A 121,896-nucleotide genomic window follows, 5' to 3' on the forward strand; every position below is an offset into this window, starting at 1 on the left:
CAAATGAAATGGAATATTTTCTGCTCATATAATTTAAAAAACTACTCGCTAGGTGTAGGCAGGGCCATAAGCAAATAGGTAAACTGGGATATGACTAAAGGTGATTTTTCCACAAATTGACAGGTATTTTCCTTTCTATGGTAGCAAGATCTATTTTTGCTAACTTTCTATTAAAATGTATTGTAGTGAGATCATTTCTTTCTTTCAGGATATGAATACCGAGTATGTCCACTTCACCGTCAGACCAATTTATTGGTAAACTACACGGTTATGTAAAAGCTGTATTTTTTTGTGATCCAAAACGTAATATAGTACACATCATAATTTGGTTGTAATCCAGAGAGGTTAGAAAAATTATCTTGATCCTCTATGAGGCTGTGGAAGGATACAAATTGTGGATTTAAAAGGAAACATGAATCATCAGTGTACAAAGACACCTTTGTTTTTAAGCCCTAGATTTCTAGGCCCTTGATATTATTGTGGATTTTAATAGCTAACATTTCGATGGCCATAATAAATAGATATGCCGACAGTGGACAACCTTGTTTTACTCCTCTTGACAGTTTAATACTTTCTGAGAAGTAGCCATTATTTACTATTTTACACCTAGGGTTACCATACACAACTTTAACCCATTGTATAAGAGATTCTCCAAAATTGAAATATTCCAGTCATTTATATATAAATTCCAGTCGTACCTCCCGAGTGGCGCAGTGGTCTAAGGCAGAATCCAGGCTCTGTTGTAGCCGGCCATGACCGGGAGACCCATGGGGCGGCGCACAATTGGTCCAGGGTAGGGGAGGGAATGGCCGGCAGGGATGTAGCTCAGTTGGTAGAGCATGGCATTTGCAACGCCAGGGTTGTGGGTTCAATTCCCACGGGGGGCCAGTATGAAAATAATGTATGCACTCACTAACTGTAACTCGCTCTGGATAAGAGTGTCTGCTAAATGACTAAAATGTACTTTATCAGAAGCCTTTTCAAAGTCAGCTATTTTTTCATCGTGTTCTAATGTTTCCAATACTTGTCTTATATTATCTCCAATGTATCTTCCATGTAAAAAAAAAACTGTCTATTTAGGATGAATAACATCCGACAATACCTTTTTAATTCTATGCATTTTGCTATAATTTTTTGCATCACAACACTGTAAGGGGCCTCCAATTTTTTAAATGGACTGGATCTTTATATTTACCACTTTGGTCCTGTTTCAGTAATAATGAAATCAGACCTTCTTGTTGAGTATCTGATAATCTACCATTTATATAGGAGTGGTTAAAACATGATAATAACAGTCCTCTGAGTACAGAATAAAAGGTTTGGTATACCTCAACTGGTATGCCATCCAGCCCTGAAGTTTTCCCGGACTTAAAGGCTTTAATTGCGTCAAGAAGTTCCTCCTCTATAATTTGGCCTTCACAAGAGTCTTTCTGTACAGCTGTTAACTTTACATTACCAGTAGAAAAAAATCCTTACAATTAACTTCAGTTAGTGGAGATGGAGGAGACTGAAACTAAAACATATGCTTAAAGTACTTTTCTTTCTCTTTCAAAATATTGTTTGGTGAATCATGGTGACTCCATCATTTCTAACAAGTTTCAGTAAATTCAGGAGCATTTCTATGTTGAAGATTAAAAAAGAATTTGGTGCATTTTCCCCATATTCCATTCGGTTTGCTTTACTTTTATAATATATTATACTTGATCTTTCTTGAATAAGTTCCTCCATTTCTTTTGGTTTTTCCTCTAATGTATTCTGTGCCTCTATGGTACAGTTTTTATTGCTATCTATCTGTACCGTTAGACCCTCTTTTTCCTTTGTTAACATGAATTATTTTGACCTAAATTGCTTTTGTTTTAAAGATGAGTATTGAATTGCATGGCCTCTAAAGGCACATTTAAAAGTGTCCCATACAATAAGGGGATCTGCTGTACCTATACTAAATCGGAAAAAGTTATAAAATAAGTTGTCATCCAATAGGCTTTGATTAAATTTCCAATATCCTTGCTCACATGGAAATTCTGTAAGAGTAATGTATATGCCAATTATTTGATGGTCCATCATTAGACTTTGTCATCAGCCTCACCAACTCAAGCAACCTATGATACAGTGCATCACACACACACACACACACACACACACACACACCTTGACAGTAATTTACAGGCATCTCGGTGGCAAGTAAAATTCTGTATATAATATTACAGTACACCTACTGTAATGACACACAGTACAATACTGTAACATGTACTGTATTATACTGTAAAAAAAGTCATTGCTACCATAATCAGAATGAATGAATGAATTAATTAATATTGTGCTGTATTCTGGGGGGTGGAATTACAGTACCATTAGAAAAACAGATATTTTTCCACAATGCACCATAATTTACAGTATGCTGCAGTACTTTTTTTTACTGTTAATAATACGTAAAATTATCAAATAAATTACAGTTTTCCATTACAGTGTAGAGATACAGACATCAGAAGCAACATACACTACATGCTTTACTAAGTAGCTGTCTGTGTACAATCAAAGAAAGTAGATTTCAAACCTTCATTTCAACAATGATAGGCTATCTTTAGAGACTGTATACATTCCTAGACCTATCTTTTGCATGGTCCTTTCTCTTGTCTTTCCAACTAGGGTCCACTGGAAGGAGCTTCATGCTGAAAACATGAGGGTGATTGATGGCAATATACATGTACAGTAGTGATGACTACAGACGTATTTCTGCTCTGCTGCAGGTGCCCAGGACCATCAGGAGAACAAGTGTCAGCTACAAAAGTGACCAGGTAACGATGAGTGGAGGAGAGTAGAGGAGGGGAGGATGAGAAAAAAAGAGAGGATGGGAGGAGGGGAGGAGTGCTGGGGGAGGAGGGTGTAGGGCAAAAGAGGATCTGTTGTTTCTCCAATGTGGAGAACAGTTGGTGTGTGGTGGATATTGTTAGGGGACAAACACACTGGCTGTGTCCCAAATGGCACCCTATTCCCTATGTAGTACACTACTTTTGACCACGGCCCTGGGCCCATAGGGCTTTGGTCAAAAGCAGTGCACTATATAAGGAATATATATAAGGAATAGGGTCCCACATATACCTTCACCCTCCACTATCACAGCCAGAAGGCCACCAGATGTCCTCTTTCCACTCGTGGTCGGTGTCACTAAAGTACCGGAGAGAAAAATACATATGGAATGGCACATCTGGGAGCTGGGAGACTCATTTGCTGGGTACGTCTGAGTGACCTCTGTCTGTCTGCGTGTGTGTTATGTGTGTGCGTGCGTGCTCGGGTGTGTGGGGAGAGAAAGAGTTACTGTAGTCACCCAACAGTTTATTAAGTCCCCCAACACACTCCTAAAATGGAGTGGTACAACGCGGTGAGATACAACTGCCATTATATTCTTCTTTTTATTTAATTACGTTTATTGACCATAGATTACGCAATACAACAGCAGCAGTGTTGTACCTGTATACATGATTATATGTACTATTATTATTACTACTGAAATTACTTTCTTTCATTATCCTCATTGCATTGTACTGTATTTACTGAAATGCTGTACCACTATACTGCTTTGGCAATATCTACAAATTGTATTTCATGCCAATAAAGCAATCTGAATTTGAATTTGAGAGAGAGAGATAGATGGAGAGAGAGGGAGATAGAGAGAGAGAGAGGGGGAGAGAGGGTTTAATAGGTAAAACCACAGGAGGTTGGAGCACAATGCAGGATGCAGACGGAGTCAGCTAACAACCCGTGACCACAGCGTAATTATAAACCTACGGCGAAGATGACAAACAACAACAGAGAGGAGAGGGATGAGAGAGAGAGACAGAGAGACAGAGAGACAGAGAGAGAAAGAGAGAGAGAACCTTGGTGTTGTACTTTACTATTTTACAAAGAGAAAGAGACAGAGAGAGAGAGAGAGAGAGAGAGAGAGAGAGAGAGAGAGAACCTTGGTGTACTATTTTACTAAGGGAATCCAACAGAGAAAGTCACTGTGATTCCCTGTAGACAAAATCATTACGCTTTTAGTCCCAAATCCTTTCTCATTTGGGGGCTCTGGGTGTAACAAACAATATCAAGTGTAAAGAAGAAATGGTGGGTGGCTGGTGGAGGGGGAGGCCTACTGAGTGTGTCCCAGTCGAAGTGCCTGAATCTGGGCCACGAGCAGAGCGGTGGCAGCCTCTCACTGGCTCTGGTGGAATGAGATGTGACTGGGGCTGGATGGTGATTCATGTGACGCTGAGTTTGGGGGTGCGCGTGTGTGTTCTAGGCTAGCAGGAGAAGATCAATCCAGAGGCAGACTGCCGGAGACAATCTGATTACTGTTCCCCTCACGCTTTTCATCTTCATTCTGCTCAGAGCTCACCGGCCACCCTATGGCCACCTGTCCTTGAGGATCCAGAGGAGGGTGACAACACAACATCACAACCTACAGTACACCTGGCATCTAACTAGCCTCTATCTTCTGCTCAACCTATTTAGATTTTGGCCATAGATTTGGCTCTACTTATACCATTGTATGGTGATTACAGGGTACAGAGGGGAGTCTTACAGCCAAAGACATAGACATATAAAATGACAATCCTGACAATACTGGACTATGGCGATATAGTTTACAGGCTTGCCTCCCTCAATAAACTAGACGTCATTTATCAATCAATCAATCAATCAATTTTATTTTATATAGCCCTTCTTACATCAGCTAATATCTCGAAGTGCTGTACAGAAACCCAGCCTAAAACCCCAAACAGCTAGTAATGCAGGTGTAGAAGCACGGTGGCTAGGAAAAACTCCCTAGAAAGGCGAAAACCTAGGAAGAAACCTAGAGAGGAACCAGGCTATGAGGGGTGGCCAGTCCTCTTCTGGCTGTGCCGGGTGAAGATTATAACAGAACCATGCCAAGATGTTCAAAAATGTTCATAAGTGACAAGCATGGTCAAATAATAATCAGGAATAAATCTCAGTTGGCTTTTCATAGCCGATCATTAAGAGTTGAAAACAGCAGGTCTGGGACAGGTAGGGGTTCCATAACCGCAGGCAGAACAGTTGAAACTGGAATAGCAGCAAGGCCAGGCGGACTGGGGACAGCAAGGAGTCACCACGGCCGGTAGTCCCGACGTATGGTCCTAGGTGCTCAGGTCTCTCAGTTGGCTTTTCATAGCCGATCATTAAGAGTTGAAAACAGCAGGTCTGGGACAGGTAGGGGTTTCCGTAACCGCAGGCAGAACAGTTGAAACTGGAATAGCAGCAAGGCCAGGCGGACTGGGGACAGCAAGGTGTCATCATGCCCGGTAGTCCTGACGTATGGTCCTAGGGGCTCAGGTTCTCAGAGAGAAAGAGAGAACGAGATAATTAGAGAGAGCATACTTAAATTCACACAGGACACTGGATAAGACAGGAGAAGTACTCCAGGTATAACCAACTAACCCCAGCCCCCGACACATAAACTACTGCAGCATAAATACTGGAGGCTGAGACAGGAGCGGTCCGGAGACACTGTGGCCCCATCCGAAGAAACCCCGGACAGGGCCAAACAGGAAGGATATAACCCCACCCACTCTGCCAAAGCACAGCCCCCGCACCACTAGAGGGATATCCTCAACCACCAACTTACAATCCTGAGACAAGGCCGAGTATAGCCCACAGAGGTCTCCACCACAGCACAAACCAAGGGGGCGCCAACCCAGACAGGAAGATCACGTCAGTAACTCAACCCACTCAAGTGACGCACCCCTCCCAGGGACGGCATGAAAGAGCACCAGCAAGCCAGTGACTCAGCCCCTGCAACAGGGTTAGAGGCAGAGAACCCCAGTGGAGAGGGGAACCGGCCCGGCAGAGACAGCAAGGGCTGTTCGTTGCTCCAGAGCCTTTCCGTTCACCTTCACACTCCTGGGCCAGACTACACTCAATCATATGACCTACTGAAGAGATAAGTCTTCAGTAAAGACTTAAAGGTTGAGACCGAGTCTGCGTCTCTCACATGGGTAGGCAGACTGTTCCATAAAAATGGAGATCTATAGGAGAAAGCCCTGCCTCCCGCTGTTTGCTTAGAAATTCTAGGGACAATTAGGAGGCCTGCGTCTTGTGACCGTAGCGTACGTATTGGTATGTACGGCAGGACCAACTCGGAAAGATAGGTAGGAGCAAGCCCATGTAACGCTTTATAGGTTAACAGTAAAACCTTGAAATCAGCCCTTGCCTTAACAGGAAGCCAGTGTAGGGAAGCTAGCACTGGAGTAATATGATCAAATTTCTTGGTTCTAGTCAGGATTCTAGCAGCCGTATTTAGCACTAACTGAAGTTTATTTAGTGCTTTATCCGGGTAGCCGGAAAATAGAGCATTGCAGTAGTCTAACCTAGAAGTAACAAATGCATGGATTAATTTTTCTGCATCATTTTTGGACAGAAAATTTCTGATTTTTGCAATGTTACGTAGATGGAAAAAAGCTGTCCTTGAAACAGTCTTGATATGTTCGTCAAAAGAGAGATCAGGGTCAAGAGTAACGCTCGAGGTCCTTCACAGTTTTATTTGAGACGACTTTACAACCATCAAGATGAATTGTCAGATTTAACAGAAGATCTCTTTGTTTCTTGGGACCTAGAACAAGCATCTCTGTTTTGTCCGAGTTTAAAAGTAAAAAGTTTTCAGCCATCCACTTCCTTATGTCTGAAACACAGGCTTCTAGCGAGGGCAATTTTGGGGGCTTCACCATGTTTCATTGAAATGTACAGCTGTGTGTCATCCGCATAGCAGTGAAAGTTAACATTATGTTTTCGAATAACATCCCCAAGAGGTAAAATATATAGTGAAAACAATAGTGGTCCTAAAACGGAACCTTGAGGAACACCGAAATGTACAGTTGATTTGTCGGAGGACAGACCATTCACAGAGACAAACTGATATCTTTCCGACAGGTAAGATCTAAACCAGGCCAGAACTTGTCCGTGTAGACCAATTTGGGTTTCCAGTCTCTCCAAAAGAATGTGGTGATCGATGGTGTCAAAGGCAGCACTAAGGTCTAGTAGCACGAGGACAGATGCAGAGCCTCGGTCTGACGCCATTAAAAGGTCATTTACCACCTTCACAAGTGCAGTCTCAGTGCTATGATGGGGTCTAAAACCAGACTGAAGCATTTCGTACACATTGTTTGTCTTCAGAAAGGCAGTGAGTTGCTGCGCAACAGCTTTTTCTAAAATCACACTGCTATCCACTTTGTTACCAGTGCCCCCTGCAACTTTGTCACATTGTGACCTTTACACCCTGGTCAACTGGCCCTCGTTACATACACAACGTCAGACCCACTGGTACCAATTTATTTACATGTCCCTCAGCTCACTCTCCCCTCTACTTCAGCTCACTCTTCAATATCTCCACTACCAATAGCAACCTGCGCTCTGGTAGATGTATCACACTGGTCATTCCCAAAGCCTGCACTTCCTTTGGCCGTCATTCATTCCAGTTTTCCTCCACCAACGACAGGAACGAGCTGTAAAAGAACCTCAAACTTGATACATTCATCTCTTTCAAAAACATATTGACTGAGCTGCTGTCTGATCAATGTACCTGCTGATCATTAAGTCTGCTGTGTTGCCTTGGACGTTTCTGCTCTAACCCACTGTACATTTCTTATTGTTGTTTATTTGATGAATTTGTACCTTTCCTCTGTACAGCGTTTTATTTATTTTTAGTGGTATTGTGTGTTGTCCTGTTCACTGTTGCAATGTTATTTAAATGAGTACTGGTTCTCAATGGACTTATCTTATTTATTATGGTAAATAAAGGTTAAATAAAATAAAGAAAGAAACATAGCAAGGTAGAGCCATGTCTACACACCAACCGTACTCCATTCCTTACTCGTGAGAAAAGTTGGATTGGGTCCAGGGATTTAGGTGTGTGGGAGTTAGTGCACAGACCAGAGAGACGATGGTGGGATGAGAAGAATATCACCAGTCTTTTTTAGTGAACAATTATAGATGACAGGACTGAAATGTTGGTATTTTTGTTCTGCCTTTTAATAGCTTAGTCTAACAAAGGGACCAGCTTTTAATTGAAGATAATATCCTATGCTTCTTTGATACTTTAAATCACTTTGTATGTGTTTGAAAGCTCTGACTGTAGACCTCCAAAGCTGATTAGCCTTTATAACATGGCGCTTTGAAGCGAGGAGCGGTCGACATCTTGAATTGGAGTAAGAAATCACTCCTCATGGCCTGTTATGACTGAGAGGCTGCCATCATGATTGGAGGATTGTTCATCTACAACCACAAGGGGGAGGTGCTGATCTCCCGCGTCTACCGCGATGACATAGGGCGCAATGCGGTGGATGTGTTCCGCGTGAACGTGATCCATGCGCGGCAGCAGGTACGCTCGCCGGTCACCAACATCGCCCGCACCAGCTTCTTCCACGTCAAACGCTCCAACATCTGGCTGGCGGCAGTCACCAAGCAGAATGTCAACGCCGCTATGGTGTTCGAGTTCCTCTGCAAGATGTGCGACGTCATGACAGCCTACTTCGGCAAGATCAGCGAGGAGAACATCAAGAACAACTTTGTGCTGATCTACGAGCTGCTGGACGAGATCCTGGACTTTGGCTACCACCAGAACTCGGAGACTGGCGCACTGAAGACCTTCATCACTCAAACGGGCATCAAGAGCCAGTCCAAGGAGGAGCAGTCTCAGATCACCAGTCAGGTGACTGGGCAGATCGGCTGGCGTTGCGTGGGCATCAAGTACCGTCGCAACGATCTTTTCCTGGACGTGCTGGAGAGTGTCAACCTGCTGATGTCTCCACAAGGTCAGGTGCTGAGCGCCCACGTCTCGGGCCGCGTGGTGATGAAGAGCTACCTGAGCGGCATGCCAGAGTGCAAATTTGGCATGAACGACAAGATCGTCATCGACAAACAGGGCAAGGGGGGCGCCACTGATGAGACGGCAGGCAAGAGTGGCGGTGGTGGCGGTAAGCAATCCATAGCCATTGACGACTGTACATTCCACCAGTGTGTGCGTCTCAGCAAGTTTGACGCTGAGCGCAGCATCAGCTTCTTTCCTCCGGACGGAGATTGTGAGCTCATGAGGTACCGCTCCACCAAGGACATCATCCTACCCTTCCGTGTCATCCCCCTTGTCAGGGAGGTGGGCCGCACCTAGCTTGAGGTCAAGGTGGTCATTAAGTCCAACTTCAAGCCCTCGCTTCTGGCTCAGAAGATTGAGGTGCGCATCCCCACCCCTCTCAACACCAGCGGGGTCCTGGGTGATCTGCATGAAGGGCAAGGCCAAGTACAAAGCCAGCGAAAACGCCATTGTCTGGAAGATCAAGCGTATGGCAGGGATGAAGGAGTCTCAGATCAGTGCCGAGATTGAGCTGCTGCCCACCAATGACAAGAAGAAGTGGGCGCGCCCTCCCATCTCCATGAACTTTGAGGTGCTATTTGCTCCGTCCAGGCTCAAGGTGCGCTACCTGAAGGTGTTCGAGCCCAAGCTGAACTACAGTGACCACGATGTCATCAAATGGGTGCGGTACATCGGCCGCAGCGGCATCTACGAGACATGCTGCTAACTGCCCCCTCGCGATCGGGTGAAAAGAGGGGCACAACAGGAAGGAGGCTGGAACAAGGGAGGGAGCGAAAGACAACAACATGGGATCGCTACCTTCCCATCACTTCTGTTTTTTCAGTCTTTTTTTCCAATGGGCTGACAAATGAAAACAAAACAACAAACAGGACCATGCGTTCAAAAGTATTGAAAATTATGAAATGATTAAACGCATGTATGTATAAATAATGCAAACGTCCTGTGGAGTACAAAAAAAGACCATCTGCATCTAAAGGGTCTTTTCCCTCTTTTAATCTAAACAAAAACTACATTCCACCCCCATGACATGTAGTTTCTTCATGTAGTACTACTGAGCAGAGCCACATAGGGCTCTGGTCAAATTAAAGCCACAAGTTAGATTACCATAATAGTCTACTATTCCTCAACCCCATCTATTCCTCATGGCACTGAATTAGTTGGACGACTGTCCCCCTTGCCCATAACCACAGATCTAGGATCAGATTACGCACCATACCCTCAATCCTAATGTATTAGGAGGATAGAAAAAGTATCTGACCATGTGTCATTGGCTTAGGGGTAACTGCTACCCTCCCTCTCTTGATGCTGGCGTAGTAGTGTGTGTGTTGCTCTTCTGTTCTCCTGTTGCAACTAACACGTCTCCTGTCCCACCTCTCTCTCCCCAGCCCTGCCCCTGTATCTGAATATCCAACTAACACGTCTCCTGTCCCACCTCTCTCTCCCCAGCCCTGCCCCTGTATCTGTATATACAACTAACACGTCTCCTGTCCCACCTCTCTCTCCCCAGCCCTGCCCCTGTATCTGTATATCCAACTAACACGTCTCCTGTCCCACCTCTCTCTCCCCAGCCCTGCCCCTGTATCTGTATATCCAACTAACACGTCTCCTGTCCCACCTCTCTCTCCCCAGCCCTGTCCCTGTATCTGTATATCCAACTAACACGTCTCCTGTCCCACCTCTCTCTCCCCAGCCCTGTCCCTGTATCTGTATATCCAACTAACACGTCTCCTGTCCCACCTCTCTCTCCCCAGCCCTGCCCCTGTATCTGTATATCCAACTAACACGTCTCCTGTCCCACCTCTCTCTCCCCAGCCCTGCCCCTGTATCTGTATATCCAACTAACATGTCTCCTGTCCCACCTCTCTCTCCCCAGCCCTGCCCCTGTATCTGTATATCCAAATAACACGTCTCCTGTCCCACCTCTCTCTCCCCAGCCCTGCCCCTGCCCCTGTATCTGTATATCCAACTAACACGTCTCCTGTCCCACCTCTCTCTCCCCAGCCCTGCCCCTGTATCTGTATATCCAACTAACACGTCTCCTGTCCCACCTCTCTCTCCCCAGCCCTGCCCCTGTATCTGTATATCCAACTAACACGTCTCCTGTCCCACCTCTCTCTCCCCAGCCCTGCCCCTGTATCTGTATATCCAACTAACACGTCTCCTGTCCCACCTCTCTCTCCCCAGCCCTGCCCCTGTATCTTTATATCCAAATAACACGTCTCCTGTCCCACCTCTCTCTCCCCAGCCCTGCCCCTGCCCCTGTATCTGTATATCCAACTAACACGTCTCCTGTCCCACCTCTCTCTCCCCAGCCATGCCCCTGTATCTGTATATCCAACCGGCGGAGTTACTCTTTAGCCTAGTGAGTAGTTTGCAGCAGTATGCAGTGTAGATGCATCCATTAAGTGTCATGCCATTTTATACGTTTTGATTTGATAACACCCCGCCTTCCCTGAGTATATTAGTCATGAATCGTCGTGTTTTTGTATTTAGTGCTTTGTTGTGCTGCTCTAAAGCTCTCTGGCCCCCATTCCATCTCGCTCTCTCGCTGTCTTTTCCTGCACTCAAGTCCTCTACTATTTCCAATAGCTGTTAGTGTTATGATTCCTCTATTGACGCAGATATAATAATGAAGATTTTTTTATCTGTGGTTCCTGTCGTTTTCTGTCTAAGTGCTGCAGAGATTCCTTCTGTGTGACCAAAATTGTCGGTTTTAGGAACAAACTAAATGAATCGACCATAAACTGAGAACGGGATACATCTGTCTGAATATAAATATATCTAAACACATTTCTATATTGTATGAAGGGTGAAAATGTGCTATCGAGCAGAGCCAGTTGTTACGGTCTCAAGAGTCTGCTGTTAGTGACGGTGTCTGTGTAGGAGACTCAGTTGAGCGGATCTCTGTGTGTGTGTGTGTTGCTATTCTTCCCCAGGACCACGATCTGCTCAACATCTTTTAGGAGTCATCTTTTATGACCCTCCCATAAGCTTTACATTAGCATGGGTGTATTTCTTGGCCAGTTAGTTCACCCAAATTGCAATGACATTGGTTTCCTTGCCCTGTGGGCCAGTCTATGGACAAGGTATGACAACAACATGCTTTGGTTTGGTTTCCCTTGCACTGTTGTCACATGGTAGCATTTTGGCATTAGTGGCACAGGTCTCATTCGGGTCATTTGACCGATATTGGCATTTGTCGCGCATCAGTATGAAAAATGTGTGCGCTCACTGGCTGTAAGTCGCTCTGGATAGGAGCGTCTGCGAAATGACTAAAATGTAAAATGTAACATACTGCAGGTTGGTAATAGCTTCTAAAATGAGAACATTAAGCATTTTGTCAACTTGTCTTGAGGAGAGAGGAGAGATTTGGTAAGTAGTTAACACACACACCCCCACACATAACTAATCACTGTGTTTGCTCAGTGTGGGGGCTGATGGAAGATGTTTTGAGTGGGCTATTTTTAAACCATTTAAAGAACCATGCCCAGAGAACACAGCAGAACCAAACCTTTCAGACCTGGAAACCACCACTGGTGAGGGACCCTGTGAGTAGCAGGCACACACTTAGGTACATACTCACACACGTACACACTCCGGTTCACACAGCAGGTAGACATTCACTTATGGACCACATGTAAGATTCTGTATTTATTTTCTTAGTCAACCTTGTGTTCTTGTTTCTTTGTGTTCTTGAACGTAGCACTGTCTTTCATTTTTGTTCATTGATTTCACCTGTGTAAGTTACTCACCTGGTCTCATTAGCTCCTTATTTAGTTCAGTTTATTCTGTTTGTGCCTTGTGAGGTATTGTTTATTTTTTTTAATGTTTTTTTTTTATGTTATTTTATTTTAGGGGGTAGACCAGCTTTAATATTGCAGATAGATTGTAACTTCCATCATTGTTATTGTCTGCATCACTTCCAATCCCCCATATGTTTTTTTTTCTCACAAATATATACAGTGAGGGAAAAAAGTATTTGATCCCCTGCTGATTTTGTACGTTTGCCTACTGACAAAGAAATGATCAGTCTATAATTTTAATGGTAGGTTTATTTGAACAGTGAGAGACAGAATAACAACAACAAAAATCCAGAAAAACAAATGTCAAAAATGTTATAAATTGATTTGGATTTTAATGAGGGAAATAAGTATTTGACCCCTCTGCAAAACATGACTTAGTACTTGGTGGCAAAACCCTTGTTGGCAATCACAGAGGTCAGACGTTTCTTGTAGTTGGCCACCAGGTTTGCACACATCTCAGGAGGGATTTTGTCTCACTCCTCTTTGCAGATCTTCTTCAAGTCATTAAGGTTTCGAGGCTGACGTTTGGCAACTCGAAACTTCAGCTCCCTCCACAGATTTTCTATGGGATTAAGGTCTGGAGACTGGCTAGGCCACTCCAGGACCTTAATGTGCTTCTTCTTGAGCCACTCCTTTGTTGCCTTGGCTGTGTGTTTTGGGTCATTGTAATGCTGGAATACCCATCCACGACCCATTTTCAATGCCCTGGCTGAGGGAAGGAGGTTCTCACCCAATATTTGATGGTACATGGCCCCGTCCATCGTCCCTTTGATGCGGGGTGAAGTTGTACTGTCCCCTTAGCAGAAAAACACCCCCAAAGCATAATGTTTCCACCTCCATGTTTGACGGTAGGGATGGTGTTCTTGGGGTCATAAGCAGCATTCCTCCTCCTCTAAACACGGCGAGTTGAGTTGAAGCCAAAGAGCTCCATTTTGGTCTCATCTGACCACAACACTTTCACCCAGTTCTCCTCTGAATCATTCAGATGTTCATTGGCAAACTTCAGACGGGCATGTATATGTGTTTTCTTGAGCAGGGGGACCTTGCGGGCTCTGCAGGATTTCAGTCCTTCACGACGTAGTGTGTTACCAATTGTTTTCTTGGTGACTATGGTCCCAGCTGCCTTGAGATCATTGACAAGATCCTCCCGTGTAGTTCTGGGCTGATTCCTCACCGTTCTCATGATCATTGCAACTCCACGAGGTGAGATATTGCATGGAGCCCCAGGCCGAGGGAGATTGACAGTTATTTTGTGTTTCTTCCATTTGCGAATGGTCTTGTAGCCCATTCCAGCCTTGTGTAGGTCTACAATCTTGGAGAGCTCTTTGGTCTTGGCCATGGTGGAGAGTTTGGAATCTGATTGATTGATTGCTTCTGTGGACAGGTGTCTTTTATACAGATAATAAACTGAGATTAGGAGCACTCCCTTTAAGAGTGTGCTCCTAATCTCAGCTCGTTACCTCTATAAAAGACACCTGGGAGCCAGAAATCTTTCTGGTTGAGAGGGGGTCAAATACTTATTTCCCTCATTAAAATGCAAATCAATTTATAACATTTTTGACATGCGTTTTTCTGGATTTTTGTTGATGTTATTCTGTCTCTCACTGTTCAAATAAACCTACCATTAAAATTATAGACTGATCATTTCTTTGTCAGTGTGCAAACATACAAAATCAGCAGGGGATCAAATACTTTTTTCACTCACTGTATGTGTTTATATATATACATACATACATAAACACACATACATACATATATATACACTGCTCAAAAAAATAAAGAGAACACTAAAATAACACATCCTAGATCTGAATGAATGAAATAATCTTATTAAATACTTTTTTCTTTACATAGTTGAATGTGCTGACAACAAAATCACACAAAAATTATCAATGGAAATCAAATGTATCAACCCATGGAGGTCTGGATTTGGAGTCACCCTCAAAATTAAAGTAGAAAACCACACTACAGGCTGATCCAACTTTGATGTAATGTCCTTAAAACAAGTCAAAATGAGGCTCAGTAGTGTGTGTGGCCTCCACGTGCCTGTATGACCTCCCTACAATGCCTGGGCATGCTCCTGATGAGGTGGCGGATGGTCTCCTGAGGGATCTCCTCCCAGACCTGGACTAAAGCATCCGCCAACTCCTGGACAGTCTGTGGTGCAACGTGGCGTTGGTGGATGGAGCGAGACATGATGTCCCAGATGTGCTCAATTGGATTCAGGTCTGGGGAACGGGCGGGCCAGTCCATAGCATCAATGCCTTCCTCTTGCAGGAACTGCTGACACACTCCAGCCACATAAGGTCAAGCATTACCTTGCATTAGGAGGAACCCAGGGCCAACCGCACCAGCATATGGTCTCACAAGGGGTCTGAGGATCTCATCTCGGTACCTAATGGCAGTCAGGCTACCTCTGGCGAGCACATGGAGGGCTGTGCGGCCCCCCAAAGAAATGCCACCCCACACCATGACTGACCAGTCATGCTGGAGGATGTTGCAGGCAGCAGAACGTTCTCCACGGCGTCTCCAGACTCTGTCACGTCTGTCACATGTGCTCAGTGTGAACCTGCTTTCATCTGTGAAGAGCACAGGGCGCCAGTGGCGAATTTGCCAATCTTGGTGTTCTCTGGCAAATGCCAAACGTCCTGCACGGTGTTGGGCTGTAAGCACAACCCCCACCTGTGGACGTCGGGCCCTCATACCACCCTCATGGAGTCTGTTTCTGACCGTTTGAGCAGACACATGCACATTTCTGGCCTGCTGGAGGTCATTTTGCAGGGCTCTGGCATTGCTCCTCCTGCTCCTCCTTGCACAAAGGCGGAGGTAGCAGTCCTGCTGCTGGGTTGTTGCCCTCCTACGGCCTCCTCCACGTCTCCTGATGTACTGGCCTGTCTCCTGGTAGCGCCTCCATGCTCTGGACACTACGCTGACAGACACAGCAAACCTTCTTGCCAAAGCTCGCATTGATGTGCCATCCTGGATGAGCTGCACTACCTGAGCCACTTGTGTGGGTTGTAGACTCCGTCTCATGCTACCACTAGAGTGAAAGCACCGCCAGCATTCAAAAGTGACCAAAACATCAGCCAGGAAGCATAGGAACTGAGAAGTGGTCTGTGGTCACCACCTGCAAAACCAGTCCTTTATTGGGGGTGTCTTGCTAATTGCCTATAATTTCCACCTGTTGTCTATTTCATTTGCACAACAGCATGTGAAATTTATTGTCAATCAGTGTTACTTCCTAAGTGGACAGTTTGATTTCACAGAAGTTGATTGACTTGGAGTTACATTGTGTTGTTTAAGTGTTCCCTTTATTTTTTTGAGCAGTATATATATATATATATATATATATATATATATATATATATATATATATATATATATATATACACACATACATACATACATACATACATATATATGTATACATACATACACATCCTTTAAAAAAAAAATATTCCCCTTTATTACTTTCCAACCCCACCACCCCTTCCCTAATTGGAGTAAACTAGTGAACAACAACGCTTAGGCCTCTACTTCCGGCTTATACATACTATAAACATTTTACAATAATTCTATTTTGTTTGTTTTTACTCCTGAACTTCCTCTACCCTCAACCTCTCCGATCATTTTCATGATGTCCATCCGGTTTGTTTCTATTTGCCATATCTTTCTAACTGTGCTCTTTCACAAAAGCTCTCAACCTATAATCAATATATATATTATGGACACAGTATGCTTACATTATTAGTTATCTTGTTATTAGTTGTTGTTAGTTGTTATTAGTCCCATCCTTCAACTCCATTCAACACCACCCATCTATCTCTTAACACCATTCATATTGGATTTCTATTTGCCATATATTTTTCAACTGTACTGTGATGTTTTACAAAAGTTCTGAACCTTTCTATTCTCATTGTTTCTACAGATTGTAAATTGAAAATAAACATTTTTGCTAAAAGTATTATTATATTATTGATCGATTGACTATGACTTTTCAGATCACCCAGTAGTGCTATCTGCAGGGTTAGCTCCAGGTATTGTTTGTTTTGACTCTACTAAGCCTTTTCCTAGCTCGTTTGTGAGAACCAGTTATAGCCTTCAGTCCTAGTTTGTGATTATCCTGCCTGTTTGCCTACCTGTGTATGACCATTGCCTGCCTGTGACCACGATTCCTGCCTTTTGCGAATGTGAAATAAACACCTGCTGCGCTCTGCGCGTGAATCTACATATTTTTCTCCCTGAGTTTTCATTACACAACACAAGGCACTGAACAGAGCGAGGAGTCAACCACAGTAAACTAAATCACCAGTGTTGTTTGTTTCTCTTACTTGTAGAAGAAGAAAGCTATTGAGAGAGAGAGAACTGTAGTCACCCTGCAGTTTATTAGACGGAAAGCGTTTTAGAAGGGTAACCTTGGTAACTGCTCTCAGGATAACAAGAACCTTTACAGTGTTACAGCTCCCATGAGCCTCAGTATGGGTGTGTGACCAGACAGATAGGCGTCCATTGGTGGCCCTTACACACATGCGTGCTCACACCCGCACACACACACACATGCACATAAGCACACACAAACTATTTCTCTCTCTTGTAGCGCACACACACTCTTGTAGTGCAACATGAGAGCGCAGCACTAACACCGGATGCTTTTCGTCCTCTGTTACTATGTGGACAGCAGTCAAGGATCAGGGACCTTCCTGTTTTTACTGGCCTCAGTACAGAACTCACTACCATGTTCAGAGACTGCCACACAGTGGTCACCTGGGGTATTACAGATAGTACAGCACCCACAGAGTTTGAGCTAAACAGCGTGCACTTACAAGCATATTCACATACAGACACACTTAGCAAGGGAGGACACCATATCAATTACATAGGTAAATTGTGTCAAATCACACCGCATAATTGTGAGCACAGAGTTGTTGTTATTATTATCATCACACAGATAATTATACTTTCTCACCTCAATCAGGTCTCACTGGGCACACACTGGTTGAATCAAAGTTGTTTCCACGTCATTTCAACTCAATTATATGGAATAGACGTTGAATTGACGTCTGTGCCAGTAGGGTGCGATAGAGTAAGATTCTTCAACACCAGAAACCACAACTTTAAGGTGTGATTTATACATTTAATTACTTGTGAATCGAGTACATAGAAAAATATGGTAAAATATGATTGATATATGATATATTCAAGTAAACCCATACACAGTTCGCCATTTTCAATAGTTTCTTCTAAATCAAAAGGAGCTGATGGCAATTGCAAAGGACGTCAGACTTATTGTCGTTATTATCACACATCAAATGTCTATACTTTGTTGTTTCCACCATCTTAGCTCCACAGCAAGCACCAGTCTAAACAGACCACTTAAAGTGCTGTTAGAGGCTTCGAAATACCTCATAACCACTTTCCCCTTTCCATTATAATGTTCCCTCTGCTCCCTGAAGGATGTACAGTATTCTACATCCCAAATTCCACCCTATTCCCTTCAAAGTGTGTTACTTTTGACCAGGGCCCATAGCGTAGTGCACTATGTAGCCAGGGAATAGGGTGCTATTTGGGCCGTTGCTTTAGCCTCAGCCCCCTTTGGCTCTCTACAGCTCCAGCTTAAGTCAAGTAAAGGGCCTGATCTTCCATCACCTGCTGTTCAGAACCTCTCCATCGCTCCTCCCTCTCCTCCTCTACCTGTCTGCTACAACCCTCTGAATGGGGTAAAAAGCCTTAAAATAGCCAGTGAACAGAGTGGCCTTAACACAACTCTTTTTGAAATGGCCATAACTAAACACAGTGGTCCACAAATGGTGGGTCGAGAATCAACAATGGAAAGGTCTTGGTGGGCCATGACACAAAAAGGTTTGGTAACTATTGGAGGATAAGGAGAGAATATATGACATGGGGAAGGGGGGAGTGGAGAGAGTAGAGCAGTGAAGAGAGGCTTGAGGTTCGAGAGAGAACAGTAGCTCAGCCCCTCCGATTGTGGAAGACTTCATGTCTCTCCAGACTCGGAAGTGCCTTGGCTACAGCTCTCTACCACCTCCATACAGCACTACAATACCCTTAATTAGCATAACCTAACTGGGGAGCATGTCCACATTTACAGCAATTACATTCCTTTGGTTTCTTAGCTGCCGCTACCGTCTGAATCACCACGGTATGATTAACCAGCGCTTTGTGTATCACAACGGCCGTGTGCCACAAATGTAATTTAATCTGCCGGTGTAGTGTGGACACAGGGGGTACATCCCGAATGGCACCCTAGACACTACAAAGTAGTGTACTACGCACGGAATAGGGAGCCATTTGGGACACAGTCAGGATATCGACAGGAATGAGAAGGAAATGAAAGAGTGATTGTAGGAAAGCCATGTCATCAGGCTTTATTACGATAAGAGAGGGGGATTAAAGGAGAGTTAGATTGGAATCTTCTTTCTCTCTCATCTGGAGGAAAGAGACCTCTGAGTCTCTGGCTTTAACAATCACAGATGGAGAGGTGGTTTGGTGAACCATGCTTGCACGATAAGGAACCTTGCCCGAGACCTGAAGTCTTGTGTTAGCGCCTAGTGATTTATATAGGCCTATGGTAAATCTACATCTGCTACTGTATGGTCTGCATGTTTGCATGCCATTGAGCAGCAGACCCATGGTGGGGGAATGCACTGAAGTGCTTAATACCAACAGTTGGTCCATTATTAGTCAGTGTTATGCAGGGAGTTGAGGGGAGGGGAGGGGTGGGAAGCTGGGAATCTCACATAGCCTACCAACATTAACTAAACTAAGGCCTAGATTCAATCAGATCAAGCGTTAATAGGCGATAGCCGACACCCGCATAGCTGATGTTTTGGTGGTGTTGGAGGAGTAACTGTATTGGAGCTATCAAATCGGTGAGCATAGACTAACAGTGAAATGTTTACTTACGGGCCCTTCCCAACAATGCAGAGAGAAATAAAATAGAGAAATAATAGAAAAATAATAACACGTAATAATAAAATGAATAATAAATACACAATGAGTAACGATAACTTGGTTATATACACGGGGTACCAGTACCGAGTCGATGTGCATGGGTACGAGGTAATTGAGGCAGATATGTACTGTACATATAACTAGAGTGACTAGGCAACAGGATAGATAATAAACAGTAGCAGCAGCGTATGTGATGAGTCAGAAAAGTTAGTGCAAAAAGGCTCAATGCCGATAGTCCGGGTAGCTATTTGGTTAAATATTTAACTAACTATTTAGCAGTCTTGCGCTTGGGGTAGAAGCTGTTCAGGGTCCTGTTGGTTCCAGAGTTGGTGCATCGGTACCACTTGCTGTGACTTGCTCTCAATGGTGCAGCTGTAGAACTTTTTGAGAATCTGAGGGCCCATGCCAAATCTTTTCAGCCTCCTAAGTGGGAGGAGGCTTTGTCGTGCCATCTTCACGACTGTATTGGTGTGTGTGGACCATGATAGATCCTTAGAGATGTGGACATCAAACTGCTAGCCATCAAGCTAACAACGTTAGTCCCAGATGAGTTTTCCAATGGAGCCCTCTTTGTCTGGAGAAGTAAATGATCGGTTCCAGCGCTGTAGGAGATTTATCTACTACGCTTTAATCGGGACAAACTGGATCACTCAAAGTTCCAATGCGGCAATTGTTTGCTTGCCGAGGATTATAGGCTTGCGGTGGCTTTCTTGATCACGCAGGTCGCCAGCCTACATAAGAAACTGGGGAAAACGCAGAGTAGAATGTTTACCTTTTTTACGCCGGTGGCTGGACGGCATTTGCTCTTGTTGGATGCATCGCCGCCTTGTCTTTTGTCGTTATCCGACTGGCCGTTGTTGCCTGGAGTTCGTTCGCCAGGAGAGCCATCTCCTACATCTCCTCCCCCATCTGATAGTGGAGTTGAAGGAACACAGCAAGAGGAGCATGGCAATCAACGATGGTCGCATGTCACGAGCCGTGGAAACCGAAAACAGCAGCCTCCCACAAAGCAGTCTACACTCCCAACGAGAGGCCCTGCGCCGATACAAACAACAAATAGTTTCGCCACCCTGGAAATTGATCTTCCTGCACCTTCGTTGCTGGGGGTACCTGTGTCTGTGGCCGCTGTGCCTACTCCTACTCCTTCCCCTACGATTTCGAAGTCGACGTCAGCAACCTTCCGTCCCTGCTTTGGATCGAGCGGGGCTTCTCCATCTGTCGGAGGCCTGTACCAGGCGCCGGGAGCTACGGGCTCAAGTTATCCTGCCTCTCACCCATCCTTAAAGGGTTCTCCGAATCCTGTGACATTACTAAGCTGCTCCCGAATGTACTACGCCAGGACATGGACATCGATTCTATCGTAGTCCATGTGGGTTTTAATGACATTCTGAAGGGCAGCTCTGAACAGTTGAAACTGGATTTCAAAGAGCCAATTTTCTCTCTGCTAGACACTAATAAAAGACCCATCATATCTGGCCCTGTGCCCTCTCTGAATCATGGCACTGAACACTTTAGCAGGATTCTTTCTCTTCAAAACTTGATACGTGATTATTGCAGCTCAATGGGTGTAACTTTTGTTGACAATTTCGATACCTTTTGGAAACAAAACACGTTTTATAAGGAGGATCGGATCCACCCAAATCATTTGAGTGCCTGGATCCTTTCACAGCATTATAAGGCTGCGTTGAGACAATGACTTATCAATGACCCAAGCCTAGCTCAGTTAATCCCTACCATTGTGTCGCTGAGCCATCATAATGCTTTAGCAAATGTACATTATACCCTCTAACTGCCCTGAATGCCTCTGCTGATCCTACAGCTATTGTATGCAGCAATCATGTGCTTATGAACCAGATTTATGCCGTTAGCACTGAGGCGGTGTGCCCTAGTAGGAAGTCCACTATTTGCAGCTCACCCTGAACTAACATAAATAACATGAGAATATCTACTTCTGCTAAGCTTCCCGGTAAAGCACTGAAAACAAGCAAGCATCCCAGAAAAGTGATCAAAATAGCCAACATTAACATATGTAGCTTAAGAAACAAGGTTCATGAAATTAATAACTTGCTAGTAACAGATGACATTCATTTTCTGACTATCTCTGAAACTCACTTAGACAATACTTTTGATGATACAGTAGTAGCAATACAAGGTTATAACATTTACAGAAAATACAGAAATGCCAATGGTGGAGGTGTTGCTGTTTATATTCAGAACCACATTCCTGTAAAGATTAGAAAGGATCTCATGTTAAATACTGTTGAAGTAATATGGCTACAGGTTCATCTGCCTCACCTAAAGCCCATTCTTGTGGGAAGCTGCTATAGACCATCAAGTGCTAACAGTCAATATCTGGATAACGTGTGAAATGCTTGATAATGTATCTGATATCAACAGAGAGGTATATTTTCTGGGTGATTTAAATATCAAGCTGCCACTCAAGAAAAAGCTTCAAACTGTAACCAGTGCCTGCAACCTGGTTCAGGTTATCAGTCAACCTACCAGGGTAGTTACAAACAGCACAGGAATGAAATCATCAACATGTATTGATCACATCTTTACTAATGCTGCAGAAATGTACATGAAAGCAGTATCCAGATCCATTGGATGTAGAGATCACAATATAGTAGCCATATCTAGTTAAAACAAAGTTCCAAAGGCTGGGCCTAATATAGTGTATAAGAGGTCACACAATACGTTTTGTAGTGATTCCTATGTTGTTGATGTAAAGAATATTTGTTGGTCCGTGGTGTTTAATGAGGAACAGTTGTTGCACTTGACACATTTATGACATTGCTTATCCGAGTTACTAATAAGCATGCACTCATTAAGAAAATTACTGTATAAACAGTTAAATCCCTGTGGATTGATTGATGAGGAATTGAAAAAATTGTATGGTTGAGAGGGATGAGGCAAAAGGAACGGCAAATAAGTCTGGCTGAACAACCGATTGGCAAACGTACTGCAAATTGAGAATTCATGTGACTAAACTGAATAAAAAGAAGAAGAAACTACACTATGAAACAAAGATAAATTACATAAAGAGGGATAGTAAAAAGCTTCGGAGCACCTTCAGTTACATTTTGGGGAAAAAGGCAAACTCAGCTCCATCATTCATTGAATCAGATGGCTCATTCATCACAAAACCGACTGATATTACCAACTACTTTAATGATTTTTTCATTGGCAAGATTAGCAAATGTAGGTATGACATGCCAGCAACAATTGCTGACACTACACATCCAAGTATATCTGACCAAATTATGAAGGACAAGAAATGTAATTTTGAATTCCGTATAGTGAGTGTGGAAGAGGTGAAAAAATTATTGTTGTCTATCAACAATAACAAGCCACCGGGGACTGATCACTTGGATGGAAAATTACTGAGGATAACAGCGGACGATATTGTCACTCCTATTTGCCATATCTTCAATTTAAGCCTACAAGTGTGTGCCCTCAGGCCTGGAGGGAAGCAAAAGTCATTCCGCTACCTAAGAATAGTAAAGCCCCCTTTACTGGCTCAAATAGCCGACCAATCAGCCTGTTACCAACCCTTAGTCAAGTTCAACAAGCACAGCACTTACACAAATTACTGATACTAGGCTGAGAGAAATTAATGATAAAAAGCATGTGGGGGCTGTTTTGTTAGACTTCAGTGCGGCTTTTGACATTATCGATCATAGTCTGCTGCACGAAATATGTATGTGTTACAGCTTTACATCCCCTGCTATATTGTGGATAAATAGTTACCTGTCTAACAGAACACAGAGGGTGTTCTTTAATGGAAGCCTCTCCAACATAATCCAGGTAGAATCAGGAATTCCCCAGGGCAGCTGTCTAGGCCCCTTACGTTTTTCAATCTTTGAGTAAGCCAGTGTGTCTACAGTGAGGGAAGTAAGTATTTGATCCCCTGCTGATTTTGTACGTTTGCCCAGTGACAAAGAAATGATCAGTCTATAATTGTAATGGTAGGTTTATTTGAACAGTGAGAGACAGAATAACAACAACAAAATCCAGAAATACGCATGTCAAAAATGTTATAAATTGATTTGCATTTTAATGAGGGAAATACGTATTTGACCCCCTCTCAATCAGAAAGATTTCTGGCTCCCAGGTGTCTTTTATACAGGTAACGAGCTGAGATTAGGAGCACACTCTTAAATGGAGTGCTCCTAATCTCAGCTTGTTACCTGTATAAAAGACACCTGTCCACAGAAGCAATCAATCAATCAGATTCCAAACTCTCCACCATGGCCAAGACCAAAGAGCTCTCCAAGGATGTCAGGGACAAGATTGTAGACCTACACAAGGCTGGAATGGGCTACAAGACCATCGTCAAGCTTGGTGAGAAGGTGACAACAGTTGGTGCAATTATTCGCTAATGGAAGAAACACAAAAGAACTGTCAATCTCCCTCGGCCTGGGGCTCCATGCAAGATCTCACCTCGTGGAGTTGCAATGATCATGAGAACGGTGAGGAATCAGCACAGAACTACACGGGAGGATCTTGTCAATGATCTCAAGGCAGCTGGGACCATAGTCACCAAGAAAACAATTGGTAACACACTACGCCGTGAAGGACTGAAATCCTGCAGCGCCCGCAAGGTCCCCCTGCTCAAGAAAGCACATATACAGGCCCGTCTGAAGTTTGCCAATGAACATCTGAATGATTCAGAGGAGAACTGGGTGAAAGTGTTGTGGTCAGATTAGACCAAAATCGAGGTCTTTGGCATCAACTCAACTCGCCGTGTTTGGAGGAGGAGGAATGCTGCCTATGACCCCAAGAACACCATCCCCACCGTCAAACATGGAGGTGGAAACATTATGCTTTGAGGGTGTTTCTCTGCTAAGGGGACAGGACAACTTCACCGTATCAAAGGGACGATGGACGGGGCCATGTACCGTCAAATCTTGGGTGAGAACCTCCTTCCCTCAGCCAGGGTATTGAAAATGGGTCGTGGATGGGTATTCCAGCATGACAATGACCCAAAACACACGGCCAAGGCAACAAAAGAGTGGCTCAAGAAGAAGCACATTAAGGTCCTGGAGTGGCCTAGCCAGTCTCCAGACCTTAATCCCATAGAAAATCTGTGGAGGGAGCTGAAGGTTCGAGTTGCCAAAAGTCAGCCTCGAAACCTTAATGACATGGAGAAGATCTGCAAAGAGGAGTGGGACAAAATCCCTCCTGAGATGTGTGAAAACCTGGTGGCCAACTACAAGAAACGTCTGACCTCTGTGATTGCCAACAAGGGTTTTGCCACCAAGTACTAAGTCATGTTTTGCAGAGGGGTCAAATACTTATTTCCCTCATTAAAATGCAAATCAATTTATAACATTTTTCACATGCGTTTTTCTGGATTTTTTTGTTGTTATTCTGTCTCTCACTGTTCAAATAAACCTACCATTAAAATTATAGACTGATCATGTCTTTGTCTGTGGGCAAACGTACAAAATCAGCAGGGGATCAAATGCTTTTTTCCCTCACTGTATGTATGCGGATGACTCAACATTATACACGTCAGCTACTACAGCGACTGAAATGACTGTAACATAAATCATGTGGAAATTGAGGTGACTAAACTGCTTGGAGTAACCCTGGATTCTAAACTGTCATGGACAAAACATATTGATACAACAGTAGCTAAGATGGGGAGAAGTCTGTCCATAATAAAGCGCTTCTCTACCTTCTTAAAGGCGCTATCAACAAGGCAGGTCCTAGAGGCTCTAGTTTTGTCGCACCTGGACTACTGTTCAGTCGTGTGGTCAGGTGCCACAAAGAGGGACTTGCAATTGGCTCAGAACAGGGCAGCATGCCTGGCCCGCTGCCTTGGCAGCAGCTAATGGGGATCCATAATAAATACAAATACAAATACACAGAGGAACTTGAAGCTCTCGACCAGCTCCACTACAGCCCCATCGATGTGAATGGGGGCATGCTCTGTCCTCCATTTCCATTAGTCCACGATGAGCTCCTTTGTCTTGCTGACATTGAGGGAAAGATTATTGTCATGGCACCATACTGCCAGGTCTCTGACCTACTCCCTATAGGCTGTCTCATCGTCGTTGGTGATCAGGCCTACCACCATCGTGTCGTCAGCAAACTTAATGATGGTGTTGGAGTCATGCGCTGCCATGCAGTCGTGGGAAAACTGGAGTACAGGAGGGGACTGAGCACGCACCGCTGAGGACCCCCCATGTTGAGGGTCATCGTGGCAGATGTGTTGGTGCCTCACTCACCACCTGGGGGCGGCCCGCCAGGAAGTCCAGGATCCAGATGCAGAGGGAGGTTTTCAGTCCCAGGGTCCTTAGCTTAGTGATGAGTTTGGAGGGCACTATGTTGTTGAACGCTGAGCTGTAGTCAATGAACAGTGTTCCTTTAGTCCAGGTGGGAAAAGGGCGGAGTTCAATAGAGATTGCGTCATCTGTGGATCTGTTGGGATGGTATGCGAATTGGAGTGGGTCCCGGGTTTCTGGGATGATTGTGTTGATGTGAGCCATGACCAGCCTTTCAAAGCATTTCATGGCTAAAGAAGACGAGTGCTGTGTGGCGATAGTAATTTAGACAGGTTACCTTGGCGTTCTTGGGCACAGGGACTATGGTGGTCCGCTTGAAACATGTAGTTATTACAGACTGGGTTAGGTAGAGGTTGAAAATGTCAGTGAAGACACTTGCCAGCTGTTCAGCGCATGCTCTGAGTACGTGTCCTGGTAATCCGTCTGGCCCTGCGACCTTGTGAATGTTAACCTGTTTAAATATCTTACTCTCATCGGCTACGGAGAGCGTGATCACACAGTCGTCCGGAACAGCTGGTGCGCTCCTGCATTGTTCAGTGTTGCTTGCCTCAAAATGAGCATAGATGGCATTTAGCTCGTCTGGTAGGCTCGTGTCACTTGGCAGCTAGCGGCTGGGTTTCCCTTTGTAATCCATGATAGTTTACAAGCCCTGCCACATCCGACGAATGTCAGAGCTGGCGTAGTAGGATTCGATCTTAGTCCTGTATTGAAGTTTTGCCTGTTTGATGGCTCGTCAGAGGTTGTACCGGGATTTCTTATAAGCGTCTGGATTAGTCTCCCGCTCCTTGAAAGCGTCAGCTTTAGCTTTATCGCAGTGCGTATGTTGCCTGTAGTCAATGGCTTCTGGTTGGGATATGTATGTACGGTGACTGTGGGGATGACATTGTCAATACACTTATTAATGAAGCTGGTGACTGATGTGGTAAACTCCTCAATGCCATCGGATGAGTCCTGGAACATATTCCAGTCTCTGTTAGCGAAACAGTCTTAGCTTAGCATCCGCTTCATCGGACCACTTCCATATTGAGCCACTGGTACTTCCTGTTTGAGGTTTTGCTTGTAAGCAAGAAATCAGTTTTTGTGTTTTCTTATTTTCCCTCTTGAAAAACAGTAAACATAAACGTGCTCACTAGTCTATAGCCTATCCATTATGTTACTGGGTTCTATTAAATCTGTATCACAGAAGTTCAGCATCACAGTGTGATTGAAATTGAAAGACAATGTTCCCGAGTTAGTGGAGACTGCATTCACATATGTCGGCTCCATCGAAAATGACCTTTACATTTCTATTGCGCAATCTGGAAAGCTTCAGCGACACAGATTGAATAGAGCCCCTTGTCTCAAATCACTCTAATGACAGTGGATCAATAAGCCCTGCCGTTCATAACGGTAAACAATTCATAACAGTACTGGTAATTGCTTTCTCTGAGGCTCTGAGCATATCATCTGTGTATTGTGGGTGAAAATGGAAAACAAATGAGTCTTGACCCCAACTAGTCTCCCATCATTCCGTGGAGTTTGGCGGCTGAGTGTGAGCGAGTGGACAGGGGAGGATGGATAATAAAAAGTGACACTGTCACTTGCTGTCACCACAACAACTCATTGTGTTGGACAAAGGAGGTGGCCGCTTGTCAGTGACTTAATCTCTGCTTTCATTCAGAGAGAGAATTGTGTGTGTGCGTGCGTGCGTGCGTGTGCTCCATGACAGTGGAGGGATGTGATTTGTCTAGAGGGCTGGCTGGTGTCAACAGGTATCTCTGTCATACATAACTTATTTTTATATACAGTATATGCTATATATATATATATCCGCTTCATCGGACCACTTCCATATTGAGCCACTGGTACTTCCTGTTTGAGGTTTTGCTTGTAAGCAAGAAATCAGGAGGATAGAGTTATGGTCAGATTTGCCAAATGGAGGGTGAGTGAGAGCTTTGTATGTGTTTCTGTCTGTGGAGCAAAGGTGATCTAGAGTTTTTTCCCCTCTAGTTGCACAGGTGAGATGCTGGTAGAAATTAGGTAAGACGGATTTTAGTTTCTCTGCATTAAAATCACCGGCCACTAGGAGCGCTGCCTCTGGATGAGCATCTTATTGTTTGCTTATGGCCCTATACAAACGTTGAGTGCGTCGTTAGTGCCAGCATCGGTTTTTGGTGGTAAATAGACAACTACGAAAAATATAGATGAAAACTCTCTTGGTAAATAGTATGGTCTACAGCTTATCATTAGGTATTTTAACTCAGGCGAGCAGAACCTCGAGACTTCCTTAACATTAGAGATTGCGCACCAGCTGTTGTTAACAAAGAGACACACACCTCCCCCTTCAGCTTACCCGATGCTGCCGTTCGATCCTGCCGATGCTTAGAAAAACCAGCTAGATGTACACTAAGTATACCAAACATTAGGAAAACCTTCCTAATATTGAGTTGAATACACAATCCATGTCTCAATTGTCTCAAGGCTTAAAAATCATTATTTAACCTGTCTCCTCCCCTTCCTCTACACTGATTGAAATGGATTTAAAAAGTGACATCAATAAGGGATCATAGTTCAATGGCACTTAATTATTTTGTCTTGCCCATTCACCCTCTGAATGGCACACATACACAATCCATGTCTCAATAGTCTCAAGGCTTAAAAATAATTATTTGATCTGTCTCCTCCCCTTCTTCAGCTCCCTTTGATAGGATAGTCTCGAACGGAGCTTGTCCAGTTTGTTCTCCACTGATTGTATGTTCGCCAATAGAATGGAGGGTTGAGGCGGATTATATATTCGCCGACGTAGTTTCGTTAAGGTGCCCACGCCGCTGACTCTATGAAGTAGAAATCTTCCTCCAAATTGAGGTTTGTGTTCACTGTTCTGATGTTCAGAAGCTCTTTTCGGTCATAGGAAACAATGGTGGAACCATTAAGTACAAACAAAGTTATGATCAGCGCAAAAAAACACAAAATAGCAGAATTGGTCAGGAGCCCGTAAAACGGTAACTATCCATTGCGGCCACATTCTCTGGCGCAACGCAACCATCAAGGCTGCATGGGATTTCTCTTAATGTGACTCTGGGCAGCCTATGGCAATGTTCTCTTTAGGTATAATTCTGGGAGCCGCTTGTAGTTCTGACAGCTCTAATGCCTCATTCACATTACATCTGAGCAGCACCCCTTTGCCGGCTGAAGGCTCCGTTGCGAAACGGATGCGGCATACTTAGAATATTTCCAAACATTGCAATAATGTCTATGCAGACTGCGGTTACTACATGCCGCGCCCACTGTACGTCACTACATGCTGTGCCCACTGCCATTGATGTTGCTAGCACTGTCTCTGGCCCACACTCCAGCATAGTAGGTGGCGGTAATGCACCAATACCGTTGCCAACCACCGAAAACCCCCACCATTTTTTGAATGATCGGACATTGAAACTAAAATAGATTGGTAGTTAGCTGGTGAAGTTTTTATTTATTTCCCAATTAATTTTGTGATCAAGCTAAAGCTGGTCGTTCGGTCGGTGCTACTGCTCATGCAGTCGGGTACGAGCTAGCTAAACAGAAGGCTTGTAGAGCATCTGTGTGACGTCGCACACTCAAGAAGGGTCAACCAATCACCCGACAGGACTCATGAATATTCATGACATTGTCCCCCGTCTTCCTACGCCAGTAAATTCTGAGTCCAGTAGCGGAATGAGATTCCGTGAAGATGATGTACGGCGTAATAAACACGTCACAATGTGTACGGGCATAACGCAGTTCCACCCCCGACACTGCCAAAATAACCGCTATACGGATGTCAGCTAGCACAGATCTGATAGAATGTAGCCCTAAACTTCCTAATACCTCATCACCAAAGCCTCCTTACATAAATCTCCCGTTGTCCAAGTTATCTAACTTCTTATTAATATTTAATATTTGAATAGGACGTTTCCTATCTGAGGATTGAGGCTCTCCCTTGCATAACAACCCTTCATTAATTAGGGATTTGGATCGCACAAAGGGGATAATCTCCTGTTGTTGCTCTCTCTCTCTCTGCATCCTTAATGTTGGCGTAAAGAGCCCAAACTGTTTGATGATTGTGGATGGTAATGAGCTGGTGCAGTGTTTAACCGAGACGCATGGTCTGCGACATGCTGGGGAGATGGGAAGTGTGGTTTTAATTATGTTGATTTGCCTTATATTTGAGGAGAGGGAGGGTTTTGACTGATCAGCAGATGTTTAAGTTTAAGGGGGGCACATCACAGATGTTTGCTCATCATTGCACAGAGAAACAACACTAATTCCTCCACATAAATTTGAAAGGGTCTTGGCCTCTCAGATATATTCAAGAAGTGTACCGGAGAGATAAAATGACTTGGGTTGTTTTTGTTGTCTCTTCTCTTTGTCAGTAAAGTTTTCAAAGAAGATGTTTTTGTGTTTTCTTATTTTCCCTCTTGAAAAACAGTAAACATAAACGTGCTCACTAGTCTATAGCCTATCCATTATGTTACTGGGTTCTATTAAATCTGTATCACAGAAGTTCAGCATCACAGTGTGATTGAAATTTAAAGACAATGTTCCCGAGTTAGTGGAGACTGCATTCACATATGTCGGCTCCATCGAAAATGACCTTTACATTTCTATTGCGCAATCTGGAAAGCTTCAGCGACACAGATTGAATAGAGCCCCTTGTCTCAAATCACTCTAATGACAGTGGATCAATAGCCCTGCTGTTCATAACGGTAAACAATTCATAACAGTACTGGTAATTGCTTTCTCTGAGGCTCTGAGCATATCATCTGTGTATTGTGGGTGAAAATGGAAAACAAATGAGTCTTGACCCCAACTAGTCTCCCATCATTCCGTGGAGTTTGGCGGCTGAGTGTGAGCGAGTGGACAGGGGAGGATGGATAATAAAAAGTGACACTGTCACTTGCTGTCACCACAACAACTCATTGTGTTGGACAAAGGAGGTGGCCGCTTGTCAGTGACTTAATCTCTGCTTTCATTCAGAGAGAGAATTGTGTGTGTGCGTGCGTGCGTGCGTGCGTGTGCTCCATGACAGTGGAGGGATGTGATTTGTCTAGAGGGCTGGCTGGTGTCAACAGGTATCTCTGTCATACATAACTTATTTTTATATACAGTATATGCTATATATATATATATATATATATATATATATATATATATATATATATATATATATATATAATATATATATATATATATATATATATATATATATAATAAAAATCTGAAAGTATTCAGACCCGTTTACTTTTTCCACATTTTGTTACGTTACAGCCTTATTCTAAAATGGATTAAATAAATAAAAATCCTCAGCAATCTACACACAATACCCCATAATGACAAAGCAAAAACAGGTTTTTAGAAATGTTTGATAATTTATAAAAAAAAATACATAAGTATTTAGACCCTTTGCTATGAGACTCGAAATTGAACTCAGGTGCATCCTGTTTCCACTGATCATCCTTGAGATGTTTCTACAACTTGATTGGAGTCCACCTGTAGTAAATTCAATTGATTGGACATGATTTGGAAAGGTGGCGTCCATCAAAGTGGCGTCAATCATTCTTAAATGGAGGAAGTTTGGAACCACCAAGACTCTTCCTAGAGCTGGCCACCCGACCAAACTGAGCAAACGGGGGAGAAGGGCCTTTGTCAGGGAGGTGACCAAGAACCCGATGGTCACTCTGACAGAGCTCTAGAGTTCCTCTGTGGAGATGGGAGAACCTTCCAGAAGGACAAACATATCTGCAGCACTCCACCAATCAGGCCATTATGGTAGAGTGGCCAGATGGAAGCCACTCCTCAGTAAAAGGGACATGACAGCCCGCTTGGAGTTTGCCAAAAGGCACCTAAAGACTCTCAGACCATGAGAAACAAGATTCTCTGGTCTGATGAAACCAATATTGAACTCTTTGGCCTGAATGCCAAGCGTTACATCTGGAGGAAACCTGGCACCATCCCTACGGTGAAGCATGGTGGTGACAGAATCATGCTGTGGGGATGTTTTTCAGTGGCAGGGACTGGTAGACTAGTCAGGATCGAGGCAAAGATGAACGAAGCAAAGAACAGAGAGATCCTTGATGAAAACCTGCTCCAGAGCTCTCAGGACCTCAAACTGGGGCGAAGGTTCACCTTCTAACAGGACAACGACCCTAAGCACAGAGCCAAGACAAGGCTTCGGGACAAGTCTCTGAATGTCCTTGATTGGCCCAGCCAGAGCCCGGACTTAAACCTGATCGAACATCACTGGAGAGACCTGGAAATAGCTGTACAGCAACGCTCCCCACCCAACCTTACAGAGCTTGAGAGGATCAGCAGAGAGGAATGGGAGAAACTCACCAAATATGTGCCAAGCTTATATCGTCATAGCCAAGAAGACTGAAGGCTGTAATCGCTGCCAAACAGGTGCTTCGCAAAAACCATCAAGCACTGTGATGAAACTGGCTCTCATGAGGACCGCCACAGGAAAGGAAGACCCAGAGTGACTTCTGCTGCAGAGGATAAGTTCATTAGAGTTAACTGCACCTCAGATTGCAGCCCAAATAAATGCTTCACAGAGTTCAAGTAACAGACACATCTCAACATCAACTGTTCAGAGGGGACTGTGTGAATCAGGCCTTCATGGTCGAAATTATGCAAAGAAACCACTTCTAAAGGCCACCAATAAAGAGAAGAGACCTGCTTGGGCCAAGAAACACGAGCAATAGACATTAGACCAGTAGAAATGTGTCCTTTGGTCTGGAGTCCAAATTTGAGATTTTTGGATCTAACCACTGTGTCTTTGTGAGACGCGGTGTGGGTGAACGGATGATCTCCGCATGTGTAGTTCCCACCGTAAAGCATGGAGGAGGAGGTGTTATGGTGTGGGGGTGCTTTGCTGTTGACACTGTCTGTGATTTATTTAGAATTCAAGGCACACTTAACCAGCATGGCTACCACAGCATTCTGCAGCAATACGCCATCCCATCTTGTTTGGGCTTAGTGGGACTATCATTTGTTTTTCAACAGGACAGTGACCCAACACACCTCCAGGCTGTGCAAGGGCTATTTTACCAAAAGGAGAGTGATGGAGTGCTGCATTAGATAACCTGGCCTCCACAAGCCCCCGACCTGAACCCAATTGAGATGGTTTGGGATGAGAGTGAAGGAAAAGCAACCAACAAGTGCTAAGCATATGTGGGAACTCCTTCAAGACCGTTGGAAAAGCATTCCAGGTGAAGCTGGTCGAGAGAATGCCAAGAGTGTGCAAAGCTGTCATCAAGGCAAAGGGTGGCTATTTGAAGCATATCAAATACAAAATATTTTTGATTAGTTTCACACTTTTTGGGTTACTACATGATTCCATATGGGTTATTTCAATGAACAGCATTCTCACGTAGGTGTTCCTTTTGTCCAGGTGGGAAAGGGTAGTGTGGAGTGCAATAGAGATTGCGTCATCTGTGGATCTGTTGGGACGTTACGCAAATTGGCTTGGGTCCAGGGTTTCTGGGATGATGGTGTTGATGTCAGCCATGACCAGCTTTTCAAAGCATTTCATGGCTACAGATGTGAGTGCTACCGGGCGCTAGTCATTTAGACAGGTTACCTTGGCGTTTCTGGGCACAGGGACAATTGTTGTCTGCTTGAAACATGGGTATTACAGATTGGGTCAAGGAGAGGTTGAAAATGTCAGTGAGGACACTTGCCAGTTGGTCAGCGCATGCTCTGAGTATGCGTCCTGGTAGTCCGCCCTGCAGCCTTGTGAATGTTAACCTGTTTAAAGGTCTACTCTCCTCGGCTACAAAGAGCGTGATCACACAGTCGTCTGGAACAGCTGGTGTTCATGTATGGTTCAGTGTTGCTTGCCTCAAAGCGAGCATAGAAGGTATTTACAGTAGCTCATCTCGTAGGCTTGCGTCACTGGGCAGCTCGCTGCTGGGTTTCCCTTTGTAATCCGTAATAGTTTGCCAGCCCTGCCACATCCGACGAGCATTAGAGCCGGTGTAGTAGGATTCGATCTTAGTCCTGTATTGAAGCTTTGCCTTTTTGATGGCTCGTTGGAGGTCATAGCGAAATTTCTTATAAGCATCTGGATTAGCCTCTTGAAAGCAGCAACTCTAGCTTTATCACAGTGTCTGTAATCCATGGCTTCTGGTTGGGATATGTACGTTCGGTAACTGTGGGGACGACATTGTCAATGCACTTATTAATGAAACTGGTGACTTATGTGGTATACTCCTCAATGCCATTGGATGAATCCTTGAACATATTCCAGCCTGTGCTAGTAAAACAGTCCTGTAGCTTAGCATCCGCTTCATTATACCACTTCTGTATTGAGCTGGTACTTCCTGTTTGACTTTTTGTTTGTAAGCAGGAATCAGGAGGATAGAGTTATGGTCAGATTTGCCAAATGAAGGGCGAGCCTTGCACAGATCTCTGTGTGTGGATTGAAGGTGATCTATAGTTTTTTAAATCTAGTTGCACATGTGAAATAAGGTAAAACGGATTTCAGTTTTCCTGCATTAAAGTCCCCAGCCACTAGGAGCACTGCCTCTGGATGAGCATTTTCTTGTTTGCTTATGACCTTAGATAGCTTGTTGAGTGCGGTCTTAGTACCAGCATTGCATTGTGGTGGTAAATAGACAGCTATGAAAAATATAGATGAAAACTCTCTTGGTAAATAGTGTGGTCTACAGCTTATCATGAAGTACTCTAACTCAGGCAAGCAAAACCTAGAGATTTCCTTAATATTAGAGATCACGCACCAGCTGTTGTTGACAGAGACACACACACCATCCACCCTGATCTTACCGGAGGCTTCTGTTCTCAGGTAACTGTATATTATCCATGTCCTTGTTCAGCCACGACTCTGTGAAACATAGGATATTACAGTTTTTCATGTCCCGTTGATAGGATAGTCTTGAACGGAGCTCATCCACTTTATTCTCCAGTGATTGCACGTTCACCAGTAAAACGGAGGGTAAAGGAGGATTATCCACTCGCCGACGCAGTCTCGCCAGGCATCCAGCTCTTCGACCTCTGTAACAGTGTCTCCTCTTCATATGAATGACGGGGATTTGGGCCTGGTCCGGGAAGAGCAGCATATCCTTTGCTTCCGACTCATTAAAGAAAGAATCCTTGTCCAGTTCGAGGTGAGTAATCCCTGTTCTGATGTCCAGAAGCTCTTTTCAGTCATAGGAAACAATGGCGGAAACATTATATACAAATAAAGTTAAAAACAGCGGAAAAAAACAAACACAAAATAGCACAATTGGTCAGGAGCCCGTAAAACGGCGACAATTCCCTCCGGTGCCATTACACAGCTGAAGTGAAGACAGCCATTTGCTGTCACAGTGACCAGTGCTGTCACCTTTGTGATGCAGTACTTGAGTTCTTAGTGGTAAACAAGGCCAAGAAGTCACTCAGAGAAACTTTAAATGAAATCTGTACCGACACATAAACAGCAAAGCAAGAAGTAAAACTTTATCTTGTGACTAGGATGATGAGTAGACAGAGGACCTTTCAGTTTTTGCCAACCATACCTTTCATGTACACTAGTAGGTTATGTATTACCCCAAAGGTTGGGTCGGAGGTATAATAATAACTGGAGACTGCATCTAAGATGTCCGACTGTTGTTTACAAGGTAATCTACTCACGTTTGCATGTCTACATCCGGGTTGCATCCGGGTTATACGGACCAACATCACATGCGCGCTAGCACTCAGTGTGCACAGGGAGCAGCGCGAGCATCGCCGACATCCTCACGGTCATCCAAAAACATGACAGACATTGAATGAATATAAAATGTTAATATCTTCTTTGGCTGTGAGTGATGGATTTTATTATTTATTACAATAATTATTTTAATAATTCAAAGGATGTTTTGTGCACAAAGTTGATGACTAAAGTGTCTTATTAGGAATTTTCTAAGTGGCCGCCTATGGAAATTGTCTTTCTGGGCCGGGCGTCAGTTAAACTGGAAAGAATTTACAATTGCACCTTTTTTCAATGCTGAATTAAATGTAATTGAGAAAACATATGAATTTAAAAGTAATTCAAGAAGTAATCATCCAGTTTTTCAAAAGTATCTGTAATCGGATTACAATTGTTTGCTGGTAACGTAACTGATTACAGTTAGTTTGGAGAAGAAACAAAACTGATTACATGTACAGTAATGTATTATATGTAATCAGTTACTCCCCAATCCTGATTAACCCTCACTACCCATCTTGTTTCTAAACAACATAGATCAGATAGATGCATGGGAATCAGCAGTTCCCTCACATGACACATGACTATTATATGGGTGAAGTAACAGGAAAGTACAATGACAGGCCAAATAAAAAATGTGGGATTCTTAACATTAAGTTAGTTGCTTTTATACCTGCATATACAGGAATATGGGTGAAGTAGGCTAACAGGACCATAAGTGCCAAAGACAGGACACGTGACAAATGCACTGCGCGCTACATTAGGTTGGTCTTATACCTGTGTCGTTATGCTGTGATTACACACGTAACATAGTTACATATTACAAAGTTATTCATTGAGAGTTTGGTAGACTGGCACCGTAGACCTAATGTTGTGTAATCACAGCATAACAGCCAGGCAGCACTGGGAGAGGAATGGCTATGGTTGGTATCCTTGTGGGAGAAAATCGTTTTAACATTTATACAGAATGCACCCCAAATGGCACCCTATTCCCTACATAGTGCACTACTTTTGACCAGGTCAAAAGTAGTGCACTATATAGGGAATAGGGTGCCATTTGGACGTGGCCACAGTGAATAATATCCACCGTACCACCTCCCACGGAGCTAGGGAGGTCACCTCAGTCCACTGGTGATGATGGGAGACATCACTCACCAGCATTGTGGTGTGTGTGTAGCTGTCAGACAGATTTGAGCCATTGGAGAGAGAGTGTCACTGTTTTGTCAAAGTGTACAAACAACTAGAGCAGGAGGTGCCAATGTCGCTTTCAATCAGATGGTCTAAAAATACACTGGCTCCATCCAACTACGTGTCTGTGGACAGGCAACTCAGGGGAATCATTTATTAAATAGTTTATTTGAACTAACTTCCCTATCCTGCCAAAGGCCTGAAGTGGAGAAAAGTGTGTGATGGATGCTGCGTCTCTTCAAACTTCAACTCTTTGTAGTGTAGCATGTACCCATCCACTCTGGGACGCAGTCAGTGTTTCCAACAGGAAATCTCACTGTGGTTTTTGTTAGAGTTCAGAGGAGAAATTTGGGGCTCTGTGTCATTCTCTACAGTCCCAATATGGGGATAATATGGAATGATATCACAGTAATCATTGTACTTTCACCAAATCGTCAAATTTGTGTTGGGGTAGAAGCTGTGTGGATCAGTGGAAAGGTTTTGCAGTTATGATTCATAACTTTCATGAGATATTTTTTCACTGTGCTGAATAAGAATTAGGTTTGACCAAGTGAAAATGTATGAATCATTGCATTCATCATGAAATTGTAATTGTTTCTTACCATAATATTACCGTAAAACAAAAGTGCAAAAAGGAGGAAAAATCCCACAGTGTGAATGCATTCATATATTCCCTTCCACCCCATAATTACACAAAAGAACATGCGCAGAACAGGTCTTTACAATGCAGTCATCAACGCAAAGGGTGGCTATTAGAATCTGAAATATAAAATATATTTGGATTTGTTTAACACTTTTTTGGTTACTACATGATTCCATATGTGCTATTTCATAGTTTTGATGTCTTCACTATTATTCTACAATGTAGAAAATAGTAAAAAAAATTAAACCGTTGAATGAGTAGGTGTGTCCAAACTTTTGACTGGTAGTGTACATATACATACACATACATACACACACAGTATTTACCATGCTGAATTGTGTATACAACCAGGCAGGCTCTTCAAAAAGGTTGAGAGTTATTCACCTGATTCCACAGCCTTTGACGCCACTGCCGTCTAGTGTCTGTAAGGGTCATTTTCAGCCTCCATCCATCTGTCCTGTAGTGACATCAAGTGGCCGAATGTGGGACTTGCAGTCAGCACTGGACCACACAATCTCCTCCTACAGTACCTCCGTGTTCATTTGGAATGACTAACATTACTCTTATAATAGGTGTAGTACACAGGATGACAATACAGAGAAGGGCAAATACTTAATTCAATTTATTTAAATTAAAAAAAATGTACATCACATATTTTACAATAGACATTGTTCTCTTTAAAAACTCAATGGATTTGTGTGTACATTCCATTTTTGTATATAAATTCCTCTTTCGTCATTTTGTCCTCGAACACACAGATGACAAATAATTACCCACAACTGTCAGATGATTGCAGTATATTGAAATTTGCAGTGATATACTGTATGGGAATATCATTAAGTAATTGACTAACGTTTACATTGAGTTAGAACTAATACTTGGTTAACACAACGAGAGCCACAGAAGTAGAGACCACTAGAAACCAGAGGACATCAGCTCTCGGAGTCGCCATGATGACCTCTGCTGTCTGTAAGGAAGGCCTGTGAGTGATCCAAAAATAGCTAAAAGATTATCGTGATTTTACCATGTACTGCATGGCACTACCATTAGAACGATCACTGATGTTTTTTTGCAGTGTGATTGACGTACAATATAATCTGACTAGAATGTTCTCTGATGGCGCCATCTGTCTACTGTTAGCCTGGTCCCAGATCTGTTACTATATGCTTGATCCAACTCCTCTGACTTTCATTACCACGCTACTCAGTACAGTAAATGTACAGTGTATGCCATGACAACAAACTCAACAGAAGAGCAAAACTTTAGCTTTAGCTATTAAAGCATTATTAACAGATCAGGGATCAGGCTTACGTTTGCTGTTGGGATGAAGGTGAGCAGCAGAGGTTGTCCTGAGACCAGTCTGAGCAGATTTAATAGCTGACAGTTGACACAGTAATCAAAACGCAAGAGGAAGATATCTTTCCAGTCTTCATAACTCCACCTGTGGCTAGGAGCTCAAACCGGCATTCCAAACAAAAGAACAAGAAATCAATTAAGGTTTTTATCCCAACCTTCAGTAAACATCAGTGTAGGCAGAGTATGGCGGGCAGTAAAAGAAAGAAAAATTGACGTTTTGGCAACAAAAAAATAAAACTAGGAGTTTACAGCAGTAACACAATACATTCTGTGTGCTTCTTTTAGGACAGACCCTGATTGCAGATTTCAAAGTTAGTTGTTGTTACTAATCGACTAAGAAAGGCTTCAGGTAAGCATTAAGACTACAGTAACGTACAATCCACACACTAACAGCATGAGTTCCTTAGACAATAGACAATCCATAGAAATGTTGTATCCAGTCATAACAACTGTAGATTGGGTTTTGTAAGACCAGAACTGACATAGTTTATACGGGCTTGTTAACAGTGTGGGAAGATGAATGCTTTTTAGGGGACTAGCTTGTTGTGCTGAGGAAAAAAGGATCTGAGAGCATGGTATAATCTACTCTCTCATTTGCAGCAAACGATAGACCAGAAAAATGCCCAGATGTCCACAATAACTCTTCCAGTCATCTTACAAAACACAGAAAGTGTCCACATCCACTTGGTTTGGCATTCATTACAATTCTACATATCAAACCTATCTGAAAAATAAAAGACCAGCTTTTTAATCCAGAATGGTGACAATAATAAAGTGACATTAAAATATTCAGTATTCCTATTGTGAATGAATACTACAGAACCAGGCCAGTTGACTGACTCGATTTGCATTGAAATACTGAGATAATTCGTCCAGGAGTTAACTAGTTACTAGTCAAGTTAACCAAGTGAAATTACTTCTGAACAGGACAGCACATTGTACACGTCTGACCACTCCAGTGTTAATACTACAGGTTGGTATTAGTGGTATTACAGTAGAACTACTATAGTACTACTATACCATAACATGTCACTAAAGACTGAAGTAACACAGGTACTGGGCCTTGAGACACTACGAAATCGTTAGTACGTTTACGTGACCTACAGTATGCACCTTAAGAATGTGTTAGCCTACTAGACAAAAGCCAAGGCATTAACTCATCTTTAGGTTTTAGGCCTCGGGGTTACTCAATACACACGTTTAGTTCACTGAACCAGCTACGTTACATTTGAACTATGTACCTTCAGTTTAGACACATTATTCATGGTTTAGGTCTGTTATGACTCTAACAGTGAGTGTGCTTTAGTTTTATAACACGATCCAGGACCTACTTTAAATAAGTCCAGTTCCTCATCATTCCATTGGTTATTACAAAAATAAGCGGAATTCAAAGGAAAGGCATTTGAAAACATTTCACAATGAACATCATCGCCAAGGTCCCCACTACTGTACGTGACACACAGTACAGTTCAGTAGTGAGTGTTGAACGTATAACAAATATACAGCATATGCAAAAAGACACCTGAAAGCAAACTGTTTGTTGCTGAAATATGTGCGAGTGTCTCCACAGAAAATCCACAGCAACGATGTAAACTAATGGAAAAGGCTTCTTGTCATGTTGAACGTTGTTCAGATGTTGGCTCGACGTTCTCACAGCTTTATGTTTTCTACACAAACATCTAGCTACCGTACAGCGTACTGTCTGTACAGTTCCATGCAAGACCAGCAGTAACGGTTACACTGACTCAGACTTCGCAAGAAAGACAGACAGAGAAGACAGGTGAGTAGAGACGCACACTGTCTGTGCAGCTCAGACACACACGTCTCTCTGAAGCAAATGAAAGCTGTCAGGCAGGCAGGCAGGCAGGAGAGCCAGCTCCTTCTCCTATGATGAGATGTCTGTGTTAAAAATAATGTCCCCCCACCCCCTCTTCTTCATCCCCCCCATCCTCATTCCGACATAGACAGATTGTAGGAATGTGTGCACCATCCCTATTGGACAACAAGTCCCACCTCCACACACACACAGATGCGCGCACAGACAGACGCGCGGCGCGCACAGACACCTCTCAGTCATAAAAGAAGATTGTCCAATCACTGTAGATAAGAGAGGGAGGAGAAGAGGTGTGCGTCCCATCACTTTCCCCAATTGTCTTTCCTCCAGCGAGGGAGGATTCAGGGGTAGGTGGCCCAGCCCTGACCCCAGCCCAGGCCTCTGTCCATGGGGATAGCAGGGCTACAGCTCAGGGCTGCCCGAGGGTGGTCTGGAGGTGGTCATGATCTTCATGTACTGGGTGAAGATCGCCTCGAAGGCCTCGTCTCGATGGATCATGGCACCAAACACCAGAGGCTGAGGAGGAGGAGACACAGAAATCCATAAATTACATTAAATTTATTTATAAATATGTGAAGGATAATAAAAAGGTCAAATTAGTCTTTATTTCCATACCTTCTGTGTGGAGGGAGTGGCTATGGAGATTCCCATTCCAGACCCAGGTAAGACAGACAGCACTTTGTACTGCGAACAGAGACGAGAGAGAAGAGATGGTGTCAGATAAATACAATTATGATAGATTAATTTCAAAGAATCTATCAGTTGTTGGAAGATGCATATCAGGATGTGATATCACAGAAAACATGGAAAGGATATGATACAATTATGGAATTAGTGTAGATGGACACCTTCTGGATATCTGTGATGTCCACCAGCTTAATGACCTTATTCTTCTTGGAGGAGGCCGATTTGGAACTGGAGCTCTCGAAGCACAGATAACTGAGAGACAAAGAGACAGATGGCGAGAGAGAGGAGGAGAGATAGAAAGATGGAGAGACGAGTCAGCACAAATCATCCGCTCTTGGATCTGGCTCTGAGAATCTGCAACATAATGGCACTATTTCGTGGCATATTGTATACACACACATCAGAGAGTAAAGACAGCACACCAAAAAGGAATAGCAGACCACTAGAGGTGAAAAGCTATTGTGACGAAGTACTTGAAGGGACAAGCTAGTGTGATGAGGTAGGTCTACTTGCTTCTCTGTAACGTAGAGCATGCCGTTTCGTATGTAGTCTGTTGGCATCTTCCGGTCTCTGTTGATGAGGCAGCACCTCCACCCATTCTCACACACTGTAGACACCCACGCGCGCGCACACACACACACACACACACACACACAGAAAAATAGTTTATATTGATTTACTTCTACAAGTGGCTGAATGCATTTAAACAATATTGTTTTGAATGGCAGGGAAAAAAATCGAAGAAAAATATTTTAGGTGCAGTAAGTCCTCTGACCTGGTAGAGGGCGCTCATTCTCTGAGACATTGAAGATCTCATGAAAGGCTCCCTTCTTGGTGCTATGAATCCTGGCGCTGTCACCATCCAGGTTTACACCGCATGGAACAGTTGCTAGGCTACCTCTAGCCACCACAGGCTGAATCTAGAGGGGAGGAGGAGGAGAGGGAGGAGTTGGGGAGCGGGTGGGGGAGGAGGAGGAAGAGGAATAATTGTATTACAGAGCACTACTGTAGCCATCTTCCACTACGGATTCTCTGAGACTAAACTGGTAGACAGCCTCTCACATAGAGGGGAAACATAAGATGGAGGCCATTCATCTGTACACAGTAGGAGTATGTGTTCCTTATAACATAGCCTTGCAAACAACTTGTGTCTTATCTAACATCAGCCTCAGGGGTGAGGGTCTCGTGCAAAGCGCAGAGCAGTTCCCCGACCCCCCCCCCAGACACACTCATATAGACACAGTACACTTACAGTACATACTATAGTACTGTACATGTAGGTAGTCGGTCATCTCTGTTAGTTTCATTTCTAAGTGAGGACATTTCGTTATTTAACTTAACAATGTATTTAATTGTCTGTGTTCCAAGGGTATCCTCTACCCTTCTGCCCTGAAGTGTGCACTGGTTCATTACCCCTCACTAGTGTATAGAATTATGGTGGAACATTGTCCACCTGTCTTTTGCCTACGCATGCTTACACCCACCAATCCAATGCTTTTAGTGAAGGCTAAATCCCTGACGGGGGGTGAGCGAGTGCACACTTCAGGCAGAGGGGTGGGGGCGATCAGAAGTCGGTGTACAGTAAAGACAGTACGGTATAGTAGTGGATTAGTTAGTGTTTGTAATGCTGGGAGTGAGATTAGGGAGCTCTGCAGATAAATGGCCATGCCGTTAACAGCTACAGTACAATATACTCCCTCATGCTGCAGGCAGGCAGGCCCCTAGCTATACAGTAAATAGATGGGACTATTTGTAATGTTACACAGAAATAGAATACAATAAGTCTTAGCTACATAGTTGGGGAAATCAGACACACTAGTTAGCTCTGTTTTTCAAGGGTTACCTGGTAAATGATTCACATTTTTGAGTGATTGTTATACAAAGCCTACTACTAATTGGAATCACTAGAAAGTTTTACCTTACCTGATTATCTTACCATCGATATGAAGGAATAACAATTTGAGTGTTCTAGAGGTAAACTAAACTATGGGGGAAATAAAGGTGTTACTGTAAACCGGACTATATACTACTCTAGTCACACTAAAGTTGCTTTTGACAGTGCTGGTTGTCAGCACACTGAACACCTGGTTCCTACAGAGTATGTCTGTTAAAATGGATAAAAAATGTCACAAATTAATTAATAATTGTTTCGATTAAGACTGGTTCAATTAAAGCTTAGTAAGTGTCTCTTATGGCCCACTAAAAGTGGATAAATGCATTGACATTTTTGATCCATTTATTCACAAACACTCAGTTAATGTTGGGAGGTTTATCGTGAACCACACGCACACACTCAGTGCGCACACACACACACACACATTCAGACATATATACATGTTTTAGCTGGTGGCACATACAGGCACTATGTAACGTAAGGGGACAGAGGCACACCAGAGTCCCTACCTTCTCAGACCCAGACAGCTGAGAGAGAGAAACAAAACACAACGTATAGTGACAGTCACTAAAGCAAAGGCCCATCTAGCACCACTAACATTACTGCCAACTGGCTGAGATAGTCATCGCAAAACACTCGACACACAGTCTCACGCACGCACACACATGCATACACAGATGACAGAGCATGACATTCAGGTGGCAGTGTCAAGGTAAATTAGATTTGTTTAAAGTAAGGGCTCAACATAAAAAGGGGTTAAAGCTCATCATAAGTTAAAATAACTACAATGTTGGATTGACAGTAGTTACGGTTATTATTTAAAAACAAAAATCTATGCTTCAGTTGTAATAGATACTTTTGTAATGAGGTTAGGGTTAAGTTATTTAGCATTTGGATAAAGGCTAGGGTTAGGGAAGTTTGGGTTGGATAAAGAATTGGTTACCTTTGCTATGGGGCGAGTTATTTGTGCGGCCCTAGAGTACATTTTCTCAGATTACATTGTGTGTTTTCGTATACAGTGCATTCGGAAAGTATTCAGACCCCTTGACTTGTTCCACATTTTGTTAGATTATAGCCTTATTCTAAAATTGATTAAATAAATAAAAAAATTGGCAAATGTATTAAAAATTTAACAGAAATACCTTATTTACATAAGTATTCAGACCCTTTGCTCAGGTGCATCCTGTTTCCATTGATCATCCTTGAGCTGTTTCTACAACTTGATTGGAGTCCACCTGTGGTAAATTCAGTTGATTGGACATGATTTGGAAAGGTACACACACCTGTCTATATAAGGTCCCACAGTTGACAGTGCATATCAGAGCAAAAACCAAGCCATGAGGTCGAAGGAATTGTCCGTAGAGCTCAGAGACAGGATTGTGTCGAGGAATAGATCTGGGGAAGGGTACCAAAAAATGTCTGCAGCATTGAAGGTCCCCAAGAACACAGTGGCCTCCATCATTCTTAAATGAAAGAAGTTTGGAACCATCAAGACTCTTCCTAGAGTTCCTCTGTGGAGATGGGAGAACCTTCCAGAAGGACAACCATCTCTGCAGCATTCCACCAATCTGGCCTTTATGGTAGAGTGGCCAGACGGAAGCCACTCCTCAGTAAAATGCACATGACAGCCCGGTTGGAGTTTGCTAAAAGGCACCTAAAGACTTTCAGACCATGAGAAGATTCTCTGGTCTGATGAAACCAAGATTGAACTATTTTGCCTGAATGCCAAGCATCACGTCTGGAGGAAACCTGGCACCATCCCTACGGTGAAGAATGGTGGTGGCAGAATCATGCTGTGGGGATGTTTTTCAGCAGCAGGGACTGGAAGACTAGTCAGGATTGAGGGAAATATGAACGGAGTAAAGTACAGAGAGATCCTTGATGAAAACCTGCTCCAGAGCGCTCAAGACCTCAGATTGGGGCAAAGGTTCACCTTTCAACAAGACAACGACCCTAAGCACACAGCCAAGACAACGCAGGAGTGGCTTCGGGACAAGTCTCTGAATGTCCTTGAGTGGCCCAGCCAGAGCCCAGACTTGAACCCGATCAAACATCTCTGGAGAAACCTGAAAATAGCTGTGCAGCGATGCTCCCCATCCAACATGACAGAGCTTGAGAGAATCTGCAGAGAAGAATGGGAGAAACTCCCCAAATACAGGTGTGCCAAGCTTGTAGCGTCATACCCAAGAAGACTCAAGGCTGTAATCGCTGCCAAAGGTGCTTCAACAATGTACTGAGTAAAGGGTCTGAATACTTATGTAAATGTAATATTTCAGTTAATTTTTTACAAATTTGCCAAAATGTATAAAAAAATGTGCTTTGTCATTATGGGGTATTGTGTGTTGATTGATGAGGGGCAAAAAACGATTTAATCAATTTTAGAATAAGGCTGTAACGTAACAAAATGTGGAAAAAGTCAAATGGTCTGAATACTTTCCGAATGCACTTTCTGTACACATGTTGCGTACGTGTGTGTGGAAATGTATATATGTGCATAAGTGCGTGTCCTCACCCGTCGGGACATAGTAGCGTTGGTCCTCTCCTTCAGCTGTGGATCAGTTGGTAGGTTGTTCCAGTCGATGTGAGGGGTATCATATTTGTCCCTCAGCTTGGGACAGCTCTTAAACAAGAAGTCTATGATGAAGAACTTGATCCCTGCATACAGCCCTGAGAGCGAGGGGAAGAAAGAGAGACTTTAAAAATAATAAAAAAATAGAGACAGTAATGTTGTTAAAGTACAATGGATTGTACAAAAAAATATGTTGGTATACTTTGTTGTTTACACTTGTTTACACGTTTGATGTATTTCATAAAACACGTGTCTGCTGTAAACTAAATGTCTCAGTTATTCTCCTTCCTCTTAAAGCCTCCACAGCCACAGGCACCAACAGTGAACACACAAGAGAAGACTCATTGCTTTAGAGAGGAACAAACATTAAATCTCAGTGTGCCAGGAGACACAATGCCCCTTAGCAGCAATGAAGAGAATAAAGTGGCGTTTTGATATTGAATGTTACGTAACCATAGCTTTTCACTCAGTCTGTGTGTGAGGGCTGCAGCAGCGTGTGTGTATGTTTGTGTGTATGTTTGTGTGTGCGTGTACTCACCAATCATGAAGCCCACGAGTTTATAGGGCAGTATGCAGGAGGAGAGAAAGGCAACCCACAGGCTGATGTAGAGCTTCTGAGTGATTTCAGGCTGCACCCACATGAACAGGCTGAAAACACACACACACACACAGAGAGAGAGAGAGGGAGGGCGAGAGAGAAACCATTTGATCAACTATACAGACCAACTTCAGAGGGAAAAAGTATAGAATGGTAAGACAGTGAAACAGCTATTTCTTACTTCTTTATTTTCTCCAATACATCCGCCATCTTACCAAAAAGGTTCTGTGAAAAAAGCACAACAAAATGACTTTTCCAAAATGTCTTAAATGTGGTGTGTTTGTGTGCATGTATGCGTGCTTGTGTATGTGTGTTCGCTACTACTGTACCTGTGCTTTTTGTGCAACATCAAGCACTAACTGGAACTTTTCAGACACAGTCAAGTCATCCTTTGACGGTTCCTACATGAAACAAACAAACACAAACAATCAGTTAATTCCATCCCAAAGGCAGGAAATACGACAGGGCACTTCCTGTGAGGTCAGGAAGCTAAGAGGAAGTCATGTGAAATGGGAGGTCTCTTACTATAGGATCCGTAATATCCGGCACAATGCTCCACTGAATCCTCCAACCTCTGAAAGGAAAAAGGGAAGATATCAAAATAATGTGAAGATGTCAAAACTCTAAAGCAGGGATGGGCAACTGGCGGCCCGCACCTGCAGATCAATTTCAATTTAATTTTTCCTTTTTTTAGAACTCAGTCTGGGTCTCAACTTACTGTTGACAGTTAGAATAATAGAATATACAACATTTGGGTTGTGCATCAGCCACTCAATTAGTCCATGTCAGCTAATATTCTTTTGATTTTTAAGTTAGTCTAGCGACCAGCTATCTACACTTGTAGTAATCATGGTCGAATTACCGACCGGGGGGGAACCCATTGATTTTGTAAGTCACTCTTGCTTTAAAATTAAATTTTTTCTCTATGCCCCATGGCAAAATGTGTAGAATTGCAGGAAATTAACTCTACAACTTCACATTTTCCCTCTGCTGTCAAGAGGGGGGCTGCTAAAATGTTTTGTTCGCAAGGTGGGTGGGAAACAAAGTTTTGCTTAGGGTCTCCTAAAAGACTAGGGCCGGCTCTGACTGCATGTGTGGGTACAGTGAGGGAAAAAAGTATTTGATCCCCTGCTGATTTTGTACGTTTGCCCACTGACAAAGAAATGATCAGTCTATAATTTTAAATGGTAGGTTTATTTGAACAGTGAGAGACAGAATAACAACAAAAAAATCCAGAAAAACGCATGTCAAAAATGTTATAAATTGATTTGCTTTTTAATGAGGGAAATAAGTATTTGACTCCCTCTCAATCAGAAAGATTTCTGGCTCCCAGGTGTCTTTTATACAGGTAACGAGCTGAGATTAGGAGCCCACTCTTAAAGGGAGTGCTCCTAATCTCAGATTGTTACCTGTATAAAAGACACCTGTCCACAGAAGCAATCAATCAATCAGATTCCAAACTTTCTCCACCATGGCCAAGACCAAAGAGCTCTCCAAGGATGTCAGGGACAAGATTGTAGATTATTCGCAAATGGAAGAAACACAAAATAACTGTCAATCTCCCTCGGCCTGGGGCTCCATGCAATATCTCACCTCGTGGAGTTGCAATGATCATGAGAACGGTGAGGAATCAGCCCAGAACTACACGGGAGGATCTTGTCAATGATCTCAAGGCAGCTGGGACCATAGTCACCAAGAAAACAATTGATAACACACTACGCCGTGAAGGACTGAAATCCTGCAGCGCCAGCAAGGTCCCCCTGCTCAAGAAAGCACATATACAGGGCCGTCTGAAGTTTGCCAATGAACATCTGAATGATTCAGAGGAGAACTGGGTGAAAGTGTTGTGGTCAGATGAGACCAAAATCGAGCTCTTTGGCATCAACTGAACTCGCCGTGTTTGGAGGAGGAGGAATGTTGCCTATGACCCCAAGAACACCATCCCCACCGTCAAACATGGAGGTGGAAACATTATGCTTTGGGGGTGTTTTTCTGCTAAGGGGACAGGACAACTTCACCGCAGCAAAGGGACGATGGACGGGGCCATGTACCGTCAAATCTTGGGTGAGAACCTCCTTCCCTCAGCCAGGTCATTGAAAATGGGTCGTGGATGGGTACTCCAGCATGACAATGACCCAAAACACACGGCCAAGGCAACAAAGGAGTGGCTCAAGAAGAAGCACATTAAGGTCCTGGAGTGGCCTAGCCAGTCTCCAGACCTTAATCCCATAGTAAATCTGTGGAGGGAGCTGAAGGTTTGAATTACCAAACGTCAGCCTCGAAACCTTAATGACTTGGAGAAGATCTGCAAAGAGGAGTGAGACAAAATCCCTCCTGAGATGTGTGCAAACCTGGTGGCCAACTACAAGAAACGTCTGACCTCTGTGATTGCCAACAAGGGTTTTGCCACCAAGTACTAAGTCATGTTTTGCAGAAGGGTCAAATACTTATTTCCCTCATTAAAATGCAAATCAATTTATAACATTTTTGACATGCGTTTTTCTGGATTTTTGTTGTTGTTATTCTGTCTCTCACTGTTCAAATAAACCTACCATTAAAATTATAGACTGATCATGTCTTTGTCAGTGGGCAAACGTACAAAATCAGCAGGGGATCAAATACTTTTTTCCCTCACTGTATGGATGAGGGTACACAGACCCGCGAGCCACTGCGGTCCTCCATGAGTTCAGATTTTTGGTGGCCTCCACCCCCATCAAAGTTGCCCATCCCTGCTCTAAAGGATCCTGTGAAAATTAGCTGCCCTACATTAAATAAGTAGGTACAGTGTAATTACATGTAAGAGTGGAGAGTATGAATTTATTGATCCCAACTTGGTAAATATAAACAAAAATATAAAACGCAACATGTAAAAGTGTTGGTCCCTTGTTTAATGACCAGAAATATAATGACCAGAAATATCCATATGCACAAAATAGCTAAATTTCTTTCAAATTTTGTACACATTTGTTTATATCCCTGTTAGTGAGCAATTCTCCTTTGCCAAGATAATCCATCTACCTGACAGGTCGACATATCAAGAAGCAGATTAAACAGCATGATCATTACACAGGTGAACCTTGTGCTGGGGACATTAAAAGGCCACTAAAATGTGCAGTTCTCTCACACAACACAATGCCACAGATGTCTGAGCGAGTGTTCAATTGGCAAGCTGTTGCCAGAGAATGTAATCTTAATTTCTCTACCATAAGCCGCCTCCAACGTCGTTTTGGAGAATTTGGTAGTACGTCTAACCGGCCTCACAACCGCAGACCACGTGTGACCACGCCAGCCCAGGACCTCCACATCACCTGCGGGATCGTCTGAGACCAGCCACCCGGACAGCTGATGAAACTGTGGGTTTGCACAACCGAAGAATTTCTGCACAAACTGTTAGAAACCTTCTCAGAGAAGCGAATCTGTGTGCTAGTCGTCCTCACCAGGGTCTTGACCTGACTACAGTTCGGCGTTGTAACCGACTTCAGTGGGCAAATGCTCACCTTCGATGGCCACTGGCATGCTGTACAAGCATGCTCTTCACGGATAAATCCCGGTTTCAACTGTACCGGGCAGACAGCGTGTATGGCGTTGTGTGGACGAGCGGTTTGCTGATGTCAACGTTGTGAACCGAGTGCGCCATTGTGGCGGTGAGGTTATGGTATGCATTTTATCAATAGCAATTTGAATGCACAGAGATACTGTGTCGAGATCCTGGGACAACATTCCACAGGCCACAATCAACAGCCTGATCAACTCTATGCGAAGGAGATGTGTCGCCCATCATGAGGCAAATGGTGGCACAAAAAAAAAAAAACGTAGTAGTGCCTTTGAATTCATTTTTAGAAAAACGAGTTTGGCCAGTCTGTGGCTTCAGGCTCATGCGACTGTGCCTGGAGAGCCGGCCAGCAGCGGAGAATATTCTCTCCACACTTGCAAAGCCACTGGGGATGCTAAACATCATTTTGGCCACTCTTGCCAGGCTGGGCAGAAATGCAGTATTTTTTCTATTTTTTCTCTATAGGTAGGCCAACAGGTTTTTAGGCAAAATAACCCAATCAAAATGGAAAGCTCCTTGAACGTGGGAATATGCCAGGCCTACTGGGCCAAAATCAATTATGACCCATGACCTATTGTATAGATAATAGAACGAAAATTAACGAAACATTTAAGAGATCAGATTTTTTGTTTTTTAAATACTTTGCTACAATGACACAGTTATCTAACCACCTCATTCCTTTCTTTTAGCATGTGCATGTAGTAAGTACACCATCATGCTTTTGGGATACGTGTCTTTTCAGATTCCCCAATGATTCTTTAGTTGTGGACACTACATCACTGCACTCCCTCACTTGCTCTTGGTCCTCATCTTTGTAAGTCACCTTGATTTAGAACCTGTGTGTTTTATCAGTTTCTTTATGAAAATATTTAGTGAACTCCATGACAGTAGCTAAAGCAAGGGGCTATAGCAGCACACAAGTAGACTACAAATGCATGCTGGGCCGGGCATGCCCTGAGCTCGTGAAGTGAGCACCACTGGAGCGAAATTGCAGTGGGCGAGAAGGCCGTTTGGGAATTTCGCTCCACGCTCCAGTCAAATTGTGCACGCTCCGCTCCTCGCTCCAGCTCCGCTCACATACTCTGGTTCAGTGTAGTTGCATCACTCAGCATCATCAATAAATTACAAATTAAATGTAATATCAATATGTGTGTGTGTGTGTGTGTATGTACAGTATGAATGTCTTACTTAGCGATAAGGTAATTCAAGGAGAGCCTCAGGATGGCCAAGAAGAGGAACATTGGGATGGCCCAGCCGTGCCATGCAGCGTTCATGTAGATCTGAGACAGGAGGAGACACAAATGACGTTCATCATTTCATACAGTACTTAGCCTACATCCTTTTTCTCACAATCAGATTTAATATACAAGTCTTCCAAATGATGAGCACTACTGAATATAGTGGGAGATTTGGGACATCAAATGAGAGGACCTTGAAGAGAAACATTCGATTAGACATTTGGTCGATGTCTATCTCTATAGAATAGCATGTGTCAAAGTCTTGAGATAATGTATACAGTAGTCAAACTCATACAGGACAGCTCACTAAAGGGATAGTTCATCCAAGTTACATATTAGTTTCCTTACCCTGTAAGCTGTCTATGGACATGGTATGACAGCAATCCATGCTCTGGTTTTGTTTACCTGGCCCTGTTTCCAAATGCTAACTTTTTACATTTGTGGCACAACTCCAATGCAAGTCAATGGTACCGATATTAGCATTTTTCACACATCATGTCCAAATCATCCTAAAGTTTCTCAAATTAAGTGTGTAGCTCAATGAAGTTACTTCTCGATGATTTGGACATCCCTTTAAAAAGACAGATAGGAGCAGTTGTACTCACTATGAAGGAAATAGCTGAGGTGTACACTGAGTGCCAGTTGGATAAGGCTGAGAGGTTCCTCATGAAGTTAGTGACAGGTCTGGCTCCTCGCTCTGGAAAAATACAAAATCAGTCATCAACTTATTGTCACATTACAACAATATCTGACAACAACAGTAGATCAATGGAAGAAGGTATGACTGTTCTGAGTGGGTATTAATATATAAATAAATACTCACTGAGTCTCCTCATGTTTTCTGTTAGCCTGGAGAGAGAGGGACATACAATGGTAGATGATAAAACAGGAATTTTTGCATGAACTTTACAGACACCACACAGTGGGGGAACAGAATTCTCGAAAACATCTACTAAAAGAGCAAAATGTTCCTGTGCAGAGTTGCAGAGTTCCTGTGTTCTAGCGGAGGTGGCAACACCTCAACCCACTGATCATTCTGTGTATGAGTCACACAGAGGTGAGGAGGAGAGGAAAGAATGAAGAGCTCAATCTATTTCTCTCTGTTCTCTCCTCTCCACAAGGTCAGCTACAATACAGCACATCCTTTCTTTCTAGAGCTTTCTACCTGTGCTGCCAACTTTTATCCAATCAGTGTACACTTCAAACTGTGTACGTGTACACTACAGTTCAAAAGTTTGGGGTCACTTAGAAATGTCCTTGTCTAATCGAACCCACAATTGCTGATGCTCCAGATAATCAACTAGTCTCAAGAAGGCCAGTTTTATTGCTTCTTTAAATCAGCACAACTGTTTTAAGCTGTGCTAACATAATTGCAAAAGGGTTTTCTAATGATCAATTAGCCTTTTAAAATGATAGACTTGGATTAGCAAACACAACGTGCCATTGGAACACAGGACTGATGGTTGCTGATAATGGGCCTTTGTACGCCTATGTAGATATTCCATTTTTTTTTAAATCAGCCGTTTCCAGCTACAATAGCCATTTACAACATTAACAATGTCTATACTGTATTTCTGATCAATTTGATATTTTAAATGGACAATTGTTTTTGATTTTCTTTTGAAAACAAGGATATTTCTAAGTGACCCCAAACTTTTGAACAGTAGTGTGTGTGTTTACAGTACTGTCCTGCCTAAGGTCACAGCAGCCCATGACCTGAATGATTAGTAAGCCCTATACAATCTGATCTGTGTTTAGCAGCAAAATGAGCCAAGTCCTAGACTGAACCCAGCTAGCTTAAAGTGGAGTAAAGAGAAGCATGACGTATGAGCTGCATCTAGACACTGATCTAAGATCAGTGAGGAGTCCACCCCCTAATGGTTAAGGTTAGAATTGGGGGATAGCGAAGCGGATCCTAAATCTACAGCCTCAGTCAATGGCTGCAGGGAGTTGTAGTGTGGTCAAGCCACCACCAGAGGGCAGACATTCACTCCCTGTGGCCAATCTGCCTTACATGACATCCTAATAGCCCAGACAGGCAGGGCCTACCAGCCAATCAAATGTCTGAACACCACACTATGTTTTTGTGAGTGTTACATGGTTTCAATCCGTTTTTAAATAGTATTCTTCCTACTGAAAAAGACCCTGGTCATGTTGCTCATGCAGTGATGTGCAACGTATACAGAACGTCCAGATGTCTTGTGTCTGTATAGAATTCACATCACTACCATTAAGGTTTGGGTAAAAGACTACTACTGTTTCTGTGAGTGGTAGCGTACTCGCCATGTGGGGCGCAACAAATACACAATGTTCAGATATTGACTACCACAACACAGCCTCTCAATGTGACTGATGTTTTCACCAACTAGTTCAGTACTCACCTTTTAGTACATAGAAATAAGATTACAAGAATAGACATTCCCATTTAAACCAATATTCCATGATGGGTGGACCCATTCATTCTATTGTATTTCTATGGTTTTGACAACCCATCGCAGGAGTACAACAACGTACCTTTTAGCACTTAGTGGTTCCTCAGCCTCCACAGTGTTCTCCTCTGGGACGAAGCGGAAGTCTTCTATGTAGACCCCCACCCTGTCGTAGAGCCACCTCCACGCCCGCAAGTACAGGGTCTCCCCCTGCGGCGGCTTGTCTTTGTCTGGAGAGGCAGAGTTGAAGGTCAGGTCATGTTGTCATTAGGCTTCTTTTTTTGTGTGTGGGTGTTTTATGTTATTGTATACTTGGAAGAGGACTCATGTTTGTTCTTTTGTCTTGTTACTGACTATAAATAAATATACAGTTGAAGTCAGAAGTTTACATACACCTTAGCCAAATGCATTTAAACTCAGTTTTTCACAAATCCTGACATTTAATCCTAGTAAAAATTCCCTGTCTTAGGTCAGTTAGGATCACCACTTTATTTTAAGAACGTGAAATGTCAGAATAATAGTAGAGATAATTATTTATTTCAGCTTTTATTTCTTTCATCACATTCCCAGTGGGTCAGAAGTTTACATACACTCAATTAGTATTTGGTAGCATTGCCTTTAAATTGTTTAACTTGGGTCAAACGTGTCGGGTAGCCTTCCACAAGCTTCCCACAATAAGTTGGGTGAATTTTGGCTCATTCCTCCTGACAGAGCTGGTGTAACTGAGTCAGGTTTGTAGGCCTCCTTGCTCACACACGCTTTTTCAGTTCTGCCCACAAATGTTCTATAGGATTGAGGTCAGGGCTTTGTGATGGCCACTCCAATACCTTGACTTTGTTGTCCTTAAGCCATTTTGCCACAACTTCGGAAGTATGCTTGGGGTCATTGTCCCATTTGCGACCAAGCTTTAACTTCCTGACTGATGTCTTGAGATGTTGCTTCAATATATCCACATAATTTTCCTTCCTCATGATGCCATCTATTTTGTGAAGTGCACCAGTCCCTCATGCAGCAAAGCACCCCCACAGCATGATGCTGCCACCCCCGTGCTTCACGGTTGGGATGGTGTTCTTTGGCTTGCAAGGACCCCCTTTTTCCTCCAAACATAACGATGGTCATTATGGCCAAACAGTTCTCTTTTTGTTTCATCAGACCAGAGGACATTCCTCCAAAAAGTACGATCTTTGTCCCTATGTGCAGTTGCAAACCGTAGTCTGGCTTTTTTATGGCGGTTTTGGAGCAGTAGCTTCTTCCTTGCTGAGCGGCCTTTCAGGTTATGTCGATATAGGACTCGTTTTACTGTGGATATAGATACTTTTGTACCTGTTTCCTCCAGCATCTTCACAAGGTCCTTTGCTGTTGTTCTGGGATTGATTTGCACTTTTCGCACCAAAGAACGTTCATCTCTAGGAGACAGAACGCGTCTCCTTCCTGAGTGGTATGACGGCTGCGTGGTCCCATGGTGTTTATACTTGCATACTATTGTTTGTACAGATGAACGTGGTACCTTCAGGCGTTTGGAAAATGCTCCCAAGGATGAACCAGACTTGTGGAGGTCTATAATTCTTTTTCTGAGGTCTTGGCTGATTTCTTTTGATTTTCCCATGATGTCAAGCAAAGAGGCACTGAGTTTGATGGCAGGCCTTGAAATACATCCACAGGTACACCTCCAATTGACTCAAATGATGTCAATTAGCCTATCAGAAGCTTCTAAAGCCATGACATCATTTTCTGGAATTTTCCAAGCTGTTTAAAAGGCACAGTCAACTTAGTGTATGTAAACTTCTGACCCACTGGAATTGTGATACAGTGAATTATAAGTGAAATAATCTTTCAGTAAACAATTGTTGGAAAAATTACTTGTGTCATGCACAAAGTAGATGTCCTAACCGTCTTGCCAAAACTATAGTTTTTAACAAGAAATTTGTGGAGGGGTTGAAAAACGAGTTTTAATGACTCCAATCTAGGTGTATGTAAACTTCCGACTTCAACTGTACATTCAATAGACAGAAAGAGGGAGAGTGGGAAAGAGAGAGCGACCAGAAGAAAGGTTACAGGCAGCACAGGTTTATAATGAGTACAATGAAGTTGCCTCCTTGTCGGTTTGGTATTTCTGTTCCTAGATATGTGTCTAAGGGTAACTTCTATAACTACCTGAAGCTGTTTATTGAAATGAAGACTGGTAGAGAAGGAGATCCAGGTCTGTAGATCTCCCAGTTAAGAAGCTGGTTTAATTTAGAGTTAATACCAAAGACCCATTAACCTAAACTACACACTGAGCTCCTTGTGTGTCTCTTCAAGAAACACGAATTCATTTCCTAAAATAAAACACCCTTGCCAGTGTCACCAGCACCTGGAGCTACTAGACGAACAACTGGTTCTGGAACCCTCAAAGAGTGATCTGGAATCCTCAAAGAATGATCAAGATTTTTGATTTTACAAAGAGATACTTCTACAGCTCCTATCCTCCGTCCCACGCACTCAAACAGTGTCTTTCTTCCAGCCTGCTGGCAGATAGGCTGCCTGTCAGTAATCTGTGCTCCACACACACTAAAATATCTCTGGTAATGAGGATGTTCAGCACCCAGAATGTGTTTTGCACTGAACACTGCTATTAAAGCTGCCTGTCCTTACTGTTGGGTTAGAGTTTCAAAATGATTGGGGAAACTGTGTGTGAGGGGAAACAGAGATCGTTTTTGAAGCAATTGTTTGATATGAGAATACAGAGGTGTGTGTATGTGTATGTTTGTCAATATGTGAAATCTCCCATGGAGAAAATAGATTCTCCATCATCCTGAATCCCCCCCCCCACACACACACGGGGTTATAACAGTCTTCCAAGAATAGTCTTCACTTCACACTCCCGCTGTAAAAATCACACATCCACATATCCCAGTCCCTATAGAGTCAAAGCAAATGTCAGTCCCTCCCCCTGTTCTGTCTCCTGTCCTTTTCCCTTCCCGTCAGCTCTACAGCCCCACTGGACTCCCACTGACTTCAACCTGACTCCTGGATGTCTTCCCACAGTCTCTCAGTCCCTGGCTGCCCTGTGGCCCTACAAACCCTTTTATTTCACTGATCTATGGGAGTTACTGCTGTTTATGACAAAGGTTTCTTCTGACCCAAAGCTTGAATGCTTGGCTCATTAAAATACTGAAATTGGCATCTGATTTAAGTGACTTTTCTACAGATTGTCTCAAATACTTCTCAGTCTTTGCAGATCTGAAGGACTGGGATAGGTGTGAGCAGTATCAATCTGGTCTCTTCAATTCCATAAACAGTAAAGGTAGGGGCGGTTTTTGGGCTATACTATCAGCAGTCATAGTTGTTCCACCATAGTCCACTTTCTGCCTTGCTTACCTGTGTCTTTGCCATTGGCAGCAGGCGTTGGAGACGGGGGTTTATGGGCAGGCTGTGGTGGCGAGTCTTCCAACCTGATAGAAGAAATTAGTATAGAAAAAGAGGAAAGGAGAAAGACAGAAAAATAGTGAGTCTTTGCAACACCATGTAAACAAACATTGAAGTATGCCCTCTATAAAATGTGGCTCTTTGATGTGTAATGTGTCTTCATGCCCCCTCTATGCCCTTGTGGACCTTACTGTAAGGCCAAAGAGACATGGTGGAATGTCCTTTTGGCAGGAGCTAAAATGCCACTGAAATCCATTCTGAGTGGACTGGGTGAACCCGAGGCTTTACTTAAAAGGAACATTCCACCCAAAAACTATATTTTGGTATTTGTTTCATTAGTCCATTGGTTATGTAGTTCCAAAATATTGTGCATGTCAGCAATCAAGTTTTCAAGCTATATAACTTTCAATATACAGAAATTCAGCTGGTATGATGCTAGATGCAAAATGCATCATCATATGATGCAAAATGCATCATCATATGATGCTAAATGCATCATCATATGATGCTAAATGCATCATCATATGATGCTAAATGCATCATACGGGCTGCATTTCTGTATTTTGAAAGTTATATATCTTGAAAACTTGATTGCTGACATGCAAAATATTTTGTAACCATATAACCAATGGACTAATGACACAAATACCAAAAGACAGTTTTGGGGTGGAATTTTAATTTAACAGTTCATCGAGTGCCAAAGGACACAGAAGTGATCATCCCAAGACTAACATAAATGCTGCGTCATGCTCTGTGCTCTGATATAGAAGTGCGTGACTTGGTTGTGACACAAACACAAACACTATAGCGAGCACACACCCACAGGTTCTTGAGGAATTCCCTGCCATGTGCCAACCAAGCTGCAGGGGCAGCTATTTATACCCGCTGCAGTCCAGGGTGATCCACCCCACCGAAGGACAACTCACTGGGGTAGGTAGGATGGCATGCAGGGAGTGGAGGAGGTGGAGGGTTGCAGCACTGAAGGCAGCACACACACAGAGACAGGACTAACTAAGTGACCAACACTTAGAGAATGAGATGACACACATTATGTTCCCCTCACTCGCTCCATCACCCACCTGGATTTTAGCACCTCGTTCATCCTCAGTTCAAGATCGAGCCTCTTCCCTCTCTCTCTCTCCAGCTCTTCCCTTATCTTCTCCACATTGGTTTCCTCTCGTAGCTTCCTCAACTCTTCTTCTGAAAAACACAAACACACAACATATTAATGACTGGTATGATGATGATTATTATCACATTTGATTACCTCCTTTGTTAATACGTCAAATTTCTGCCCTGCTAGAACTGCCCCGGTCAACTGTAAGTGCTGTTATTGTGAAGTGGAAACATCTAGGTGCAACAACAGCTCAGCTGCGAAGTGGTAGGCAACACAAGCTCACAGAACGGGAATGCGGAGTGCTGACGGGCGTAAAAATTGTCTGTCCTCAGTTGCAACACTCACTACAGAGTTCCAACCTGCCTCTGGAAGAAAAGTCAGCACAAGAACTGTTTGTCGGGAGCTTCATGAAATGGGTTTCCATGGCCGAGCAGCCACACACAAGACTAAGATCAACAAGCGCAATGCCAAGCGTAGGCTGGAGTGGTGTAAAGCTCGCCGCCATTGGGGATTGGAGCAGTTGAAACACGTTCTCGGGAGTGATGAATCACGCTTCACCATCTGGCAGCCCGACAGACGAATCTGGGTTTGGGGGATGCCAGGAGAACGCAACAGCATACAATGACATTCTAGATGATTCTGTGCTTCCAACTTTGTGGCAACAGATTGCAGAAGGCCATTTCCTGTTTCAGCATGACAAGGCCCCAGTGCACAAAGCGAGGTCCATACAGAAATGGTTGTCGAGATCGCTGTGGAAGAACCTGACTGGCCTGCACAGAACCCTGACCTCAACCCCATCAAACACCTTTGGCATGAATTGGAATGCCGAATGAGAGCCAGGGCTAAATCACCCAACATCAGTGCCTTACCTCAATAATCCTCGTGGCTGAACGGAAGAAAGTCCCCGCAGCAATGTTCCAACATCTAGTGGAAAGCCTTCCCAGAAGAGTGGAGGCTGTTATAGCAGCAAAGGGGGACCAACTCCATATTACTGCCCAAGATTTTGGAATGAGATGTTTGACGAGCAGGTGTCCACATATCTTTTGTCATGTAGAGTATACATACATACATACATACATACAGTTGAAGTCAGAGGTTTACATACACCTTAGCCAAATACATTTAAACTCAGTTTTTCACAATTCCTGACATTTAAATCCTAGTAAAACTTCCCTGTCTTAGGTCAGTTAGGATCACCACTTTATTTTAAGAATGTGAAATGTCAGAATAATAGTAGAGATAATTATTTATTTAAGCTTTTATTTCTTTCATCACATTCCCAGTGGGTCAGAATTTTAAATACACTCAATTAGTATTTGGTAGCATTGCCTTTAAATTGTTTAACTTGGGTCAAACGTGTCGGGTAGCCTTCCACAAGCTTCCCACAATAAGTTGGGTGAATTTAGGCTCATTCCTCCTGACAGAGCTGGTGTAACTGAGTCAGGTTTGTAGGTCTCCTTGCTTGCACACGCTTTTTCAGTTTTTCCCACACATTTTCAATAGGATTGAGGTCAGGGCTTTGTGATGGCCACTCCATTACCTTGACTTTGTTGTCCTTAAGCCATTTTGCCACAACTTTGGAAGTATGCTTGGGGTCATTGTCCATTTGGAAGACCCATATGCGACCAAGCTTTAACTTCCTGACTGATGTCTTGAGATGTTGCTTCAATATATCCACGTAATTTTTCTTCCTCATGATGCCATCCATTTTGTGAAGTGCACCAGTCCCTCCTGCAGCAAAGCACCCCCACAGCATGATGCTGCCACCCCCATGCTTCACGGTTGGGATGGTGTTCTTTGGCTTGCAAGCCCCCCCTTTTTCCTCCAAACATAACGATGGTCATTATGGCCAAACAGTTCTACTTTTGTTTCATCAGACCAGAGGACATTTCTCCAAAAAGTACGATCTTTGTCCCCATATGCAGTTGCAAACCGTAGTCTGGCTTTTTTATGGCGGTTTTGGGGCAGTGGTTTCTTCCTTGCTGAGCAGCCTTTCAGGTTATGTCGATATAGGACTCGTTTTATTGTGGATATAGATACTTCTGTAACCGTTTCCTCCAGCATCTTCACAAGGTCCTTTGCTGTTGTTCTGGGATTGATTTGCACTTTTCGCACCAAAGTATGTTCATCTCTAGGAGACAGAACGCGTCTCCTTCCTGAGCGGTATGACGGCTGCGTGGTCCCATGGTGTTTATACTTGCGTACTATTGTTTGTACAGATGAACGTGGTACCTTCAGGCGTTTGGAAATTGCTCCCAAGGATGAACCAGACTTGTGGAGGTCTACAATTGTTTTTCTGAGGTCTTGGCTGATTTCTTTTGATTTTCCCATGATGTCAAGCAAAGAGGCACTGAGTTTGAAGGTAGGCCTTGAAATACATCCACAGGTACACCTCCAATTGACTCAAATAATGTCAATTAGCCTATCAGAAGCTTCTAAAGCCATGACATAATTTTCTGGAATTTCCCAAGCTGTTTAAAGGCACAGTCAACTTAGTGTATGTAAACTTCTGACCCACTGGAATTGTGATACAGTGAACTATAAGTGAAATAATCTGTCTGTAAACAATTATTGGAAAAATTACCTGTGTCATGCACAAAGTAGATGTCCTAACCAACTTGCCAAAACTATAGTTTGTTAACAAGACATTTGTGGAGTGGTTGAAAAACTAGTTTTAATGACTCCAACCTAAGTATATACACACACACACACACACACACATATATACATACATACATACATACATACATACATACATACATACATACATACATACACACAGCTGCGGAAAATTATCAGTTTCTCTGGTTTTACTATTTATAGTTATGTGTTTGCGTAAAAATAAATTGTTTTGTTTTATTCTATAAACTACTGACAACATTTCTCCCAAATTCCCAAAAAAAATATTGTCATTTAGAGCATTTATTTGCAGAAAATGACAACTGGTCAAAATAACAAAAAAGATGCAGTGTTGTCAGACCTCGAATAATGTAAAGCATATAAGTTCATGTTCATTTTTAAACAACACAATAGTAATGTTTTAACTTAGGAAGAGTTCAGAAATCAATATTTGGTGGAATAACCCTGATTTTCAAATCACAGCTTTCATGCGTCTTGGCATGCTCTCCACCAGCCTTTCACATTAGGTGACTTTATGCCACTCCTAGCGCAAAAATTCAAGCAGCTCGGCTTTGTTTGATGGCTTGTGACCATCCATCTTCCTCTTGATCACATTCCAGAAGTTTTCAATGGGGTTCAGGTCTGGAGATTGGGCTGGCCATGACAGAGTCTTGATCTGGTGGTCCTCCATCCACACTTTGATTGACCTGGCTGTGTGGCATGGCTCATTGTCCTGCTGGAAAAACCAATTCTCAGAGTTGGGGAACAATGTCAGAGCAAAAGGAAGCAAGTTTTCTTCCAGGACAACCTTGTACGTGGCTTGATTCATGCGTCCTTCACAAAGACAAATCTGCCCGATTCCAGCCTTGCTGACGCACCCCCAGATCATCACCAATCCTCCACCAAATTTCAGTGGGTGCGAGACACTATGGCTTGTAGGCCTCTCCAGGTCTCTGTCTAACCATTAGACAACCAGGTGTTGGGAAAGCTGAAAATTGGACTCATCAGAGAAGATGACCTTACTCCAGTCCTCTACGGTCCAATCCTTATGGTCTTTTGCAACCCTCAGCCTGGCTCTTCTTTGCTTCTCATTGATGAAGGGCTTTTTTCTAGCTTTGCACGACTTCAGCCCTGCCCCTTGGAGCCTATTTCGAACCGTCCAGCCCGGCCCCTTGGAGCCTGTTTCGAACCGTCCAGCCCTGCCCCTTGGAGCCTGTTTCGAACCATCCTCGCCGTGCACTTCACCCCAGCAGCCGTTTGCCATTATTTTTGAAGGTCGCTTGATGTCATCCTACGGTTGTTGAGTGACATTCGAATGAGTTGGCGGTCATCCCGGTCAGTAGAGAGTCGTTTTCACCCTCTGCCGGTCTGTAGCTTTGTTGTCCCCAATGTCTGCTGCTTGACCTTGTTCTTATGAACCGCCGTCTTTGAAATTTTAAGGATGGAAGCAACCTGACGCTCACTGTATCCCTCTGCCAGTAAAGCCAGAATTGAACCCTTCTTTTCCTCACTCAAAACTTCATGCTACACAAATTAATGCACACACACACACACCACATTACACACATCCAAATAGATATTGGTGTTACTTTACCCCACAGCCTTCAATCAGTCTTTCTCCTAAACATGAATAGTGCTGCTCCAAAGAAAATGTCCTGCTACTAACGTACCATCTTATTCTGAGTCGACTTTGTACTGAAGCAACCTTACACATCAACCCTGCTAGCCTGTACAGTGTGATTAGACATACTTGTCACCAGGATCACTCTCAGACTCCAAAACAGCACTGTGACACTAGGGGTCAAAATCAAACAGAGAAGAAAAAAGAAAGAAAACTGATCAATAGATGTCTGTCCACCCGGTGAGTGCGTGTTGAGAGACGAGAAAGAGAGGGGGGGAGAGAGAGACAAAGGTTGACAGAAAGAAAGAGAGCATGAGAGAAAGAGGTTGAGAGAGAGAAAAAGAGAGTGAGGCTACTCCCCCCTCTAGGGCCACATGTATAATTCACAGACTGTTTCTTCTACTACCATCTCCCTAATTATCTACTATAGGATATTTATACTACAGCAGTGTCACACTCCTCTTCTCTCTCTCCATCAGTCTCTCTCCATCACTCTCGTTTCTACCTGTTAACCCTTATCAAATATGTATCAGTCCCCCATGCTACCCCCTACCTGCTAGCATAGCCACAAGCTGAGTATCTGAATTCCCGCTCTGAGCTGGAGATGATACAGAACATAGAAATAGAATCCATTATATAGCCTATGATATAGAATCCAGACGAGCTGTGTCTCTCGTCCTCCGTCGATTACAATGCCGACTGCAGTCAGGTCAAGACGACGAGCACGCAGATGAGCTTCCCGGAGACGATTCTGCCAGTTTGTGCAGAAATTCTTAGGTTGTGCAAACCCACAGTTTCATCAGCTGTCCGGGTGGTTGGTCTCAGACGACCCCGCAGGTGAAGAAGCCGGATGTGGAGGTCCTGGGCTGGCATTGTTACACGTGGTCTGCGGTTGTAAGGCAGGTTGGACGTACTGCCAAATTCTCTAAAACAGCATTGGAGCCAGCTTATGGTAGATAAATTAACATTACACTCTCTGACAACAGCTCTGGTGGACATTCCTGCAGTCAGCATGCCAATTACACGCTCCCTCAAAACTTGAGACATCTGTGGCATTGTGTTGTGTGACAAAACTGCACATTTTAGAGTGGCCTTTTATGGTCCCTAGCACAAGGTGCACCTGTGTAATGATCATGCTGTTTAATCAACTTCTTGAAATGCCACTCCTGTCAGGTGGATGGATTATCTTGGCAAAGGAGAAATGCTCAATAACAGGGATGTAAACACATTTGTGCACCAAATTTGAGAGAAATAAGCTTTTTGTGCATATGGAACATTTCTGGGATCTTTTATTTCAGCTCATGAAACATGGGACCAACACTTTTCATGTTGCGTTTATATTTTTGTTCAGTATAATTATTTGTGTATGGAGGGTAGATCACTATAGGGTCGGCAGGTAGCGTAACGGTTAAGAGCGTTGGGCCAGTAACCGAAAGGCTGCTGGTTCGAATTCCCGAGCCGACGTTATGGGACACAGGTCAGGTCAAAATTGGTGCGACCAAATCATGTGCTGGTGCCATCAACTGAAAAGGTTAGTAGCACCAGTGCAACCCGTGGAAAAAGTTAGTCTCGACTAGAGCCCTGCGTGGTGTAAGTAGCTTAGTTGTGACCTCGTGCTCAGTGCCAGAGAACCTGTAACCCTATTAGACACCAGCTGACAGGACAGAGAAGCAGGCTAGGTAATGAGAGAAGCATGCTGGGTAATGTAACAGACAGGCCTCCGTCCCTTTCCCCTGTGACTCCCTCCCTCTCCCCATGCTTGTGTAATGGGTATTGAATGTGCTGGAGTAATCAGGCAGAGCCAGTTACACTCGGTCACTCTTCATCCCGTCAGCAGGTCATCGGTGTGGACCCAGTGTTGGGTCAACTCCCTCTACCCCCCCTAAACATCTAAGGTTGCTCATCAACCGAGGATGCTTTTACATCCACCCTCCCCATTCCACCCCTTCACTGTGGGCCTGAAAGCAAAGAAAGTTAAAACTATGGTTTAATTTGTTTATATGTTGGGCTTTATAGTTTGTTTATTTGTATGGGTTGGGCTTTAGCTGAGATTATTATTTACAGAGTCAAGTATATTTGTCCAGGCCTCAATTGTTACTTGACTAGCACCATTCATTCTCACTGTCAATAATTGTAATGTTATAACTTCTAACAGTGACTGTATCCACTGGCGAATTGGGAGAGAGTGGGGCAATTGCCATCTAAGTGCCAACATCTTTTTTGCGGCAGTGCTGCCTGCCAGTAGTAATAGTCTCTGATTGATTGAGAGATTCAAGGAGCTACCGAAGTTAAAGTAACATAGTAGATGCAACGCATTGAATATTTCCATTCATGCACTTCAAAATGAATTTTGTAACTTTGTCCCAGAAGCATTTAACTGTAGGGGACTCCCACATCATATGAAGGAATGTGCCTACCTGATTTAGGGGGAACAGTAAACAGTTGGGTCAAATTTCATTGTAAAACTTGTCCTTGTATTTAACACCAGTCTGTGAACAAACTTAAAATGTTTAAATTGATGGTTCGAATTACAGTATTTCAAGGTAATATTTTTCCATATTCTGTTCCAGTTAAAGGGTTGTTCAGATTCACTTAGATCTGTGGAGCATACTTTTTTAGAGGCTAGCTCAGAATTTGTTTGATTTGATATTTCCAAAAGTTGTTTATACACTGCTCAAAAAAATAAAGGGAACACTAAAATAACACATCCTAGATCTGAATGAATGAAATAATCTTATTAAAAATACTTTTTTCTTTACATAGTTGAATGTGCTGACAACAAAATCACACAAATTATCAATGGAAATCAAATGTATCAACCCATGGAGGTCTGGATTTGCAGTCACCCTCAAAATTAAAGTGGAAAACCACACTACAGGCTGATCCAACTTTGATGTAATGTCCTTAAAACAAGGCTCAGTAGTGTGTGTGGCCTCCACGTGCCTGTATGACCTCCCTACAATGCCTGGGCATGCTCCTGATGAGGTGGCGGATGGTCTCCTGGGGGATCTCCTCCCAGACCTGGACTAAAGCATCCGCCAACTCCTGGACAGTCTGTGGTGCAACGTGGCGTTGGTGGATGGAGCGAGACATGATGTCCCAGATGTGCTCAATTGGATTCAGGTCTGGGGAACGTGCAGGCCAGTCCATAGCATCAATGCCTTCCTCTTGCAGGAACTGCTGACACACTCCAGCCACATGAGGTCTAGCATTGTCTTGCATTAGGAGGAACCCAGGGCCAACAGCACCAGCATATGGTCTCACAAGGGGTCTGAGGATCTCATCTCGGTACCTAATGTCAGTCAGGCTACCTCTGGTGAGCACATGGAGGGCTGTGCGGCCCCCCAAAGAAATGCCACCCCACACGATGACTGACCCACCGCCAAACCGGTCATGCTGGAGGATGTTGCAGGCAGCAGAACGTTCTCCACGGCGTCTCCAGACTCTGTCACATGTGCTCAGTGTGAACCTGCTTTCATCTGTGAAGAGCACAGGGCGCCAGTGGCGAATTTGCCAATCTTGGTGTTCTCTGGCAAATGCCAAACATCCTGCACGGTGTTGGGCTGTAAGCACAACCCCCACCTGTGGACGTCGGGCCCTCATACCACCCTCATGGAGTCTGTTTCTGACCGTTTGAGCAGACACATGCACATTTGTGGCCTGCTGGAGGTCATTTTGCAGGGCTCTGGCAGTGCTCCTCCTGCTCCTCCTTGCACAAAGGCGGAGGTAGCAGTTCTGCTGCTGGGTTGTTGCCCTCCTACGGCCTCCTCCACGTCTCCTAATGTACTGGCCTGTCTCCTGGTAGCGCCTCCATGCTCTGGACACTACGCTGACAGACACAGCAAACCTTCTTGCCACAGCTCGCATTGATGTGCCATCCTGGATGAGCTGCACTACCTGAGCCACTTGTGTGGGTTGTAGACTCCGTCTCATGCTACCACTAGAGTGAAAGCACCGCCAGCATTCAAAAGTGACCAAAACATCAGCCAGGAAGCATAGGAACTGAGAAGTGGTCTGTGGTCACCACCTCCAAAACCAGTCCTTTATTGGGGGTGTCTTGCTAATTGCCTATAATTTCCACCTGTTGTCTATTCCATTTGCACAACAGCATGTGAAATGTATTGTCAATCAGTGTTGCTTCCTAAGTGGACAGTTTGATTTCACAGAAGTGTGATTGACTTGGAGTTACATTCTGTTGTTTAAGTGTTCCCTTTATTTTTTTGAGCAGTGTATATTATAGAGATCAATCCTTTCAGGAGCACAGACAATTAATTTATAAATCATCATTGGATGGTTCGTAGTTGGGTTTCCCAAGGGATTCTATAGGCCAGCTGTTGTAAAAAAATAAAAAATAGTTATTATTATTATTATTATAATAATAAAAAGGAGTTGTCCTGTTAAATGTACACTGAGTATACAAAACATTAAAAGAACAGGGACCTGAAGAACTGTTATACCCTGTTTCTCTGAGTTGTGGCTGAACAAGGAAATTGATAATATGCTAAACATTCCATGACAGACTGACCAGGTGAATCCAGGTGAAAGCTATGATCCCTTATTGATGTCACTTGTTAAATCCACTTCAAATCAGTGTAGATGAAGGGGAGGAGACAGACTAAAATAAGGATTTTTAAGCCTTGAGACATGGATTGTGCATGTGTGCCATTCAGAGGGTGAATGGGCAAGACAGAATATTTAAGTGCCTTTGAACGGTGTATGGTTAGTAGGTGCCAGGCTCACCAGTTTGTGTCAAGAACTGCAACACCACTGGATTTTTCACGCTCAACAGTTTCCCGTGTGTATCAAGAATGGCCCACCACCCAAAGGACATCCGGCCAACTTGACACAACTGTGGGAAGCATTGGAGTCAACATGGGCCAGCATCCCTGTGGAACACTTCCGACACATTGTCCATGCCCCGACATATTGAGGCTGTTCTGAGGGCAAAAGGGGAGGGGGTGCAACTCAATATTAGGAAGGTGTTCCTAATGTTTGATATACTCAGTGTATATGGGTCTTTAAAATCTTGCCATGTTCTAAAATCATTACTGTCCATGATTTCGGCAAGGGTACAGATTCCATATTTGGACCATTGGGGGGATGCAAAAGTCTGCCTTCCAGATCACTATGCATTATTGTGAAATATTGGAGTATGGGCATGCCATTTTGATTCCCAGTTACATTGTTTTTCAATTTTGCGACAAATAGAAATTGTGTGAGCAATAATAGGACCAAAGTGTAGTTTACATTGTTTAAGGGATATATCAGTGAAAACCACCTCTTCCAGGGCAATAGGAGACAGTATATTTCTCTCTACACAGTACCTTGCAAAAGTATTCACCCCCCTTGGCATTTTTCCTATTTTATTGCATTAAAACCTGTAATTTAAATGGATTTTTATTTGGATTTCATGTAATGGACATACACAAAATAGTCCACATTTTTTATCGCACTGCTTTGCTTTATCTTGGCCAGGTCGCAGTTGTAAATGAGAACTTGTTCTCAAATGGCTTACCTGGTTAAATAAAAGGTTAAATAAAATAAAAAATAAAAATGGAAAGAATATGGCACCACAACAAAGAGAGGGCCGCCTACCAAAACTCACGGACCAGGCAAGGAGGGCATTAATCAGAGAGGCAACAAAGAGACCAAAGATAACCCTGAAGAAGCTGCAAAGCTCCACAGCGGAGATTGGAGTATCTGTCCATAGGACGACTTTAAGCCGTACACGCCACAGCGCTGGGCTTTAACGGAAGAGTGGCCAGAAAAAAGCCATTGCTTAAAGAAAAAAATAAGCAAACACGTTTGGTGTTTGCCAAAATGCATGTGGGAGACTCCCCAAACATATGGAAGAAGGTACTCTGGTCAGATGAGACTAAAATTGAGCTTTTTGGCCATCAAGGAAACCGCTATGTCTGGCGCAAACCCATCACCTCGAGAACACCATCCCCACAGAGAAGCATGGTGATGGCAGCATCATGCTGTGGGGATGTTTTTCCATCGGCAGGGACTGGGAAACTGGTCAGAATTGAAGGAATGATGGATGGCGCTAAATACAGGGAAATTCTTGAGGGAAAACTGTTTCAGTCTTCCAGAGGTTTGAGACTGGGACGGAGGTTCACCTTCCAGCAGGACAATGACCCTAAGCATACTGCTAAAGCAAAACTCGAGTGGTTTAAGGGGAAACATTGAAATGTCTTGGAATGGCCTAGTCAAAGCCCAGACCTCAATCCAATTGAGAATCTGTGGTATGACTTAAAGATTGCTGTACATCAGTGGAACCCATCCAACTCGAAGGAGCTGGAGCAGTTTTGCCTTGAAGAATGGGCAAAAATCCCAGTGGCTAGATGTGCCAAGCTTATAGAGACATACCCCAAGAGACTTGCAGCTGTAATTTCTGCAAAAGGAGGCTCTACAAAGTATTGACTTTGAGGGGGTGGGGGGGTGAATAGTTATGCACGCTCAAGTTCTGTTTTTCTGTCTTATTTCTTGTTTGTTTCACAAGAAAAAATATTTTGCATCTTCAAAGTGGTAGGCATGTTGTGTAAATCAAATGATACAAACCCCCCCAAAATCCATTTTAATTCCAGGTTGTAAGGCAACCAAACAGGAAAAATGCCAAGGGGGGCGAATACATTCGCAAGCCACTGTACACAGCCAGGGAGTGGAATAATCATGTCTAAACCAATTTATGATGGGACAAAATGCTAGTGCCTGGAAATATCATTTAAAATACAATTTATACAGAAGTGATAATTAAATATAACTGTGAATATAATGGAAAGCACACCTGTGCTCCAAGCAGAGATAACTGATGCACTAGTGTGCTTCGAACACTTAAGCTTTAGAATCATGAGTGCAGTTTACCCTGGGTCACAGTGGCACAGTAACATTAGAGCGTGTGTCTGTTTCACTTCCTTCTCTGGCCACAATGAACCCCAGTAACCTTCAACGTCCTACAATGCCTTAAACCCAGGGACAGAGTCATGCACAAATGTCATGTTTGTGGTTCAATTGTCCTTAAATAGCTAAGACATTCTGTCACATGCCAGAGTGTCTCTCTCCTGTTCTCTCCACTGACCAGCTGAGAATAAACTGATTTGCTGATTTGCTGTTTGAGTGCAATCTCCTCTGAATCCATATCTCACTCATCCACACACAGTGGGGAGGCTGAGCACTCCACAGTTAGAGTGCTGTGCCTCACACCCCAGAGCTGCTGGTCTAACCAATAAACTGACATCTACAGAGGTACACTGACAGGTCAGATAGTTAGTAGATAGTTACCCAGAAAAGACAGGTAAAATATTCAGACAGACAAACAGGTCAGATGAACCTACTAAGGTTGAGGGAGACAGAAGTCTTCTAAACAGATAGGTCAAGTTAACTTACGGAGGTTGAGGTTGCTCTTGTGAGATTTAATCTTGTCTGTCCAATCTCCGTCGACGAGCCAGGCAAAGTCTGGGTCTGGGCTGCTGCAGTCCTCCATCCCTCCCTCCAGACCCACTGAACCAACCCGCTTACCTCACATACACAGCGAGCACCCTGCTGAGCTAGGGTATTGACTGACACCACAGGATCCCACACTCCATCTGGGCTACGGTATTGACCAAACCCAGAAGCAACCCAACTCTCTACACCTCAGAAAAGCGCCGCCAGCACACTGATACAGTCCCAAACAACCTAGTCCCACTTCGCTGAAGTCGGGATTCAGTGGAAGGTTACTGCCTAACGGACCTGACCCGAATCGACTCACAGAATCTCCCTGCACTCAAATACAGAATCTCCCTGTCAGCAGCCAGACAGCCTGTCTAGGTGTCAAATTTGTAGCCTAGCTCCACACAGCGACAGCTGATCAGAGAATGTGGATAGGTGCGTCTGGTCTGCTTTGACCTGGTCACAGCTGGATCCTATAGCATACATACAGTAGAGGCTTGGCAGTCTGCAGAGTTAGAGATGGAGACTTGTGGTCCCTAACACAGCCTGGTATCTACCAACCAAGTACGTTGGAGCCATATACTACTCCCCTCCCATTCTGTCTGTCCCTACAGAACCTCAGGACCCCTGTACTAGTCCGAGGCAGCGTCCAGTGTGTATGCCATGTGTCTATGCAAGCAGATAAATAAACTCCCTCTCATCTAGGCTTAAAGAGCCGGGAGAAGGAAAAGTACTGCATGAGATTACACAAGCAGAACAATGGATCCATTCACCATACAAAGACCTGCTGCTGGTGCACTGTTGTTCATTGTTCATATTCTGTACAGTACTTAACACACCAACGACTGACTACGAGGGTAAGTAGTTAGTGTAAGACAGCACTATGCATGCATGCATGCATGTTTGCATGTACACATCAATTAAAAAAACACATGGCAGCGTTATGTATTGTATACGTAGACTTCGGTTTAACATACACAAAAGCTGATTGGTCAATCTGTAGGTGGGGACATTCAGAGAGATTGTGATTGGCTGTTCTATTATCCGGCACACACGCAAAGACCATGCACACAGGGTAAATCTGTTTAACACCACAGACCCTATAGGTCACAGGGACACTGCACTATTGACACCAACTCTACCCTACTGTGACCCTGATGTCACCATGCCTCGTGCTACTGTTGATTTCACTGCTGTCCTGACACAACCCAACTGCATTCCATAAAGAACCAGAGGGGGGGGAAGAGAATTACAGTTTTTTTCTCTATACTGTATGCATTTAGGCTGTGGAACAGTTAGTTCTGTTCTGCTCGGTTGGTGACTGGCTGGCTGACTGATCAATATTCTCCTCTAGCTGCCCTGCCCTACTTCCCACTGGGTTAGATAGATACACACGCTCATATGCGCACGCACACACGCGCACACACACACACACCCCATCTAGCGTCCTCAGGTCCTCTATCTGTGAACATTATGGATGGCGCTAATAGATCGTTTAGAACTAAACAAGGTTATGACAGGAACAGTATGGCAGGAAATGGTGATAATATAAAGGAAACATTGTTCAGAAGTAAACACATTCTCCAAGCATTGTGGACTAATGGACGTGTGCATGTACTGTACTCTACATTTAATGACACCAGGGCCCAGCTTAACGCATTGCACACAGCTAGCGGGGTCAACGAGAGCCGCGGAAACGTGGTCTATGCCGAGGCAAGTAGCACAGAGACGATGGGAATCATGCCCGCAATTGACAGGGCCAGCTTTGCTAGGCTTGCGGTGCTTTTTCTCCCCCTTCCCTGACAACTTGACTGTTAAGCCTGTCGACGACTTGGCTAATATGCCTGTCAACATCTCGTTTTCGACTGTACGGATGAAAGCAAATTACCGTGGGGCTAGATAGCTAGCTAGCTACTCCACACACTGCTACTACAAACGCAAAGTTGTGAGAGACATGGGGTAATGTGAGCTTGAGCCAGGTAAGCAGAAACAGACAGCTTTATTTACCAGGGTGGTGTGAAATAAATGCAGTCTTTATACTTTCGGTGTAGTGAAAGTAGCGCTAACAGGGATGCTAGCTAGTTATCTTCACCTGAGTGACGATAGCTAGCTAGCAGTCACGTGACATACCAAGTAGGTACTTGGTTTGTAAACCATGTAACTCGAGGTAGAAACACACAGCTAGGTCATCTTTTACAGGGGAATTTAAAAAGGGATGGTGCTTCAATGGTGGTGTAACACACTAGTAAGAGACAGCCCTGCTTGTGTTAGCCAAACAAACTGAATGGGGGTTTAGCTCAGAGGTTGACAGCTAAAACACCTGTGGTGCCGTTAGCCCACTAGCTAGTGAAGACACTGGAATGTTCAGCTAACTCTGCACGGTGGGAACCGACTGTGAGCTAGAGACCACAGGTAAAAGTAGCTAAAACTAGTGGAAACCTGCTTTAGGCGGGATGCTAAAGCAGCGGTGCTAGCGAACTATCAATGCTAATTATGTGTAGGCAACAGATGTACTGTAGCTAGCCAACTACAAAAAGCGCTCCTAACAAGCTAAATCGGTAAAGTGAAGCAGAAGTTAACAGAATTCCTGAAAATAGAAAAGAAGCCACATCCCCCAGGTAGAGTAGCTGGTGCTTTCGCAACAGCTAATGGGAATCCTAATAAAATACAAAATCCACATCGAAAGGAACAGTTAAGCAGCTTTCTTCAGAAAACTAGCTCTCAACTTAACGGGCTAGCAACCAAATAGACTTGTGAAGAGGTGAAGAATGAAGAAACCAGAGCATTGCAGGGTGTTGTTATATGCCTGTGAGGCGTGCTTGAATAAGGCTTAACCAATGACCCATAGAGTCGACTGAATGAGAACCACAATTATATTCTATATAAATTAAACTTCTTTATTACTGACGGTATTTGCCCATGTTACATCATCCATATAACTTATTGAATATAGTTTAACTGCTGTGTGTCCTAAGAAGCATAATACAGTATTAGCCTGCTGACAACCAGGGAGACGCATGCCACTGTAAATAGCTGGAGATAAGACATAGGGCTGGAGGAAAATGTTGCTTGTTTGCTGCCTGTTTGCTGCTGCCTACTGTTTTACGTATTGAGCTAAACTCCTTATAATTTAACCATCCATTGAGCAAAGTCTTGTTATCTGCAGTAGCTCCGTCAGTAACCAGTCATAATAGAGCTAAACAAGCACCTGTATCGATAGTGTTGGTTTCTCAAATGACTGCCTCGCCTGGTTCACCAACTACTTCTCAGATAGAGTTCAGTGTGTCAAATCGGAGGGCCTGTTGTCTGGACCTATGGCAGTCTCTATGGGGGTGCCACAGGGTTCAATTCTTGGGCCGACACTTTTCTCCGTGTATATCAATGATGTCGCTCTTGCTGCTGGTGACTCTCAGATCCACCTCTACGCAGACGACACCATTTTGTATACATCTGGCCCTTCATTGGACACTGTGAACAAACCTCCAAACGAGCTTCAATGCCATACAACACTCCTTCAGTAGCCTCCAACTGCTCTTAAACACTAGTAAAACTAAATGCATGCTTTTCAATCGAACGCTGCTGGCACCCGCCCACCCGACTAGAATCACCACTCTCGACGGGTCTGACCTAGAGTATGTGGACAACTACAAATACCTAGGTGTCTGGTTAGACTGTAAACTCTCCTTCCAGACTCACATTAAGAATCTCCAATCCAAAGTTAAATCTAGAATCGGCTTCCTATTTCGCAACAAAGCCTCCTTCACTCATGCTGCCAAACATCCCCTCGTAAAACGGACTATCCTACCGATCCTTGACTTCGGCGATGTAATTTACAAAATAGCCTCCAACACTCTACTCAGCAAATTGGATGTAGTCTATCACAGTGCCATCCGTTTTGTCTCCAAAGCCCCATACACTACCCACCACTGTGACCTGTACGCTCTTGTTGGCTGGTCCTCACTACATGTTCGTCGTCAAACCCACTGGCTCCAGGCCATCTATAAATCACTGCTAGGCAAATCCCTGCCTTATCTTAGCTCATTGGTCACCATAGCAGCACCCACCCGTAGTCTGCGCTCCAGCAGGTATATCTCACTGGTCATTCCCAAAGCCAACACCTCCTTTGGCCGCCATTCCTTCCAGTTCTCTGCTGCCAATGACTGGAACGAATTGCAAAAATCTCTGAAGCTGGAGACTCTTATCTCCCTCACTAACTTTAAGCATCAGTTGTCAGAGCACCTTACCGATCACTGCACCTGTAAACAGCCCATCTGAAATTAGCCCACCCAACTACCTCATCCCTATATTGTTATTTATTTTGCTCTTTTGCACACCAGTATCTCTATTTGCACATAATCTCTTGCACATCTAGCATTCCAGTGTTAATACTAATTGTAATTATTTTGCACTATAGCCTATTTATTGCCTTACCTCCATAACTTGCTACATTTGCACACACTGTATATATATTTTCTGTTGTATTTTTGACTTTATGTATTTTTTTACCCCATATGTAACTCTGTGTTGTTGTTTTTATCGCACTGCTTTGCTTTATCTTGGCCAGGTCGCAGTTGTAAATGAGAACTTGTTCTCAACTGGCTTACCTGGTTAAATAAAGGTGAAATAAAAATAAAATAAAAAATTTCGTTCTAGGAGACACTGTCTTATTTTCACAGGATACATGAAATGAGAGGGTTGTAGGGAAGAGAGGTTGAATCAGTCATGAAAGAGAGAGCGAGATCTAATTGTACTAACCTGTTCTGAGAGCCAGGAGCTACTGTAGGGCAACAGTGACACAGCAACAACGTAACACACACACAGAGCGAGGGACCAGCTGTCCTTTCTGTCTGTCACCCATCACAACACACCCAGAGCACCCACTGACCCAGCAGGAGAGGGAAGAAAAGGAGAAGGGAAGGAGGAGGAGGAAGAGGATGTTACTTAAGGTTACTACAAGCTTCACTCAGTTGATGGGATTTTTGGAGCAGCAGACAACTTTTGGTAACATGATATGCACACCAGTCCAGCTCCCATTCACAAGGGGGTGATATACATTTTTTTGGGGGTTGGTCATTTCAGTTTGTGAAAGCAAGGAAGAGTCCCCTTCCATTGCTAGTAGTAGCTAGCTGGCAGCCTGGCTAACTAGCTAAAAACATAGCAAGCTAGCTAGCATTTTTAGCTTCCCACATCTACATGTGAAATAATCAGATTTCTAATTTTAAAAAATATGCCCTGGCCTCCCGAGTGGGGCAGCTGTCTAAAGCACTGCATCGCAGTGTTGCGGCGTCACTACATCCCAGGCTGTGTCATTACCGGCCGTGACTGGGAGTCCCATAGGGCGGCGCACAATTGGCCCAGCGTCATCCGGGTTAGGGGAGGGTTTGGCTGGGGAGGCTTTTCTTGGCTCATCGCGCTCTAGCAAACCCTTGTGGCGGGCCTGGTGCCTGCAGTCTGACTTGGTCGTCAGTTGAACAGTGTTTCCTCTGACACATTGGTGCAGCTGGCTTCCGAGTTATGCGAGCGGGTGCTAAGAAGCGCGGTTTGGCGGGTCATGTTTCAGAGGACACATGACTTGACCGTCGCCTCTCCCGAGCCCGTTGGGGAGGTGTAGCGTTGAGTCAAGATCGTAATCACGAAATTGGGGAGAAAAAGGGGGTACAAATTTCAAAACAAAACAAAAATATGCCCTGGAAAATATTAATATACTTGGCAGTGTAACCGAAAACATTATCCCAGTTTGATATGCTGTTTGTGATTTCATTCGGATATCAGCTAAAAATAGAACTTCATGTTTTAGGTCACTGAGAAAAAAAGCACATGGCTAGCTGGCTACAGCAGGTTCTTGTTGTTTGGTTTACTGTTTGAACAGTATTTGGTTATCAATGCAAAATAGGCTACTTTGATGAATAGCCTATATAGGCTGTAGATCAGATCAAGGAACCAAGCGACAACACTGGCCACACGGCTGCAGAAGGAGTCTGAGATGGAGTCTAAATTTTCTGGTAATATGAAAGTATGTTGAATGCAGGAGCGTATTACAAGGAGCCGCCCCTTTTGTAACGAAAAGCGCACGCACACACACGTTTAGTTAATCTGGAATGGAAAGACACTTTCCATAACATAGCTGCCAGACACTCTCAGGTGGTTTTATTATAGAAGTGGAGGATGGCCTTGGTGTTATTTTAAGAAGCAGAGAGAGAGAGAGAGAGAGAACACACCCACACACAACCGCGCATCGGCTTGCTCAAGGATGGAAAGAGAACATTAATTGCAGAATTTTTCCAGAATATACAGAACAGAGAGGTTCAAGAATTAACCAACCCACCTACCTGCTATGACGGTCTTAAATCGACTAGTAAGCACAAAACACAGTTCTTGCCTACAACAATGACTCTGGCCCCTATCACCTGAAACCCTGATGAAGGCAGCATAGCTATCAAAACAATGCCTGGTATCGATTACATGTATTGCAACTGAGGCCCGAGTGTTCTGCTTTTCTTTTCTACATGTTCCTATTTACCTAAAAGATCAAGCGGCCTAGTAGACATCTGATGCCTGATCCTATTCACACATTAGTTACCTCACACATATTTAGGATTTCTCAATGACTTATCAGCTACAGGGCTTATCAACCATTAGCACACAGGGCTAATACTGTTACATGTTCAATAGACACCCTCTAGGTCAGTTCCATAACAGGGTCTTGAACCTTCCTGTAGCCTAGCCATGGTCTGGTGTGGGCTTTGGCCTAGCTATGGTCTGGTATGGGATTTGGCCTAGCTATGGTCTGGTATGGGCTTTGGCCTAGCCATGGTCTGGTATGGGCTTTGGCCTAGCCATGGTCTGGTATGGGCTTTGGCCTAGCCATGGTCTGGTATGGGCTTTGGCCTAGCCATGGTCTGGTATGGGCTTTGGCCTAGCTATGGTCTGGTATGGGCTTTGGCCTAGCCATGGTCTGGTATGGGCTTTGGCCTAGCCATGGTCTGGTATGGGCTTTGGCCTAGCTATGGTCTGGTATGGGCTTTGGCCTAGCCATGGTCTGGTATGGGCTTTGGCCTAGCTATGGTCTGGTATGGGCTTTGGCCTAGCTATGGTCTGGTATGGGCTTTGGCCAAGCTATGGTCTGGTATGGGCTTTGGCCTAGCCATGGTCTGGTATGGGCTTTGGCCTAGCTATGGTCTGGTATGGGCTTTGGCCTAGCCATGGTCTGGTATGGGCTTTGGCCTAGCTATGGTCTGGTATGGGCTTTGGCCTAGCTATGGTCTGGTATGGGCTTTGGCCTAGCCATGGTCTGGTATGGGCTTTGGCCAAGCTATGGTCTGGTATGGGCTTTGGCCTAGCTATGGTCTGGTATGGGCTTTGGCCTAGCCATGGTCTGGTATGGGCTTTGGCCTAACTATGGTCTGGTATGGGCTTTGGCCTAGCCATGGTCTGGTATGGGCTTTGGCCAAGCTATGGTCTGGTATGGGCTTTGGCCTAGCCATGGTCTGGTATGGGCTTTGGCCAAGCTATGGTCTGGTATGGGCTTTGGCCTAGCCATGGTCTGGTATGGGCTTTGGCCTAGCTATGGTCTGGTATGGGCTTTGGCCTAGCTATGGTCTGGTATGGGCTTTGGCCTAGCTATGGTCTGGTATGGGCTTTGGCCTAGCTATGGTCTGGTATGGGCTTTGGCCAAGCTATGGTCTGGTATGGGCTTTGGCCTAGCTATGGTCTGGTATGGGCTTTGGCCAAGCTATGGTCTGGTATGGGCTTTGGCCTAGCCATGGTCTGGTATGGGCTTTGGCCTAGCTATGGTCTGGTATGGGCTTTGGCCTAGCTATGGTCTGGTATGGGCTTTGGCCTAGCTATGGTCTGGTATGGGCTTTGGCCTAGCTATGGTCTGGTATGGGCTTTGGCCAAGCTATGGTCTGGTATGGGCTTTGGCCTAGCTATGGTCTGGTATGGGCTTTGGCCTAGCTATGGTCTGGTATGGGCTTTGGCCTAGCTATGGTCTGGTATGGGCTTTGGCCTAGCTATGGTCTGGTATGGGCTTTGGCCTAGCTATGGTCTGGTATGGGCTTTGGCCAAGCTATGGTCTGGTATGGGCTTTGGCCTAGCTATGGTCTGGTATGGGCTTTGGCCTAGCCATGGTCTGGTATGGGCTTTGGCCTAGCCATGGTCTGGTATGGGCTTTGGCCAAGCTATGGTCTGGTATGGGCTTTGGCCTAGCCATGGTCTGGTATGGGCTTTGGCCAAGCTATGGTCTGGTATGGGCTTTGGCCTAGCTATGGTCTGGTATGGGCTTTGGCCTAGCTATGGTCTGGTATGGGCTTTGGCCTAGCTATGGTCTGGTATGGGCTTTGGCCTAGCTATGGTCTGGTATGGGCTTTGGCCTAGCTATGGTCTGGTATGGGCTTTGGCCAAGCTATGGTCTGGTATGGGCTTTGGCCTAGCTATGGTCTGGTATGGGCTTTGGCCTAGCCATGGTCTGGTATGGGCTTTGGCCTAGCTATGGTCTGGTATGGGCTTTGGCCTAGCCATGGTCTGGTATGGGCTTTGGCCTAGCTATGGTCTGGTATGGGCTTTGGCCTAGCTATGGTCTGGTATGGGCTTTGGCCTAGCCATGGTCTGGTATGGGCTTTGGCCAAGCTATGGTCTGGTATGGGCTTTGGCCTAGCCATGGTCTGGTATGGGCTTTGGCCTAGCCATGGTCTGGTATGGGCTTTGGCCTAGCTATGGTCTGGTATGGGCTTTGGCCTAGCTATGGTCTGGTATGGGCTTTGGCCTAGCTATGGTCTGGTATACAGTATGGAATGGTATTCAGAGGCTCTTACTGACTTACTGGCTAATATTGTTCCATGTTCAATAGCCACACCTTCTAAGCCATTTGGACTCTCCTGTGACATAGGAGGCAGGTAGGGCAGGGCGGCAGGTAGCCTAGCAGTTGGGACAGTAACCAAATTGTTGCTGGTTCCAATCCCCGAGCCGAGTAGGTGAAAAATCTGTTGATGTGCCCTTGAGCAAGGCACTTAACCCTAATTGCTCCTGTAAGTCACTCTGTATAAGAGTGTCTACTAAATGACTAAAATGTAAATGTAAATATAGTTTGTGTATGGTATGGGCTTTAGCCTAAGTATGCTATGATATAGGCTTTAGTTTAGCCTAGCTATGGTATGGACTTTGAGTTCCTTCACACAACCCAGTGGTCCTCTGTAGCTCAATTGGTAGAGCATGGCGCTTGTAATGCCAGGGTAGTGGGTTCGATCCTCGGGACCACCCATACGTAAAAAAAATGTATGCACACAAGACTGTAAGTCGCTTTGGATAAAAGTGTCTGCTAAATGGCATATTATTATTCTTTTAATCTTTAAACCTGCCAACTGGAGTCCCACAGTGCTCTTTCTGCGATGCAGTCCGGCTTCAAAACTGGCCATGGGTGCAACATTGAAGGTTCTAAACAACATATCTGCTTTTGACAACAAGCAGTATTTTGCATATTTTTATTGATCTGGCTAAAGCCTTTGATTCCGTTAGGCACTGCATCCTGCTCAATAGACTCATCGACCTAGGGTTCACAGAGAATTGTCTAGCCTGGTTTGAAAACTATTTCTCTGGCTGTGTACAATGTCACATCTGAGGGCCTGCTGTCCCAACCACTATTCTCTGTGTATATTAACAATGTTGCGCATATTGCTGGAAACTCATCCACCTTTATGCCGACACTATCCTGTACACAACTGGCCCCTCCCTGAACACCGTGCTGACCACCCTACAACATGCATTTAACAACATCCAGCATGCCTTCTCTGACCTTCACCTATTCCTCAATACTTCCAACCCACCTTCAGTCTAAAGTTAAATCCAGAATTGGTTTTCTGTACCACAAAACATCCTTCACCCACTTTGCCAAGCACACCCTTGTAAAAATGACCATCCAGCCAATCCTGGACTTTGGCGATGTGGTTTACAGGCTTACCCCAAAACCTCCCTCAATCATTTATCACACTGCTATCCGCTTTGTTACCAGTGCCCCCTGCAACATTTATCATTGTGACCTTTACACCCTAGTCAACTGGCCCTCGTTACATACACAATGTCAGACCCACTGGTACCAATTTATTTATGTCCCTCATAGGCAAGTCTCCCCTCTACCTCAGCATCTTCACCACCAATAGCAACCTGCGCTCTGATGGATGTATCACACTGGTCATTCCCAAAGCCGGCACTTCCTTTGGCCGTCATTCATTACAGTTTTCGGCCGCCAACGACAGGAACGAGCTGCAAAAGACCATCAAACTTGGCACATTCATCTCACTACACTCCTTCAAAAACATTAACTGAGCTGCTGTCTGATCAATGTACCTGCTGATCATTAAGTCTGCTGTGTTGCCTTGGACGTTTCTGCTCTAACCCACTGTACATTTCTTATTGTTGTATATTTGATGAATTTGTACCCTTCCTCTGTATAGCGTTTTATTTATTTTTAGTGGTATTGTGTGTTGTCCTGTTCACTGGTTTTGGTTCTCAATTGACTTATCTGGTTAAATAAAGGTGAAATAAAATCTTGAACAATGAACTCCTCTGTCCCTCTCTTTAGTAATCTGATTAAAGTTAATTGTCGAAACAAACAGCGGTGAATACATTGAGAATCGTTGAACCGTTCACACATACAGTACATGCCTCTGCACAACATCAAGCTCAACGGTGTATAAGTAGTAGCATAGTGCACCTTCGTTCAACAGCATCCATGTTGTGCACTGTACAAACCTACACTGTGTGTCAATGACTCTGGTTAGTCCTACAACGGCACTGGCTAAAATGGTCCCTGTAGAACTGAACTGGAAGGAGTGATTGAGTATTGATATTGTCAACTAATGTGATAAAGATGATCAGGCAACACAAGAACAAACAGGATCATAACACAAACAAGCCAGTTGCTCCCTCACTGGCTCTCCATCTCACATAGTTACAGTGTATGCATCCCAAAATGGCACCCTATTCCCTACATGGAATCAGTGTGACAAACAAACAAGGTGGGCTTGGATTATCATCCAGTGACTGCCTTCCTGCAACCTCCAAAGACTACTCTGCTCTGTCATCATACAAAACACAACACAGAGAGGTATGCAGCAGGCATGTTAATGAGCCCTCTGCTGCAGATATCACTTGATAGAGTAAGTGGTGAGAGAGAGAGGGGAGTTGGGTGATGAGACCATGGGTGAGGGGGAAGCACTCACAAGGAAGATGGCATTGATGAAAAGTCAAGTCAAGAAAGAAGAGGCGGCAAGCAGGAGTGAGGGGGTGAAGGAGACGAAGACGGGAAAGAAGCCCATAAGGCAGATGAGGGGGTGAGTAGAGTGCTTACGGCGAGGGACTTGAGGGAGTGAGTGTCTGTGCAGTCAGAGGTGATGTGCTAATAGGACAGAGTATAAGTCTTCCTCTTTAATCTGCTACCCTCAAACAGTAACACACATTACCACAGCACTAGCACTGCAATAGCTACCTGTCAACTACGGTTACATCCCAAATGGCATCCTATTCCCTACATAGTACACTACTTTTGACTAGAGCCTTATGAGGCCTGGTAAACAGTAGTGCAATACATAGAGAATAGGGTGCCATTTGGGACACCCCTTGGTTGGCCGAGCACATAACCATTTCATCAGTATTATAAGTATTATGTATTCTGAACATTCATGGGTTCTATCAAGTCCATGCTGCCATGTCTAATAGATGTGGTAAAGAGGTCAATGGAACGCAGACCATGGGGGATAGAAGGATGCCAGATTGGCGCAAATGGATATTCGTCAAATCCGTCATGATTTATGTATTGTAACAGGCCCACAATGTGGTTACTACAGTCCGTTATATATATATTTGACTGTATTTGCAGCATAACATTTAGAAGTTGTCCCTTCTCAGGTTTAGAAGAAGTGGCTGCTAAATGTTAACTCCTGTTCGTATAAGCTGGTAGCGTACAGAAATCGGTGGTGGTAGTCAGTCGTTTTTAAGTGTAATGCAGCTGATTGGTGATGATGACATGAACATGTATTGGGGTTGACATCCAAACAAGCATTATACAGATTTTTTTCTCAACAGTGTGAAATACACATATAAACAATAGCCTAAATGTTGGCTAATTTTGCTGGGGGACAATGAGGAGATTCAGGATCTATCCCCCATGCATTTCCATTGTTTTGGTCGAGTTCGATTGATCTCTTTACTGCATACACTACCGTTCAAAAGGTTGGGGGCACTTCGAAATGTCCTTGTTTTCAAAATAAAAGCATTTTTTTTGTCCAAATTGATCAGAAATACAGTGTAGACATTGTTAATGTTGTAAATGGCTATTGTAGCTGGAAACGGCTGATTTTTGATGGAATATCTACATAGGCGTACAGAGGCCCATTATCAGCAACCATCAGTCCTGTGTTCCAATGGCACATTGTGTTTGCTAATCCAAGTTTATCATTTTAAAAAGGCTAATTGATCATTAGAAAATCCTTTTGCAATTATGTTAGCACAGCTGAAAACTGTTGTGCTGATTAAAGAAGCAATACAACTGGCCTTCTTGACACTAATTGAGTATCTGGAGCACCAGCAATTGTGGGTTCGATTACAGGCTCAAAATGCCCAGAAACAAATAACTTTCTTCTGAAACTCGTCAGTCTATTCTTGTTCTGAGAAATGAAGGCTATTCCATGCGAGAAATTGCCAAGAAACTGAAGATCTCGTACAACGCTGTTGCTTCTACTCCCTTCACAGAACATTGCAAACAGGCTCTAACCAGAATAGAAAGAGGAGTGGGAGGCCTCGGTGCACAACTGAGCAAGAGGACATATACATTAGAGGCGACTCCGGGATGCTGACCTTCTAGGCAGAGTTGCAAAGAAAAAGCAATTTCTCAGACTGGCCAATGCAAAGAAAAGATTAAGATGGGCAGTCTGAGATATGGCTTTTTCTTTGCATCCCGGAGTCGCCTCTTCACTGTTGACATTGAGACTGGTGTTTTGCGGGTACTATTTAATGAAGCTGCCAGTTGAGGACCTGTGAGGTGTCTGTTTCTCAAACTAGACACTAATGTATTTGTCCTCTTGCTCAGTTGTGCACTGGGGCCTCCCACTCCTCTTGTGCACTGGGGCCTCCCACAGCCTTAATTTCTCAGAATACTGGGAGGAAAAGAGTGATAGAGGGCGGGAGAAAGAGAGCAGAGGGGCCTGGTCAGGACCTGCATTACCCAGAAACAGATACACTCTAGTTCACGAATACAACAGTCCCCTACTGCCATTCAGTATGAAGTGTGCAGAGGGGCCAGGGACTAAACACAACATCTTCTGACCTTCAGTAAGCAAAGGCTGCCATGTTGTGACAGTATTCTATAGCATGCTAAACGCTAACTCAAACATCAGCTATGGAAGACTGTCATTGGTAACAAAGCAGAGGTGAATAATGCATGAGTATGTCCAGTATATATGCAGATTAGCTTCTATAACAGTTCACCTTCCCTCTCCATCTACAGGGCTGATATGGACTACGCCTAATTAATTAAAGTCATGTCAGGGAGAACAATAACAGAGGGAATAAGGACAGACACACACACACAGACCGAGCGAGACACAGACAGACGAGCAAGCGAGCCAGACCGAGAGAGAGGAATATTGATAAAAAACGCTAACAGAATACACCTGGCAGCCGTACCAGCTGTCCTATCTTTAGCTAAAAACGTTTCATTTGGCTCTATACTCCAGCATTTTGGATTTGAGATCAAATGTTCTCTCTCATATATATATAACAAAATAACAACAACAAAATCCAGAAAAATGCATGTCAAAAATGTTATAAATTGATTTGCATTTTAAATGAGGGAAATATTTCTGGCACCAGGTGTCTTTTATACAGGTGCTCTTAAAGGGAGTGCTCCTAATCTCAGTTTGTTACCTGTATAAAAAGACACCTGTCCACAGAAGCAATCAATCAATCAGATTCCAAACTCTCCACCATGGCCAAGACCAAAGAGCTCTCCAAGGATGTCAGGGACAAGATTGTAGACCTACACAAGGCTGGAGTGGGCTACAAGACCATCGCCAAGCAGCTTGGTGAGGAGGTGACAACAGTTGGTGCGATTATTCGCAAATGGAAGAAACACAAAATAACTCATCATTCTCCCTCAGCCTGGGGCTCCATGCAAGTTCTCACCTCGTGGAGTTGCAATGATCATGAGAACGGTGAGGAATCAGCCCAGAACTACACGGGAGGATCTTGTCAATGATCTCAAGGCAGCTGGGACCATAGTCACCAAGAAAACAATTGGTAACACACTACGCCGTGAAGGACTGAAATCCTGCAGCGCCCGCAAGGTCCCCCTGCTCAAGAAAGGACATATACAGGGCAGTCTGAAGTTTGCCAATGAACATCTGAATGATTCAGAGGAGAACTGGGTGAAAGTGTTGTGGTCAGATGAGACCAAAATCGAGCTCTTTGGCATCAACTCAACTCGCCGTGTTTGGAGGAGGAGGAATGCTGCCTATGACCCCAAGAACACCATCCCCACCGTCAAACATGGAGGTGGAAACATTATGCTTTGGGGGTGTTTTTCTGTTAAGGAGACAGGACAACTTCACAGCATCAAAGGGACGATGGACGGGGCCATGTACCGTCAAATCTTGGGTGAGAACCTCCTTCCCTCAGCCAGGGCATTTAAAATGGGTAGTGGATGGGTATTCCAGCATGAAAATGACCCAAAACACACGGCCAAGGCAACAAAGTAGTGGCTCAAGAAGAAGCACATTAAGGTCCTGGAGTGGCCTAGCTAGTCTCCAGACCTTAATCCCATAGAAAATCTGTGGAGGGAGCTGAAGGTTCGAGTTGCCAAACGTCAGCCTCGAAACCTTAATGACTTGGAGAAGATCTGCAAAGAGGAGTGGGACAAAATCCCTCGTGAGATGTGTGCAAACCTGGTGGCCAACTACAAGAAACGTCTGACCTCTGTGATAGCCAACAAGGGTTTTGCCACCAAGTACTAAGTCATGTTTTGCAGAGGGGTCAAATACTTATTTCCTTCATTAAAATGCAAATCAATTCATAACGTTTTTGACATTCGTTTTTCTGGATTTTTTTGTTGTTATTCTGTCACTCACTGTTCAAATAAACCTACCATTAAAATTATAGACTGATCATTTCTTTGTCAGTGGGCAAACGTACAAAATCAGCAGGGGATCAAATACTTTTTTCCCTCACTGTATGTATGTATGTATGTATGTATGTATGTATGTATGTATGTATGTATGTATGTATGTATGTATATATATATATATATATATATATATATATATATATATATATACCTACAGTGGGGAGAACAAGTATTTGATACACTGCCGATTTTGCAGGTTTTCCTACTTACAAAGCATGTAGAGGTCTGTAATTTTTATCATAGGTACACTTCAACTGTGAGGGACGGAATCTAAAACAAAAATCCAGAAAATCACATTGTATGATTTTTAAGTAATTAATTTTCATTTTATTGCATGACATAAGTACAGTGGGGAAAAAAAGTATTTAGTCAGCCACCAATTGTGCAAGTTCTCCCACTTAAAAAGATGAGAGAGGCCTGTAATTTTCATCATAGGTACACGTCAACTATGACAGACAAAATGAGAAAAAAAAATCCAGAAAATCACTTTGTAGGATTTTTAATGAATTTATTGGCAAATGATGGTGGAAAATAAGTATTTGGTCAATAACAAAAGTTTCTCAATACTTTGTTATATACCCTTTGTTTGCAATGACACAGGTCAAACGTTTTCTGTAAGTCTTCACAAGGTTTTCACACACTGTTGCTTGTATTTTGGCCCATTCCTCCATGCAGATCTCCTCTAGAGCAGTGATGTTTTGGGGCTGTCGCTGGGCAACACAGACTTTCAACTCCCTCCAAAGATTTTCTATGGGGTTGAGATCTGGAGACTGGCTAGGCCACTCCAGGACCTTGAAATGCTTCTTACGAAGCCACTCCTTCGTTGCCCGGGCGGTGTGTTTGGGATCATTGTCATGCTGAAAGACCCAGCCACGTTTCATCTTCAATGCCCTTGCTGATGGAAGGAGGTTTTCACTCAAAATCTCATGATACATGGCCCCATTCATTCTTTCCTTTACACGGATCAGTCGTCCTGGTCCCTTTGCAGAAAAACAGCCCAAAAGCATGATGTTTCCACCCCCATGCTTCACAGTAGGTATGGTGTTCTTTGGATGCAACTCAGCATTCTTTGTCCTCCAAACATGACGAGTTGAGTTTTTACCAAAAAGTTATATTTTGGTTTAATCTGACCAGATGACATTCTCCCAATCCTCTTCTGGATCATCCAAATGCACTTCAAACGGGCCTGGACATGTACTGGCTTAAGCAGGGGGGACACGTCTCGCACTGCACGATATGAGTCCCTGGCGGCGTAGTGTGTTACTGATGGTAGGCTTTGTTACTTTGGTCCCAGCTCTCTGCAGGTCATTCACTAGGTCCCCCCGTGTGGTTCTGGGATTTTTGCTCACCGTTCTTGTGATCATTTTGACCCCACGGGGTGAGATCTTGCGTGGAGCCCCAGATTGAGGGAGATTATCAGTGGTCTTGTATGTCTTCCATTTCCTAATAATTGCTCCCACAGTTGATTTCTTCAAACCAAGCTGCTTACCTATTGCAGATTCAGTCTTCCCAGCCTGGTGCAAGTCTACAACTTTGTTTCTGGTGTCCTTTGACAGCTCTTTGGTCTTGGCCATTGTGGAGTTTGGAGTGTGACTGTTTGAGGTTGTGGACAGGTGTCTTTTATACTGATAACAAGTTCAAACAGGTGCCATTAATACAGGTAACGAGTGGAGGACAGAGGAGCCTCTTAAAGAAGAAGTTACAGGTCTGTGAGAGCCAGAAATCTTGCTTGTTTGTAGGTGACCAAATACTTATTTTCCACCATAATTTGCAAATAAATTCATTAAAAATCCTACAATGGGATTTTCTGGATTTTTTTTTCTCAATTTGTCTGTCATAGTTGACGTGTACCTATGATGAAAATTACAGGCCTCTCTCATCTTTTTAAGTGGGAGAACTTGCACAATTGGTGGCTGACTAAATACTTTTTTTCCCCACTGTATTTGATACATCAGAAAAGCAGAACTTTTAATATTTGGTACAGAAACCTTTGTTTGCAATTACAGAGATCATACGTTTCCTGTAGGTCTTGACCAGGTTTGCACACACTGCAGCAGGGATTTTGGCCCACTCCTCCATACAGACCTTCTCCAGATCCTTCAGGTTTCGGGGCTGTCGCTGGGCAATACGGACTTTCAGCTCCCTCCAAAGATGTTCTATTGGGTTCAGGTCTGGAGACTGGCTAGGCCACTCCAGGATCTTGAGATGCTTCTTATGGAGCCACTCCTTAGTTGCCCTGGCTGTGTGTTTCGGGTCGTTGTCATGCTGGAAGACCCAGCCACGACCCATCTTCAATGCTCTTACGGAGGGAAGGAGGTTGTTGGCCAAGATCTCGCGATACATGGCCCCATCCATCCTCCCCTCAATACGGTGCAGTCGTCCTGTCCCCTTTGCAGAAAAGCATCCCCAAAGAATGATGTTTCCACCTCCATGATTCACGGTTGGGATGGTGTTCTTGGGGTTGTACTCATCCTTCTTCTTCCTCCAAACACGGCGAGTGGAGTTTAGACCAAAAAGCTCTACTTTTGTCTCATCAGACCACATGACCTTCTCCCATTACGGCGTAGTTTGTTACTAATGGTTTTCTTTGAGACTGTGGTCCCAGCTCTCTTCAGGTCATTGACCAGGTCCTGCCGTGTAGTTCTGGGCTGATCCCTCACCTTCCTCATGATCATTGATGCCCCACGAGGTGAGATCTTGCATGGAGCCCCAGACCGAGGATGATTGACCGTCATCTTGAACTTCTTCCATTTTCTAATAATTGCGCCAACAGTTGTTGCCTTCTCACCAAGCTGCTTGCCTATTGTCCTGTAGCCCATCCCAGCCTTGTGCAGGTCTACAATTCTATCCCTGATGTCCTTACACAGCTCTCTGGTCTTGGCCATTGTGGAGAGGTTGGAGTCTGTTTGATTGAGTGTGTGGACAGGTGTCTTTTATACAGGTAACGAGTTCAAACAGGTGCAGTTAATACAGGTAATGAGTGGAGAACAGGAGGGCTTCTTAAAGAAAAACTAACATGTCTGTGAGAGCCGGAATTCTTACTGGTTGGTAGGTGATCAAATACTTATGTCATGCAATAAAATGCAAATTAATTACTTAAAAATCATACAAATGTGATTTTCTGGATTTTTACAGACCTCTACATGCTTTGTAAGTAGGAATATTTACACATCTGTAACTTTGTCACTCATTATTCACAAATCATTCATGATTGTCGCATCTACTCCCGCTCCACCGCGCCGGAGCTCGACGTCGCTGGTCTACTAACCACCGGTCCTGGCAACCCTTCATTACGCACACCTGCGCCTCATCATTAGGCACACCTGGACTTCATCACTTCCCTGATTACTTCTCCTTTATTTTGCCCTCTGTTCATCAGTCCTTAGGTGTTATTGATTGTCTCTCACTTTCAGTACGCTTCCCATGTTTGTTCTTTTGTATCTGTTCCGTATTTAACTCACCTTCTGCACCTGCTTTCTGACTCCTGGCATATACGTAACAGAGATTATCCGTAATCATGGTAGCATCCACATTAATGTATTAGTGTTCAGAAACATATATTCTTATTTACAATAAAAGTGACTCCAAATGGACAATTCATTATTTAACATTCATTTCTATTGGACACAACATAATCCGAAACACAATAAAAACAAACTGCATATGCATCCAACAAGTTTGTAGAGTCCCAAGCTTGATGTAGTCATTGCGTGCTAGGAATATGGGACCAAAATACAAAACTTTTGACTACTTTAATACACTACAGACACATGCAAAGATGGGGCTCAACCAGTGCCCGAGCACCAGTGCCCTTGCAACTTGCTGGATTTGTTTATTTTATTAATTATTTTCTGTGCATGCGGGAGAGATAAAGAGCCCTATAGAGAGCCCTATAGAGAGAAATGGAAAGAGTGTGAGATGTAGAGAGAGAGAATGAATGACCATGAGTCAACACAATTAAATTTGCTTCCCCTCAGGCTACAGAGAATCCCAATCCCTCCTCTACTCCTACAGTCTCTTAAAAATATATATGTTTTGAATGTACGAATTGCACATCAAATTAGCAAATTTCTCAAAAAAATTGTTTTGTTGCCTGTTTTGCATGTTATTTTGGCATTATACTTGTCACATATCAGTTTGCAAACAATGTAAAAAATAAAGTAATCATTGAGTTAATAAAGCCACATACAAACATGGTCTCTTTTTTGCTTTCTTAAGGCAGCTCCAAAATGCAGGTGTTTCAGCCTAGCTCAGTGCTTTCTGTGGTGGTGGGGCAGCCAGGAAATAAAGGTGATTGGCTCAGTGTTCCGCCGTGATTGGCTCAGTGTTCTGCCGTGATTGGCTCAGTGTTCTGTCACTCATGGGGACACCACGCCACCGCAAAATCTACGGGGAGAGCTCGAAAATTCAAGTCCCTTGGGTGCTGCATTAGATTTACATTAGAAGTGGCCATCCAAGAAGGCTCAAAGTCATTGACCACAGACAAAATGACATCAAATCACTTTAGATCTACCATAGCTTTGATTGGACTGATCATGTCAACATAAAACTTCCAAAATCTTAGCTAGAAAGCTAGCAGTCATCATCATGAATCAAGTCGACAATCTACTGGCAAATCCTTTTTCAATCCATGTCATATGAAGATAAATTATAGATAAAATGTATCAGTGCTCATCTGAACATAAACATTACACAACAAGTTGGAATTGCAAATTCAACATTGAGTGGTTTGGAAGGAATCAGTGGCTAACTGCAAGCATTGCAAAGCAATATCTTGCCTGCTATTCAGTGGAGTGGGTGTGTGGTCCAAGTCTGGGTTTAAGGGTCTCTTTTCCAAGCTTAAAAAGGATAAACATTCACATGCCATGGGCCAGAAAAGGTTGAATACATTGGCCATGCTGTCAATCCAGCATGACTTCTGCCGAGTTCAAAACTGGAAACTCAGAAATCTCTGACTTCAGTGAGTTCAAATCAACTGGGAACTCTGGAAAAAAACGAGCTCCGACTGGGAAAATAAGTTTTGAACGGTCATCCAACTCGGAATTCCAAGTCGGGAACTCTGGCCTATTTCTAGAGCTCCGATCTGAAGAGCACTGAAGTCATGATTCGACCTTGTTTTTCCCAGTTGTCTTGAAAGCTCCATAAATCCAGATAATGCCAGACTTTGATGACACAATTTTCCCACAAGAAGGACCGCCGCGCCACCTTCCTGTTCAAGTGAGCACAGCACAACAAGGGGAGTCCAAAAATGTATTGTATGCTGCTGCATAAATGGGTAATATCACCACTGGTAAGAGGCACGTCAGCAGCAGAACAAACTCCAATCAAGTAAAACATATTTTGGGGGACAGCATAGCTAGCAGAGTTACATCATCATCAACATTAAATGATCAGCTGATAGCCCACCCTCTTTTCCCGATGTCAATCATGTCTTTAGGAGGCAATGTAATCAGCTTGCTTACAATGTCTGATGACCACAATGAATTGATGACACCTTCAAATGTGGGGATAGATACATAGTGCTTTCATTTCTAAATGGTAAAACAGATACAAAATACCCTCAAATAAAATGTGATATTCTGTACTGTCGCCACATAAAATACTTTCTCAAATTCAAAATGCTGAAGTATAGAGCTAAATTAAAACGTTCTAGCTTCACTGTCCAAATAAATACTAGGGGAGTGTATATTTAGCACTGTCCATTTAGCCATATATTTAGCCATATAGCTTTAGACCTATAGCTTTAGCACTATAGCAGCTTTGGACATATAGCATTAGCCCTGGTAATTAGCAATAGCCTATAGCTTCAACCCTATAGCTTTAGCCATAGCCTATAGCTTTAGCCATATAGCCTTAGCAATAGGCTTTAGTCATACAGTTTTAGCCCGAGTGTTAGCTTCAGCAATTCATGCTCACACTCTCAGGGATGCAGAGGCTCACTGGCAGACCTGTGGATGGAAAAACTGCACAGGCCACTACATGTGCTACACTACCGTTGTGTAGGCTTGGTGCAGTGTGTACCCATCCCTGAGTGGGGTTAATGGCCGTCACATTGGCCAGAGGCATTACTAGAGTGGCTGACCCAGCACAGAGGTGTGTGTGTGTTTGTGTGAGTGAGTGAGTGAGTGAGAATGAACATGAGTTAGCACAATTGAATTTGCTTCCCACTCAGGCTACGGAGCATTCCCAACTCCCTCGTCCATTCCTCCACCTCACCCATCCTCTTTTCCCCATCACAACAGCCATTCCTCCAGCCCCTCCCATTCTCACACTGACTCACCAATTCATGTGCACAAGCAGATACGTTGGCTTGCGAAAGTATTCACCCCCCAAGGCATTTTTCCTATTTTGTTGCCTTACAACCTGGAATAAAAAAATATATATATATATCTTTTTTTTTTGGGGGGTTGTGCCTACCACTTTGAAGATGCAAAATATGTTTTATTGTGAAACAAACAAATAAGACCAAAAAAAAGAAAACTTGAGCGTGCATAACTATTCACCCCCCCGAAGTCAATACTTTGTAGAGCCACCTTTTGCAGAAATTACAGCTGCAAGTCTCTTGGGGTATGTCTCTATAAGCTTGGCACATCTAGCCACTGGGATTTTTGCCCATTCTTCAAGGCAAAACTGCTCCAGCTCCTTCAAGTTGGATGGGTTCCACTGATGTACAGCAATCTTTAAGTCATACCACAGATTCTCAATTGGATTGAGGTCTGGGCTTTGACTAGGCCATTCCAAGATATTGAAATGTTTCCCCTTAAACCACTTGTGTGTTGCTTTAGCAGTATGCTTAGGGTCATTGTCCTGCTGGAAGGTGAACCTCCGTCCCAGTCTCAAATCTCTGGAAGACTGAAACAGTTTTCCCTCAAGAATTTATCCATCATTCCTTCAATTCTGACCAGTTTCCCAGTCCCTGCCGATGAAAAACATCCCCACAGCATGATGCTGCCACCACCATGCTTCACTGTGGGGATGGTGCTCTCGGGGTGATGAGAGGTGATGGGTTTGCACCAGACATAGCGTTTTCCTTGATGGCCAAAAAGCTCAATTTTAGTCTCATCTGACCAGAGTACCTTCTTCCATATGTTTGGGGAATCTCCCACATGCCTTTTGGCGAACACCAAACGTGTTTGCCTATTTTTTTCTTTAAGCAATGGCTTTTTTCTGGCCACTCTTCCGTAAAGCCCAGCTCTGTGGAGTGTACGGCTTAAAGTCGTCCTATGGACAGATACCCCAATCTCCGCTTTGGAGCTTTGCAGCTCCTTCAGGGTTATCTTTGCCCTCCTTGCCTGGTCTGTGAGTTTTGGCGGGCGGCCCTCTCTTGGCAGGTTTGTTGTGGTGCCATATTCTTTCAATTTTTTAATAATGGATTTAATGGTGCTCTGTGGGATGTTCAAAGTCTGAGATTTCTTTATAACCCAACCCTGATCTGTACTTCTCCACAACTTTGTCCCTGTGCTGTTTGGAGAGCTCCTTGGTCTTCATGGTGCCGCTTGCTTGGTGGTGCCCCTTGCTTAGTGGTGTTGCAGACTCTGGGGCCTTTCAGAACAAGTGTATATATACTGAGATCATGTGACAGATCGTGTGACACTTAGATTGCACTTTATTACTTTATGCAGGTGGACTTTATTTAACTAATTATGTGACTTCTGAAGGTAATTGGTTGCACCAGATCTTATTTAGGGGCTTCATAGCAAAGGGGGTGAATACATATGCACGCACCACTTCTCAGTGATTTATTTGTTAGAATTTTTGAAACAAGTAATTTTTTTCATTTCACTTCACCAATTTGGACTATTTTGTGTATGTCCATTTAAATTACAGGTTGTAATGCAACAAAATAGGAAAAACGCCAAGGGGGATGAATGCTTTTGCAAGGCACTGTAGCAATGTAGGATGAATAAAAAGAAAAACGTGTGTTTAGGTTGTTAAGGTTACTTACGTAGGAAGTGTTTCTCCAGTAAGGCAATCTCAAGATGACCCTTCACCTCGTTTAGCCGGTCCGACTCGCTCCTCTGGAAGTCTTGAAATGCTGCAGCCATGGTGAGCCCCCCCGAACCCGCCTGCACACAGAGGAGAAATGCACGTTCATACAGGCGTAATATCAACGCGCACACACTGGAAGTCCTGAAAGGCGGGCTCCGAGTTGAGAGCCCCAGAACCCGTCTGCACGCACCAAGAGAGGCGAAACTGACATTAATACAGGCATGACATCAACACACAAATACACACACAGAGAAGAAAACACACGTTAAAACATGCATGAGATCGACACACACGCATCACACACACACACACACCATGGCGGAGTAGCTATATCTCCAGTATGATGACTCACATGGGCAGTGAGTTTCCCTCCCGTTTTGAAACGCGTTGCAAAGGAGATCCCTACCGACTGACCGTCTGTCCTCTAGTCTAAGCACAACACTTATGACTCAACCATTCTCTCTCCCTAACTGACTGACTCAGGGCTTTAGTCCACGGTACCGCATTACTCCATAGATTACCAGACCAATACCAGGTGAGCGAGAGAGAGATGGTGAAAGAGGGGAAGAGTGGAGGAGGGGAGAGAGGATGAGTAGATGAAAAAGAAGATGTGTCAGAGAAAGCAACAGAAATAGGATGAAAGGATGGAGGAGAAGGACAGCATCGAAGCTGCAGTGCTGTGTTGCTATTCTGAGCCACTGAAGGTTTACCAGCCGCCAACAGACCAACGCAGGCAGGGTGTCCCTTTAAGAGGCTCCCGCCACTGACAAAGACACAACAGCCAAACACGCACACACACTGCCTAACTCACACACACAGCCGAACACACAAACGCACATACACTGCAGCAGCTTCTTCTCCCTGCAGCAGTCATGTCTTTAATCTATTATGCTACCTGTCAAGTCCACGAGAGAGAGAACAAGGAATGAGAGGAGAGAAAGGAATGAAGGAAAGATGCCCTACTTGGGATGCAGCCAGAGATTAACAAGGGATGAAGGGAAAAGACGGTGAGATGAATGAAAGACTTTAAACAGACTGTACACCAAATGGCACAGAGAGAGATGGAGAGAAGGAGGAAGAGCGAGAGAAACAGATGGAGCGAGGAGACGCGGGGGGAAGAGAGATAGACAATAGAGAGGGATGATGAGATATCGAGTGAGGATGAGAGAAAGAGAGAGATGGAGAGGGGAGGGGCTAGACTGAGTGGGTCTGAAACAGGAAGAGGAGGTGGAAGTAAACACCCAGGTCATGTGATCTGGTCCTGAGGGGCAAGAAGAAGCAGTGCAGAACTAGCATGGAGTATCTGCAGCACTGAGGAAGAAGCACTGAGGAAGGAGCAGTGGGTGTGTTTATTTTATTTATTTATTTATTCAACCTTTGTTTAACTAGGCAAGTCAGTTAAGGAACAATTCTTATTTACAATGACGGCCTAACAAAAAGGCAAAAGGCCTCCTGTGGGGATGGGGGCTGGGATTAAAAATAAAAATGTAGGACAACACACATGACAAGAGAGACACCACAACACTACATAAAGAGAGACCTAAGACAACAACACAGCATGGTGTGTGTGTTTGATGGGGATCGTTGCAGCTGAGCACAGGAACTTAAAGAACTAGGATGCTGCGTAGCCCGACAAAGGTTATCAAACTCTTTGGATGACTGGGGGAGGCATATTACTGGCATCTTCATTTACAAAACCACTTCAGGTCTACTCCCCTCAGTTCTATGCTTCTATTTCTAGTATTGTGAAAGTTATTTTTCTGAAAATGTCTAGAAAGTCAGCAGCAACGTCACACACACAGCTGGCATTGAGCTGGTCTCATGATTGATCCTGGGCAGAAAATATCTATACTTATTAGGCTTGGGGGATATACTGTTTATACCGTATACCGGGGTATTTTGAAATAGACAATATGATTTTCAATACCGGTTTTGTGGGTACCCATACCCCCCCCCCCAATACCCACTGCTTATAAACATATAAAGTATAACAATAAGAAATCTAAGATGTGTCAAATAATGTATATCTAGCTCAGTGCTCCAGCTATACATTTTATTTGCTAACTTGCAAGCTAAGATGGCTAGGTGTCAAGATCAAGCTTCTTTGTTACACCAGAGACATTCAATTCCCTCCTGGATCAAGATCCCTGTTGCCCTCAGAACAACCTCAATTCATCGGGGCATGGACTCTACGTGTTGAAAGCATTCCTCAGGGATGCTGGCCCATGTTGTCTACAATGCTTCCCACAGCATTGTCAAGTTGGCTGGATGTCGTTTGGGTGATGGACCATTCTTGATACACACGGGAAACTTGAGCGTGAAAAACTCTTTAGCTTTGCAGTTCTTGAAACAAACAGCTGTGCCTGGCACCTACTACCATACCCCATTCAAAGGTACTTAAATATTTTATCTTGCCCATTCACCCTCTGAATGGCACACATGCACAATCCATGGCTCAATTCTCTCAAGGCTTAAAAATCCTTATAATCTAAATCTGTCTCCTCCCCTTCATCTACACTGAGTGAAGTGGATTTAACAAGTGACATCAATAAGGGATCACACAAACACATATATACACATACATATACAGTGGGGAGAACAAGTATTTGATACACTGCAGATTTTGCAGGTGTTCCTACTTACAAAGCATGTAGAGGTCTGTAATTTTTATCATAGGTACACTTCAACTGTGAGAGACGGAATCTAAAACAAAAATCCAGAAAATCACATTGTATGATTTTTAAGTAATTAATTTGCATTTTATTGCATGACATACAGTGGGGGAAAAAAGTATTTAGTCAGCCACCAATTGTGCAAGTTCTCCCACTTAAAAAGATGAGGCCTGTAATTTTCACCATAGGTACACGTCAACTATGACAGACAAAATGAGAAAAAACTATCCAGAAAATCACATTGTAGGATTTTTAATGAATTTATTTGCAAATTATGGTGGAAAATAAGTATTTGTTCAATAACAAAAGTTTCTCAATACTTTGTTATATACCCTTTGTTGGCAATGACACAGGTCAAACGTTTTCTGTAAGTCTTCACAAGGTTTTCACACACTGTTGCTGGTATTTTGGCCCATTCCTCCATGCAGATCTCCTCTAGAGCAGTGATGTATTGGGGCTGTCGCTGGGCAACACGGACTTTCAACTCCCTCCAAAGATTTTCTATGGGATTGAGATCTGGAGACTGGCTAGGCCACTCCAGGACCTTGAAATGCTTCTTACGAAGCCACTCCTTCGTTGCCCGGGTGGTGTGTTTGGGATCATTGTCATGCTGAAAGACCCAGCCACGTTTCATCTTCAATGCCCTTGCTGATGGAAGGAGGTTTTCACTCAAAATCTCACGATACATGGCCCCATTCATTCTTTCCTTTACACGGATCAGTCGTCCTGGTCCCTTTGCAGAAAAACAGCCCCAAAGCATGATGTTTCCACCCCCATGCTTCACAGTAGGTATGGTGTTCTTTGGATGCAACTCAGCATTCTTTGTCCTCCAAACACGACGAGTTGAGTTTTTACCAAAAAGTTATATTTTGGTTTCATCTGACATTCTCCCAATTCTCTTCTGGATCATCCAAATGCACTCTAGCAAACTTCAGACGGGCCTGGACATGTACTGGCTTAAGCAGGGGGACACGTCTGGCACTGCAGGATTTGAGTCCCTGGCGGCGTAGTGTGTTACTGATGGTAGGCTTTGTTACTTTGGTCCGAAATCTCTGCAGGTCATTCACTAGGTCCCCCCGTGTGGTTCTGGGATTTTTGCTCACTGTTCTTGTGATCATTTTGACCCCACGGGGTGAGATCTTGCGTGGAGCCCCAGATCGAGCGAGATTATCAGTGGTCTTGTATGTCTTCCATTTCCTAATAATTGCTCCCACAGTTGATTTCTTCAAACCAAGCTGCTTACCTATTGCAGATTCAGTCTTCCCAGCCTGGTGCAGGTCTACAATTTTGTTTCTGGTGTCTTTTGACAGCTCTTTGGTCTTGGCCATAGTGGAGTTTGGAGTGTGACTGTTTGAAGTTGTGGACAGGTGTCTTTTATACTGATAACAAGTTCAAACAGGTGCCATTAATACAGGTAACGAGTGGAGGACAGAGGAGCCTCTTAAAGAAGAAGTTACAGGTCTGTGAGAGCCAGAAATCTTGCTTGTTTGTAGGTGACCAAATACTTATTTTCCACCATAATTTGCAAATAAATTCATAAAAAATCCTACAATGTGATTTTCTGGATTTTTTTTCTCTCAATTTGTCTGTCATAGTTGACGTGTACCTATGATGAAAATTACAGGCCTCTCTCATCTTTTTAAGTGGGAGAACTTGCACAATTGGTGGCTGACTAAATACTTTTTTTCCCCACTGTATATGCCGAGATTTGCTCTAGTTAGAAGGGGATTAAAATGGGCAAAACCATAACAGCACAGAAGCATAGAATAGATTCATGGATTGATCCGAGATTGAGTCATCAGCTGTTACAGTATTCCTGCTCAATACAACCAATCCGGAAAGTTCCATAGTTTATCAAAAATATTGATTAGAATGTATCTGTGCCTTTTACCTTAGCAGAATGCCTTAAATCATGAATGGGGACACTGCATTGACATGATGGATCACTTGCACCTACAATCGTAGTGTTGTATGAGATATTGAATAGATAGGTCAGGATATCTTAGCTGAGGAATTGCCTCCTGTCATGCTATTCGTTTTGGCTTATACTCCCCTAAGCTACAGACAGGCTGAGACATCTTATTGAGCTGAAAATAAACATTTACTCTACTTCTCATCCATCAAGGGCCTTCTCCTGTCCTCATCTAACCCACAGAGACAAGACAGAGACAAGAGAGAAGAGACAGAAGAGAATGAAGGAGAGCGAGAGAAAGATACATTCAGTACAGAGAAACAGAAAAAGAGAGAGAGAGAGAGTGACATACAGAGAGAAGTGGAGGAAATACACTATTTTCATATCTTCTGAAGCCAGAAGCCATAAGGTGTTGTAACGCTAACCGTTAACACACAGTAACCTGAAGCAGCAGCAGTACTCTAGGCTACAGGGAAGGAGGTGTGGCAACGGTTGGTGACCCAGTATCTCTGGCACCGGTCCCAGTGCAGCCTTAAACCACAGAGGGAGGACATTTTGGGTGTGCAGTGGCCAGGGGATTAATACTCGTGACCAGGGCCTGTGTGCCAGTTAGTTAGAAGTGCCAGTTAACCAGTAGGAGCAGGGGAGTCAAACTCATTTTCCCAGGGGCCGCATTCCGTCTTCGCCAAGATCTGGAGGGCCGCACTTAATTCATTACATTTCCTCGCTGTCAAAACTAGCAAAAAAATTGTACTCTTTCCATCACTTTTTTCAATCAATTTTTTTATACTCCCCGATTGTCTAGCTTTCGTTTTGATGACTGTTAGCAAGTTGGACAAAGTAAACTGACCATAAATGTAGGTCCATTATGTTTACAAAGTTTTGATTTGGTTTTAGTCATTTCAATGTTCATGGAGATCGTTTTCCCCCAGAAAAACCACCTGCGGGCCAGATTGAATGGGCTAGAGGGCCGGGCCTCGAGTTTGACACGTGAGTTAGAGGTTACACAGGTGAATGGGAGACTGTATCTCAATAGTCTAAAGAGGCCTACTCTACTTTTTTTTTGTACCTTCCTAGTCTGTATATGTATCTAGATGCCCCTGTCTGACTCCTCTGCTCTGACAGGCCCAAAAGGGGAGGAACAGGGAGAATACAGCATGGAGGGTAAAGTATGTGTATATACGGAGTGAGAGAGGACTGTGTGTATGCAATGATTGTGTGTGTTTTCCTGAGGTCACTGACTGTGGAGGAGGCCTCTCAGTGAGTAGCTGCCCACATGCCTGGCATAGAAACACACGGTGGGCAGCCTGCGACACAAACACCAACAAACACTGGGAGACGTACACAATCACACATGGGTGCACAAACACACGAAATGTGTGCAACTCTGAAAAGGACACAGTTTATATTAGAAATCAGCAGATGAGCACAGGAAACTGGCCTCCTTTGAGGAAATTATACAATCAAGTGACTAATCTACTGTTTTAATTAGGGGGAAAACTAGCTGATGGAACATGAAGCATGAAAAAGTCAAGACGACAGTGCAGTTTAAAATATCCCCTCATGACAAGAGAAGTCCAAACACTGAGATCGGCAAAAATGATATATTAACTGGCAAGCAGGGGAGGATAAATTCACTGAGTAACCATAGTGGCTGAAAGCCTATAGAGGTACTGTGTGTTTCCCTGTATCCCTCCCTCTGAGGAATGAGCAGAATAAACAGGAACAATGCATATAAAACCGTCCTGTGTTTCATTCTCTCTCGCCACATTAAGTTTCTCTATTATGTCTCCATGGGGGATATGTAATCTACTTAATTGGAACCTGCCACACATACACACACGTCTGTAGCAACATTAAAACAACTTCTGTCTCTTTGCTTTCCCCAGGAAGTGATGTAGAAGTCAACCGGAGATCAAACTTCTGTGTCTGCAGAGTAGGCTGGATGTGAGGGAATACTAACACACACACACACACACACACACACACACACGTCTGCCAGTAGGAGCTTTTTGGGGAAATATCAAACGGGGGACAAGCGGAACATTTCAGTGGAAAACTGACACTAGTGGTGCATTGGCCAGCCGTTTGTTCACCCGCACCCGCCGGCAATTGCTAATAACCCATTCACAACCGCCTGACTATATGTGATAAAGTGAAAATCGGAGGCCTGCACCCGACCCTAACCTGCAAATATAGAAAATGCTCTGTAGGCTACAGTCAGAGATTGCGGAACAATTTTGACAGGTGGTGCAGGTTTTTTGTGTGCCCAATTTAGATATGTTTCTGCTTACAATTACAGACATTTTGGTACGCTATTTGTTAGTCAACGCAGATACACGCAGATTCTCTTCGGTCATTAAATAAACTAAATAAACCCTTGCTCACCAAAATAAATGTCATAAATTATTGAATGACTGGTTCAATCTAGTTGATATCCGTAAAGTTCTCAGTCATCTCTGCTTCTTTCGTGGAGCAAAGACGTTTAGGGACCTGGGAGAAAATGCTATAAAAAAAAAAATGACATCAGTTTGACCAGTTGTAAGGTAATAGAAAGCTGTGAAACGACCCAACATGTTTCTGATAAGATTTCAGTTTGACCTGGATGCATGTTTTATGTGGTTGAAATACTATACATTTTATGATGCTGATAAAGATAACACATCTACAGACTGCGCATTCGTATTCTCTCAAGATGCTGAAATAAATAATTTCTCCATTCCTGTTCCTGAGTCAAAATGTACATTTTGTGTATCATTATACTGCAAAAAATGCTTAAATTCTGCAGGAGTTAATAGTAAGACTATGTGAGAGGTCATAGACCTAGTGTCCAGATTTCAGTTTCCATTTAACCCATTAGGCCTATTTGAAGTCCCGGTCTTGTGACTGGCGAATTTGTATAGCGCAATCATCACACATAACATAGGCACTGCTATCATCCTCTATTACCACTTCATCAAATCTTTACCAAACATTACTTTTCTGGCCCTCCCTTCTATTTATTTTCAACTCTCCATTTTGCAGCTTTTCGCTTATTGAATTAAAAATGCAGACATTGTCCTTTTTGCCTCAGTGGATCGAAGTTAACTTTTTCTGCCCATTCACAAAAGCGTTTGGCAATTGGTGTGTAGGCTATTTGTCACGCGTAAAGTTAGGCCCTAAAGCTTAGGCTTACACACTAATTCCATAGCCTAAAAATAATGAAAGAAAAACGTCAAATGTAGCCTATAATATTAATTGCACAAGAATGATACATTGATGGATTTTCTTATGTATCGTTTCCATAATTTGGTGTTTTGTTGGTGGTGGTGGAAAATGCTGTCTCAGGCGCCGCTCCAGAATCTGGTGACTGAGAGACACACTTTAAACCCCCTTTGAGACCTCGCTTTCAAAGTCACTGAGAGCTCTTCTTCTAGCCATGCCATGTGTGAAAGAAAAATTAACATGTAACATGTTTACCTGCTTTGTTTAATATTAATAGTTAACAATTATATACTATTCTACTAATGCTGTGTTTTTGTAAAGGGATGGTTTCTACTCCAGCTCCCTGCAGCTAGTCTAGTCGTGTGGTCAAGGACATGGGTTTTACTCGAGATAGGGGTATCTGGAGCTGACAATTGATTTATGAATGGTTTGGTGATAAAACCTTAAAATGCTATCCATAGAATGAGTTGGTGTTTGTGTAATGTAAGGTACCAGGGAGAGATGGCTTGGGTAGGGGCCAAACCCTGGTTTCCATACAATGAGAACAGTCTTCGCAGCAAATGCTATCTGGCTGGGGGATACTCCTTTCTCATATATCAAATCTCACCTTTTGACCCATTCCACACATCTGCTGTCTGTTATGTAGAATACGAGGGGGTATCGTGCTATAAAATATATTTGTATTCTTTGTATGTGAGAGCTCTCGGCCCAACACTCAAGAGTGTTGGGTCAACCAGCCTCAATATTGCAAAGCACTCACTCCATTCACGTGTGTGAGTGGTGTGACCTGCTGCTTTCTTAATAAGATTTGAATAAAATAATATCCTGATTGGTGATTGACCTTGTCTCGCCTCATTATTAGTTAGAATTTACACGACATGTGGTAGCCAAAATAATGGGCAACGGGGCATTTGTATACAGGACCCTAAGCATGATGGGATGTTAATTGCTTAATTAACTCAGGAACCACACCTGTGTGGAAGCACCTGCTTTCTATATACCTTGTATCACTCATTTACTCAAGTGTTTCCTTTATTTTGGCAGTTACGTGTGCACACACGTAAAAACATGGACGCTAGGAAACACTGACGTAGAGTACTTTGGTGAAAGGCCAGGAGTTTTTCCAGACCACCTGATCTGGCCTATAACTATGGCCCAGAGTTTTTCCTCGTCGGGTCACGTGGTAAGGAAAAACTTCTGGCCCTACTCATGGCCTCGCATTTGAGACAAAGAACACAGCGAAGTAGAATGAATACTCACAGGGTCTCCTAGTTCTTCCGTGTCTTGTGTCTTGAGTGAAGGCCTCGTCCTCAGCAGGATGTCATCGCTACATTCATTGTCGGATCCGTTGGGGGACTCTGCTAGATCCAGGAAGTCGTCTCGCTTCTGACCTCTGAACCTGATTTTGTCCAGCCGCTTTAGCATGTTCAACACCCCTCTCTTCGGTGGCTTTACCTTAGCATGGTGTACAGCAATCCTGAAAAGACAAGGTCAGAGGTTTCCCTTTGAAAAGCAGTGAAAATGAAAGGGTGGGGTTGAGAGCAAGACAATACATTTCTTTGTATCAGAAGTTGTCGTTTTTTTTTTTTTATAAGTACCTAAACAGATACACTACGGAGTACAGATGCACAAGTTAAGACTATTGTGGAGTGTGGCCGATACAATATATGACCTTGTATAGACCAGCCAGCAGCCACAGTATCCAACAGCATCCTAATAATGTAGCCTACCACTATAGCAGATCACTCCATTTAAGTCATCTCTGCCCCAGTATCCAATTAAAGCCTTTCACCATTGTGTTTGTCGTCTCTGTCTATGACTCAGTCTAATGATAGAGACTGCGTCCCAAAATGGTACCCTATATAGTGCACTTAATTTTGACCAGAGCCCTATAGGTCCTGCTTATTTGACCTTTATTTAACTAGGCAAGTCAGTTAAGAACAAATTCTTATTTACAATGACGGCCTACACCGGCCAAACCTGGGCCAATTGTGCGCCACCCTATGGGACTCCCAATCACGGTCGGTTGTGATACAGCCTGGAATCGAACCAGGGGGTCTGTAGTGACGCCTCAAGCACTGAGATGCAGTGCCTTAGACCGCTTCGCAACTCAGGAGCCCATAAAGGGAATAGGGTGCCATTTGGATCACAGCCATATAGATCTAGCGGTAGATCCATCTAAGGCCCATCAGCGGTTGAGTCATCAGCCGTCCTCCAGGGCCACATCTCTTACTGCTTAGGAAATGATCACAACCCCAGAACGAGCTGTGGAGCGAGATGGAGACAAGAGGCGATCACCCTCTCACTTCAAACACGGTCGCCAAAAATATATGACTTAACGACTTGATGAATGTGAACCCTTTTGACCTAGATCTACACTCCCCTACGTATTTATTTGGACAGTAAAGCTAAAACATTTAATTTGGCTCTATAGCCTACTCCAGTATTTTGGATTTGTGATAAAATGTTTTATATGAGGCAACAGTACAGAATGTCACCTTTAATTAGACGGTATTTTCATACATATCTGTTTTACCATTTAGAAATTAAAGCACTTTATGTATCTAGTCCCCACATTTGAAGGTGTCATGTCATATACCCCCAAAACATGCTAATCTCTCACCATTACCAATAACAGGGGAGGTTAGCATTTTTATGCCTCTAACCTTCTCACTATCTAGTCCCCCCATTTGAAGGTATCATAAGTATTTTGACAAATTCACCTATACTGTATTATACTGTCAACCGTTTCGTATTTTGTCCCATATTCCTAGCACACAATGACTACATCAAGCTTGTGACTCTACAAACTTGTTGGATGCATTTGCAGTTTGTTTTGGTTGTGTTTCAGATTATGTTGTGCCCAATAGAAATGAATGGTAAATAATGTATTGCGTCATTTTCAAGTCACTATTATTGTAAATAAGAATAGAAGAAAATAATTGGTCAGGGGCCTAAGCGACCGCTTATGCCTGGAGCCAGCCCTGCACACACACCTCCTGGGCTGTATTGGGGGGGTGGAAAGGGGCTAGTGGAAGCTTGGTGGGTGACACGATTGTGCCCTCTCACACACCCACCTCCCCCTAGAAAACAGATCTGGCTTGATAACAACATGCAGCTCTCAGGGTTATAGCTGTGCTGTTATAGGCCTACTGCATCTTTCTATCTACAGCTTTTAGGTTTTCATTAGTTTGAGACCAGAAGCAGCTGTTCTCAGAGTAACAGTGAGATGGAGGAGCTGGAAAGCCGGGGGTCCATTAGATGAGAGAGGAGAGATTATATTATATTATACTCAAGGTCTCTCTGAACACAACATTGACTCCTCTCTGTGTGGGCAGAGACAAACCATCAGGACCTTCAAACCTCTATCCCTTTCATTCAGCTGAAAACGAACACTTCCACCTCCCACCTACACATGAACAGAGAAAGAGAGCGAGAGAGCAAGAGAGCGAGAGACACACACACACACACACACACACACACACACACCACCTCGCCTACCTGAAAGGCCTTGGCTCACTCACACTTCATTAAATCCTGCACAAACCGAAACCTAAATGTTGAGAGAGCATCTAATGATTCTAATGACACTAATGACAACTTACACACCCAGACCAACCAGGCTGACTCACATAAGGGACGCAGGCCTCATTAAAAGGCCAGTTAGCCATTTCCAAGGGATCCTGCTCCAAGGGATCCTTCACTCGAACGTAAAACGGTAGGCATCTGAGCTCGGTGTCCTACAAGTGACGACACTATTAGAGCAGACCAACAGGGATGACACAGGACTTTGTATAGGATAGTTCAGGCCATTTTCTGGCCAGGGGATTCTGGTCCGGCTCTCAAGGGGAGTGTCATCTAAGCTTGTTGTGTCCTCGTGTGCATCACTAGAAATACTCTGCTCACCTCATTATACACCTCTATGGTCAGTGTGTCACTAAGCCCCTACTAATGATGCTCAAGGTAGATGTTAAGTTACCCCTAACCACAGATCTAGGATCAGATTACCCTTGCCCTAATCCTAACCATGACCATTTAGGAGGTTGATTAACCTCTGACCTTAGATCAGTCCTTAGGTAACATTCTCTAGTCAGATAATGATCACATAGCAGACCTGTACAGTGAGTCATTCACCACCATTAGCTTAGCTTAGCGAAGCATCTAGACAGTTACAGGAGCAAGGTGAGGTGAGAGGGTACTATTGGGTAAAGCTGTAATGTTGTTCAGAGAAGAGAGTGAGTTTTTCTTCAATGGGATATTCCTAGAAAGTTCTGAAGTACTGCTTAAATCATACACACAGTCAAACATATACAAAGTTAGACTACACAGAATCAAGACACACTCACACCTCATAAATATTCAGGCACATTGACACACAGTACTCATGACTGCACATCAGTCTATAACTCCTATGAGAGCCATTGCTATGGCAGCCATGAGTGCTGTCGTGTCTCACTTCAATGAGATTCCCACCTCTGATATGAATCTGCTGAATAAAAGAGAAGGGGCAACAGAGAGACTTGGCTCCGCTCCCCTCAATGCCAAGTGTGTGTGAGTGTGTGTGTGTTTAATTGAGAGCATCCTGTCGGGCTGTATCACCGCCTGGTACGGCAACTGCACCGCCCGCAACCGCAGGGCTCTCCAGAGGGTGGTGCGGTCTGCCGAACGCATTACCGGGGGCAAACTACCCACCCTCCAGGACACCTACAGCACCCGAAGTCACAGAAAGGCCAAAAATATCATCAGGGACATCAACCACCCGAGCCACTGCCTGTTCACCCCGCTATCATCCAGAAGGCGGGGTCAGTACAGGTGCATCAAAGCTGGGACCGAGAGAATGAAAAACAGCTTCTATCTCAAGGCCATCAGACTGCTAAATAGCCATCACTAGCACATTAGAGGCTGCTGCTGCCTATTGAAATCACTGGCCACTTTAAGAAATGGAACACTAGTCACTTTAATAATGTTTACATATCTTGCACTACTCATCTCATATGTATATACTGTATTCTATAATATTCTACTGTATCTTAGTCCATGCCGCTCTGTCATTGCTTGTCCATATGTATATATTATTAAATTCCATTCCTTACTTAGATGTGTGTATATGTTGTGAAATTGTTAGATATTACTTGTTAGATATTACTGCACTGTCGGAGCTAGAAGCACAAGCATTTCGCTACAATAACATCTGCTAAACACGTGTATGTGACAAATTAAATTTGATTTTATTTGATTGAGCACTTTCTGAGAACAGAACAGCATTCTAGGTACTGGATAGTCCTTGGCATTGTTTAGTAGTGATGGAAGGTCCCACACTTGCATAGAACATAGGACATTGTTCAATTCACCAAAGACATTAAATCAGACATTGTTAGATTTAGGGTGAGATTGACAGACATTTCTGAGAATAATACAAACTAAAAACTCCCACGCGGAATGTTTTAGTAAAGGAGTTGAGTGTTTGGTCATTTTTATTGCAAATTAAGTGGAATAGGGACAAAAACAACCTAATTTCAACAATTATTATTATTATTTAGAAAAGATAAAATAACATTGGTCTAGTTTATCTGAGGACACCAGAAAGCTATTCATGCTTCTTTTTCTCACTTCCAAATCGCTGAGAATCTACTTGGTCTAGGAGTCTCACTACACTTGGTCCAAGCTCACATCTTTTGCGATGGAAGCTAGGCTAAATCGGAAGCACCAACACCCATCAGCCGTCACCACTGTGCACACACTTATTATTATGACAACTAGAGTAGGTATGTCTGCAAATGACTGCTGTCTGAACACACAAATCCAATTAGGTCACTTGTCTATTGCTGTTTGTACAGTCAGTATTACAAAACGTATTTCAAAAACAAAACTGATTTGGGCATTAAGGCCTTCATTGTGAACCAGGCTTTATTCTACACTGTTTTAACAGCTTTATCAGTTGCAGCCAACAGTATTTTCCGTGACAACATGTTTCTGGCGGCCTTCTTCTGTTACACACAGGTGTTCAGAGCATGCTAGATAGCTAATTAGTACAGGTGGTCCCTGTCTTCTGTAAGCACACACTAACCCCAACCCTATAAAGGCGTGTATCAATTTAACATTGTTTCTTAAAATTATTTATTGCTGATATGAAAGATAAGGTCCTTATGCTTCCAAAACCGTTCCGCAAGCGATGCATGTTAATGTTCAGACCGAGCGTCGGGGCTCTTAACCAACCTTCCACTTACAGAAGACGCCTTCGTCCAATGACTTGTGTAACGTAATGGAACATAGTTATGATCAAAGGCTAAGGCACTGCGAGCTGTCATAGCTTCGCAGCAAACAAATAAACAAAAAAGACAACAGCTGATAAGATATGAGCCTAAAACACCGTGATAATTGACGGAGCATGAAGGACCAGTGTCGTATGGCTTCACTGTACCCTCGACGATTTGCGACTCTGTAACAAAGCGCGTGAGCAACAGTAGGTGTTGGCCCGCTGTGACAAAATGTAACAAGTCCGTTATGTTGGTCTTCGCTTCCCACGATTCATTACTGAAGCTATGGCGATGCAACGTTCATTGGTAATACTGTTTTATTTCTGTAGTGCCTAATTCCTATTTCTCAATTAATTTGTAATCTTCGTAAATAACAGGCTACGCACAGTAGCCCTTGCCCTCCATTAAATAATAATGAATTACCCAACTAAAAGCCAACAGACGTTTACATAAACACCATACGCAAAGACTTGAACTAGGCTACTTTACATCGACATTATTTCTATTTAAAATAAAGTTTATTCTTACCCAGCCCGTAAATCGTAGCAAAGTTTCATTAACACTGAGAATTGCCTTTGAATGTATCCAGTAGCGTACACCTGCTCAGAACCGCCAAGCCACAAGCTGTTCATTGAGCCTCAGCCCCGCCATCTCAATCCGCTCTTCTGTAAACCAAAGCAACGATTTACATCCCGCTGCAGCCTTGATTAGTTTTGTAGAAATGCCAGTTCCTTTAGCATAGGCTATATCCTTCAGTACCGTTTGAAATCAGTCTCTCTCTTGTTGATTTCATAGCTCTCACACAAGCCAGACCAGGGAATTTCGTCAATGTCAGCAGACTTTCTTTCTTAAAGGGGCCGCCTATGGAGTTTCAAAGTTATCAACAAGCCTGCCCTTGATGTTATTGTACCTCCTACTCTGGATTCGTCTGCTTTCATAATGCCCATCAGCATCCTCTGTTGGATGAAAATATTATAACAATGTAGGCCTACCAACAGTATTGCATGTGCATAGTTGATATCATATATTATTGGGACAGTTCTCTCATGGAATACAGGTGATAAATAAATAATACATCAATCAATAAAGGAATAAATAAACATACATTGAATTAATTGACATTTGCACATATACAGTACCAGTCAAAAGTTTGGACACACCGACTCATTCAAGGGTTTTTCTTTATTTTTACTATTTTCTACATTGTAGAATAATAGTAAAGACATCAAAACTATGAAATAGCACATATGGAATCATGTAGTAACCAAAAAAGTGTTAAACAAATCAAAATATATTTTATATTTGAGATTCTTCAAAGTAGCCACCCTTTGCCTTGATGACAGCTTTGCACACTCTTGGCATTCTCTCAACCAGCTTCTTGAGGTAGTCACCTGGAATGCATTTCAATTAACAGGTGTGCTTTGTTAAAAGTTAATTTGTGGAATATGTGGAATTTATTTCCTTCTTAATGCGTTTGAGCCAATCAGTTGTGTTGTGACAAGGAGGGGTGTATACAGAAAATAGCCCTAATTGATAAAAGACCAAGTCCATGCAAGAACCAACGATTTTACTGAGTTACAGTTCATATAAGGAAATCTTAATCCTTAATCTATGGATTTCACATGACTGGGCAGGGGAGCAGCCATGGGTGGGCCTGGGAGGGCATAGGCCCACCCACTGGGGAGTCAGGCCCAGCCCACAAAAGGGCTTTATTACAGACAGAAATACTCCTCAGTTTCATCAGCTGTCCGGGTGGCTGGTCTCAGACGATCCCGCAGGTGAAGAATCCAGATGTGGAGGTCCTAGGCTGGCGTGGTTTCACGTGGTCTGCGGTTGTGAGGTCGGTTGGACGTACTGCCAAATTCTCTAAAACGCTGTTGGAGGTGGCTTATGGTAGAGGAATTAACATTAAATTATTTGGCAACAGTTCTGGTGGACATTCCTGCAGTCAGCATGCCAATTGCGTGCTCACTTAAAACTTGAGACATCTGTAACATTGTGTTTGGTGACAAAACTGCACATTTTAGAGTGCCCTTTTATTGTCCCCAGCACAAGGTGCACCTGTGTAATGATCATGCTGTTTAATTAGCTTTTTGAAATGCCACACCTGTCAGGTGGATGGACTATCTTGGCAAAGGAGAAGAGCTCACTAACAAGGATGTAAACACATTTGTGCACCAAATGTGAGAGAAATAAGCTTTTTGTGTATATGGAAAATTTCGGATACCTTTTATTTCAGCTCAAGAAACATGGGACCAACACTTTACATGTTGTGTTTATATTTTTGTTCAGTATAGAATAAGTAATCACATCAGCCCTATTCATGGCATATCTATCTGCAACATTCGACAACTTTTGTCTACTGAACGTGGCCCTGGTTTGAGACAGCCAAGTGGGCCAAGAAATGTTTTGGCCCAGTCCAAAACCAGCCTCCTTCTGTCGCTTGTCTGTCCTGTAAACCTAGATCTGAGAATGGAGGGCTAGGTGGAGCTGCTGTAATATTAATGATATGGCTTACATCCGTCCAATCCGTTCAGACCAACAAAGTGTTTGGGGAAGAGGGTTTGATTTTGGACTGGGCGGAAGTCTGGTCTCCCTCTCCCTCTCCCTCTCTCTATTCCTACCCACTCTCTCTCTTTGCTCTCGCTCCTTCTCACTCTCTCCCTCTCTTTTAATGTCCTCCACTAGGTGGTGCTCACTTAACAAACATGAAACAGATGGACCCAACTAAAATGTCACTGAGCCGTTTGTCAAACACTGCTTTGCATTACAAGCATCTTACAGTATAACCAATCAGATAAAATGCCAAGTCATTCTCTCACAACACTATCTTATATTGTTAAGTAATACAGCAGTATGCAAGATTAAGGGCAAGTCATCCTCTCACAACACTATCTTATATTGTTAAGTAATACAGCAGTATGCAAGATTAAGGGCAAGTCATCCTCTCACAACACTATCTTATATTGTTAAGTAATACAGCAGTATGCAAGATTAAGAGGAAAATTCAGATCAAGACTTAAAGACTTCAATCACCACTGTGCATATGCGTTGTGTTACGTAAATCCACTGAGACCATGTTTAGGTAATTCAATGTCCGTCTTACGATATTGTAATAAACAATTTTTGACACAATAAAAATCCTGATCTTAAATTTACCATTGGACATGTTACAGTAGCAGGAGGTATGTTTTGTGGAAACTAAATGATTTAATACCATGGTTTTACAGTAAGTAATCCCTACTCTATTTCTGGCCTAAACACAACCATCACTCTAGCCTCTCTCTCTCTCTCTCTCTCTCTCGCTCTCTCGATGTCCCATATCAGAGCTGTGGGGCTGAGGCGCCCAAATCCTCCCTCCATGTTATTAAGAAAGTCCTAATTCCAATTGAGCGTTTTCTAGAACACTCATTGCACATGTTTTCTTCTTACGCAATTACGGCTACCACACTTTGAGTCAATTATAGAACAGCTTGGAGGGGTTGGTGCTGCTTTGATGATGTAAACACACAATTGTATGAGGGGAAATGAGATTAGACATTTTGTAAGAGATAGAAAGGAGATGAAATGTCACACCCTGACTCAGGGGACTCTTATATGTTGAGTCAGGGTGTGAATATTCTATGTTAGTATTTCTATGTTGCTTTCTAGGATTGTATGTCTATGTTTGGCCGGGTGTGATTCCCAATCAGAGACAGCTGTCGCTCGTTGTCTCTGATTGGGGATCATACTTAGGCAGCCTATTGGCACTCGTTAGTTGTGGGATCTTGTTTCGTGAGTAGGCTTGTTTAGTGTTCAGCCTTAGCATTTCACGTTTCGTTGGTTTGTTGTTTTGTCGTGTGTTTATCATTTAAATAAACATGTACGCATTTCACACTGCGCCTTGGTCTGACCCGTCCTTAAACGAACGTGACAGAAGATCCCACCAAACACGGACCAAGCAGCGTGCCCAGGAGCAAACACCCTGGACACAGGTGGAGAAGTTTTGGTCTTGGGAGGAGATATTTGCGGGAAAAGGACCCTGGGTGAAGAAGGAAGCCCAGGCAGGAGAGGAGCAACGGCAACACAGAAGACGGCCGAGGAGGAAGCCCGAGAAGCAGCCCCAATAAAACATGTTGGGGGGGCTAAAGGGGTGGTCGGGGAGCGAGAGAGAAGAGCCCCGATCACTGCACCCGGTGGGTTTCCAGATTGAGTCCCTACGACCATGGGAAGAAGAGTGGGAACAGTATTATACTGAGGAGTCGGAGGATGACGACGACGACGATGAGTTTCTGTTCCCTAACTCGTGGGGGCTCCCGGAGGAGTCTTCACTGGAGGAGGAGTGCCGAGAGAGAGAAGGATCGGATCTGCAGGGTGAGAGAGGAGGCAACCATATTACGGGGGCTGATAGCTAGAATAGAGCGGGAGAGATCCATTCAAGAGGAGGCTCGTAGGGAAAAGGAGGAAGTAGAGGCACGGAGAGAGGAGCTGGTTAGGCAGCATAAAGAGCGGGGGTTAATAAAGGAACCCAGGTATGCGGAGAGACGCACTGTGTCACCAGTGCACCTTCCCAGTCCGGTCCGGCCCGTTCCTGCTCCTCGCACCAAGCCAGTGATGCGTGTCGCCAGTCCAGCCCGGCCTGTTCCTGCTCCTCGCACCAGGCCAGTGGTGCGTATTCCCAGTCCGGCCCGGCCCGTTCCTGCTCCTCACACCAGGCCAGTGGTGCGTGCTCCCAGTCCAGCCCGGCCTGTTCCTGTTCCTCGCACCAAGCCAGTGGTGCGTGTTCCCAGTCCGGCCCGGCCCGTTCCTGCTCCTCGCCCCAGGCCTGTGGTGCGTGTTCCCAGTCCGGTACGGCCCGTGCCTGCTCCCCGCACCAAGCCAGTGGTGTGTGTCCCCAGTCCGGTACGGCCCATTCCTGCTCCTCGTACCAGGCCTGTGGTGCGTGTTCCCAGTCCGGCCCGGCCCGTTCCTGCTCCTCACACCAGGCCAGTGGTGTGTGTTCCCAGTCCGGCCCGGCCTGTTCCTGCTCCTCGCACCAAGCCAGTGGTGCGTGTTCCCAGTCCGGCCCGGCCCGTTCCTGCTCCTCGCACCAAGCCAGTGGTGCGTGTCGCCAGTCTGGCCCGGCCCGTTCCTGCCCCTCGCCCCAAGCCAGTGATGCGTGTTCCTAGTCCGGTCTGGCCCGTGCCTGCTCCTCGCACCAGACCAGTGGTGCGTGTGTCCAGTCCGGCACGGCCCGTGCCCGTTCCACTGGTGCCTGTTCCAGCTCCGGTCAGCCGCTCCACTCCGGAGCCAGAGCAGTCCGCTCCACCGGGGTCCAGTCCAGCTCCAGTCAGCTGCTCCACTCTGGAGCCAGAGCAGTCCGCTCCACCGGTGCTCAGTCCAGCTCCGGTCAGCGGCTCCACTCCGGTGCCAGAGCAGTCCGCTCCACCGGTGCATAGTCCAGCTCCGGTCAGCGGCTCCAGTCCGGAGCCTGAGCAGTCCGCTCCACCGGTGCCCGGTCCAGCTCCGGGCAGCGGTTCCAGTCCAGACCCAGACGTCAGCCCCTCTCCAGGTTTGGGGTCTCCCACACCAGGGTCCAGACAGGGCTTGGAGTATCGTGGAAGGAAGGAGAGGGGAAGCAGCTCGCCGAGGTCCAGACCAGACCAGGGGCGCAACAGGGAGGCGAAGAGTATGTGGTCGTCACGCCCGGAGCCGGATCCGCCTCCGAGGCGGAATACCCACCCGGCCCCTACCCTGTTATGTAAAATAAAGGTTGTGCGGTCGGAGTCCGCACCTTTGGGGGTCATTCACAGCAGTGATTACAGCTGTGAATCTTTCTGGGTAAGTCTCTAAGAGCTTTGCACACGTGGATTGTACAATATTTGACCATTATTCTTTTAAAAATTATTTAAGCTCTGTCAAGTTGGTTGTTGATCATTGCTAGCCAGCCATTTTCAAGTCTTGCCATAGATTTTCAAGCCGATTTAAGTCAAAATTGTAACTAGGCCACTCAGGAACATTCAATGTCATCTTGGTAAGCAACTCCAGTGTAGATTTGGCCTTGGGTTTTAGGTTATTGTCCTGCTGAAAGGTGAATTTGTCTCCCAGTGTCTGTTGGAAAGCAAACTGAACCAAGTTTTCCTCTAGGATTTTGCCTGTTCTTAGCTCTATTCCTTTTCTTTTTATCCTAAAAAACTCCCTAGTGCTTGCCGATGACAGTCATACCCATAACATGGCCCTTGAATGTTTTGGTACACCTACTGGAGAGCTCTTCTTTGTCTACACCCATTCAGCATTGTTCACATCCTCTTAAGCCTTAGCCCCACCCATCTCTTTAAGGATTCAAGTGAGGCCAGGTTGCTAAACAGAGTAAGGTAGTATAGTAAATAACCAAAGATTTCAAGAGTAAAAGTGGGGAAAGTAGTAGCAAAAATACACTTTATGTAGTCCAATAAATGACCATAATCACCGCCTACTAGGTTCAATGTTAGCTACAGTTGAAGTCGGAAGTTTACATATACCCTAGCCAAATACATTTAAACTCAGTTTTTCACTACTCCTGACATTTAATCCTTGTAAAAATTCCCTGTCTTATGTCAGTTAGGATCACCACTTTATTTTAAGAATGGGAAACGTCAGAATAATAGTAGAGAGAATGTTTTAATTCAGCTTTTATTTATTTCATCACATTCCCAGTGGGTTAGAAGTTTACATACACTCAATTAGTATTTGGTAGCATTGCCTTTAAATTGTTTAACTTGGGTCAAATGTTTCAGGTAGTCTTCCACAAGCTTCCCACAATAAGTTTGGTGAATTTTGGCCCATTCCTCCTGACAGAGCTGATGTAACTGAGTTAGGTTTGTAGGCCTCCTTGCTCGCACACGCTTTTTCAGTTCTGCCCACAAATGTTCTATAGGAATGAGGTCAGGGCTTTGTGATGGCCACTCCAATACCTTGACTTTGTTATCCTTAAGCCATTTTGCCACAACTTTGGAAGTATGCTTGGGGTCATTGTCCATTTGGAAGACCCATTTGCTGTTATGTGGGCAGCTTGTCTCTCCCTTTTCTGTTTCCCTTCCTCCTTGTTTTGTCCCCTCTGTGTCTGTTGTATCTGTATGTGTGTTTGTCCCCTTTATGTGGGTGTGTCTGGAGTGGATCAGGGGGCGTGCTCAGGATCTGCCTCTCCTGTGCAGCTGCGGGTTGTTTCCAGTGATTCCTGCCTACGCAGCTGCATCCTATTCTCTAATCAACCTGCACTACTAATTCCGGGGCATGGCTCTCCACCGGCGCCAGATCGTTGTTCTTACCAGAGCGGTAACTTGGCTCACCAGTAAAGTTATTTTGTCTTTGTCTTCAGCCTGGCTCTCCACTCTCCTTAACCTGTCATTTGTTTTGTCTTTAGTTTCGGACATACCTCCCAACCTGCCTGCCTTCCTGCCTGTCGGCCTGCCTGCCTGCCTTTTTGTTTCTTCCACTCCCTTTGTCGTGTTTGTTTCTCTGAGTGCTGGGTTGAACCATAGCCTAACAGAACGATCTGGCCATGGACCCAACAGAGAGACAGCACGGGGCAAACGAAGACAGCTTCCAACAAGCTATCCAGGCTCAAGGAACGTTGCTAGGACAGCATGACCAACTGATTCGGACTCTTTTGGAAAATAATCATCAACTGCTGAACCAGGTGACTCAGTTAACTACACAAGTCTCTAAATTGTCTGTTATCAGTTCTCCATCTCTCTCTGACCCCCAGTTTGATGCACCCCCAAGTTGGTTCCTCGGACATGATGCAGGCTTCGTTCCATCGGGAACCCCCTGTCACGTCGCCTGAACCGTTCAATGGAGAATTGGACAAGTGCCGGGGATTTTTGCTTCAGTGTGACTTGATTTTTCGGCAGAGACCACTGTCATTTTCTACTGATTCCTCTAAGGTACATTATGTTCTGGGGCTGTTAAGAGGGAGAGCTCTGGTTTGGGCTGAGGCTGTGTGCTCAAATCAAACTTTGACTGGATTGACTTTCGCTGATTTTTCTGCTAAATTGAAGAAAAATGTGGGTAATTCCTCCAAGATACTTTTTAATTTGAGGCAGGGTTCTAACAGTGTGGCTGAGTACTCTATTGAGTTCTGGACTTTGGCAGCGGACTCCAAGTGGAACAATGTGGCACTTCAAGGAGCATTTCTAAACGGTTTGAATGAAGCCATTAAGGATGAACTGGCTGCTCGTGACGAGCCACATGATTTACATTCTCTCGTTTCCCTGTCCATTAAGCTAGACAACCGGTTGCGGGAGAGGCGTCGGGAGAGAGGCGGTCGGCCGCATCTAGGAGGACGAGTTCCCCAGCCTTCAACCACTCGAGTCTCGCCTCCCGGAGCCGGCAGCTTCTTATTCCTGATTCCATCCCGAGCACAGAGGAGGAACCTATGCAAGTGGGTCAAGCTCGACTACCTCCAGCAGAACGGCAACGGCGCCTCCAGGCGGGTGAGTGCCTGTACTGTGGAGACGCCACACACATTCTGGCGACATGCCCTAAGCGGCCAAAAGACAAGGCTCGCTCGTAACGGTGGGTCTACTTGCGAGCCCAGAGTTAGATCCTGAACCCATCATTCCCCGATTACAAGTACCTGTAACCTTACGTTTCCAGAGTCATTCCCTGCCACTCTCAGCTCTCATAGACTCAGGTGCAGAAGACAACTTTATTAGCCACCAGTTCGTTACACAAGCTCGTATCCCCATGGAGCCACTACCTACCCCCATTCGGGTCACAGCCCTTGATGGGCGCCTCCTGCGGAGATAACTCATCAAACCATCCCCGTTTCCCTAGTGATTTCTGGCAATCATTGTGAAAGCATTCAGCTAAGAGTTATGTCTGGCTCAGCTACCTCCCTAATCCTTGGCTTCCCCTGGTTGGCTCTTCACAACCCACAAATTGATTGGACACGTCACACCATTCTCAGTTGGAGCACTAACTGCCATTCAGAGTGCCTTAGGTCAGCGGTTCCCCCCACTAAGTGTAACCCAACTCATCCCTCAGCTCCTCTTGATCTGTCATCTGTCCCCAAAGAATACCATGACTTAGCGGAGGTTTTCAGTAAGGACAAGGCTCTGTCTCTACCACCACATAGGCCTTATGATTGCCCTATTGAACTGCTTCCTGGTGCTCCCTTGCCCTCTAGTCGCTTATACAATCTGTCCCGACCGGAAAGAGAGGCAATGGAGCAGTACATTGGTGATTCTCTGGTCTCGGGCATAATCCGTCCCTCGTCGTCTCCTTTGGGTGCAGGTTTCTTTTTCGTGGAAAAGAAGGACAAGTCGTTACGCCCCTGTATCGATTTCAGGGGTTTAAACAACATAACTGTTAAAAACAAGTATCCCCTTCCACTCATCAACTCTGCTTTTGAACCTCTGCATGGCGCCACAGTTTTCTCCAAGCTCGACCTCAGGAACGCTTATCACCTTGTCCGGATCCGTAAGGGAGATGAGTGGAAAACCGCTTTCAACACTCCACTGGGACATTTTGAGTATTTGGTCATGCCCTTTGGGCTCTCAAACGCCCCTGCTGTTTTCCAAGCCATGGTGAACGATGTTCTTAGGGATTTTTTGAACCGTTTTGTCTTTGTATACCTGGATGATATTCTTGTTTTTTCCAAGTCACCCGAGGAGCATGAGTCACACGTCCGTCAAGTCCTGCAACGGCTCTTGGAAAACAAGCTGTATGTCAAAGCAGAGAAGTGTGAGTTCCACAAACAGTCTACATCGTTCCTTGGTTTCATCATTGAGAGCGGGCAGGTGAAGGCGGACCCCGAGAAGATCCGGGCAGTGACGGAATGGCCCATACCCACCACCCGTAAGCAACTTCAACGATTTTTGGGCTTTGCTAACTTCTACCGTAGGTTCATTAAGGGTTTTAGTAAAGTGGTGGCACCCCTTACTAGACTCACATCCCCAAAAGTCCCTTTTCTGTGGTCCCCTGAGGCGGAGCAGGCGGTAGGGGTTTTGAAGGAACTGTTTTCCACCTCCCCTGTGTTGATACACCCCAATACCTCTCTGCAGTTTGTTGTGGAGGTGGACGCGTCGGACTCAGGTGTGGGAGCCGTCCTCTCCCAGCGCTCCCCACTGACCAAAAGCTTCACCCCTGTGCTTTTTTCTCCAAGAAATTGTCACCCACAGAACGGAATTACGACGTTGGAAACCGAGAACTGCTGGCGGTCAAGCTAGCACTGGAAGAATGGCGGCACTGGCTGGATGGAGCTGAACTGCCGTTTGTGGTCTGGACAGACCACAAGAACTTGGCTTACATCCAAGCCACTAAGAGACTCAACTCACGCCAAGCCAGATGGGCCCTGTTTTTAGTAGGTTTAACTTTATTCTTACATACAGACCGGGGTCAAGAAATGTTAAACCAGATGCTTTGTCCCGCCAGTTTGCTGACCCTTCGGAGACCAGCGAGCCTGAGGCAGTCCTGCCTTCCTCATGCGTCGTGGCGGCTGTTCAGTGGGAGATCGAGTCTCTTGTGAAGACTGCACTTGCCACGGACCCGGGACCGGGTGATGGACCTCCCAACCTACTCTTTGTTCCCGAGACGGTCCGGTCTCAGGTGTTGCAGTGGATTCACACCTCCCGTTTTGCTGGTCACCCTGGGATGAGACGCACGTTGACGCTGCTTAGGAGACATTTTTGGTGGCCTTCAATGGAAACTGACGTTCGGGCTTTTGTGGCAGCCTGTTCAACCTGTGCTCGGGGCAAAGCCTCCCATCAGTCCCCTTCGGGGCTGCTGCTACCCCTCCCAGTTCCCAGCCGTCCCTGGTCCCACATAGCCATGGATTTTGTCACCGGCCTACCCAAGTCTGAAGGTAATGATACTATACTTACCATTGTGGACAGATTCTCTAAATCTGTTCACTATATAGCATTACCAAAATTACCGTCTGCCAGTGAGACAGCGGACCTCCTAGTCCAACATGTATTCCGTCCCCATGGAATACCTGTGGACATCGTATCTGATAGAGGCCCACAGTTTACTTCCCGTGTTTGGAAGGTTTTCTGTTCTGCTTTGGGTGCTTCCGTTAGTCTGTCCTCAGGGTTTCATCCCCAGACCAACGGTCAAACAGAAAGAGCCAATCAAGACCTCAAGCAACCCTTCGTTGTGTGGCTGCTCAACATCCATCATCCTGGGCCAAACATCTGCCTTGGATAGAGTACGCCCACAACTCCCTCACCACCTCTGCCACTGGTCTTTCACCCTTTGAAGTTACCATGGGTTATCAACCCCCTCTGTTTCCTGCTCAGGAGAAGGAATTGGCTGTTCCTTCGGTTCAGGAGAACCTCCGCCGCTGCCAGAGAGTGTGGCGCGACGCTCGGGAAGCGTTGCTTCGGACCACCGACAGGAACAAGATGACAGCGGATAGGAGCAGGACTCCCGCACCTGTGTTTCATCCTGGTCAAGAGGTTTGGCTGTCGTCTAAGAACGTACCTCTTCGTACCAAATCACGCAAGCTGTCTCCTCGGTACCTGGGTCCGTTTGTGGTGGAGTCCATCATTAACCCCGCTGCGGTTCGTTTGAAGTTGCCTTCAGCCATGAAGATACACCCTACTTTCCACGTCTCCCAACTGAAACCTGTGTCCTCCAGCCTTTTGTGTCCGCCGGCTGTTCCACCTCCACCTGTTCGTCTCATTGACGACCATCCGGCCTACACCGTCAGTAGGCTACTGGACTCTCGGAGGCGGGGTAGGGGTCTCCAATACCTAGTCGATTGGGAAGGTTATGGACCAGAGGAGAGGTCTTGGGTCCCTAAGCGTTTTGTGTTGGATCCTCAGTTGATCACGGACTTCCATCACGACAACCCTGACAGGCCTGGTGGGTCGCCAGGTGGCGACCATTGAGGGGGGTACTGTTATGTGGGCAGCTTGTCTCTCCCTTTTCTGTTTCCCTTCCTCCTTGTTTTGTCCCCTCTGTGTCTGTTGTATCTGTATGTGTGTTTGTCCCCTTTATGTGGGTGTGTCTGGAGTGGATCAGGGGCGTGCTCAGGATCTGCCTCTCCTGTGCAGCTGCGGGTTGTTTCCAGTGATTCCTGCCTACGCAGCTGCATCCTATTCTCTAATCAACCTGCACTACTAATTCCGGGGCATGGCTCTCCACCGGCGCCAGATCGTTGTTCTTACCAGAGCGGTAACTTGGCTCACCAGTAAAGTTATTTTGTCTTTGTCTTCAGCCTGGCTCTCCACTCTCCTTAACCTGTCATTTGTTTTGTCTTTAGTTTCGGACATACCTCCCAACCTGCCTGCCTTCCTGCCTGTCGGCCTGCCTGCCTGCCTGCCTGCCTGCCTGCCTCAGCCTCTCCTTCCTCCGGAGCCGACTAGCCCACTCTGTTCCTTTACTTCAGTTGTTTTTGGACTAAGACAATTTTAACTTTTATTAAATATTTTTGTTTCTTCCACTCCCTTTGTCGTGTTTGTTTCTCTGAGTGCTGGGTTGAACCATAGCCTAACATTTGCGACCAAACTTTAACTTCCTGACTGATGTCTTGAGATGTTGCTTCAATATATCCACATAATTTTCCTTCCTCATGATGCCATCTATTTTGTGAAGTGCACCAGTCCCTCCTGCAGCAAAGATAACGATTGCCATTATGGCCAAACAGTTGTATTTTTGTTTCATCAGACCAGAGGACATTTCTCCAAAAAGTAAGATCTTTGTCCACATGTGCAGTTGCAAACCGTAGTCTGGCTTTTTTATGGCGGTTTTGGAGCAATGGCTTCTTCCTTGCTGAGCGTCCTTTCAGGTTATGTCGATATAGGACTCGTTTTACTGTGGATATGGATACTTTTGTACCTGTTTCCTCCAGCATCTTCACAAGGTCCTTTGCTGTTGTTCTGGGATTGATTTTCACTTTTCGCATCAAAGTATGTTGATCTCTAGGAGACAGAACGCGTTTCCTTCCTTAGTGGTATGACGGCTGCGTGGTCCCATGGTGTTTATACTTGCGTACTATTGTTTGTACAGATGAACGTGGTACCTTCAGGCGTTTGGAAATTGCTCCCAAGGATGAACCAGACTTGTGGAGGTCAACAATGTTTTTTCTGAGGTCTTGGATGATTTCTTTTGATTTTCCCATGATGTCAAGCAAAGAGGCACTAAGTTTGAAGGTAGGCCTTGAAATACATCCTCAGGTACACCTCCAATTGACTCAAATTATGTCAATTAGCCTATCAGAACCTTCTAAAGCCATGACATCATTTTCTGGAATTTTCCAAGCTTTTTAAAGGCACAGTCAACTTAGTGTATGTAAACTTCTGACCCACTGGAATTGTGATACAGTGAATTTTAAGGGAAATAATCTGTCTGTGTACAATTGTTAGAAAAATTACTTGTGTCATGCACAAAGTAGATGTCCTAACCGACTTGCCAAAACTATAATTTGTTAACAATACATTTGTGGAATGGTTGAAAAACGAGTTTTAATGACTCCAACCTAAGTGTATGTAAACTTCCGACTTCAACTGTATCTAGCTAACATTAGGCTATAACTAGCAATGCAAATGGCTTTCTGAGATACAAACAAGCCAACGTTAGCTAGATAGCTAACAGTACACTTTAACTTGCAATGGAAACAACTTTACAAGCATACCCATAACATGATGCGGCCACCACCATGCTTGAAAATATGAAGAGTGGTACTCAGTGACATGTTGTGTTGGATTTGCTCTAAACATAATGCAAAAAGTTCATTTCTTTGCCACATATTTTGATGTATTACTGTAGTGCCTTATTGCAAACAGGATGCATGTTTTGGAATATTTTTATTCTGTACAAGCTTCCTTCTTTTCACTCTGTCAGGTGCGTTTGTAAATTGCCTCCAGTGTGTCAGAGTACGCTCTGGGTCATTCGTAAATTCAGAGCATTTTACTCTCGGATCGTTCAGAATGCACACTGGACGCTCTGGCCAAGGAGAAAGCTTGATCTGAGCGTTCAGACCTTACAACTGCAGTCAAGCACCCAAGCTAACTGGCTAGTTGACACATTTCATTTGTTAAACTGTATAGATGTTGTAAGGCTCTATACTTTCAGTATAAAGTCATTAACTGGGTTGTACTTGGAGGTTATCAATCTTCAGTAGTGGTTCTAGATTAAGGTTCTGTCTTCTATGTCAGTATAGGCTGACTGGAAGGTTCTGTACCTTTAGTAGGGGGGTTATTTGAAATGCCAATATACATGATTTCAGATGTTTATTCTCTATTCCAATGCTGCTCAATGGGAGAATACTCACTCACCTGGTTGATTTTAAATGGCTTGTCAGAGGTGCGAGCACTGGAGAATGTATGTAACCAAGTTGCTTTAAAGTAGAGAGCATTCACAAGAACCAGTCTGGTCATTTCGTTGACATTTCCTGGTTTAACAAGCTTCCATTTTATCTGTGGACAAACATTTCAAATGTAGAACCACTCCACAACGGGAAAATGACCTCCAGATAAAAAGGTGAAGACTTTTTGATGTGTGCTTTTTACAGCCGAATTTCACTGTTGAATGTTGATGATAAACGATTTCTAAAATATTCCTTTGTGTTTGTATCCCGGTTTCATCAGAGCAGAAGAGTCTCATTTGGCCCCCAGGTGGACCATGGCCAGAGCTGAACTGATACTCATGGGAGAGAAGCAGATGTTCTTACTGGAGTTGGTTTGGCCAAGTGTTTGAGCTACTGACAATGGTCATGGTTGACTGGTGTTCCTACAAAGAATGGGTGTACGAAATGACAAATATGATGGTAAAGCAAAGGTGGAAAAGAGCCGTCATTGATGGTTTGAATTAGTATTTAGGGTGAATAATCCTGTGCTTGAGTGAACAATCGAATCATATACACTGAGTGTACAAACCATTAAGAACACCTGCTCTTTCCATGACATAGACTGACCAGGTGAATTCAGGTGAAAGATATGATCCCTT

The 121,896-nt window shown here is 44.1% G+C and overlaps 1 protein-coding gene and 1 pseudogene across 3 annotated transcripts; one reads left to right on the top strand and one right to left on the bottom strand.

Moving 5' to 3' along the window:
* Positions 1-8,164: 8,164 nt before the first annotated feature.
* On the top strand, positions 8,165-9,566 carry LOC121581588 (annotated as a pseudogene).
* Positions 9,567-38,040: 28,474 nt separating this feature from the next.
* On the bottom strand, positions 38,041-107,853 carry LOC121581257 (GRAM domain-containing protein 4). Of its 3 annotated transcripts, XM_041896762.2 has the most exons (20): positions 107,533-107,853; positions 102,008-102,224; positions 92,916-93,036; positions 58,087-58,207; positions 56,960-57,033; positions 53,685-53,829; positions 51,994-52,019; positions 51,776-51,867; positions 51,121-51,212; positions 46,905-46,953; positions 46,709-46,780; positions 46,561-46,604; positions 46,320-46,429; positions 45,725-45,879; positions 43,722-43,739; positions 42,094-42,238; positions 41,832-41,925; positions 41,480-41,570; positions 41,247-41,315; positions 38,041-41,147 (listed from the first exon to the last, which is right to left on the bottom strand). In XM_041896762.2, exons 1-20 carry the CDS (start codon positions 107,634-107,636, stop codon positions 41,034-41,036), a joined length of 1,953 nt encoding a protein of 650 aa, XP_041752696.1. In that variant the 5' UTR covers positions 107,637-107,853; the 3' UTR covers positions 38,041-41,033. The 3 variants fall into 3 exon arrangements, with proteins under 3 accessions (XP_041752696.1, XP_041752697.1, XP_041752698.1); XM_041896763.2 differs by lacking the exon at positions 43,722-43,739; XM_041896764.2 differs by lacking the exons at positions 102,008-102,224; positions 107,533-107,853 and adding an exon at positions 93,312-94,066.
* Between the last annotated feature and the right edge of the window lie 14,043 nt (positions 107,854-121,896).

The sequence above is a fragment of the Coregonus clupeaformis genome, chromosome 14 (assembly GCF_020615455.1).
Source record: "Coregonus clupeaformis isolate EN_2021a chromosome 14, ASM2061545v1, whole genome shotgun sequence".
NCBI classification, from domain to species: domain Eukaryota; kingdom Metazoa; phylum Chordata; class Actinopteri; order Salmoniformes; family Salmonidae; genus Coregonus; species Coregonus clupeaformis.

Coding starts and splice junctions, on each gene's coding strand:
- LOC121581257 (XM_041896762.2), bottom strand. CDS start 107,636: ATGAACAGCTTGTGGCTTGGCGGTTCTGAGCAGGTGTACGCTACTGGA. Junction 46,954..51,120: donor TTGAATTACCTTATCGCTAA/GTAAGACATTCA, acceptor TTTTCCTTTCAG/AGGTTGGAGGATTCAGTGGA. Junction 41,926..42,093: donor GAATGAGCGCCCTCTACCAG/GTCAGAGGACTT, acceptor GGGTGTCTACAG/TGTGTGAGAATGGGTGGAGG.